The sequence below is a fragment of the Sminthopsis crassicaudata genome, chromosome 4 (assembly GCF_048593235.1).
Source record: "Sminthopsis crassicaudata isolate SCR6 chromosome 4, ASM4859323v1, whole genome shotgun sequence".
Classification (NCBI taxonomy): domain Eukaryota; kingdom Metazoa; phylum Chordata; class Mammalia; order Dasyuromorphia; family Dasyuridae; genus Sminthopsis; species Sminthopsis crassicaudata.
In genome coordinates this window covers 213,438,812-213,582,990 of record NC_133620.1, presented here as the reverse complement: position 1 = coordinate 213,582,990, position 144,179 = coordinate 213,438,812, and positions in this window count along the sequence as shown.

The window sequence follows — 144,179 nt, the reverse complement described above, 5'->3', positions numbered from 1 at the left end:
TTTGGCACAGTTCCAAATTGTTCTCCAGAATGGTTGGATCAGTTCACAGCTTCATCTTTAGTGTCCCGATTTTCTCATATCCTCTCCAATATTTATCATTATATTTTCCTATCCTCTTAATCAATGTGAGAGATGTGAGCTCATAACTCAGTGGTTTTAATTTCTCTAATTAATAGTAATTTAGAAAACAAATTATATAACTAGAAATGTGGTGCAATATTTATTAAATAACATGTCTTCTATCTATTTTGGTCCTTCATTTTAACAGAGATATTTAACATTTTTTCTATATTTTTTACTGACCTATTTTCTCTTGAGATATCATTTAGTTATTAGTTTCTATTTACAAAATTATAATTTTCAAGAAGTAATTTTCTTTGTGAATTTTTGTCCATCTTTTTAAAAATTTTGCCAATTCTGCCTTTTATGGAGTTTTCTTCTTTCACCATTAGTTTGGGAATAACTATATGTGGTATTTCTTGTGGCTATTTTACCAAGCCGAAATGTCTTTTCATAATTTTCTTGAACCAGTCTTTTTCCCAATTTTTTTTTTCTCTACCATTATTTCTTTAATGGCAATTCTTTGGGAGCTCATAACTGTTTAGGATTTGCTCTTTCAGCTGTACTTATAACTGTTTTCATGTTGTTATCTTCCGAGTTTGTGACTTGATCTTCCTTGCTACTATAGTAGCTTTTTATGCTCAAGTTATTTTTGTTGCTTCCTCATTTTTATGATGGATTCATTCATTTTGAACTTTATGTTAAAGTTGGGCTATGCTCACCTCAGAATAGGGAGACAATCTCTCAAAATTTAGTCTTTCTCATATTATTATTTTCAAAACTAGTTCTGGGGATTTATAAGTTTTAAGCATTTTCAAGATGGTGTATTCAGAGGAAAGATTTGTTCTTTTCTCCAGGATCTAGTCTTTACCTAACAAGGCTTCTATCCCCCAGTCACTACAAGCAGATGTATTCCCCTTGGTTCTAGAACTAAGAGTAGATTCCCTTCTCTATTGTAGCTTTTTTGTTATCACTCCTCTCTGCCTTGAAGATGTGATCAAGGTACACTTTTTTACACCACAAGTACTCTTCACTTGAAACTGCAACCCAAATCAGTTTATGGATAATAGAGTTGTCAACAACTGCCAGCTGTACCCAGAGCCAGCAATAGTTCTCTGTAATCTGTTTCTGATCCAATATCTGACTCCCTTGCTATCTCTGGTCTAAGAGCCCTGGAAGCTGCTAGTCCTGCTACTGCATGCCTATGCTCCACCAAGTCTCATGATATTTTCTGCTGGCCTCTTGAGTTTTCTTATATAAGAAAAAAAAAAAAGGCTCACCCAAACTTGTTTTTCTTTTCTTTTCTTTTCTTTTCTTTTCTTTTCTTTTCTTTTCTTTTCTTTTCTTTTCTTTTCTTTTCTTTTCTTTTCTTTTCTTTTCTTTTCTTTTCTTTTCTTTTCTTTTCTTTTCTTTTCTTTTCTTTTCTTTTCTTTTTTCTTTCTTTCTTTGTTTTTTTTTTTAGTTTGGTTACTCCAGAATTTAATTTGAGGTGATATATAAAAGTGTTTCAGAAGGAAATAATCAGAGAGCACAACTAGGTTGTTTTTCCTAATCTCTATGTGTTTATATATTTAGATAAAATATATAACAATATTAGATTATTTGGAGGGCAGTTTCAGCATGTGAATAAAAAAATGTTTCATTAGAAGGTAGTATTTTGAAGGAAAACATGAATTATAAGAAAAACAAATAGAGACTCAACCATTGAAAAGCCTAGAGATGGCAGAAACCAGGCATTGACCCATACTTAACATTGTACACCAAGATAAAGTCAAAATGGGTTCATGATCTAGGCATAAAGAATGAGATTATAAATAAATTATAAGAACATAGGATAGTTTACCTCTAAGACCTATGGAGGAGGAAGTTGTGATGACCACCTTAGCACTCCAGATACCTTAGATACCTTAGAATCAACCAGAGTCAGGATAAGCAGAAGTGCTTAGTCTTTATTCTTGGTCTTTAGCAGTAGAAGTGAAAGGAATGGCCTTGTAGGATCTCTGTGACCTCACCTCTTCATCTCCTGTCCAGAAGTGACTCTGGCTAGTCTCACTCCACCTCCTAGTCTCCCCCCACCCCCCCCACCGACATTTGTTTGTATACACCAAACAATTGCCAGCACAAGATAGTGTGAAGGGCCATTTTCCAATCATATTCTTATAAAGTATTGTCCAACTGGTAATTAGCCTCAAGTGATCGATTGTCCCTACTCGATGCATTAACTCAAGAATTTCAGCCCTTTACAGGAAGTAATTTGTGACCAAAGAAGAACTAGAGATCATTATTTCTAACAAAATAGATAATTTTGATTATATCAAATTAAAAAGCCTTTGTACAAACAAAACTAATGCACACAAGATTAATAAACTGGGAAAAATAAACTGGGAAAATATTTACAATCAAAGGTTCTGATAAAGGCCTCATTTCCAAAACATATAATTGACTCTAATTCATAAGAAATCAAGCCATTCTCTAATTGATAAATGGTCAAAGGATATGACAAAGGACAGACAATACTCATATGAAGAAATTGAAACTATTTCTAGCCATATGAAAAGATGCTTCAAATCATTATTAATCAGAGAAATGCAAATTAAGACTACTCTGAAATACCACTACACACCTGTCAGATTGGCTAGGATGACAGAAAAAGATAATTCTGAATATTGGAGGGAATGTGGGAAAACTGGACACTGATACATTGTTGGTGGAATTGTGAATGCATCCAACCATTCTGGAGAGCAATTTGTATCTATGCTCAAAAAGTAATCAAACTGTGCATAATCTTTGATCCAGTAGTTTTACTACTGGGCTTATATCCCAAAGAGATCTTAAAGAAGGGAAAGGGACCTGTATGTGCAAAAATGTTTGTGGCAGCCCTTTTTGTAGTGGCTAGAAACTGGAAATTGAATGGATCAATAGAAGATTGGCTGAATAAGTTGTGGTATATGAATATTATGGAATATTACTGTTCTATAAGAAATGACCAGTAGGATGATTTCAGAAATGCCTGGAGAGACTTACATGAATTGATGCTGAGTGAAATGAGCAGGACCAGGAGATCATAATATACTTCAACAACAATACTGTATGAGGATGTATTCTCATGGAAGTGGCCCTCTTCAACAATGCGATGAACCAAATGAGTTCCATTTATTCAATAATGAAGACAACCAGCTACACCCAGCAAAAGAACTATGAGAAATGAGTATGAACCACAAGATAGAATTTCCACTCCCTCTGTTTTTATCTGCTTGCATTTTTGATTTCCTCTCAGATTATTTTTACCTTATGTCTTAGTCTGATTTTTCTAGTGCAGCAAAATAACTGTATTGATATATAAGCATATATTGATTTTAACATATATTTTAATATCTTTAACATATATTGATCTACCTGCCATCTAGGGGAGGGGGGTGGGGGAAGGTTTTATAGTTGTCAATGCTGAAAAATTACCCATGCACATATCTTGCAAATAAAAAGCTATAATAAAAAAGAAAAGTCTAGAGAGACATAAAGATAGTTTTCAACATTCACCCTTGCAAAACCTTATGTTCCCTTTCTCCCCCACCCCCTCCCCTAGAGAGCAAGCAATTAAATTTAATTCTTCTATACATATTTCCACATTTATCAGATCAAAAAGGAAAAGATTGAGAATGAAAATAGAAAACAAAAAGCAAGAAAACAACAACAAATAACAAGAAAAATTATGTTGTCATCCACATTCAGTCCCCAAAGTCCTCTTTCTGCATGCAGGTAGCTTTCTCCATAACAAATCTATTCAAATTTGCCCTGGATCATCTCATTATTGAAAAGAGTTACATCCATCAGAATTGATTATCACATGCTCTTGTTGTTGCTGTGAACAATTATGTCTGGGTTCTGCTCATTTTCACTTTGCATCAGTACATTTAAGCTTCTCCAGGTTATTCTGAAATTATCCTGCTGATTGTTTGTTGTAGAATGATAATATTCCATAATATTCATATATCATAACTTCCTCAGCCATTCTTGAACTCATGGGCATCCCATCAGTTTCCAGTTCCTTGGCACAAAAAATGTCTGCTAATTTTTTTTTTTTTGCATATGTGGGTCTTTTTCCCTTTTTATGATCTTTTTGGAATACATATCCAATAGATACACTGCAGGATCAAAGAGTATGCACACTTTGCTAGCCCTTTTGGCATTGTTCCAAATTGTTCTTCAAAATGAATCAGTTTACAACTTCACCAGCAATGTATTTATGTCCCAGTTTTCCCATATCTCCTCTAACATTTATTATTATCTTTTCCTGCCATCTCAGCCAATCTGAGAGTTGTATAGTGGTACTTCAGAGTTGTCTTAATTTGCATTTCTCTGATCAATAGTGATTTAGAACATTTTTCCATATCATTATAAATGGTTTTAATTTTTTCATCTGAAAATTCTCTCTTCATGTCCTATAATCATTTATCAATTAGAGAATGGCTGATGCAAACATTTTAAATTAAATATTAGCAAAGTGATTATAGCAACTTATCACCAGGATAATACATGACAACCAAGAGAGATTTATACCAAGAATGCATGGCTGGTTCAATATCAGGAAAACTATTACTATAATTGACCATATCAATAAAGAAACCAACAGAAATCATATGATAATCTCAATAGATGCAGAAAAAAGCTTTTGACAAAATGCAGCATCTATTCCTATTAAAATATAACAGAACTCTGGGATAAAGAGAGCTTTCTTTAAAATAATAAGCTGTATCTTTGTAAAATAAACAGCAAGTATTATTTTTAATGGTGAGAAGCTAAATGCATTCCCAATAATATCAGGGGTGAAACAAAAATGCCCATTGTCACCATTATTATTCAACTTTGTATCAGAAATATTGGCTTAAGTAATAAGAAAAGAAAAGGAAATCAAAGGAATTAGAATAGGCCATGCTCTTTGCACATGATATGATGATATACTCAGTGAATCCTATAAAAATCATTCAAAACCTATTGGAAACAATTCATAACTTTAGCAGAGTTACAATATATAAAATAAACCCACACTAATCATCAGCATTTCTATACATTACTGATAAACCCATCAGGAAAAAAAATAGAAATAGAAATCCCATTTAAAATTACTGTAGAAAAAATAAAATATTTGGGTGTTTATTATGCCAAGACAAACCCAAGAACTATACAAACAAAATTACAAAACACTTCTTACACAAATAAAGTAAGTTTGAATAACTGGAAAAATAGTAATTACTCATGAGTACGCTGAACTAATATAATAAGAATGATAATTCTGCTTAAATTGGTCTATTTATTTAGTACCTTACCAATTAAACTGCCAAAAATTATTTTATAGAACTAGAAAAATTAATAACAAAATTCATCTGGAGCAACAAAAGTTAATGAATATAAAGGGAGTTAATGAAAAAAAAAATAAAAAGATGGAAGCTTAGCAATACTAGACCTAAAACTATATTATAAAGCATCAGTCATTAAAACCGTTTGATACTGGTCTAAGAAATAGAGGGGTAGATCAATAAAATAGGTTAGATATACATATGACACAATAATCAATGCCTGTAGTAATCTAGTATTTAATAAACCCCCAAATTTGAGTTTCTGGGATAAGAACTTGCTCTTTGACAAAATTTGCTGGGAAAATTGGAAAATAAAATGTCAGAAACTCAGCATAGACCTACGTTTCACACCCCATATCAAAATAAGTTCTTATAAATTTGAGTCACCTCTTCATATGTTAGAAATGAGAGATCTTTATCAGAAACATTGGCTATATTTTTAAAAATGTTTTATAAGAATACAAGTCATTTCATAATTGATAAATGATCAAAGAAAGGATATGAACAGAAAATTTTCAGATGATGAAATTAAAATCATCTATAGTCATATGAAAAATTGCTCTAAATTATTACTGATTAGAGAAATGCATATGAAAACAACTCCAAGATACCACCTCACACATCTCAGATTGGCTATGATAACAGGAAAAGATAATGATAAGTTTTGGAGGGGATGTGGGAAAACTGGGACACTAATGCATTGTTTGTGGAATTTAAAATGACCCAACCATTCTAGAGAGCAATGCGAAACTATACTTGAAGGAATATAAAACTATGCATACCTTTTGACCCAGCAGTGTCTGTATACAGACCCAGCAGGTCTGTATCCCAAGGAAATCATAAGGAGGGAAAGGGCCCCACAATGTGCAAAGATGTTTGTAGCAGCTCTGTTTATGATAGGCAAGAATTAGAAAATGAACAGATTCCCATCAATTGGGAAATGACTGAGTAAGCTGTTAAGGTAATAGTATATTATCACTCTACAAAATTGATGAATAAGCTGATTTTAGAAAGACCTGAAAAGATTTACATGAACTGATGCTATGTTCATTTCTTTTTTCTGTTTTTCTCTCTCCCATGTGTTTTCCCTTTTGTTCTGATTTTTCTCTCACAACATGATTCATGAATCAATGTGTATTAAAAATAAATAAGGTAATTAATGAAAGAATCAAATAAAATTTTGTCCTAGAGGAAATGGAGAGCCACTAGAGATTATAAATAATGGGTGACATAGCAATATGTACAATCTAGGAAATGTTTGTCAGTAGGGCCTTGGGCAACAAGAACAACAGAAATGGCTATGGGCAGTGGCAGTTTGCAAAGGTTTCAGCTCACAGGAGGTCTCATTACTAGCACTGAGGAAGGGCTCTGTTGCTTTAGAATACTAGATCTTACAACTACTGAGGGACAGGGATACTCCTAACAGTTACAGGATAGAAATCAATGCTTGTGTCTAAAAAGAACTCTGTAAACAGCTGCACAAGAAAATGATGTTTCACTTGAGTGATTAGGTTAAAAAAAAGAGGATTTATTAGAAATTGCTTCAATGTCCAACTCACTTCCAGTTGATCAATGATGGACAGAGGTAGCTACACCCAGAGAAGAAACACTGGGAAGTGAATGTAAATTGTTAGCACTAATATCTGTCTGCCCAGGTTGCATGTACCTTCGGATTCTAATGTTTATTGTGCAACAAGAAAATGATATTCACACACATGTATTGTACCTAGACTATATTGTAACACATGTAAAATGTATGGGATTGCCTGTCATCGGGGGGAGGGAATAGAGGGAGGGGGGGATAATTTGGAAAAATGAATACAAGGGATAATATTATAAAAATATATATATAATAAAAAATTAAAAAAGAAAAAGAAATTGCTTCAATGTTATGGAAATATTTTATTCCATATATTAAAAATGAAATAAATGAAAAACATTTTCAGTCCCCATCCTATGGATATATATATATATATATATATATATATATATATATGTATATATATATATATATATGTATATATACTTCATTATTTTTATCACTTAGGTTGGTAACATTATTTACAACAAGACAATAGGAAAATTCTGGGCATCTTATACAGTCTTATACATTTTACATTACAGTCTTTTCAAGAATAAGAGCAGGTAACATACATACTGAAAAAATAAGCTGTGATTGGGTCTAGGATATACTTAGATTCAAATCATGTCTTTGATATTTACTAGCTGAGGGACTCTGGACTACTTACACCATGATTCAGAATCTCAATTTCATCCTTTTATAAACTGGTATAGCCCAGGAAGTTGTAGAAGATCCTGGCATTTTTGATGTCTGACCAAACTCTTAACATTCTGCAGAATCTGCTTCAGCTGCTTTCATAGTCCTTTGGAATAAATTACTGTTATATTCCCATTCTACCAGGGAAAGTCTTCACATGCCCCTTAATCACCAATAGATTTGAAACATATTGATTATGTTCAACTTATTTTAGCCTTTCTGCCAAAATAGTTTGCTGCCCATGCTAGAGTGTCTTAGAACCACAAGTGAGAGATGAGTGATATTTGATGGACACAAAAATTGAACAAACAGTACTAAAAAGTGTTCAGATGTGTATCAAATACTCTGAAAATCTTGGAGCATTATCCACTATGAAAGTCAGATGCCATATCATTTTTATCTCATCACCAAAATACAAATATATATATATATGTATATATATATATACATATACATATATATATATATATATATACATATATATACTATAAAGGGCCTTCTTTTATCTTCTATTAATACCCTGGAAATTATCATTAAAAGATCATACTTATGATATAGTACATGTTTTTTTTTGTTTGTTTTTTTGAAATCTAGAAAATTCTTGGGATTGAAGGGATTCATTTTTTTTTTCTTCTTGAATCAAATTATGTTTTTGCTTTCCCAGGAAACTAGTAAACCAAAAGAAGTATAAAACTGATGAAGTTGTCAAAATATGGACAAGAAAGTTTTTTTTACTAAATTATTTCTACTTTGATAACTCTAAAATAGTGAATTATTTTCCCCTCAAATAAGATCCTGTATTTTAATGTAACACCTCAAACAATTAGTACATCTAATCTTCACAAAACAGGTGCTCATGCCAGCTGCTTCAGAGAAAGACTAAAAATCACATATATATCACTCTATTCACAGTATACAGCACCCTCACTGACCCGAACAGATGACACATTTATGCCTATGAGATTCCATTGACTTCTGTAATGATCATATCTTTCATAGTTACCTCCCACTAACAGTTTAAAAATTAAACAATCTATTCAAAAGATATGTAAGCATGCGATCATATGCAATCAAAATAACTTAGCATTGACCTTTTTTATTCTTTTTTTAGAAACCAAAAGCTTTTTTTAATGCTTTAAAAATATGTATCTTTTATTAATTAAAAAATGGGAATGTGACATAAAGAATGGTTAGCTTTTGTTTTGTTTTGCCCCTACAGTAGTCTACATCAAACATTTATTAAGCATCTTTGATATGCTACCTATTGCACAAAGACTTGTGAATATAACTAAAAGACAAAAATAACAATTCCTATTCTCAAAGATATCAGTATTATGGAGATGGTAATATTCAAACAACCATGTACAAACAAGGTATATCAAGATTAATTTGGAGGTTATGTCAGGGAGCCTGATAATTAAGGAAAACTAAGAAACGCTCTTTCAGAAGCTATTAATTGGGATTAGAAGTAAGCCAAGGAAGCCAAGAGTTAGAAGTTAAAATGGGATTAATTCTAGGCACAGAGGATAACCAATGAAAAAAGGCATTCATGAGATAAAAAATCTTGTAATTGAAGCAACAAGGAAGTCAAAGGTATAATTTGATGTATATTATGTAAATGGAAATAAAGTAGATGAAGAATAGAAACACTGGAAAAAGTTAAGATATGAAAAATATTTAAAAACAAAATGAGAGATTTTGTGTTTGATGCTAGAGGAAATAGAGTGCCCCTAGAGTTTATTAAAGAGAGGAAGGACATCAGTAGAGATGTGATTTTAAAAGATAACATTGATAGTTGAGAGGAGGATGGAATGGAATGTGGAGAGATTTGAGGCATGGTGATTTTGCAATATATCATACAAGAAGTGATAATGGCTGGCACCATAGTGATAGCTATGTCAGAAGAGAGAAGGAAAGTGCATATATGGGAGATATTATATATAATTATACCTTTGATTTCCTTGTTGTTTCAATTACAAGATTTTTATCTCATGAATGTTTTTTTTTCATTGGTATAAAAAGTTAAAATTAACAAAACTTGTTAACTCACTGGATATGGGTGTCAGAATAGGTGAGAGTCCAGAATGATACTTAAGTTGTAGGTTTAATTAAAGAGGAAGGTGGTTACTTCCTCCATAACAGTAATATGGATGTTGGGAAGAATGCAAGATTTGGAGAAAAAATAATGAGTTTAATTTTAGGCATGCTAATATAATGAAAGCTGAATTAATCTTATTTTTGACCACAGAATGCAGAACCTAGTAATGTATAAATTTTAGAGAGGTTGATTTCAGGAAATATTTTCTAGAAACTAAACTATCCAAAAGTGGAATGGACAGTTCTGAAAGGAAATAGATACATTCTTAATAGAGGTCTTCAACAATAGCTGAATGCATTCTTGTAAATAATATTGTAAAAGAGTCCAGTTCAAGTAGGAATTGGAATTAATGGGTTCTAAACTCTTTTCCAATGTTGAGATACTATGATTCTGTAATATATTTACTTCTAAAGATTTATGTATGCAAGAAATAGAGGTTCATTTGTTCAGGAACACTATGGCAACTGGTTTCTTCTCAGGTTGTAGGAGCTATTTTAAATTATTCTTAAACATCTATCATGTATCTATATGACTTTAAGTGGAAATGGAGATGGGAGGGAGGAAGTAATAAAAATAATGATAGCAACAGCAATGCTATTATGCTGGAATTACTGAATAAAGAGATGTTTTTCAGTCAGAAAAGAACTGAGTTTATGACCTGTCTTGGACATATTCTGTTATGTGACCCTGAACAAGTCACTGAATTTCCCAGTATTCTAGGCAATACACTAAGAATATAAATTGCAGAATAATTTCACAGTTAAAAAAATTTCCTCCCTCAAGAGCTTTCAAAACCGATAAAATCATATATCTGGACTGATCATAATAACAAGTATGATGGTGATGATTATAATATTAATGATGAAAAACTACCCAAAGCAGCTATCCACCTACAAGTATCTTTAAAAGAAGCTAGTGAATACTATATACAAACTTAGAGAGGAGAGAATATTAGAATCATCTTTGGGACCCATCTCTGCCCTTTCCAAATCTCCATTCTCTTTCAATGATATTGGACATTTATTTTGTCTAAATTCAAAGAATGTGAAAAGCTTTACATAAATTATTTATTAATCCTCACAACATGTCTGTGAGTTAAAGAGTATTATCCTTATTTTATAGATGGAGAAACTGATGGTGAAATCTGTTCAAGGTTAAACAATGAGTCGGTCATGGGTCTAGAAATAGAAAACGAGTCCCAATATTTTATCCTCTAAACCATCATACTTCCTTTAATAAATAATTCAAAATAGAATGCTAGGCATTATTTCCCTTCATGTTAGAAAACAGAAAAACCCTCATTCTCAGCTGTCCTCCACCAGAAAGTCTCAGTTAAATTCAGAGCATTTGTACATAGCACAAACTCCACCTAGATTTTCCATCACCCACTGACACCTGCTAGAGGATTACTGTTCTCTCTTCTAATAGGCAACCTAAATAAACCTAAATAAAGAAGGCCTACACAGTCTTTTCTTTCAAGGGTGCCTCACTCTGAAGCAGAGAAGACAGAGATTTTCATTTTTTTTATTATTTCTTTAATTATTTAAAAAATATTTGATTTTTCAATTAACAAGAATTTATTTTCTTCTCACTTTATCTCCCTACCAAATTTAAAAGAAAAATAACTGTGATGATTAATCATAATCTTGTAAAATATTTATCTGAAGGAATAAAAGGTTAAGAATATTAAGGGAAATTGTGATTATATTTTTAAGAAAGAATGAAGGGAGAATACCAAATCTCAAACTATAATATCAAGTAATAATCATCCAAATTATTTGGTACAGTTATTTGGTAATTAAAAATTAAAAATCAAAAGTTCTTATGTCCAAAGAGCTATAAAACTGTGCATGCCCTTTGATATAGTGGTGTTTCTATTGGACTTATATCCTAAAGAGATCATAAAGAAGGGAAAGGGAGTCAGATATGCAAAAATGTTTGTGGCAGCCCTTTTTGTAGTGGCAAGAAACTGGAAACTGAGGGTTTGCCTATCAATTGGAGAATGGCTAAATAAATTTTGGTATATGAATATTATAGAATATTATTGTTCTGTAAGAAATGACCAGCAGGATGACTTCAGAGACGACTGGAGAGAATTCCTTGAAATGATGCTGAGTGAAATGAGCAGGACCAGGAGAACATTATATACAGCAAAGAAGGATTATATGATGATCAGTTCTGTTGGACATAGTTATCATCAACAAAAAGATGATTGAGGCCAATCCCTATGGCCTTTTGATGAAGAAAGTCATCTGCACTTAGAGAGAGGACAGTAGGATCTGAATGTGGAGCACAACATAATATTTTCACTCATTTTGTTGTTGTGTGCTTGTGTTTTATTTTTTCTGATTTTTTTTCCTTTTTGACCTGATTTTTTTCTCTCTGTGTGTGCAGCATGATAATTGTGGAAATATGATTAGAAGAATTGCATATGTTTAACAGATATTTGATCAGTTGTCATCTAGGGGAGGAGGTGGGGGGAAGGGAGGGAAAAATCAGAACACAACGTTTTGTAAGAGTGAATGTTCAAAATTATCCATGTATATATTATAAAAATAAAAAAAGCTTTAATGAAAAATTAAAAGTTCTATCAGTGTAATAAATTAAGCACCAAAATTATTGAAGCAAACAAATGTAGTAATCTAGTGTTCTGTAAACCTTGATGGCTTTTTATGATATGGCTTTTGTAATCTGCATGTCCCATTATCAGCTCTGGGAATTTCTTATCTCCTTGAATTAGATAATTAGGAAAATTGGATATATTTGTATATTTTCTGTAGTGAAAAAATCAGAACAAAAAAGAAAAAAACATGGAAGAGAGAAACAAAAGCAGAAAAAAGAAGTGAATATAATCTATGTTGATTTACATTCTATCTCTATATTTCTTTTTCTGGATGCAGATAGCATTTTCTATCTAAAGTCTATTGGAATTGCACTGGATCACTGAACCACTGTGAGGATCGAGTTAGCACTCTGGATACTTTAGAATCAGCTAGAGTCAGGATAAGCAAAAGTCCTTGATCTTTATTCTTGGTCTTTTGGGGTAGCAGTCAGGGGAAATGGACACAGGAATCTCTACACTTTCTTTTTTTCTCCACACCACCAAAAAGTCACTCTCTTTCTCCTACTCCATCCTCCAAAGCCTCTTACAATTCTCTGTATACACCTACAGATCCAGCCAGCACAGGATAGTGGGCTGGCCATTCTCCAAGCATATGCTAATAGAGTATTGTCCAATTGGTAATTAGCATTAAGTGCTCTGGTATCCAAGTGCATCTGCTCAATTTCAGCCCTTTACAAACCATTGGGAAGAAACAAGTCTTTCACAGGTGATTATTGTATTTTTGTTGTTATTGTTTACATGTTTCTTTCAACATCACTTCATGTAAATCTTTCCAGACCTTTCTATTTTTTTATTGTTATAGCTTTTTATTTACAAGATATATGCATGGGTAATCTTCCAGCATTGACCCTTGCAAAATCTTCTGTTCCAACTTTTCCCCTCTTTCCCCCCATCCCCTCCCCTAGATGGCAGGTAGACCCCTACATGTTAAATATGTTAAAGTATATGTTAAATACAATATATGTTTACATATCCATACAGTTATTTTGCTGCATAAGAAAAATCAGACTAAGACATAAGGTAACAATAACCTAGAGGAAATAAAAAAATGTAAGCTGATAAAAACAGAGGGATTGGAAATGCTATGTTGTTGTTCACACTCCATTCCCCAGAGTTCTTTTGCTAGATGTAGCTGGTTGTCTTCATTATTGAATAAATGGAACTCATTTGGTTCATCTCGTTGTTGAAGAGGGCCACTTCCATGAGAATACATCCTCATACAGTATTGTTGTTGAAGTATATAATGATCTCCTGGACCTGCTCATTTCAATAAGCATCAGTTCATGTAAGTCTCTCCAGGCATTTCTGAAATCATCCTGCTGATTATTTCTTATGGAACAATAATATTTCATAACATTCATATACCATAATTTACCCAACCATTCTCCAATTGATAGGCATCCATTCAATTTCCAGTTTCTGGCCACTACAAAAAGGGCTGCCATAAATATCTTTGTACATACAGGTCCCTTTCCCTTCCTTAATATCTTTTGGGATATAAGCCCAGGAGTAACACTGCTGGATCAAAGGGTAAGTACAGTTTGATAACTTTTTAAGCATAGTTCCAAATTGCTCTCCAGAATGGTTGGGTTCATTCACAATTCTACCAACAATAATACATCAGTGTCGCAGTTTTACCACATCCCCTTCAACATTTAGCATTATCTTTTCCTATCATTCTAGCCAATCTGACAGGTATATAGTGGTATCTCAGAGCTGTCTTAACTTGCATTTCTCTGATTAATAATGATTTGGAGCATCTTTTCATATGATTAGCAAGAGTTTCAATTTCTTCATCAGAAAATTGTCCATATCCTTTGACCATTTATCAATTGGAGAATGGCTTGATTTCTTATATGTTAGAGACAATTCTATATATGTTTTGCAAATGAGGTTTTCAGGCCTTTCTAAAATTATCTTTTTCATCAACTTTATAGAACAATAATATTCTATTATGTTCACCATAACTTATTCAGCAACCCCCCAATTGATGATCATTTGCTCATCTTCCAATTTTTTTGCTACCACAAAAAGAGCTGCTACAAACATTTTTTGCAAATGTGGGTCCTTTTCTTTTCTTTATGAATTCCTTGGGATATAGGCCCAGCAGAGATACTGCTGGATAAAATGGTATATACAGTTTGATAGGCCTTTGGGCACAGTTACAAATTGTTCTTCAGAATGGTTGGGTCATTTCACAACTCCATTGACAATGCATTAGTGTTCTGCTTATCCTCTCCAGCATTTGTCATTGTCTTTTCCTGTCATCAGCCAACATTAGAGGGGTGAGATGGGACCTCATTGTTGTTTTAATTTTCATTTCACTAATCTATAGAGATTTAGTGAATTTTTATATGATTATAGATGGCTTTAATTTCATCATCTGAAATTTTTCTGTTCATATCCTTTGACCAAATATTAGCTTTATAAAAAGTATAGTAATTTTTAAAAATTGCACAAATATCCCTAGGTTCTGACTAGACAGGCAAATTTTTATAATTACCCAGTGTTAAACTTTTATTTGCCACAATGTCCTTCTATTCCTGTGAGTTGGATTTAAATCTGGAAAAGACATTAATTTCTAGTGATGATATGTAATATGAATGAAGTGTACTATATTAATTTTCATATGGTACAATTCATTCATTACGTATCAGGCCACTGAAGCCCAGAAAGATAAGGTCATTTGCACAAATCCATAAGGGTAAAATGATGAAAACTCAACATTAATTACGATTTTCTTGGATCAACAATTCTATCTCTACTCTCTGTCTCAATTCTCTCACTCCTATTTCAACCCTTTATAATTTGGCTTCAACCATCATCTCTCAACTAAAATTCTTCTCTTTAAAGTTACTAGTTTGGAGGGAAAAATAAAGTTATCTATTATCTAATAATTATAAAATATTATGTTATTTTCTCTATCCTCATCTTTTTTTGACCTATCTACTGATTTTCACACTAAGGTTACCTTTTTAGTCCTGAATATGCTTTCCTCTGTGGATTTTCATGACTACTTTTTTTCTTTATTTTTATTCTACCTTTCTAAATAACTCATTTCCTTGCTTATTATTTCTATCAGTCCATTTTAGTGTAGATATTCCCTAAGATTCTTATCCTGTGCTTGCTCTTCTTTTCCCTATTAAAAATCTTTTGAAAAATATTCATCAGTCTTAACCATAATCTTTATCCAGATTATATGTAGATGATATTTCATATATGATAGAAACAGGCATAGATATAGTTAGAATGAACTTGTCCAAATGTGAATTTATTTCATTTACCCAAACACTTCCTTCTTCCAGGCTTCCATATTTCTGTTTAAAATACCACTATTCTTCCAGTCTTCTCCATTCCTAACATCAGCATTATCCTGAATTTCTCATTTATTCTTACTTAATATATCCACTTGATATCTCTATATTCATTGCATCTTTTACATCTGACCACTTTTTGTTCTTCAGTAATACAACTTCTACCTTAGTCTTAAACTTCTCTCTCCTAGATTACCATAACAGTTTTCTGAGGCAGTTTCTCTGCCTCAAGTCCTTACTTACAGTTCACTCTGTACACTCCTACCAATTTTCCTTTCTTCAGGTCTGATCATGGGATTGCCCTTTTCAATAGACTCTAGTGGGTTCCTATTACCAGTAGGATAAAGTATAAACTCTATTATTTCACTTTGAAGTGCTTACAAGACCAGATCCCAACCTCTTTTCTGTCTCACTGAATATTACTCTTTCTCTTTTCTTCTGTAATCTCAACACAGTGACCTCTTTAATTCTGAGATAATCACTATTGATCTCTGATTTATGCACTTTTTTCCACTAGACCTCTTCAAAGACTAGAATGCACCAGACCTTCACCTGTTCTTGGGCCCTGTCTTCATTAACCTCTCTTTTGTTTGAAGATGCAGTCTAAACACCATGTACTGCATTTATTGTTCTTCTAATTGATAGTGCTCTCTTTCCAGAATGTCATATTTTAAATATTCAAAATAACTATTAATAACTAATAATAATAACTATTTAGTATATATGTGCATGTACTGTATTACATTTATGCTATATATACATTGATATTTATACCTGTGCTTTGCTGTTTATCCCATTATAATTTAAATGTCTTAGAATATATTTAAGTTCCTCTCATCCTTTGCTTTTGCATTACCTCGACCCTAGACAGGTCTTGATTTGTAATTGAGTGATTGTTTCTGTCTACATTTTTTCTGTTGTTAGATAATACAGTTTTATTCAACTTGATATACATTTATTGAGTGACTACTAAGTGCAAAGAGAACAGTTCACTTATCACTGAGGGAGATATAAAGATATGTTCTTCATAGGCTCACAAAATTATAGATAGGGATGTGGAAGGTGCTCTGGCAGTCGTCTATCTTATACTTGGCCTCATTCTGTAGATGAGGAAACTGAGAACCAGAAAGGTTAAGAGTTTTGAACACAGGCACACAGAGAGTAAGAGGCAGTTTGCGGATATGAAACCGTCATTTAATTCCATTAACTCCAAATCCAAAATATTATTCTATTACAGTACTTCTTTTTTTTTTTTTTTTTATGGATCAAAGTATATCTTCACAAGGACTACTTTAGGAGGAAGAGGTAGAAAAACATATGAAACATATAACTAATCAGGCTAAAAAGAGAATACAATAAATATATAAGAAAAGTACAAAGGGTTATGCAAATTTTGAATAAATAAGAAATGCAACATAATCTGGAATTTCAGCTAAGGTGAAGAAATCAATTGTCATTTGATTTGAAACTTAAGAGATAAGTAGGTAGATATAGTCATTCTCCCTTTGCCCAGTGTTCTTTCTTATATAACACAAGGATGCCTTCTTAAACTGTGACAGTATAGACTAAGTAATTTCTAAGTCAAATATTAATGGTTATAAAGACTATTTTCATTCCCTTGATTTACAAGGTTTCTTAGGATTTAGAGCTAGAAGGGATCTCAGAGATCATGTGGCCATACTCATTCATACTCATTCACATTATAATTAAGATAATTGAGGCCTACACTGGTGAAAAGTCTCAAATTCATTCTCAAATTCATTATTAGGAGTTCAGGTCTGATTTTGGAAATAAATGAAGCAATCACAAATCATTGATTTGTGCACCATCAGTTAATAAAAAGAAGATTGTTTATTCCTAACATGGAAATGATTGTTACAAGGATAGACAGACACTAGCTTCTATAGATACAGACTTCCCATCCATATAGAAGTGAGTCTGATCAGTAAGACAGAATGTAACAATTCACATGATTATCAGAAATCCATTATGACAGGGATGCCGATTACATATGATTGGGAGTTTCTATGTTCTTAGTTGATTTAAATTAAAAAATAAATAAGTAAATAAATAAAGATAGAAGTCAAAATCCCAGCTGTTCTAGAAATAGCTTTGTCTCCTTTTAAAGTAAAATTTTCCCCTTTTAGGGATAAGAAGAGATATTAGAATATAGTAGGTATTATTCCCATTATAGACATATAAGTAGAAAATAACTGAACCAGGATTCAAATGTTCCTTACCTTCTATACACTCATTAGTGTATATATCCCATGGTTCTATAAGTTATGTATTAAAATTAACCTCAATAATATACCTGGGTCACAACTAAAAGATGCTTTTCATAAGAGATTGCTAAGATAGAAGTGGCTATGTGGAACTAGAATGAACTATATGCGAACCTTAGGGTTTTGTTCCTTTCTCTTTGTTGTTGTTGTTTTGTCATTATTTGAGTCTGACTCTTCATGATTCTCTTTGGGATTTACTTGCCAAAGATAGTGGAATCATATGTCATTTCCTTCTCTAGAGCTTTTTACAGATGAGTAAACTGAGGCAAATGGGGTTAGGTAATTTGTTTGGAGTCACACAGTTAGTAAGTGTCTATTTTGAATTTGAATTCAGATTGTCTTGACTCTAGGGCTGATACTATTCATTGCACCACCTAGCTGCCCTTTCTGTTTACATGCATTCATTTTCTAATATGGTAGAAACCAGTTTTATTCTTTATACTGGTGCAATGGACATAATTAACTATGCATAGTTCCCTCTCTAAAAGTTACCTACCAATCTGTTTATGTATTTATTTTCTTCATTATGGTCAAAACTGTGACTGAGCATATTCCTACAGCAGTATACTAGTTTACAAAACAATGACATTCTGAAAAGATTGATGAACTTTCCTAAAGTTTCAGAGGAAGAACACTGAAGATTTAATTAAAGAACTGGGTCCTGAAATTATCCATCTGACTAACCATAAGCAAATTCAAACTGAGCTTCAGTTTTATCATTTAGAAAACTGGTGTAATAACAATGTCTATCTTACTAAGTTCATAGAATCATAGTTTCTAGGGAGGAAGAGCAAGAAGAAAAGGAAGAAAAGAGAGAAAGCAAAGAAAGAAACATTTATGCTTTAAATTTTAAATAAAATGTTTTAAAATTTGAAAAAAATATACTTGTGTTATTTCATTTGTTTCTTATAACAGTACTGTCCTATAAATGCTATGATCCCTGTTTTATAGATGAGGAAACTAAGACTAATAAAGGTTAAGTGACTTGTTCAAAAGCAAAGATTTAATAAGAATCCAAAGCAAGAGTTGAACTCTGATCTCCTTAAATTGATTACCTACTATACTACTTTGGTGTAGAAAGAAACTATGGAGGTGTTTTAATTAATATGTGGCTGACCAAACATTCTCATTTGAACATTCGAAACAAATGATCGTTAACCCTTAACTTAGACATTCCCAATGAGGAAAAACAAAACAAAACAAAAACAAAACAAAAACAACAACAAAAACAAAAACAAAACAACTTTCACTTTTGTATAACTCAAATTGCAAGGAAGTTTATTTTTTTTTCTTTGTTTTCTGACTCAAAGTCTGAAATTTTTATCTATTTCTCCCGAGTCTACTCTTTAGAGACAGCAGAGCAAATCATATTCCTCTTACTTGTGACAAATCTCAAATATATATTAATACCACCCTTAGGTGGCTGTAAATGTGTTATTTAGATGAAACATTCATAATCTCTCAAAGAATATGAGGATACCAACTTATTTAACCATTTTGATTGTGCTTGAGTGGATGCTTGCCAGTTTGTCTATGTTCATAATAGAACATTATGCCATGAACTTCGTATTTTATCTCATATACTACTTAACCAGAGAATATAATAGCACAATTCTTACCTCCTTCATTTAGGACACTATGTTTTTATGTAGCCTATAATGACTTTAGCATCTGGAGCTGTCATATCACACTATTGAGAAGCATAACAAATGGTATGGTGAATAGTGTGGAGATCTTAAAAACAGGAAACCCAAAACAAATTTTACCTAAGGCATTTTGTAGTTATGTGGCTGAGCAAGTTACTTATAAATACTAAAAAAACAAAAGGAAAAAAAAGTGACTTAGCTTAATTATATATTATATATTAATTATATTATTAATATATTCTAATTATATATTAAAAGGTATCACAGGTTTTACACAATATATTTACAGGTTAAAGTACAATTACCTCTTTTATTCTAGCATATTATGGAAATACTAGTTTTATTTCTTAAGTTCAGAATAAAATTAATTATAATTATTTTTCAATTTGAATATGTTGCAAAAAAGGAGAAAAGTTTCAGAGGAAATGGAATCAAAGATATAACTAAAGAAATGGCTTTGGCAAGAGAAATACAATTATTATTACTATTATTTTTAAATCATTAACAGAAGTAAAGGATACTAAAATGGAGAATGATATTCAGGTGATTTAAGTTTAGAATTGAGAAGAATAGGAATAATCATAAGTATGAAACAAGATCCTCTGTTGAGATCAGGAGAGGTGAAGGAAGCAAGGGAAGGAAAGATTTAAGACTTATTAAAGAATTCTAGATAGTCAATGGTCCTTTTCCTTCTGTTCTAACTTCTGGATCCAGGTGAAGCAATTCCATGTTTTTTTTTTTTTTTTTTTTTTTTTTTTTTTTTGGTTCATTTCTCTTTTGAAGTTTTCCTTTCAAGGAATAATTTCTTTTCTGATAGCCTCTCTCCCTTATCTTTAATTTAATCAAGACATACCATTCATGCTAGGGGGTATAGTCAGAGTATAGGACATAGGGGCAGGAAGACCCAAATACTAGTCCTGAAATAAGAATTTACTAAATATAGGACCCTCCAAAAAGGCACTTAGCTACTGTGAGGCTCAGGTTTTTCATCTAGAAGATGGAAATAAAATAATACCTATCTCACAGAGTTATTATGAAGATTAATTTAGGGAATAATACTTTTCAAACCTTAATGTACTTTATGCGACATTTTAAAAGTCAATGCAATTTTAAAGTGTTACAACTTAAAACTGCATTAAGATTTTTGGGACTCCTGTATACATTCTGACATTAGTAATGTTGTTGTTATTCTTATTGTTGTAGCTATAGTGAGCAAATCATTTATAAATACCTAAATCAACTACAAAAGACATATCCTCTGAAAAAGAATCCAAAGAAAGAATTGATAAATTGAAGTATATATATAATGGTTTTACATATATGTACATAGTTATGTCTCATGTTAACCAAGTAAAGGAATAGGAGAGAGAAGAAAATAGAAAAAAATATAATTTTATTACATGTTTAAATGGAATAAAAATTAATTATAGTACATTTGCTGTTTCACATACAATTTTTTTCTACTGTGTTGTGAAAATACTTTTTTATTTTATAAGTTCAGAATAAAATAAATAAAATTAGTTATAATTAGCTTAAAATACACTTCGGGGTACTGTATAAATGATACATTATGTCATCATCATCATAATTAGTAGTTGTTAATACTATTACATGTTGCCTTCCCTTACAAAACAAACATTGCTTGAGCAACGAGAGAGGGATTTTAAAATTTTTTGCCTTTGTATTTCTGCAGCCGAAGCTAGAAATTGACATATATTAGGCACTTTAAAATATTTAGAATTTCATTTTTCACCAGTTACAAATAAAAATAATTTTTATCATTAATTTCTAAATTTTGAGTTCCAAATTCTTTCCCTTTCTTCCTCCCCATCCACCAATCTCATTTAGAAATCAAGCAATTTGATATAGGTTATACATGTGTAGTCATGAAAAATATATTTCCTTATTAGTCTTGTTATAAAGGAAAATGTAGACCCCCCCAAAAAAAAACCAAGAAAAATAAAGTAAAAGAAGTATGCTTCAATCTATTTTCAGACACCATCGATTCTTTCTCTAGGGATAGATAGCATTTTTCATCATAAGTCCTTCAGAGTTGTCTTGAATCATAATACTGCCAAGAAAAGTGGTCATTCACAGTTGATAATCTTACAATACTGCTCGCTCTTTGTATACATTTCAGTTTGTGTTAGCTCATGAGGTCTTTCTAGGTTTATCTGAGAGCGTCCTGCTCATCTTTTCTTATAGTACAATAATATTCTATCATAATCAACCATTCCCCAACTGATGGGCATCCTCTTAGTTTCAAATCTTTGCCACTAGAAAAGAAAGGCTATCTCTACTTTTGTATATCAGGTTATTTTCCTTTTGGTAAAGGATAATCTGGTTTTATAACTATTGACCTATAGTTCCATATTGCTATACAAAATAGTTGAATTATTTCACATCTCCACCAACAATATATTAAAGTCTCTTTTTTCTCTCATTCTTTTCAACATTTGCTATTTTCCCTTTATATATTTTTAACAAATCTAATAGGTATGATAGTTCTAATTAGCATATCTCCAATCAAAAGTGAGTTATAATATTTTTTCATGTTGCTATATATATTTTTGGTTACTTCATCAGAAAACTTTGTTATCTTTTGATCACTTCTAAATGGAGGAATCGCTCTTAATTTTTTAAATAAATTTGACTCAAAAAATGAGGCCTTTGTCAGAGAAATTTGCTTCTGTTTTTTTTTTATACACATTCACTATTGCTAACTGTATTTGCTTCTATCCTATTTATCCCATTTATTTAAAATGTTCCTTCTTAAAAGTGTTTTGCCTTTGACTACCTTTCCTTCAATCTTCCCTCCTTCTAAAAAAAATATCAAAAACAAAAACAAAAACCTTCTCTTATCCTCTTTTTCTACTAATATCCTATAGAGTAAGATAGATTTTATATACTCGATTGAGTGTGAATGTTATTTCCTCTTTAAGCCAATTATAATGAAAGTAAACTTCATTCTCTTTAGCTGATTTCTTCTCCTCTGCCCCTCTACTGTAAAAGTTTTTTTCTTGACTTTTTTTCTAGAAGATAATTTATCCTATTCTACCTCTCCCTTCCCTTTTCTCCATTCCTCTTTCATTCATTAATTTTATTTTTTTTAGATATTATCCCTTCATATTCAACTCATACCTGTGTCTTCTACCTATATATACACCTTATAACTGAGAAAGCTCTTATGAGCTACAGATATCATCTTTCCATGTAGCAATGTTCAAATTTATTAAGGCTCTTATGATTTTGCTGTTTACCTCTTTATGTTTTTCTTCACACTTGTGCTTGAAATTTAAATTTCCTATTCAGGTCTTTTCAGTTATTTTTATAAAAAAGTTTGAAAATCCTCTATTTAGAAACTTCCGACCAAGATGGCTGCATGGAGGCAAACAGCTGCTTGAGCTCCACGTTTTCTCTCAGGACTTACTTCATGACAAGCCTCAGAATTAATGTTTGACCTGAAAAGAAGCCCGCAAATAATCAACAACAGAAGACATCCTTAAAATTTGCCAGAGAAGGTCTGTGTTTGCTCGGGAGAGGGGATGAACAGACTGGGCACAGACTGAGAGCAGGCAGTGAGAGTGAGACAGGCAGCTCACACAGTTCAGACCAGTGGGGAGAAGGGTATGATCTCTTTGGAGATCATCTTTGGTGGGCGAGTCCCAAGAGACAAGAGAGGCTAGCTTTCTGGATACAAAGAGAAATTCCATTCAAAATAATGGTAAATAGTATAAAATATTTGGGAATATATCTACCAAAGAAAAGTCAGGAATTATATGAGCAAAATTACAAAACACTTGCCACAAAAACAAAGTCAGATTTAAATAATTGGAAAGACATTTAGTGTTCGTGGATAGGCCGAGAGAATATAATCAAGATGACAATACTCCTCAAAGTAATCTATTTATTGAGTGCTATACCAATCAGACTTGCAAGAAATTATTTTAATAACCTAGAAAAAATAACAACATAATTCATATGGAAGAACAAAAGGTCGAGAATTTCAACTGAATTAATGAAAAAAAAAAATCAAATGAAGGTAGCCTAGCTGTACCCCATCTAGAATGATATTATAAAGCAGCTGTCACCAAAACCATTTGGTATTGGCTAAGAAATAGACTAATTGATCAATGGAATAGGTTAGGTTCACAGGGCAAGATAGTGAATAAAAATAGCAATCTAGTGTTTGACAAACCCAAAGATCCCAACTTTTGGGATAACAATTCATTATTTGACAAAAACTGCTGGGAAAACTAGAAATTAGTATGGCAGAAACTAGGCATGGATCCACACTTAACACCACATACTAAGATAAGATCAAAATGGGTCCATGATTTAGGCATAAATAATGAGATCATAAATAAATTAGAGTAACATAGAATAGTATACCTCTCAGACTTGTGGAGGAGGAGGGAATTTGTGATCAAAGCAGAATTAGAGATCATTATTGATCACAAAATAGAAAATTTTAATTACATCAAATTTAAAAGCTTTTGTACAAACAAAACTAATGCAAACAAGATTAGAATGGAAGGAACAAATTGGGAAAATATTTTTACAGTTAAAGGTTCTGATAAAGGCCTCATCTCCAAAAGACACAGAGAATTGACTCTAATTTATAAGAAATCAAGCCATTCTCCAACTGATAAATGGTCAAAGGATGTGAACAGACAATTTTCAGATGATGAAATTGAAACTATATCCACTCACATGAAAGAGTGCTCCAAATCACTATTGATCAGAGAAATGCAAATTAAGGTGACTCTGTTATACCACTACACACCTGTCAGATTGGTAAGATGACAGGAACAAATAATGATGAATGTTGGAGGGATGAGGTAAAACTGGTACACTGATGCATTGTTGGTGGAGTTGTGAAAGAATCCAACCATTCTGGAGAGCAATCTGGAATTATGCCCCCAAAATTATCAAACTCTGCATACCCTTTGATCCAGCAGTGCTACTACTAGGCTTATATCCCAAGGAAATACTAAAGAAGGGAAAGGGACATGTATGTGCCAAAATGTTTGTGGCAGCCCTTTTTGTAGTGGCTAGAAACTTGAAAATGAATGGATGCCCATCAATTGGAGAATGGTTGGGTAAATTATGGTATATGAATGTTATGGAATATTATTTTTCTGTAAGAAATGACCAACACGATGAATACAGAGAGTCTTGGAGAGACTTACATTAACTGATGCTGAGTGAAATGAGTAGAATTAGGAGATCTTTATACACTTCAACAATGATACTGTATGAGCATGTATTCTGATGGAAGTGGATATCTTCAACAGAGAGAAGAGCTAATCCAGTTCCAATTGATCAGTGATGGACAGAATTAGCTACATCCAGAAAAGGAACACTGGGAAATAAGTGTAAACTGTGAGCATTTTTTGTTTTTTCTCCTCACAATATTTTTTACCTTCTGAATCCAATTCTTCCTTTGTAACAACAACAAAATTCGTTTCTGCACATATATATTGTACTTAGGATATAATATAACATATTCAATATGTATGGGAATGCCTGCCATCTAGGGGAGGGAGTGGAGGGAAGGAGGGGAAATACTCAGAAAAGAAGGGAGTACAAGGGATAATGTTGTAAAATATTACCTATACATATGTAGTCAAAAATGTTATAATTATAAAATTTATAGATAGATAGATAGATAGATAGATAGATAGATAGATAAAGAAACCCTCTATTTATTGAATAGTGACTTTTTTCCTTGAAGGATTATACGCAGTTTTGCTGGGTATAGAATCATTTGATTCTTGGTTGTAATCCTAAATTCATTGCTCTCCAGAGTATCACTTCCCAAGTTTTTTTTTTTCTTTTTTTAATGTAGAAGCTGCTAAATATTGTGTTTTCCTGACTGTGATTCTACTGTAGTCAATTTTTTTTAATCATTTTGGATGCTTGCATTAGTTTCTCCTTGACTTAGGAATTCCAGAATTTGACTATGATATGCCTGGGAATTTTCATCTCTTTCAGGAGGTAATTGGTAATTTTTTTTCCCATTTCTATTGTATCCTATGGTTCTAAATTATTAGGACAGTTTATCTTGACAGTTTCTTGAAAGTTCATGCCCAGGGTCTTTTTTTTACTTATAGCTTTTAGGTAGACCAATATTTTTTTTTTTATTTATCTCTCCTGGATCTATTTTCCAGTTTACTTAGCAAACACAAGCAAGTTAGACATAAGTTCACAAGATGCAAGGACTTAAAATAAATTCTAGCTATCTAATGAAATCTGTTACTTTGTTCACATTGTTCCTAATACACATATGACTACTTCTATTGCTTAGATCCCAGGCTCTCTATCTCAACTTCAATGTGTAGTGTAAGAAGAGAGTTATTTAATATATCTTACATATCCATTTCTTAGACTAGATACAACCACAAGTCACTGTGAGAACTATATGTGATAATTTGTAGAGAACACTTTACAAATGACAAAGTATTACATAAATGTAAGGGGGGCCAGGAATTTTATGCTTTCATTCTAGCAAAGGGTAGCACTTTGAGTTTAATAAAGTGATAATATTTAGGAACTCTTGCTCTCTTAAAGTATGTCTTTTATATGATATTAGATAAAATAGCACAGAAACTAAAAATTGGTACCTATAGGAAGTTCCCATCTAATTGACAAGTAATAATCAACCAATATTTAACAAAGCACTTGTTGTTCAGTCTCAAAATCATGATTCTTCATGGTCCCATGGGCTTTGTTCATGAGGTTTTCTTGGCAAAAATGTCAATGTTTTGTCACTTCCTTCGCCTCTGTCCCCACTTTAGAGATGAAGAACTAAGACAACCAGAAGTTAAATGATTTGTCCAGGCCACACAGCTAGTAAGTTTCTAAGACCAGAATTAAACTCAGATCTTTCTGACTCCAGGCCTAAAGCTTCTATTCACTGTGGTACTTAATAATACTAGGAATACAAAAACAAAAATAAATAAAGAAAAATACACAATAACAAACTAAAGATGATACCTGTTCTCAAGAGAGCTCATAGAATAACAATAATAATAATAACCAATGCTTATATAGTACTTTCTATGTACCAGGATGTGTGTTACGTGTTTTATAACTATTATCTCATCTGAACCTTAAAACAATATAAGAATATAGGTATTATTATTATCACTATTTTATAGAGGAGAAAACTGATGGATACGTAGTTGCAATTTGCTCAGAGTCCCACAACTAGTAAGGATCTGAAGCCAAATTTGAACTCAAATATTACTGACTTCTGACCCTATACTGCATTCTCCTCACCATTAGCTGCCCCTAATGAAAAAGAGAACCTTTAAACAAATATGTGTATATAAAATAAAAACAATAACTAGCCTATATATAGCACTTAAAGTTCTGCAAAGGAATTTGCAAAGTAAACTATTTTATGCTTACAACAATCTTGAGAGGTTTATGGTATTATTTACATTTTACTGATAAAGAAACTGAGGTAGGCAAAGGTTAAGTAATTTGTACAGAGTAACACAACTAGCAAGTATTATATTTGAACTCAGATCTTCTTGACTCCTAGTTCAATGTCCTACCTACCATGGTACATCAGTACCAAGCTGATGGAAAGTAATCTTGGAAGGAAAACACTGTTAGTGAATGTATATGCATATCAATATGTATGTAAGTATCTCTGTACATTTGTGAGTAGAAAGCCAAGATAGTATTCTATAGAAGGTAGCTTTTAAACTACATTTGAATATAAGTTCTAGAAATTAAGGGAAAGTATGGACAGCAATGAAGATATGGAAGACAATAACCACTATGGAATTTTATATCTAGCTCAAGCTTGGAACATTATGGTCCATGGGACATGCTAACTTTCTCTAATCCAGTTTTGTTTTATCTATTAGGATGCTATTGATGTGGAGCTTCTGCCTTAATGACTACAGTATAATATAGTTCAAATGATGAGAAAACAAGCCTTTTAAGAACTCTCAAAACAATAAAAGTACTAGAAAATTGGAACAAAGTGTCAGTCTAATATATCACCAAGAGAAAGAATAACAGAATGAATTTCTGTCCCTCTGACTTTTACTCCTTGTCTCTTTCTGAATATCAACCTCTCTATATCCCTTACTTTCATCTCCACTTTCTCCTTTTATGTCTCAAGAATACTTGAACTCATATGCTTAGTTGTGTTATCTTGACAAAGTCATTTCTGCTCTCTGAATTTCTTTTCATCTATAAAATAGGGAGTATGATAATAATAGCATTTTCTAGGAAATATGATTTTATCTGAAGACTGGATTGATTTTAATGAGAGAGAGAGAGAGAGAGAGAGAGAGAGAGAGAGAGAGAGAGAGAGAGAGAGAGAAAGAGAGAGAGAGAGAACATAAACAAGTACTTCTCCCTGATTTCAGAAAGCTTTGTGAGGGCAGACTAAGAAAAATCTGAGTTAACTACTGGCTAATTTACAGAAAAAAGTTTAAATACAAATTGGCAAATTGACCATTTAAAATAAATCTTTAATGTAAGGTTTTTTGTTGTTTTTTTTGGGATTGTTGTTGTTTTGGGGGATTTTTTTTTCTTTTGGAAAAGCCTTTTTGTCACCATCAATTGCTATGGGCTATCTTGCTTTATGACAGCTGGTGTATAATTTCTGATTATACTACAATTAGAATGTCTTATATTGCTCAATGCCATCAAGAAAAAAAAGGTTTGCCTTTCAACTAATGTCTAAACATGGAATAGATAATGGCCACTGGGGGACAAAAATTCTTCTTAGCCTCTCTTAGATTCTCAGTATTTTTCAGAAATACTTTGCAATGTGAGAATATGAATACTGCTTTTATCTCCACTTTTAGTAAATTCAACCTAGAGGTTTCTCCTTTCCCCCTCCCCCCAGAGACTCTAGGCTTTCTCTTCTTCCTTTTCTATCCCAACAGATGCAATTGATTATCATCATTTTAGTTCATCAGCCTGCATTGTTGAAAATGGTGCTAATGAGGCCAAGGTTATAGGTTCAATCTTTACACAGGCTAATTATTTCTGCACAGAAATAATAAAAAAGATAAAGAAAAATCTCTGTGGCCATGTACTATTTCTCAAAATCCAGCAAGTCTTCACAGAAATATGATCCATTAAGTTAGAAGTGCTGCCATAGACTAGATTCATGGGGTAGGGTAAGTAAAAATGGTAGAACTTGGAAATAATATTATAACTACTCATGAATTTAGCTCTTTAAGGATTACAAATCTTTAGTCCCTGACATACCTCCTATTAGGTAAACAGATCAAACATCATTCTCTCCATTTGGAAGATCTTCTGTTCTGTTTCCTTGAAGGTCTTTCATCAAAGCTTAAGTTTCTATTTCTTATGAATATTGCACTAAAGTTTGGACTGGATAGGTCTCTTTCAAGTCAGAAATTATGTTATTTGATAATGTTGTGACCTCATATAATCATATATTTTTAATAGGAAGAAAAACTGAGAAGTTATTTAATTCAGCTTCCCCCCTTCCTCATTTTATAGATATGTCTGAAGTCAAGAAAAGATGGATCTTAGCCAATATTATGTAACTAGGAAGGAACTGATATAAGATTTAAACTCAGGTTTTCATGACTCCAAGTCCAGTTCTTGTTCCATTATACTGGTCTGCCTTTCACTTTTGTCAATAAGCACCAAAGCCAACGTTTGAATTCAGATCTTGGGACTACATTCTATTCACTTTCCAATGAACCATACGATTATAAAGATTTAAAGTTGACTAATCCAAATGATATATTAAAGAATGTGTCATAGATAGTGGAGATGAGCTTCCCACTCATATTTAGCAAGTGAAGTCAGTCAATAGACATTTATAAAGTATTTATTATGTGCCAAGTACTGGCGCATAATAGGGCCAGGGATACACATATAAAAAAAAATCAACTCCCTACCTTTAAGATCCTTACAATCTAGCAGGAGAAGGTAGCATACAAAAGGAAGCTAGGAAGGAAGTGTGAGGGCATAATGGAAAAGTCCAAAAAAATACATTTGGATAGGGAAAAAGATATATGGTTGATCTGAGTCTCTTCCTAAATGGAGTTTCTAAGAGGAATACAACATTTCTTTTGAACTACAGCAATTTTGCTTTACTCATAGAGCATAGTATCTATTTTGATGCAGGGCATGCCATACTGGATAGTCCTGTGCCAGTGTCTCTGAAAACTCACAATTGATTACAAAGTTCTTTAGAGAGTATTCTTGCTTTGTCCAAGTTCTCTGTAAAGTCTGTGGGCATTTGAATATGACTAGTTCTTTAGAGCTGTAGTCTTGTTAGTAGAGTTTGAATGCTTTGTGGGTCAGCTGATAAAGGAAGTCAGTTTCTTCCAATTCAAAAAAGAAAGGAGAACCACAAATACTGATGAGGCATGAGTTCTAGGGCTGAAGTCATAATGCAGGATGAAGAGGTTCCCAGAGGCATATCGGAAAAAAAGTTGAGAGGAGTGCAGCTAGTTGGGAAACAATGGACAATTTGACAACATTTGTGACTATTACTGCTCCTGTGAGGAAAGAATTAACAACTGCATCAAGGAAAAAAACAAAGAAAGGAAAAAATAAATAAAAAAAAGTTGCTATCCAGTAAAGAACAAAGGGATCTTGGGAAAGAATGTTAATAATCAAACAAAAAAAAAAAATAAACCATTAAATCCCTACTTTAAGCTATTCAACTTTTGTATGCTGGGGATACAAAAAGAGGCAAAGGCCACTCCTATCTTCTAGTAGCTTACAATAAATACACTATAATAAGAAAGACAACATGCAAAGAAATATAAATAAAATCATATACAAGATAAACATGAAATAATTAATAGTGGGAAGGCACTAGAATTAAAAGTAGTTAGAAAAAATTTCTAGTAAAAGATAAGATTTTAGTGGCAACTTAAAGGAAGCACTAGGAAAGTCAATAAACAAGGCAGAAAGAATATTCCAGGCATGCGAAGAGTCAGAGGATATTTCTGAAGAGATCATGTGTCTTGTTCATGGAACATCTAGGAAGCCAGTATCACCTGATTGAAGATTATATATTAGAAAATAAGGTTAAGGTACACTACTAAGGTAGGAGAGGGCTAAGTTATGAATAACTTAACAAAAAATGTATTTGATTGTGAAGGTGATAAGTCACTGGATTTTATCAAAAGGTGGCAGGGTAGAGGAGTGGAGAGGAGGGAGGAGTGACATAACTGGATCTGTGTTTTAGGAAAATCTCTTTAGTGCCTGAATGGAGAATAGATAAAATTGGAAAGATATTTGATGCAGGCAGACTTATTTGCAGGAAGATGATAAAAGCCTATGCCAGAATGCTGGCAGTATCAAAGAGAGAAGGGGGCACATTCAAAAAAAGATTTTATAAGGGCAGATTGTATGTGGGTGAGGAGATAGTAAGGAATCTAGGATGACTTTTAGTTAATACAGAAAACTGTTAGCAAATACTAAATGGAAATTAGATGGAAAGAGTCAAGGAGACAAAAAACAAAATGCATGATAGTAACTTTCAAGATAATGTATATGGTAACAAGATTTGTCTAAAGTTAAAGCAGATGTCTAGGAGCAAGGGAGGAGAAAGGAAGAGTTAGTTCTGGATGAATCTGTGCCCATATGCATCCTATAGAGAAAAAATTAAAACATAATAAAAACTTTATCTTCTGGTATCATAAAAAGCTGTTATTATAAAATGCTACAGTGAAATTCAACAATCATGGCTTGACCATGTAGTAGGGTAATAGCCATGATAGTCATGAATTTACTCCTATGATAGATTATCCTTGCCTCAAAGGCAATGAAATTTTATTTTGACTTCTGGCCTGTGACAAAGGTAATCAAGTTACTGAGTCTCTAAGACAATGTCACCTCATTTTTGGGGATGTAAGTCATAAGCATACATTTGCTTAAGGCAAAAAACAATAATGATTGTGGTGGATCAATAGCATTGCTTTGGCATACTTGTGATGTAGTAATATCTTCAAAATCTCCAGCTCAGAACATATTTAAATGAATCCTATTACCAATCTGTTACAGTCAATTTTAAACATCTTTGCAAGTTCTGGACAGTAGCCATTTATAGTCCTTATAATTACTTTTTATGGAGACTTTTATTGCAAAATGAAAATTTGCAGGTTCTCTGTAGAAAAGAAAATAAAGGAATTAGTAAAGTTTATTTTAATGTGTCTAAAGAGAACAAGAAACATCATTTATGGAATATTCAATCATTTTATTTTGCAATGTTCCTGATAATTATTTGAAAAAAAACCATCACTGGGATCATGATAGCATCCCAGGTACCAATCTCTTTTAATAAAGGATGATGAAGTAAAGAAAAAAGAAAAAAAAAAAAAAAGAAAATGAAAAAAAAATGAAAAAAATTGCTGAAATATTCAAAATAAAATCAAGATATACACTGATATTCAATGAATTCGATTAAAATAGGGGAAGATTATAAGAGGTGATGAAATATATTTCAGAAGTAAGGAAGAAAACCAATGACTTACTCATTACTCATTAGCTCAGATGTATCCTTCTCAAAAAATTCCTTGGAGAAAAAAAAGTGTTATATATACTAAGATCCAAAAAAAATATAATAAATATTTCTAATTTATTTTTAATCAAAAGCAAATCACTCGAATGGACTTTATTCCTCAATTCTGTATGTGCAATAGTAGATAAATTGGAAATTAATTAATATAAATTAATTAATTTTTAGAAAAAGTCCCAAAAGAGGAAATATTTTGAAGATAGCAGATTCTCTCCCTTTTTATTTTTATTATGGCCTTCAGCCCTCTCATTTCTTTTCCTAAGACTACATAAAAAGAACAAAGGCATCTCCAAGTCTTTATTCTGTCATATTTCTTTCTTTTATTATTGAATACATTAAGACTCTATGAGAATGCTTCTTTTTTCCTAGTGTATTACAATTTCAGTAGTTCATCATATAGCTGCTTCAACTTGGCCAATATTTACCTTTCTGTATTCCGTGACTCATGAGTTTTCATTTTCTACTCAATTTGTGCCTTTTAATCAGCAATGTTTGGAACTACTCTATTTAATCCTTCTGTTACCACCTCCCCAATTTTTTTCCTTGTAAGATTATGTGCACTTTTGCTATATAGGTTATTTTTATTTGCAAGTCTTTATCTTTGGGTTTTTGGAAAATTGAGTTGAAACTTATCTTTCTTTTCCTGAACAATGGTAATAAGCAAGTTTTAAATAATTGAAATCAAAACTACTTAGTAATTGAATTTTTCCTTTTTGATCCACTGCAATTGTTTTTCTTTAAACTAGAAACACTGCATTTTGACTATGCTGGGAGGATTCATTTGATTTTGTTTGATTGGTTATCTTAGATATGTAGATTTATTATATTTTATTCTTGTCTCTCATTTTAGTGGCTTTGGACAGGTTGTTGTTTGTTTATTTGTTTGTTATGATTTCTTGAAATAAGGTATTTAAACTTGGGAGTGGGAATATTAAATTTTGATTTCCAGGTAGTCCAAAAATTCTTAAATTCCTTCTTTTTTTACTGATTTTCCAGGTGTTATATTAGATATATAGCCTGAAGGTCTAGGCTAACTCCTCAGAAGGGCTCAGAATAAATCCTTGTCAGGATAAGTAAAAGTCCTTGCCTCACTTTGTGGAAGCCAAAATGTAATGTTCTGTTGTCTCCAGAAACTGCCGATCTCTCTGGGAGGAGATCTGCTGTCTCAACTCAATCCCAGACTAGACTTTTCTTCCTCCAGAGAGCTGTCCCAACTCTGCCCTAGAGTAGATTCATTCCTTGATCAATGTTGTCTTCTTTTATCCTCCCAGATTGGGCGTGTGAGAACTCAAGGGCTTGTGGGAAAATTACTTCAACCAATGAACTTGCTCTTTTTAAAGGTTGTGGAAACTCCTTTTCATATGTAAACTCCTCCTCAGAAGTTTAAAGGGGTAAACTCCCCTTAAAGGCCAGAACGAAAGGTGTGAACTAGAGAATTGTTAAGTACCGACTTAGCACTTAGTAAGAACCTAACAAGTATGTATCTTAAATTTTGTTCTATTTTTATTGTCTATTTTCCCCAGTCATGTTTATTGCTTTTTCTTTTTTCTTTTTTTACAAAAAATTTATCCATAGGTAATTTTCCAGCATTTACAATTGCAAAACCTTTTGTTTCAACTTTTCCCCTCCTACCCCCCACCCCTTCCTCCAGATGGCAGGTTAACCAATACATGTTAAATATGTGAAAGTATAAGTTAAATACAATATATGTATACATGTCTAAACAGTTATTTTGTTGTAATAAAAGAATCAAACTTTGAAAGAGTGTACAATTAGCCTGTGAAGGAAGTCAAAAATGTAGACAGACAAAAATATAGGGATTGGGAATTCTATGTAGTGTGTCAACTCCCAGACTTCTCCCAATGGATGTAGCTGGTTCAGTTCATTACTGCTCTATTGGAAATGATTTGATTCATCTCATTGTTGACAATGGCCACATCCATTAGAATGGATCATCATATAATATTGTTGTTGAAGTATACAATGATCTCCTAGTCCTACTCATTTCACTCAGCAGCAGTTTATGTAAGTCTCTCCAAGCCTTTATGAAATCATCCTGTTGGTCATTTCTTATAGAATAATAATATTCCATAATATTCATATACCACAATTTATTCAGCCATTCTCCAATTGATGGGCATCCACTTAGTTTCCAGTTTCTGGCCACTACAAAGAAGGCTGCCACAAACATTCTTGCATATACAGGTCCCTTTCCCTTCTTTAAGATCTCTTTTATATAAGCCCAGTAGTAACGCTGTTGGATCAAAGGGTATGCACAGTTTGATAACTCTTTAAGCGTATTCCCAAATTGCTCTCCAAAATGGATGGATGTATTCTTGATTCCACCAACAATGTGTCATTGTCCCAATTTTTCCACATCCAGATTTTTCTTTTTCTTTTTTTTTTTTTTAACTATTCAAATTTTCATGGAGTCCAGTCCTTGAATAGCCTTTATACTATCTCTTCTAAGCTGTTTTCTTTGCCATATTTTTCTTCCAGTTGTTCATTCCTTTAAATCTGCACTTTCCATGTTTAATATATTCCACATACTTTTATGATTTATATAGAAAGGACTTTTTTTTTTTTTTTTTTTTTCAAAACATAAAGACAAATTTTATTCACCAGAAAAATATAGTTTTTTAGCTGATTAGATCATAAGCCCAAGATTTATATCTCTCAACTATAATATAATAAAAAACGGAAGGTATGTCAAGCTATTTTAAAATTTTGGACCAAATGCATATAATCCAATTTAAGGTAAGTCAGGGAAGATCATAGTCCTGTTTATATGTCTAGTGTCAACTCTAATCATTAATTTTTTTTTTTCCCCCCTGAGGCTGGGGTTAAGTGACTTGCCCAGGGTCACACAACTAGGAAGTGTTAAGTGTCTGAGACCAGATTTGAACTCGGGTCCTCCTGAATTCAGGGCTGGTGCTCTTTCCACTGCGCCACCTAGCTGGCCCAATCATTAATTAATTGAACCAACTTTCTTCTTTTTATTAGTACCATTAAGATCACTTTTATATAGCAGTGTTTTATAGGCCATGAAATGTTTTCCTCACAACAAACTCTTCTGAGTTTGGTAATTTAGGAATTGTAGCTATCAGTTAAGTAAGCCCCAAGGTACACAAGGTTTCCACTAGTGTGGTAGTCAGAATATGAACATTATATTCTTTCTATGTCATCAAATCTCAATTAGTACCTCATTTCCTGATGCTTCTAATCCAGGCAGGGATTTACATTTAGTAATTAAATTAGTATTCTCTAAACAACATAAAATAGTTGATTACAAATCTGTTATTCGTTTTTGTTTGGGCTTTAGTTATATAACTGATTAGCTGCCTCTATATATGTATATTTGGTAGTTAATGATAGCACTTAATAAATTCAGAACACTTTGATTTTCCCTTTAATCCTCATAACTACTTTGTGAGGTAGGTCAATGGTATCATGATTAGGGTTCAGATAAAGACCCTAGCTGAGGTGAGACAATCTTGGGGTCCCTGGCCTCTGGACTGACTTCTTGCCTGGTGCCCAGTTTCCTCTTCCACACTGCAAGTGAAACATCACAATTTAGCCAGTTCTACTATGGGATAAGACCCTGTGTTGGCCTTAATCACCAAATCCTGTAAGGGCTAGAAAGGACTTTTTTCCCCCTAAGGATATCATTCAACTTCTTTTGAGTCCACTTCTTGGGCTACTCCATACTTTCTTTTATTTATTTATAGAATAAACCAATGTCTTGGTTTTTGTATTGTAATTTCTTATTTGGATCTGACCCTGTTTGTTCTTTGATGTTGTGGCTATGATCATGGCTTTCCTTCTAGGGGAATTCCTTGGTTGTGGCTCAGGATTCCTGTGGATCAATTTAGATTTTGGTCTTGGCCCCTTGATGTTTTCTTCTCTGTTAATAATTCCAAAACTGAAGTTGGTTCTAAGTCTTGTTGTGAGTCTACCTATTGCCAAAGAGATTTTGTTCTTTATATCACTGATAAGCTTCCTATGAGACAGCAACTATCTTGCTTCCCCAGGTCCTACTCCAAATCTTTTTTTCTCATGTAATTACTGTTATGTTATATCAGTTGCATGTTAGTATAATCCCATCTCCTGCTATGGTGCAGCTTCCTGGATTCTCTGGTGCACTCTAGGTTGTCCTTGTTTCCTGAGCTAGATCTGTGTTATTCATGTCCTTTGCCTTCTACACATGCTGGCATTTCTCTATTCAGAACTTTTTTAAATAATTTTTGCAGCATTTTTGTGAATTCTTCTGCTAGATAAAGAAGTTTAAACCTGTTTTACTTAGATTTTTTTAAAAAAAATTATCATTGTTCTTTCTTGTCCATTATTTTTCTGTGTTTTAGCCACATGTTATGAGGGATTTGAGCTCTTCTAGGTTGTAACATTTCAACTTTTTTTTCATTATTCCAATAATTAACTTTCAAAATGACAAATTTAAATAGCTGTGGATAATATGTTTATTTGATAATTTGGTCCCAAATGCAGTTTCAGGTACACAGAATCTCTGGGGTAAAAAAAAAAAAAAAAAAAAGAATCCTGTGAGTGCGCTCTCTCTCTCTCTCTCTCTCTCTCTCTCTCTCTCTCTCTCTCTCTCTCTCTCTCTCTCTCTCAATATTTATTTCTTTTATTGCATACCCTGGTCAATATCTCAGTTATTTCACACTATATTTTTTCTTGACCTCATACTAGAAAACTCATCTAGCTTCAGTCATTTACTGCTGCTGAATTTTGGAAGCTTAAATATGAATTCCTTCATAGAAACTCCACTCTTGTCTAAACCACCCTGTAATTCCATGAAAAGTACATTTCAATTAGGAATTCCCTTATTATCATCTTTACTAGTGTCTGATGCAAAATAGTTATTTAAGCTCTATAAAAATTCCTCAGCTTTTCAATTTTTCTCTTTATCATTTACATACTTTATGAAACTATGATCATATATGCAGCTTTCAGTTAATAATATATTGGCCTTGGAATGGAATCTTTTTTTTCCTTTCCTTTTACTATATTCTAAATAATGAAACTAATATGAATTGTCTATGATGAATGAATTTGAATTTTACCATTCTTGTATGATTTTGAAAAAATAAATAATAACTTCAGAAAATATCCCTTTTTGGAAATTTAATTAAAGACTTCTAGTATCACAGGAAAGATGATCTAGCTTGTACAACTAACCAAAATAAATTAATTGTGAGTTTAGACGCAGTGGTAACTCAGTCATTTTACGTGCTCTTTGTGATGCCTTCTATCATTTCCTAACAGAGTGGCTATGGAGAGTAAGGAGATAAACTCATTCTCCTTCCTTTCCCATTCAGACATTCTATCACAACCCACTGAGAGGAAAAGAAAAGGAGAGATGATTCTCATATATGGATACACATGAATCAGTATAATAACATTTTAAGTCAGGGAATATATCACTTTTTTTGTTTGTATAATCACACCCAGCAAAATATCTTAAATATATTTGATGCTTAAATTTTTGTTCATTATGTTTTAATTAGTAAAAATTGATAACATTTAAGATAGGTCTCTTTTTGACACTTACATTTTTGATCACATTAGTATGAGTTCTTCCTTCAACAGAGCTGATTTTCATGCTTGCATACCTTATTATTCTGTGTACTTCATGTCCTTGTGTGTCTTTAGATCTTGCATGGGGATACATTAAACTTCCTAGAGATGTTCCTTTAATTGGTCATCTTAGAATTTAAAACATATCTGTGCAGTTTCTTACTCTTTCTAATTCAGTCAATTAATTTTCTTCTACTCTTGCTACATGACCAGTCCTTCTCCTCTTTCAATCATTGGTGACTTTTAACCATTTTTAATCATTGGTGACTTTTAACTATTTTATAACAATTTTGTATATACTCAAGTTAACTTTATAGACTGTACTGCTAATAGGCAAAATCAAAACAATGTGTATCACTGTTCCTCATTTGGAAAGCCGTCCCTAAAGGCATTGTCCTGTCAGATCAGTTGGACAAGTTCAAAAGGTGATGCTAACTGCCCATGAGGATGTAAATTTTGTCCTTTATGCTTGATGCTCTTCACCTCTAAATATAATTCTGAAGTATCAAGGTCTTAGTGATATTTCAAAGCATAAAGTGTTTCTTACTCTTTCTAATTCAGTCAATTAAATTCTTCATGGATGAATTCTTCAAGGAAACTACACGAATACTTGTATACTAATGATGGCATGCTGCCATGAAATGAAGCTGGCAATTCTGTCTTCCTGAATAATGCAGCCCTTCATTTTATTTTATAACAAACCTAATCAGAGAAGGAAGGGTCTATAGAGGGTATGTAATCCAATACCCTTATTCACAGAGAAAGAAACTGAGGCTTACAGAGGTTAAGAAACTTATCCAAAGTGACATAAGAAGTCTTCAAGCCAGAATTGGAATTTAGGTGTTCTCATTTAAAATTCTGTGATGTCAACATACCAAGCTGCTTCCATAAAGGAGCCACGATGTTTTCTGATATTGTGATAACAATGAACTTGTAGTTCTTTTTTTAAAAAGTCAGTTCATTAAAAAAAAAAAAAAGTCAGTTCATTTAATGTTAATTTTTAAAGATTTTTGCTACAAATGCATTACCAGTTTTGTTTTATTTTGTTTACTAGCTATCAGTGATGCCCTTAAAATTCTTCCATTAGTACCATTGGTCATAATATCACATTTGGGAGTTCATTTTTTGTTTTTTAACTTAATATTGGGGAATTGTAATGTTCTGTTGTCTCTAGAAACTGCCGATCGCTCTCTGGTCTAGAGGAGAGACTTCTTCCTCCAGAGAGCCACCTCAACTCTGGCCTAGAGCAGAGAGACTCTCTATTTCTGGAGTGCCACTGTCTTTTATTCTCCCAGAGAATGGGCATGGGATAACGCAAGGGCTTCTGGGGAAAATTACTTGAACCAATGAACTTGTTCCTCCTAAGCATGCAAGCTCCTCCCCAGGAGTTCATAGATGTAAAACTCCCAGTAAATTTAGGCAGGAACTAGAGAATTGTTAAGTACCGACTTAGCACTTAGTAAGAACCTAATATCTCATTATCTGATTAGCACTTAGTAAGAACCTAACAGGGAATGACTTGAATAACAACACAAAAACATTTTATATTCTTAATTACATTAATGATAAGCAGGTCAACCATTTCTTTAACCCAAGGAAATAAGTTTAGTTTGGTTATGTCAGGGTATAATACAATAATATTGTGTTTCACACAAAATATCTCCTTGGATACCATATTATTTTTGCAAATTTTTTCCATAATATGCAGAAAGCTCCCAACTTTTGGTTTTTCAGTGATATAATTTTAATCATATGTGTGTTTTATGTACATATTTCACTTATGATGAAATTCAATAATTCAATTACAAATAAAATGATGGTAAATTATTCAAAGTTATTTGCAGAATGCGTTTAAAAAAACAAGTTATACTTAGCTGTGAAAAAGAATTCTTTAAAGAAGTTCTGTGGTTTAAAGAAAAAATTGTTGAGATTGGAGTCAAGAAGACTTGAGTTCTACTCCAGTCCTAGAAAATAATAGTTTCATATTCCTCTATGCAAGTTCATTATCAGCTCTTAATTTAGTTTACTTAGCTGTAAAATGGAGAATAGAACACAATTAATTTGCTGTGTTGTTGTGAGGAACAAATGCATTATTATGTTAAAATTATTTGTGAATATCAATGCCTTTGTTAGTATTGATAGTCACTGTTGTTGTTGCTATTGTTGCTATTGTTGTTAACATTTAATTCTTTTCTCCCACCACACATCCATTTAAAAAAAAAAAAAAATTACCTGGGCTAATTGAATGGATCTTTATAATCTCTTACACAAATAAGTTTTCCCCAATTAGAAGATCTTTAAATAAAAAAGAGAATTTATTATGAGATTTAAAAATATTTAGTATTTTATTTAAAAGAAAGAGAATGTATGAAATGTATAACATATATTTTTTTTAACCTTCATATCATATTTGATCTGAGTTTGCTAAATTTCTGTTAAAGAGTAACTTGGTAAACAATCAGCCCATAAGGCAATAATAATCATCCTGAATTGCTTCCAAGTCATCATTTTTAACCTGACTAGGACCATGTTCTACCAGAAACCATCTAACTTCATTAATATTTGATAGAAGGCCATTTAGGTTTAATAGAAAATTAGGATTTTCATCACTTGTTGAAATAAAGTGTAGTTTAATTTCAACACAGCTGGCTGGCTATTAAATAAAATACATCATTATTTTTGCTTATTATAAAATTAAAATCTCCCTAAGTTACAGAGCTATATGAGTTCAGATGTGGTGCTTTCATAATGTTCATTTCTCACTCAAATCTGGGAACTGAAAATAAATTCTTTTTGTATGTACGTGCATACATGTGTGTGAATGTTTGTAAATACATGTATGTAGTAAGCCATCACTACTGAAAAAAGTCTAAATCCTTCTTCATCTTCAACATTCTTTTTTTCTCCTAAATGCATCCCTGTATAGCACGACAAGACAGCCTGAATATTTAGCTAAAGGAAGAGGAAAAGAATTGGTAGGTAATGTTTCCTTTTTTTTTTTTTTTTTTGCCTACTTTATAAATGATTCAGGGAGACAATTTCACATGAATACAGTCCATCTCAACTTAAAACCTATTTATCTTAACTCCCATAGAAGTTGCTGGACAGAAATGTTATTTATCATATGGTAATCAGAGATAAGTATTTTAATTTACCACCTCCCTCACTTTACTACAAATAATGATGGTAGACAATCAGTGGCAGTTGACTGAACATTTTAAATGGTGCTTATCTTCCTAATTATCTGACATTCATCAATAGTATTTGAAGATAAAGGGAAAAAATTAAGATCAAGAGTTATGGAGATCAAAATTCTTAGATACTCCTTTAACAAAAGCAATGTATGAGATTCATAGTCAGATATATGGTGTGTGTTCTCATTCTACTCTTTTGGATTCTGATTTTTTGTCACAGTAAAGAAAATAAAACACATAATTTATAATTTATATGAACATTCATACAGCTTTACATATAATGGATAACATTCAATAGAGACTAATTTTCTGGGGTAATATTTGTTTTCTTATCATTGATATATACATCCAGGAGTATATTATGGTATACTAGAACTTTTTAGTTTTTACAATTTAACACAAGCAACTTATTAAATATAAGTGTGTTGAAAACAGAACTTTCTATTACTATACAGATATTAGAATGGCATACAGTGTATGTACATATATGTGTATGTGTGTATATATCCAAAAAAAAATGATATGCCTGTATTATTTATAAATGGCTAGATGGCACACTGGCTTGAGTGCTGAAGTTAATGTCAAGAAGACCTGAATTCAAATTCATTCTCACATATTTACCAACTGTGTGACTGCAGTTAATCCTGCTAATCTCAATTTCCTCATCTATAAAATTAAGTGTAGAATGAAATAGCAAATCACTAGAGTATCTTTGCAAAAAAAAAAAAAAATCAAGAAAGGTCACAAAGAGTCAGTCATGACTGAAACAACTGAACAAAAATAATAACAAAAAATATGCCTAGAAGCATGACTTAGTGAAAGCCAGTTTTACTGAAACGGTTCTAGACATCAAAATTCATGAACATCCAATAAAATGGATATCTGAGAATTATTTACTCTTTTTTTGGAATAATTGAAGTTAAAAGTTTCTTGGGTCCTGTCCTTCATGTTCCATTCCTTATTAAGCAATTCATGAGGTACCATCATTTCAGTTGTTTATGTTATCTTACTATTTCTTTGAGCTTTGATCCTAGGACAAAGGGAAACTGACCCCAGCTTCTTTTGCATGAGGACAGCAGGCTTTCACTGATTTTCTGCCCCTGTGGATCTTTCCTACTGTATTGGGTTGGCCTGGTCAAGTTTAGGTCACATTCAGGGGCTCATAATTTGCCTTTTCTGGTTACACTGAAGGTGTCACAGTAGACCAGCTAATCCATTGGCATTCTAAAATAGGACAGAGTAGCCAACACTGCTGTATTTTGAGTTAGAGCCTTCTGCTAGATTCCCTGCTCCAGTTCTCTCCTTTCTGTCCTCCCCATGCCACTTGTACCACTCTGAACTTTGTTCCCCCTTGCCCAGTTTAGACAAATTTCTCCTTAAATCATTTCAAGATATATTAAGCTGCAAACATTATGCTCCAAATGTTTTTGAGTTCTGTCACTCCAAAATCTGTTAACAGGTTTGATCTAGAATTTATTTCAAAAGAAACTGGGGAGAGGTCAATCAGTGTCCTGGCTTCTCTTTACCAATCTTGGCTACACTCCAAGTTTAGTTCTTTGAAATCAAAACCAATCTATTGTCTAAGAAACAGACTAGTTGATAAGTGGAATAGGTTAGGTTTACAGAACAAAATAGTGAATAACTATATTAATCTAGTGTTTGACAAATCAAAAGATCCCAACTTTTGGGATAAGAATTCATTATTTGACAAAAACTTCTGGGAAAATTGGAAATTAGTATGGCAGAAATTAGGAATGGACACATACCAAGATAAGATCAAAATGGGTCCATGATTTAGGCATAAAGAACAAGATCATAAATAAATTAGAGGAACATAAGATAGTTTAGTTCTCAGACTTGTGAAGGAGAAAGGAATTTGTGACCAAAGGAGAACTAAAGATCATTATTGATGACAAAAAAGAAAAGTTTGATTACATCAAATTAAAAAAAGCTTTTGTACAAACAAAACTGATGCAAATAAGACTGGAAGGGAAGTAACAAACTGGGAAAACATTTTTACAATAAGGGTTCTGATAAAGGCCTCATCTCCAAAATATATAGAGAACTTACTCTAATTTATAAGAAATCAAGCCATTCTCCAATTCATAAATGTTCAAAGGATATGAACAGTCAATTTTCAGATGATGAAATTGAAACTATTTCCACTCATATGAAAGAGTGTTCCAAATCACTATTGATCAGAGAAATTCAAATTAAAACAACTCTGAGAAACAACTACACACCTGTCAGATTGACTGACAGGAAAAAAATAATGATGAATGTTGGAGGGAATGTGGGAAAACTGAGACACTGATGCATTGTTGGTGGAGTTGTGAAAGAATTCAACCATTCTGGAGAGCAATCTGGAATTATGCCCAAAAAGTTATCAAACTGTGCATACCCTTTGGTCCAGCAGTGCTACTACTGGGTTATATCTCAAAGAAATACTAAAGGGAAAGGGACCTGTATGTGCCAAAATGTTTGTGGCAGCCCTTTTTGTAGTGGCTAGAAATTGGAAAATGAATGGATGCCCATTACTTGGAGAATGGTTGGGTAAATTGTGGTATATGAATGTTATGGAATATTATTGTTTTGTAAGAAATGACCAGCATGGTGAATACAGAGCAGTTTGGAGAGACTTACATGAACTGATGCTGAGTGAAATGAGCAGAACTAGGAGATCATTATACACTTCAACAATACTGTATGAGGATGTATTCTGATGGAAGTGGATATCTTCAACAAAGAGAAGATCTAATTCAGTTGCAATTGATCAATGATGGACAGAATTAGCTACACCCAGAGAAGGAACACTGGGAAATCAGTGTAAACTATTTGCATTTTTGTTTTTCTTCCCAGGCTATTTTTACCTTCTGAATCCAATTCTTCCTGTGCAACAAAAAAGATCCCGTTCTGCACACATATATTGTATCTAAGATATACTATAACATATATAACATGTATGGGAATTCCTGCCATCTAGGGAAGGGGGTGGAGGGAAGGATGGGAAAATTCGGAACAGAAGGGAGTACAAGGGATAATGTTATAAAAAATTACCCATGCATATGTACTGTCAAAAAATGTAATAATTAGAAAATTAATAAAAAAATAAAAGAAAGAAATCAAAGCCAATATTAAATCAATATATATATATATATATATATATATATATATATATATATATATATATAGAGAGAGAGAGAGAGAGAGAGAGAGAGAGAGAGAGAGAGAGAGAGAGAGATAAATATATATATATATTTTTTCTAGTCACAATGTTTGGGAACCATTGCACTAACTAGACTGAAATGATTGCACCCTAGTTATGGGAAGAAAGAGCAGCTACGTGGCACAGTGGATAATGTCAGGCCTGGAGTTAGGAAGACTCAATTTTCTGAGTTCTAATTTGACTCAGACCCTTATTAACTATATGAACCTGGGGAAGTCACTAAACTCTATTTGTCTCAGTTTCCTCCTCAACAGAATAAGCTGAAGGAGGACCCACTTTCCATTATCTATGGCAAGAAAATTCAAAATGGGGCCACCAAGAATTGGACATACTGAAACAACTGAACAAAAACAATACAGGGAATGAGCCTAAGTTATGAATCCAAAACCTGATGCTCTAGTCCTTATTCTGCAGTGGATCAAGTATTTTCTTTAATATCATTTTATTTTTCTAAACTTCACTTTCCTTACCTATAAAATTAAGGAATTGGTTTTGTCAACAGTATCTGTCAGCTCTAGTTTTCAATGAAAGAAAAAATAGAGCAAATGAAAACCAAGTATTAAGTGGTGAATCCTGCAAAGAAAATAAAATAAATAAATAAAGCAAAAGGATCAGATTTTAGAAACCAATGATACTCAAATCATATTATACTAATTAAAAAAGAAGTCCTAAGTTCAGTGGATTTGTGGGAATGATTTGCTTCTTCAAAATTATCAAAAATCACACAAAAATTGTGAAGAATATTCAGTCAATAAACATTTATTAAATAATTGTCATGTTTTAAGAATTGCACTAAACATTAGTGATACCATGGAAGACCAGAGGATATTAAAAATAGGAAGGACCTACAAATATTGATTAACATTACTAATAGTAAACTTTGGACTAAAAATACCAGGGAATATTTCACTTTGCTTAAATGTAACACAAACTCAAAGGGAAATTCTTGAGTGCTATAACCCATTGCATTTAGCCCATTCTCCCAATTGTCAGCTTCTGGCAAAAGCTTGTGGATCTGCTTCATTGCACATTTACCCCCACATTTTCTTGGCTATAAGAAGACAGGTAATATGTATATCTCAGTGGGGTGTGTTTCAGGGAAGGTTTCATGTGCAATTTCAGTGAGAGAGACAAATGAGATAACCAGGAGAGATCCCAGGAGTTTGTACTTCCCAGGCTGCAGTGCCATTTAAAAAGCATAAAATTATACTAAAAATTAAAAATGCACAAAGTGCATAAAAGCAATGTTTGTGTTTAGAGGGAAAAACTAACTACATTTATTTTTCTTTCTGGAATGTTTGATTATTTATTGCAGGCATGATAAAATCATTTTGTTGGTGGAATTCAGCTAGTAGGCAAATGTCATCATAGAATTGCCAATTCAAATCATCTATTTTAGCTTGAACATTCTTTATCCTGAAATAAAATTCAACTAAACATTCTATCTATTGAGAAGAAAAGAGAATATTTAATTCTGAAACATTTTGGTTTGATATATTAACAACAAGAGCACAAATGAAAACTTATGAAACCTTTGAAAGTTTTCAATTTTTCAATTTGTGTAATGGAAATTTCTCCAAACCAAAAGAAATCAGAGTTCCTATCCTGATACTGACAATTGTTTAGTGATTTCTAATTCAAATATTTTATAATTCTATCATTATATGTTTTTAAAATGCTATCTTTCTGGACATTAGTTTGATTGTTGTCCTTTGTTCTCAAATAGGACCAAAATGACAAACTATTTTGAAGTAAATATATACTATGTCCAACTGTGGCTGATTAGACCAATTCTAGCTCAGAAGGCTCTCGCTCAGATTGGACACAAAAAGTCTTTATAAATATTTGGAGTAGATATGTCTCCAAATTTGCATAGCTTAAATTTCTTTTGAGTTATTGTAAATCTGCATTGCTCATAGAACACACTGCCTTCTTTGATGTGGACATACTATGCTGGGTGAGCCTTGTTCAACTGTTTCCAGTTTCTCACACTCAATTTCAAAGTTGCTAAAGAGAATTTTAGAATATCCTTGTATAGCTTCTTTGGAACTCCAAGTGAGCACTTTCATTATGTGAGTCCTCTGCAAAACAGTTTTTTAGGCAAACATAAATTTGGCATTCAGAGAGCTCATACTATTGGAGTTGCATTCTCATCAGTAGAGTTTGAAGACTTGGCATTTTGGCTGAAGAACAGACTTTAGTATCTAATACCTTATCTTGCAAGTGACTTTCAAAATCTTCCTAGGACAATTGAAATAAGCAATCTAGTTTTCTAGCATGGTATTGGCATACTGTCCAGGTTTCACAGGTCTACAACAATAGGGTCAGCACAATGGATCTGAGAATGGTCTAATACCCCTTTTCCTGCACACTTTCTTTCAGACACTTCCAAACATTTAGCTAGTTCTGCTGATATGTGCGTTAATTTCATCATCTCTGTGTACATTCCTGGAGAGTATGTTGTCAGGACAAGTGAACTTATCACAGGATTCAACATTTCTCCAATTTCTGTGACCAAATGTAACCAATATATGGGATAGTGTTAGCTAATAGAGACCCTCTGCTAAGTCAAAATTAGTCCAAGAAACAGAGAAACAATGCACACTTGATTTTATCTCAGTTTCCAAGGTTGCATAGAGTGCACAATCATTTATGAACAAATACTTCCCATGCTAATTCTCCTTTCATTTTTGTCTTGACTTTTAGCCTTTTTGAAGTTTAATAATTTGCCATCAATGTGGTCAGTTATACCATTTAAATCCTTATTGAAGGTATACTAAAATATTACTGAAAACATGCCAAAAAGTATGTGAACAATTACCCAACCCTATTTTATTCCATTGGTGATTTGGAAAGTGCTAAAACATTGTCTGTTATCCAGAACCCATGTTAACTTGAAGTCATGAAACTGACATACTAATGAATTTCTGTGGGCAATCAAATTTTGCCATGATCTTTCACAAACCCTTGTGACTGACAATATCAAAGGCCTTAGCTAGATTGAAAAACATTGTGTATACATATCTGTTATGCTCCTGGAATTTCTCCTGAAGTTGACAGGCAGCAAACATCATATTAACTATTTCTTAGCCCTTTATGAAGTCACACTGATTCTTGGGTAGATGTCAATCTTCCAGGCTCACTAGCAAAACGCTTGCTGGCAATGAGTAAGAGAGTAACCCCACTGTGATTATCACAGGCCAAGTTATTTTGTTTTCCTTTATAGAAATGGACATTGGAGATTGCTATTTGGATGTGATACAAAAGAGTTCTCTCAGAACCAGAACTGTTTTTTTCCAGGGCTACTGACGTTGTTGTTCACAAACATTACACATTTCAAGTGCCAGTCTTGAGAAGAATTATACTCACAAAAGTGTTTGTGTATTTTTCTTTGTTTTTTGACTACATAGTAGGATCTCTGCTTGCCCTGATAAGCAGGCCAGGGTTAGATTTGGTGAAGTACTTAATCTTCAGGATACATTTTCTAGCTCCTTCCTCATTCTCAGATGAGAAGTTCATTGCTTTAAAAAAAAAAAAAAGAAAGAAAGAAAGAAAAAGCTGCTCAAATTTGGAACTATGTTCCAAAAGTTATCAAACTGTGCATACCCTTTGATCCAGGAGTTTTTCTATTGGGCTTATATCCCAAAGAGATCTTAAAGGAGGGAAAGGGACCCACATGTGCAAAAATGTTTCTGGCAGCCGTTTTTGTAGTAGCAAGAAACTGGAAAATGAGTAGATGTTGGAGAATGGCTGAATAAGTTATGGTATATGAAATGTTAGGGAATATTATTTTTGTATAAGAAATTATGAGGAGGGTGATGTTAGAAAGTTCTGGAGAGACTTAAAGTGATGCTAAGTGAAATGAGCAGGACCAGGAGATTATTGTACATAGCAACAGTAACATTATACAACAATCAATTCTGATGAATGTGACTCTTTCCAACAATGAGATGATTGAAGCCAGTTCCAATGATCTTTTGATGAAGAGAGCCATTTGCACCCAGAGAGAAAACTGTAGGAACTGAATGTGGATCACAACATAACATTCTCACTCTTTTTGTTGTTATTCGCTTCAATTTTGTTTTCTTATTCATTTTCTTTCTTTATTTGGTCTGATTTTTCTTGTGCAGCAAAAGAATTGTGTAAATATGTCTATACATATTGGATTTAGCATATATTTTAACATGATTAATAAATTCTGGATTGCTTTCCAGCTAAGGGAAGGGTAGGGGAAAGGAGGGAAAAAATTAAAATACAAAGCTATGCAAGGGTCAATGTTGTCAAATTTTCTATGTATATGTTTTGAAAATAAAAAGCTTTTTTAAAAAGCTGCCCAGACACCCATAGGTTGTCAAATCCATTGTTGTTTCAATCCAGTGAGAAGATGACTGTATGGTCTGGGCCACTTGTGTGCAGGGTTGTGACTCCAGCTCCCAGGGTCTCTACATTTGTTGCTTCATTATTTGACAATTTTCACAAGAGTTTGAAGAAGGGGAAAATGTGTTTTTGTTTTTGTTTTTGTTTTGTTTTGTGTTTTTGTTTTTTACTCAAGTATAAGTTCCATTTAACTGAGGCAGAGTTGCTCAAAGTTATTTATCTCATCCTCTTTTCCAGAGTAATAAAAGTTCAATTTCAAGAGTGGATAACCTTTGCCTTCCACATAGCTATAAGTCACCTTCCTGGCTTATTGAAACAAATCGTTCACATTTGCCTAGGCAGAATGCCTAGGGAAGTCTCCATATGTTTAGAATAGACCTTCCTCTAACTCTAACGAGTTTGAGGCTTATGTGTTACTCATAATCTCCCATTGCGAGGGATGTAGAAGACCCTTACCCAAAATGACTACTCAGAGATCACTCAGTAGAAAGCAGAAAAGTTGGGGGTGGAGCCAAGATGGCGGAGAAGATACATTCCTCCTTTCTTCCCTCAATACCAACTAGATAAAATCAGCCTCAAAAATAGCACTGGACTGATAGAATCCACAAGGACTGGAAGCACGACTTAGCAGCTGAAGAGAATCTGGATTTTCAACAGAAAAGGTCAGTTCCCAGGGGAGGAAGAAGAGAGGCCAGCATAGACGGCTGGGTGCTGGCACGCTGTGCCGATCACGCTGGGAGGGCTCTGGGATCAGAGAAGCTACTGAGATAGAAGAATCTGGCACAGGCTGTTAGCTCTTCTCTGCTTATAAAACAGCAGTTCAGAGGAGAAATCAAAGCCACTTTAAATTTAAAACCAGAGACTGGATTTTCCCCAAGCCAGGGGGTGACTCAGCAGATCTCAGCACTGTGGGTGTGGCCGACTTAGGCTGTCCAGGCTTTCACCTGGGGGTAGTTAAGAGATTGAGAAGTGGGTGGACACAGCCCAAGGAAACACACAGTGCCTTGCTTGGCTGGAAGCTGTGGAACTCAGCTCCGGGAAGTCCCAGAGAAGCGGGTCATAAATTAAATGACTGAACAATAAAAATCTAATTTGAAATGTTATTTGGATGATTTGACATTGTTGAGCTCTAGGAAAGCTTTTTTTCCTAATTTTTTTTTTTTTTTCTTTCCAATGTCTCCTCATTCTCTTAGGTAAAGTTGCTAAAATTAATTTGATTTGTGAATTTGTGTTGTTCCAATTGATAAAAAACTCATTAAGTAACATTACAGATTGCAGTGTTTTCTAAAACAAAATAAATTTAAATTATCTTGATAGTTTTTGTTGTTGTTTTTTCCCATAATACACCAGCATAAGGGTCATTTTCATGCCAAAATTATATATCTTCAAATGGAATTTTAGAAATTAAGACTAAATTGGTTCTCTTTATTGTGGGTATTCAGGTTCTGTGCTCATCTCTGATATTGGAAGAAACATATATCCTTACTTCATTATGTTTTAGAAAGTCCAGTCAAATTTTCTCTTATGTCTGGCTGTTACCTTAAGAAGATTAAAGTTGGGCAAACATATCTGCTCTTTGAGAAGTCTTATTTGTTGCTTTCTGATTCAGGTAACCTCCAAGAAGATGTGAAGCAAATAAAAATAAACAAAGCTAGAATTATATAATATTAAGAAGCCTAAGATTTGGATAAGAAGATAAGGATTTGAATCCTGAATATTTAATAAACATATTATGTGATACTAGACAAGCCATATCATCCCTCTAGATTTCGTTTTTCTCATTTATACAATAACAGTGATAGATTATATTCCTCTCTATACTATACCATGTTTTACACCCCAAAAATCTCCTTACCAGAGAAAAGTTATATCTGTCCCTAGCCTTTTCAAAATGTAAATCATACACTATCCCTGCAGCCCCATTCTCTGATTGGAAATCCCCTCCCAAACCTTCTATTTTAAGGAAAGTGTCCAGGTCAGCTATATCTTCATTCTTCCCCATGTTCCATTATAAAGGCTTAAGAATTTGTCTTCTGTACTCTATAGGTATTTTCTTCCCTTCACTCCCCTTTAAGCTTCCTTTCATGTATTTTCTTTCTCTATTAGAATATAAACTCCTTGAATATAGAGAATATCCTTCTGTTTTTATTTCTATTCCCAGCACTTTGAGGATTGTGTATTATCTTATATGGAATTAATAAATGTTTCTTGAGTTTATTTCACTGGCCTAGGTTCCTTTTACAATTGATGATTTATCATCAACAATCCAAAGCCAAAAACCAACAACATTTCCTAAAGATCACTTAGAAGTTAGATATGCCCCAGCAGGTTTGATTCCTTCTAAGATCATCCCTGGAAGTGCTAGGTGCCATGGTGAATAAAGAACCAAGCATGGAGTTAGGAAGACCTGAGCCTGAGCAAGTTACTTAGCCTTGTTTTCTTCATTTTCCTCATCTGGAAAAATAAGCTGTAGAAGGAAATGGCAAACCACTCCATTATCTCTGCCAAGAAAAGTCCAAATAGAGTCATAAGGAGTTGGACATGGTTGAAACACCTAAGCAACAAGGGTTATCTCTCAAATTTGAATCTGTCCAAAATTCCAGGGTTTCCCAATTTGGCTTCTTATTACCCCTGAAAACTAACTTTTCAAGTAATTCCCAACAAAATGAGATCTTTGGATTTCCCAAAGACTAAAATTGAATAATTTGTCCTGTCCTACATACTCCTTCAAGAAAATCATGTTATTATTAATAGAAACAATTCTGAGTAAACCGATATTCTATAAAAATAACTAACTTCCTGTAATAATAGATTTTTTTTTCTTTTCTTTCTCATGTCTAATTTACAGTAATGGAGAACTCTGAAATTATCTAGCCCAATTCTTAGAAGATATATTAAAATATATTCCAGTGGCTGTGACATAAGAATGATTGTGTTCAGTTAACATTGCTCTTAAGAAAGCAAGTTACCTCTATGTCACATCAAAGGTAATCATCAGTAGGAACTCTGTGAAGTCAATTAATCTCTCATTAAGGAAACATTCAATTAGTAATCTATTTGGACCTTTTCCCTAAAGCCAAATGTTCTCCCAGAGTGTGATGGTTTATCATTCAGATACTTGGCACTAAAGAAAACTAGCATAAACATTTCTAGTTTCTCCCTGTTTTCTCCAATCAGTCTACAAGTTTCTGGAATTTTTGATCTCTGTCTAGTTCTTCCTTATTAAAAGCTGAAGTGTTTTGTTATTATTTGTTGTTGTTTTACTCTGTTTTATTTTGTTCATATATTTTTAAAATCTGATATAAATCAGAATCTGTTTGCTCTATGGTATAAAGAATAGAGCACCAAACTTGGAATCATAAAGTTATGAATTCACACTCTGTCTCAGACATTTATTGATTGTTTCATTCTGAGCAAATTATTTCATCTCTTTCAGCCTCAGTTCCCTCATCTGAATAATAAATCTACCTCATAGAGTTATTCTGAAGATCGTGAGATATTAGAAAATTGCTTTATACCTTAAACTGTTATATAAATGTTAGCTGTTATTATGATTTAACTCTAATCCCAATATCAATTATCAGTCAAGAGATACTCCTCTGCTTTAAAATATTAGCTTTAGAAAAAGGCTTAAACAGTTTTTAAAGCTCTATTCATCCATTTTCCCCCCTTCCAAGATCAAATAGAAACAATGAAGGAAATGTCTGTAGCTCTTTCCCTCCAACTCCTTTAAGAGCCTGAGGTCAAGCACTTCCCAGTCAGATCACAATTAACTAGATGACTAAATTGGAAACTAGCTAGCTTTTATTCCTTCTCTTTAAGTTTCTTATTCTTCTAGGCTTCCCTCTTCCTCCTAATCAATAGCTAATTAACTTACAACAGTTTCTGTACTAAAGCTTAAACTCCCAACAGTTTTATAACTCTTCTCAATAGCCTTTTCCTTTCAGGACAAAATCAAACAAGCCACTACCTAATTAAAAAAAAAATTCAAAGCCCAAAACCAACAACTTTTTCATCCCATAATACCATGACAGTGGGTTTATCACCACTGACTTGCTTCTTTTGCTCTTAAAGATTCCCATATATGGAAAGACACATTTCACATAGTTCTCAGGTTTATGGATTTATTTATCAGGACTGGCCTTGGAGAAAACTGAAAAGCAAGTCTTCTCTCTTGATTGTACCTTCTCCTTTGATTGTCGTTTTTCCATTCTGTATTTGGTGTTCTGTATGATTTCAAACCCATAGAATAAGACACAAACCACCATGACCACCCAAAATGCTAACTCAAGCCTTGCTTGATACTACCCAGAGTAGCAGCCTCCCTTTGGGTTAGAGGACTATGAGCTAGAATTCCTTCTCTTAACAATGGACACTTCCAATTTCATCCATCACCTTATCCTATTCCTTTATTTATAAACAATTCTAAATGGGATTCAGCTGACTTTGAGATTCAACTCTCTTTTTTGCATCTCCTGTCTTACCTGGACTTCATGGAACAAGATATTTCTGAGTTAAATTTCTGCCCTGCACATCACATTTCCTGTTTCTTGTTGAGTCTCCCTTCCCTCATTAATTCTAAACTACTGGAGAGCAGGGATTGTGTTTTTTCTTATTAATTGAATCTCAAGTATTTAGAACAGAGATAGGCACATAGTAAGCACTTAAAATGATTATTGGATTGGATTTGTTGATCTTGATTTTTACTTTTAACTACTCTTCCTTTGGCTTTTCTGCCAAAATCCCCAAGTACTGCATGATGCTGCTAATGAAATCTTTGATGTTACACCAGTGTGTTTCCCAGGATCCAATTTCTTCTATGCATTGAATTGGATTATTCAACCTTCTTCTGCCTTGATAGAATCCTTGGTCAGAGAAATCTATTTGCTATCATGTAAACCCTCCCTACATCAAAACTTACCTATGGACAATTTTATAACATGGCACACAAAATCCCACACTTTTCCAATTTAGTGCTTTTTCTAAAAGGAGCAGTGTATAGAATAGTGAACAGAATTGTAGGACTTGGTATCAGAAAGCCCCAAGCTCAAATGGTGCCTCAAACACTTATAGTGTAACCCTAGACAAGTCATTTAATCTCTCTTACCCTTAATCCTCATCCATGAAATGGGAACAATGATAGTACCTATCTCACAGGATTGTAATAAAAATTAAATGTGATCATATAGCAATGAATTTCAAACCTTAAAGTACTATACATAAATGTGTTTATTATTACTATTACTATTACCACAAGTACTACATGGTTGATAATGAAGACTACTACTAGTATTACTATTACCCAATATTTCATTTGTATTAGAGTATTCCCAGATGACCTAATTCTCTTAACAATGGACACTTTCTCTCCAAATTATACACTGATACAATTGTCTAAAGCACTGGGAATTTAAATAAGTTGGCCAGACCTATGGGAAGAGCATTGCTAGATAATCATGCTCTGCCATGTGAACCCTCACTATATTGCAACTTATTTGTAGACTGTTTCATGTGTTATACAAAACTCTATCTTTACCACTTCACTACAGTTGTAATAGACAATAAGAACTCCTGAATGAGAAAATATTTGCTATCATTGAAGACTGGAAACTTCTCTGCCAAAAAGCTATTCCACGTATTGGAGGACAGCAAATTCAAACTTGTAGTTTTCTGTGTGAAGAACAGCAAGCATATATAGAAATACATAAAGTGAAAGAAACTTGGAAAGATAGGAAAAGGTCAAATTCTGAAGGGGTCCTACTACAAAACAAAAACCATTTTTAAAAAAAAATCCTGTGAGTAAAAGAGAGACACTTGAATTAATTGATTGGAGGTGGAGGGGAATAAATTCCTAATTAACTTTAGGTAAATCACCTTGATAATGGAGTAGAGGATGTATCAGAGTGGAGATTTAAGGCAAGAGCACCAGTTAGAATTCAACTGCATAGATATATAGACTTTTTTTTCCCATTTTTTTATTAATGATTTTTATTTTCAAAAGCATGAATGATTTTTCAACATTGATTCTTGCAAAACCTTGTGTTCCAATTTTCCCCCTTTCCCACAATCCCTTCTCTAGATGGCAAGTAATCCAATATATGATAAATATGGTAGAAATATGTGTTGAATCTAATATATGCATATATTTACACAATTATCCTGCTGAACAAGAAAAATCAAATAAAATAGGAAAAATGAGAAAGAACAAAATACAAGCAAACAATAACAAAAAGAGTGAAAATACTATGTTTTATGAACCATAGTCAGTTCCCACAGTCCTCCCTCTGGATGTAAATGGCTCTCTTGATCACAAAATAATTGGAAGTGGTCTGAATCATCTCATTTTTCAAGACAGCCACATCCATAAGAATTGATCATCATATAATGTTGTTTCCATGTACATGGATCTCCTTTTTCTGCTCATTTCACTTAGTATCAGATAATGTAAGTAAATATATATACTTAAAGCATATAAATAAATAGTTTTCGATGGAAAAATTGAAAACTATTAATATCTATGGGAATTATTTTGCCAACAATTGTGGAAATTATACAATTTAAGAACACATTGGCTTAGTGGTAAGTATGAGTGAAAAGGCAAGGATGACTTGTCAAAGTTATGAATAATGGCAATTGTAGGATGGTGGATGTCTCATCAGTAATAGGAAAGTTGGGGGGAAACAGAGTATTTAGGAAGAAAGGAAGTGTGTTTTCTTTTGGACAACTAAACTTATGAAACATAAAATTCATTTTGTTCAAAAAGATTTTAGTGATTCAGGACTGGAACTCAGCAAAGAGGTTAAATTTGGATATGAATATTTGGGATTCATATGCATAGAGATAATAGTTGAATCAATTTAATCTTATTCAAGAATTATTAAGTACCTGCTATGTGCCAGAATCCAGAGAAAATTATAAGATCACTAAGCAAGATAATTTAGAGGAAGAAAACATGACAGAAAATAAACTTGCAAGACACTCACTGTCAATGAGTATAACTCGGACGAAGACTGAGCAAAGAACACTAAAAATATAAACTATTTCATGAAATCTTATGGAGCTGGTAAGATGATGAAAATGATATTTTAGAAATAATCTATCAGCTAGTCAATAATAATTTAAAAAATAACTTATAATGTCAGATATTTTGATAAGTAGTAGGATACAAAGGAAGACAGCTCCTATTGTTAAATTAAGATCTAATGAGATTAAGTAGTTAGACCAACATTATACAAGTGGCAAGGTATTCCCATTTGGTAGATGGTAGGTAGATTCCTAAAATGGAGCTTATGCCAATGACATTAGAGGGAAGCATCTCAAAACCCAATAAGCGATACCCTTGAATTCTTAATGTGGCAGATAATGTGCCTTGAATAGTGAACCAGAGCATATTTGCTATATATTCATTTTGTAATAAGAAAAAGCTGATTAGATAGACCTGTATAATGTAACTCAGCAGAAAACAATCTGAACTTCAGCTATAATTCCAAGGTATCCAAACATTTTTGTACTCTTTCCCTGCCTCACAACAACCCTGTGCATCAGGTATTATAATATTCATGATAACTATCATTTTAAAAATGAGGAAGAAGAAACTTTTTCATTCTGACATTTGTTTATAAATTTTCAAGGCAAAATTTGAATTCAAGTCAATCCTAGTTTTCAGTCCAGCATCGATTATCTCTTCCTTAAATACTGGTTACTTTCAATTTTCTTTTCTAAGCCCTAAAAATAGGGGAGCTAGATAGCATAGTCAATATAATAATGGGCCTAAAGTGAGGAATACTCATTTTTTTGAACTCAAATAGGGCCTCAGATATTTTCTAGTTATGTCACTCTGGGCATTTAAGTCATTTCCCTCAGTTTCATCATCTACAAAAAATAATCTGGAGAAGGAAATGGCAAACCACTTTAGTATCTCTGCTAGAAAAAAAAAAAGGATCATGATATGTTATGTATATTTTTTTTGGAATTGCATTCAAATATATTTGTATATATAACATGTATAACATACACAATGAATATACCTGAAAAGCGAAAAAGCCTTAAAAACAAATTGACAAATAAGATCTATGTGCTAGATTATGACTATTGAGAGAGGTGGAGGGACTAAATATCACAAGCCCTTACCTAATAGAAGAGACCAGTGTTATGAGTAATATGAGAATAAATTCTATTAAACTTTTGATACATCTTGTGATATGTTGGCTACACTTAAATTATTTAATTTAGGTTATCCTTGATATTCATTATTAATGGCAGGGCAGTAAGTTTGATGGATTTTGTCATGAGGAGGCCATAAAGATTTTAACTTACTCTGAATAATTAAGAGATGACTATAATATATGTCCATAATAGGATTGGTGAATGACATCGTCAACTAGTCTAAGTTCACAACTCTTTAGCTGGAAATTGCCACAAGAATCTTCCCTAATATTACATATTAAAAAGAAGTTTCAGGATGTTAAATAATGCCAAAAATCATGCATGCAGCCAACATCAGGCATGAGAAATTTTATAGCTCCAGAGGCAATATATATATATATATATATATATGTATATGTATATATATATATATATGTATATATATATATATATATATATGTGTGTATATATATATGTATATATATATATTTGTTGTTGTTGTTGTTGTTGTTGTTGTTGTTGTTGTTGTTGTTGTTACTATAGCATAGTTGCTTCCCAAGTATAAGCCTTTCTATAAAAACATTCATTCTATCCTCACATAGCTTCTGTGCTTCCCATGAAATTGAACTTGACTTGTGATACGGGAGCCACCTGCCTGTGGCTGCTGGAGGTCTAATACAGACATGTAGAATTGATCCCTTCATATGGGAGGATGATGATGATACAAGGAAACTGAGAGGCAATTGCTGTTCTCTGACCTCTTCATTGAGAGGCAATTGCATTGTATAACCTTTCTCCTCTTCCCTCTGCATCCAATTTATTTCATTCCCAATCCACAAACATCTATGTTAGTAAAGGATACTTTGCAAATCCTTCAAGTGTTATGATGTAGAGCTGTGGAGGCACTTGGGGAATTAACCTACACCTTCACTTAGGCATAGTCCTTAACAATTTCCTTTTTTTTGTTTTATGGGAGTGTAAATATTTTCCCCCCATAGCATGGTCAGTAAGTTTATGCATTGGCTGTTATCTAAATCCACATGCTAAAATATCAGTCCCCATATTAGGGAATGCAAACAGCACTATGACCTCTGGATGGTTATAGGGTGAAATACTACATCAGGTGTTAAATTTTGTGAGATGTCCTTGTTCAGGTGCCATATGTTGTGATACACCTGCCTGTAGCTGCTGGAGGTCTAACTCAGCCTGTAGAATAGATCTTTTCATATGAGAGGATGATGACAATGCAAGAAGACTAAGAGGCATTTTCATTCTTTGACCTCTCTCCTCTTTTCCTTCTTGCCTCCAACTTATTTTTTCCCAATCCACAAGGAACATCTGTGTTAGTAAAGGCTGCTTTGAAACCCCTTCAAGTTTATGATCACAGCTGTGGAGACTCTTGGAGAACTGACCTGCCCCTTCACTTAAGCATGGTCCTTAACAACTCATTTATGAATTGTCTACAAGAGATCACCATGCTTACCAGTCATTTTGAAATATTATTTTTTTTCTATGTAGCAAAAACTCTCATGTCCACTATTCACTTATTTAATATTATGCATCCTTGTTGTCCAGAAAACTCTATAAGTAATGACCTGAATGTGTACAACAGTGTACATCCCATAGTGCTTTAGAAACTATATAAATATGATACACTTCACTATTGCTGAAATTGAGCTACCCTGATAGGAAGGAGCTCAACTATTTAAAAGCAATTAGACTTTATATATTGATGTGTTTATAAATGCTATTTAAGAAAGGCAAATCTAAGCTGAAATTGTCCAAGATGAACCAAGTTACAATTAACTGAAAGAGGCATTATGGCAATAGGTGAACCTGGATCTTTGTAATTTTAGAATCATACCCTAATTTCTTTAGGTTACTTAGAAAGCATTGGTCAAATGACCATCCTTTTTAAATAAACTATTGGTCCTGTTAATAAAATTATTCAATTGCCCCCCCCAAAAAAAGAGTATACTAGGTTCTTTGACACCCTAAAGACAGACCACGTGATCCAATGAAGGTGTTGCTGACAATAGAATAAGAGTACCTTGCTTAAAATTCAGGTTCTGATACCACTTATGTGAACTTTGGCAAGTTAGTTAACTCCCAAGAATTCTGTTTCCTCAACTATAAAATGAAAAGGTAGTACTAATTAGATGATCTCTGACTGACACCACTTCCAACTGTTGCTCTATGAGTCTATTTTCTTATTGATGGCAGTTATGATGTCATGGAAACAGATTAAAACACTAAATGTTACTAGAAGCTTGAGTAAATTGATAAATGTCTATGCTTCAGTTTTACTCTATATAATATTAGACTTTAGGGATATCCGTACTACTTATCTCACAATGCTTTTACCATTAGATAAGATAATATAAATCAAGTTTTATATATAGCAGCTACTACAGTATTTCACTATTGTATTGCTGTGGCCAGCAAAATATTAACCATACAAAATTTTGCGTATCCAAATGAATCAAATTTTGAATCCTTCCTTTTCCCTTTTAATTATAGTCAGCATTGTTTTTATTCAATTTAAGTATCCTCTCCAATGCTTATTCTGGAGCAGTGTGAAACATTCTCTTAAATCAAAAATGACTTCTGGACTCCCTACTTGACCTTTTCTCCATTCCCCATGAGACACACGTCTCTGTGAACATCCTCACTCCCTCACAACCAATTAGATAAATTAAGTCTCAGAATTAGCTCAGGACTGATAGATACCATAAGGACTGGAAGCACGACTTACCAGCTGAAGAGAATCTGGAGTTTCAACAGGAAAGGTCAGTTCCCAGGGGAGGAATAAGAGAGACCAGCACAGACTGTGGGGTAGGGGCACACTGCGGCCATTGCGCTGGGAAGGGCTCTGGGATCAGAGAAGCCACTGAGGTAAGTGAATCTGGCACAGGCTGTTAGCTATTCTCTGCTAATTATTTAGCAGTTCAGAAGAGAAAGCCAAAATATTTTAAAACTCAAATTAGATTTTCCCCGGATCCTGGGAGTGACTCAACAGATCTGGGCACCAGGGGGTGTGGCCTCAGCTACCTCCTGAGAATAGTTAAGAGATTGACAAGTGGGTGGATACGGCCCAAGGCAACACACACTGCCTAGCTTAGCTGGAGGGAGTGGAACTCAGCTCCAGGAAGTCCCAGAGAAGCGGAACCTTTGAACTAGGGACCGCGGTTTCTGGCAGACACTTCCAGTTTCAGCACAGGGGCTTCTCACGTCACCTGCTGCAGACATCCACTCCCCACCCGGACACATAGGCTGGGCTTCCTGCTGTCTTCACTATTCTACACCCTCGAAGCACAGTAGTGCTAATCACCTCTGAGGCACTTCCAGGGAGGGGGTGGGGAACTCTCTCCCAGAGCTCTCTCTTAGCTCAGGCGCAGGGGCCGCTGCATCCATCCGGTCTGGGAGGAAGCTGGTAAAGAAGTAAATAATTTCCTACCCCAGGGACAGACCCCAAAACATTTTTTTAAGTATGAGCAAAAAAGCTAGAAAAACCATAGATTCCTTCTACACAGAGAAAGAGCGGGTATCCAACCCCGAGGAAGTTGACAACAGAGAATCAGCAGACAACAACCTAAAGGGGAACGATTCCTGCCCCCCATCACATAACTCTCTCCTAGAAGAAGCTCTTAAAAAATTGAGGGAGATCGAAGAAAAATGGGGAAAGGAAAGGGAAGTTATGATAGAGAATAACAACGTCCTGAAATTGGAGTTGGAAAAAATAAAGAATTCACAGGAGATGCAGGGAAACAAAATTAGTGAATTAGAAAAGGTTAAAAAAACACAGGAAAGTAGGATTTCTGAATTGGAAAAGATAAAAAAGTCTCAAGAAAATAGAATTTCTGAATTGGAAAAAGAAAATAATTCTCAAAAAAAAAAAATTAGGGAAATGGAAAAAAATTCAATAGAGCAAAATAATTCATTTAAAAACGAAATTGGGCATTTACAAAAAGAACTAAAAACTGTGAAAGAAGAAAATAACTCCTTAAAAGTCAGGATGGAACAAATAGAAATGAATGATTCACAGAGAACCCAAGAATCAGTCAAACAAAACAAAAAAAATGAGAAGCTGGAGAACAACGTCAAATACTTACTGGAAAATCTATAGACCTGGAAAATAGATCTAGGAGAGATAATCTGCGGATTATTGGACTTCCAGAAAACTATGACCAAAAAAAGAGCCTAGATTCTATTTTACAGGAAATTATCAAAGAGAACTGTCCAGAGATAATAGAAACAGAAGGGAAAGTAGATGTGGAAAGAATTCATCGAACTCCTTCTGAAATAGACCCTAAAAAAAGAACACCACGGAATATTGTGGCTAAGCTGCAGAATTACCACACAAAGGAGAAAATCCTGCAAGCAGCTAGAAAAAAACAATTTAAATACCAAGGTGCCACAATAAGGGTCACCCAAGATCTGGCTGCCTCCACATTAAAAGATAGAAGGGGCTGGAACCTGATATTCCGTAAGGCAAAAGATCAAGGACTGCAACCAAGAATGAACTACCCAGCTAAGTTTAGCATCTTTTTCCATGGAAGAAGAAGGTCATTCAATGAAACAGAGGAATTCTATATGTTTCTAAGAAAAAAACCAGACTTAAACAAAAAATTTGATCTACATCCACAAGACTGAAGAGAAACAGAAAAAGGTACACAGAACCCTTGAGAACTGTAACTCTGTAGTGGGTATATAAAAAATACTCAAGGATAATTTGATTTTACTGATATAAAAGAAAAAAAGGGGGGTGTAGTAAAGGGAAGGAGGTCAGTTCAGAAAAAGGGGAAGGAGTGATAAAAAAAGGGAAACTACATCCCAGGAAGAGACATAGAAAATACACCATATCTGAGGGAACTTAGTGAGGGGGAGAATCATTGTGTGAATCTTACTCTCATCAGAAGAGGCTCAAAGAGTAAATAATTAACATATTTGTTTTTCAGAGAATTTTCTCTCACCTCATTAAAAGGGGGGAGAGGAAAAGGGAAAAGGAAAAGGAGAATAAGTGAAGGGACTTGGAGGGAGGGGGGAGGGATCCTAAAAAAAAAAGAAAAAAAAAAAAAAAAGAGGGAGGGTTGCGCGTCACAAGGGGGGGTCTGTAAATTAAATATCGGGGAGGGGGATCAGGGGGGTCAAGGGAAAAAAGCATAATCTGGGGATAATACGATGGCAGGAAATACAGAATTAGTAATTTTAACTGTAAATGTAAATAGGATGAACGATCCCATCAAACGGAGACGGATAGCAGATTGGATCAAAAAGCAGAACCCTACAATATGTTGCCTACAGGAAACACACTTAAAGCAGGGAGATTCATACAGAGTAAAGGTAAAAGGTTGGAACAGAGCCTATTATGCTTCAGGTAAAGCCAAAAAAGCAGGGGTAGCTATCCTTATCTCAGATCAAGCAAAAGCAGAAGTAGATCTCGTTAAAAAAGATAAGGAAGGAAACTATATCCTGCTGAAAGGTAGCATAAATAATGAAGCCATATCAATACTAAACATATATGCACCAAGTGGTATAGCATCTAACTTTCTAAAGGAAAAGTTAAGAGAACTGCAAGAAGAAATAGACAGTAAAACTATAATAGTGGGAGATCTCAACCTTGCACTCTCAGATTTAGACAAATCAAACCACAAAACAAACAAGAAAGAAATTAAAAAAGTAAATAGAACATTAGAAAAACTAGGTATGATAGACCTTTGGAGAAAACTGAATGGCAATAGGAAGGAATATACTTTCTTCTCAGCAGTTCATGGATCCTATACAAAAATTGACCATATATTAGGACATAAAGATCTCAAAATTAAATGTAGGAAGGCAGAAATAATAAATGCCTTCTTCTCAGATCACAATGTAATAAAAGCTACATTCAGTAAAAAGTTAGGGGTAAATAGACCAAAAAGTAATTGGAAACTGAATAATCTCATCTTAAAGAATGACTGGGTGAAAGAGCAAATTATAGAAACAATTAACAATTTCACCCAAGATAATGATAATGATGAGACATCATATCAAAATCTTTGGGATGCAGCTAAAGCAGTAATAAGGGGAAATTTTATATCTTTAGAGGCTTATTTGAAGAAAATTGAGAAAGAGAAGATAAACGAATTGGGCTTACAACTTAAAAGGCTAGAAAAAGACCAAATTATAAACCCCCAACCAAAAATTAAACTCGAAATACAAAAATTAAAAGGAGAAATCAATAAAATTGAAAGTAAAAAAACTATTGAATTAATAAATAAAACCAAGAGTTGGTTTTATGAAAAAGCCAATAAAATAGATAAACCTTTGGTAAATTTGATCAAAAAAAAGAAAGAGGAAAATCAAATTGATAGTCTTACAAATGAAAAGGGGGATCTTTCCACCAATGAAGAGGAAATTAGAGAAATAATAAGGAGTTACTTTGCCCAACTTTATGCCAATAAATTTGATAACTTAAGTGAAATGGATGACTTTCTCCAAAAATATAGGCTCCCTAGATTAACAGAGGAGGAGATAAATTGCTTAAATAGTCCCATTTCAGAAAAAGAAATAGAACAAGCTATTAATCAACTCCCCAGGAAAAAATCCCCAGGGCCAGATGGATTCACATGTGAATACTACCAAACATTTAAAGAACAATTAGCCCCAATGTTATATAAATTATTTGAAAAAATAGGGGATGAAGGAGTCCTACCAAACTCCTTTTATGACACAGACATGGTACTGATACCTAAACCTGGTAGATCGAAAACTGAGAAAGAAAATTATAGACCAATCTCCTTAATGAATATTGATGCTAAAATCTTAAATAAGATATTAGCAAAAAGACTTCAGAAAATCATCTCCAAGATAATACACTATGATCAAGTAGGATTTATTCCAGGAATGCAGGGCTGGTTTAATATTAGGAAAACTATTAATATAATTGACCATATTAATAATCAAATTAATAAGAACCATATGATCATCTCAATAGATGCAGAAAAAGCATTTGACAAAATCCAACATCCATTCCTACTAAAAACTCTTGAGAGTATAGGAATAAATGGATTATTCCTTAGAATAATCAGGAGTATATATTTAAGACCGTCAGTAAGCATAATATGCAATAGAAATAAACTGCAACCTTTCCCAGTAAGATCAGGAGTGAAACAAGGTTGCCCACTATCACCATTACTATTCAATATAGTACTAGAAACGCTAGCCTCTGCAATAAGAGCCGAGAAAGAGATTCAAGGAATTAGAGTAGGAAATGAGGAAATTAAACTATCACTTTTTGCAGATGACATGATGGTATACTTAGAGAACCCCAAAGACTCTGCTAAAAAGCTACTAGAAATAATTCAAAATTTCAGCAAAGTGGCAGGATACAAAATAAATCCACATAAATCCTCGGCATTTTTATATATCACTAACAAAATGCAACAGCAAGAGATACAAAGAGAAATTCCATTCCAAACAAATGTTGAGAGTATAAAATATTTGGGAATCCATCTACCAAAGAAAAGTCAGGAATTATATGAGAAAAATTACAAAACACTTGCCACAAAAATAAAATCAGATTTAAATAATTGGAAAGACATTCAGTGCTCTTGGATAGGCCGAGCGAATATAATAAAGATGACAATACTCCCCAAACTAATCTATTTATTTAGTGCTATACCAATCAGACTCCCAAAAAACTATTTTAATGACCTAGAAAAAATAACAACAAAATTCATATGGAAGAATAAAAGGTCAAGAATTGCAAGGGAACTAATGAAAAAAAACTCAGAGGAAGGTGGTCTAAGTGTACCTGATCTAAAGCTATATTATATAGCAGCAGTCACCAAAACCATTTGGTATTGGCTACGAAATAGACCGGTAGATCAGTGGAACAGATTAGATACAAAGGACAAAAAAGGGTACATCTATAGCAATCTAATCTTTGACAAACCCAAAGATTCCAACATTAGGGATAAATATTCATTATTCAGAAAAAACTGTTGGGAAAACTGGAAATTAGTATGGCAGAAATTAGATATGGATCCACACTTAACACCATATACCAAGATAAGATCAAAATGGGTCCATGATTTAGGCATAAAGAGGGAGATAATAAATAGATTAGAGGAACAGAGGATAATCTACCTCTCAGACTTGTGGAGGAGGAAGGAATTTATGACCAGAGGAGAACTAGAGATCATTATTGATCACAAAATAGAAGATTTTGATTACATCAAACTAAAAAGTTTCTGTACAAATAATACTAATGCAAACAAGATTAGAAGGGAAGTAACAAATTGGGAAAATATTTTTAAAAACAAAGGTTTTGACAAAGGTCTCATTTCCAAAATATATAGAGAACTGACCATAATTTATAAGAAACCGAACCATTCTCCAATTGATAAATGGTCAAAGGATATGAACAGACAATTCTCAGAGGAAGAAATTGAAACTATATCCACTCACATGAAAGAGTGTTCCAAATCACTACTGATCAGAGAAATGCAAATTAAGACCACTCTGAGATACCACTACACACCTGTCAGATTGGCTAAGATGACAGGAACAAATAATGACAAATGTTGGAGGGGATGTGGGGAAATTGGGACACTAATACATTGCTGGTGGAGTTGTGAAAGAATACAGCCATTCTGGAGAGCAATCTGGAATTATGCCCAAAAAGTTATCAAACTGTGCATACCCTTTGACCCAGTAGCGCTACTACTGGGATTATATCCCAAAGAAATACTAAAGAGCAGAAAGAGACATATATGTGCCAAAATGTTTGTGGCAGCTCTTTTTGTTGTAGCTAGAAACTGGAAGATGAATGGATGTCCATCAGTTGGAGAATGGTTGGGTAAATTGTGGTATATGAAGGTTATGGAATATTATTGCTCGGTAAGAAATGACCAGCAGGAGGAATATAGAGAGGCCTGGAGAGACTTAAATCAACTTAAATCAAATGAGCAGAACCAGAAGATCACTGTACACTTCAACAACAATACTGTATGAGGATGTATTCTGATGGAAGTGGAAATCTTCAACATAAAGAAGATCCAACTCACTTCCAGTTGATCAATGATGGACAGAGGTAACTACACCCAGAGAAGAAACACTGGGAGGGGAATGAAAATTGTTAGCACTAATATCTGTCTGCCCAGGTTGCATGTACCTTCGGATTCTAATGTTTATTGTGCAACAAGAAAATTATATTCGCATACATGTATTGTACCTAGACTATATTGTAACACATGTAAAATGTATGGTATTGCCTGTCGTCGGGGGGAGGGAATAGAGGGAGGGGGGGTAATTTGGAAAAACGAATACAAGGGATAATATTATAAAATAAAAAAAATAAATAAATAAAAAAATAAAAAGGATTTAAACTTGAGCATCATTGACAACTGGATTATCTCTCAAAGATTCCTTTCCCAACTGAGTCAAACTTTGTCTCATCTTCCTACTTTTTTGTTTCCTTTTCTACATTGTCTTTTTTCATTAGAATAATGAGTTCTTAAAGCTATAAACTATCCATAATTTTACATAGATAGATAGGTAGATACCTTCAGTGCTTAGCAAAGAGCAAATAGTTACTGCAAAATAAATGCTTTATTAATCTATCTACATATCTATTTATTCATCTGTTATTCTATCTACTCCCAAGTAAGTAAATAAGAAAAAATAGAAACAAAGTAGAAATATATGATAGCAAAGTCCTGAGAACAAAAAGGAAGACCCTCAATTCAGAAATGTACAAAAACCTTAATAAAATTCTAGAATATTATTATAGATGAAGAAATAATGAAGATGAAAACTTTGAGGAAAATTGATTATATAAATTTTAGAGAAAAATAAGAATCAAAATAATAATATACATAGTGATTATAATAGATATTAAAAAGATCACTAAGAGATATTTGAATATTAAGAAACATTTAAAATGTTGAATGACTTAAATAAGAGTTAATGAAAACTACACCTGCCCTCATGGCAGATGGAGGTGGAGAGAGGAGTTCTCATCCAGAACAGCTAGTTGATACAGGGAATAGAGAAAGCACTGGGGTTGGAGTGAGGAAGGACTGCATTTCAATCTGGCCATACTTGTGGCCCTTAGCAAGTCATTTAATCTCTGTTTTTTTTCCAATATCATCAATTCTAAAATAAAGGCACACACCTCATGAGCTGCTTGTGAGAATCAAATGAGGTAATATTTATAAAGCAGGATATAAAGGACAATACCTGACACATCAGGTGGTTCCATATAAAGCCCTTCCTTCTTTTCCCCTTCCTAGAATATTGAATACAATCTCAGATGCAGTATTCTTACTTATTACTCATTGTCACAGAGATGCAATGTGTAGGGGCCAAGGAAATGAATAAAATACAAAATAACTGAGACCATTTTAAAAAAATATTTAAATGGAAGCAGGAAGTAAAAAGAGAAGTGAACCTGGAAGTTCTACTATAAAACAAGTAGATTGTCAATGAATTGATTAAATAGGAAGAAAATATTTTTTTTCAATAATTTTGGACCATAAAGAGATCCGAGATAAATCCTGGAATCTTAGCAATAAACAATCATACAGCATACTCTTCAGTTATACAGAGCCTATTGAGCAGTAATTCGGAGTGCCTCCTCTTATGTGCCCATGTGCTCTATATCAATATCTTTGAGAGAAAAGTAGTAATATAATGCAAATAAGGATGTGCTCTTGATTTTTATTTTTCCTTTTTGTTTGTGATTTCCCTAATGTTAGAGTCACAGAATTCTAGATAATATGTAATTACAAGAAATTATACAAATCTTCTTATTCAACTCTTTACCTGATGTTTATATGTATATATATATATATTTTTTTCAGTTGACTACTATATGCACACTATTTAATCTATCTATATGGTAATCAGGAAAGGCAATGTGAATTAGCTTACTTTAAGAGAAGCGTACAGGGGAAATTATGGTGAAGTTTCTGTGTAGTCTGTCCTGGTTAGAACCCATTTCAGATACTATGTTCAATTCTGAGTGCCACCTTTTAAAAGAGATATTAATGAGGTCTAAGCAATAGTGTTGTTTCTATCATTCTTCTGATCTAGTGGTGCTCAAACTTTTTTAAATAGGGGGACAGTTCACTGTCCCTCAGACTGTTGGAGGGTGGCACTATACTAAAAACAAAAACTTACTCTCTGTCCCCGCCCCTCAGCCAATTTGCCATAACCTGGTGGGCCTCATAAAACATCCTCAAGGGGCCGCATCTGGTCTGAGTGCTGTAGTTTGAGAACCAAATCTGAGCTATGTAAAATCTTATTTTCTGAATTATATTTATTTTTTTTAAAGTTTTATTTTAATTTTTACATATATGCATAAATAGTTTTCATTATTCACTCTTGCAAAGCCTTGCCTTTCAATTTTTTTTCTCCCTCTCTTCCCCCCATCCCTTCCCCTAGATGGCAAGTAATCCAATATGTATGCTAAACTTGCACAAGTCTTCTATACATATTTCAACAATTATCATGCTGCACAAGAAAAATCAGATCAAAAAGAAAACAAAAATGGGAAGGAAAACAAAATGCAAGCAAACAACAATAAATAAGTTAAAATATTAAGTGGTGATCCACACTCAGTCTCCATAGTTACCAATCTGGGTGCAGATGGCACTCTCCATCAAAAGACCATTGGAACAGGCCTGAATCAGTAGAGTACATTTCTGAAGATGATTAGAATGTCGTGTTCCATGAATCTGAATAGAATATAGTTACAATAAAATTATATCTAAATATTTACCCTTTGCTTATAATAAACTTGTTTCAAAACAAACATTGGGGCTATCCAATCTCCTGTTAAATTCAAGAGCCAATAGAAACTAATTGTATTTGTGGAAGTTGAGGAAACAAGATGATTAGTTTACATCCTTAAACCATATTCCAACAGTAAAAAAGATTTCATTTGTTAATTGTGATATTTCTAAGGAGGTCAGAGCTGAGAATAAAGCTCTAGGTTAAATATATACCAGTTGCCTCCAAAGGGCTAAGACTAACCTGAGGGCTAAATTAGGGCCAGATAATCTGAGCATTAGCAGAGAATTAGGTTTTATGTGTGGAATAGAACTGTCTGGCCTAGTCCAGTCCATAGTCACTACTCTGGGTTCATTTTTGTTTTTAGACTTTTCTTGTTGTTGTGTTTGGTGTGTGTGTGTGTGTGTGTGTGTGTGTGTGTGTGTGTGTGTGTTTTTGTGTGAGGAAAAAAAAATTTAATCCTGTTATTGGATAGCTGCATTTTAAAGTAGGTTTCTAGTTGATCTTTCCAGAATAAAAATATTATATTAATTTTTCACACATCCTACATAATTTCTTTCAGAGTGAATTGTTTCCTATTATCACTCTAATCTTTCCATTTTTTTCTGTTTATGTTCTTACCTATTATGCTTCATGAGTAAAATGAATCTCATCTCCTCCATCACAACTTTATACACAAAGAGAGTAACAGAGAAAAAGACAGACAGATTCTGACAGAAATACAGAGAAAAATACAAACAGGAAAAAATAGACAAGAGAAATAGAGACAGAGAGAAAGAGACAGACAAAGACAGACAAAGACATAAAGACAGAGATAGGGAGAGAGATACAGAAGGAGAAACAGGAGAGACATAGAGATAGAGAGAGACAATGAGAGACAGAAACAGACAGAGAGAAAGAGGGGTAGGAAGAAGAAGAAGAAGAAGAAGAAGAAGAAGAAGAAGAAGAAGAAGAAGAAGAAGAAGAAGAAGAAGAAGAAGAGCAGGAGGAAGAGGAGGAGGGGGAAGAAGGGGAGGAGGGGCAAGAAGGGAAGGGGAAGAAATAGGGGAAGGAGATAGAGGAGGGGAGGAGGAGGAGGGGGGAAGTAGAAAAAAATAGAGAAAGGGAGAGGGAGATAGAAAGAGAAGAAAGGAAAGAGGGAAAGTGAGAGGGAGATAGAAAGAGAAGAAAGGAAAGAGGGAAAGTGAGAGGGAGAGAGAAAGAAGAAGGAAAGAGAAGGGGAAAGAACAAGAAGGAAAGAGAGAGGGAGGGGGAAATATAGAGAGAAAGAGAGAGAGAAGGAGGGAGAAAAGAGACAAGGCAAAAGAAAAAAGGGAGAGAGAGACATAGAGGAGAGACAGAGACAGAGAGAGAAAGAGAGGGGGGGGAAGGGAAAGAGACTACTTCTTTTTATTAAAAAACAAACAAACAAACAAAAAAAAAACCTAACCTTTGTTCCACATCCTCTATGAATTGTCTACGATTTCTTGTGCCTTTTCTCCCATACACATATATTTTTAAATACTCGGTATTTGGATATAGTATCACTTGGTTATAAACTTCTTGAGGGCAAAGTTTATGTAATGTTTTCTGGTTTGGTTTTCTTGGGGTCTCTGGGAACAGCTTTCATTCCAATTCAGTAATCACTACAAGAGTAGCTAGGGGTTAAAGTACAAATCCTTTATTATCTCTTTCAAAGTCTTGTCTCCTTTCCTGGGACCCAGTTAGCTTTCTTAAAGGCCTTCCCGAATGTTGGTTTCAGTGGAAAAGCAAAGAAGGAGAGCCTCCCACCAAGATGGTGTAAAATGGGATGAATGAAACATAAATCTAAGGGCTTATGTTTCAGCCTCCAGTCTGCTTGTCTTCTTTAGCTCTCAATCTGAACCTCGCTGAGGCTCCTAGATTATGTGTTTTATACTGAGTATAAACCAATCATATCACTAGGTGTAAGGGTTAAAAAGCCTCTAGAAGCAAGAAATGCAGTTCAAGGGATGTGGGAGGACCTGAGGGATGAGAGGTTCTGAGGTGCAGGCGAGTCCCTATGTGGAGGTGGGGCATAGCCCCAAGAGGGGTGTCTGACTCCAGGTACCACGCCTCCCTCCTTAATATTCTCAAAGCCTAGCATGCCTCCCTCCTTCTTCTCGGGCCATTCCTATTATGCCAGGTTCCTAGAGGACTTTCCCCTTCCTCTATATCATCAGTGGGGTATAAATATGTGCTATCTCAGAACAAAGTTCTCTTTTTCACTTTACCCCTATTTAATGGTGGTCTGTCTCTATGGGATCCGGGTTGGTGCCCGAAGACTGGTAAGTGTGGTCTAGCCCTGCAGTCAACATACGGGCATTAAGAGTAGCTCTAAGGGGAGCTACCAAGTTAGAGTAGTCCATAGAGGTGTTACAACTAGGAAATCATTATTTGTTGTAAGATTAAATAAATCATACTGAATTTAGAGGATTATTAAGCACCATGCTAAACAAGATAACCATTGTATCATCAGTTTCTATTTAGTTAGTACTTTGTAAGAATACTTGTTTCAAGTTCAGAGTTTGGGCCCATAACAGTACCTCCCTTCCAATCTCCAGGAATGATCAATGGTAATTATAATGTATTTTATCTATTAGGCATCTTGATTGAAATCTAATAGTCCTTAGTACTTGCTTTACACTAAACCACCAATTTTAAGCTGATTCAAGGATAATCAGCTTTGAAGGAAGCCATGCCAGAGGTGTTTTTCTATAGGCTAATATTTATTCTTTAGAAATATCAAGGATCTTTTCAAATACAGCTGCATTAAATGTATTTCTTTCCCTCCCTTTTGGTTGCTAATGACAATATATGGTAATAAAACTTACAAGGTCCTTGATTCTTAATAATATGAAGTAGTTTACATTTATGTGTTTTTTTAAAAACAATTTACAAAGAGTTATCCTACAAAAGACATGCTGATTGCCTCAGTATATCATTAACTAGGATTGAACATGGCTCAGTATGACACTCAGAAATTCTGTGACATGATGTTCAAGTTACTTAAACTCATTGAACTCCTATCTGTTCATTTGTACAAGTGATAATGTCCACACTATTCACCTCATAAGGTTATTGAGAGATAAGGGTTTTGTCAATTTTAATGTGCTGTATAAAAGTGACTCATTATTAACAATGGCATCCACTACACAGTTAGTATTAGTCCAGACTCATTATATCCATGTACAGATCTCAAAAATGTAATGTTTAGTCCTAGAGAGTAGGCCAGAGGAACTGAGAATATAAACTATGGTGCTTTCATGTTGCCCCTAAGATAAAATACAAATCTCTCTGGTAAGCATTTGAAGTCATTCAAAATAATACTTTTACCTGTCTTTTCAGGCTGATTACAGAGCTAATCCCTTTCACACATTTTCTTCAACTAAAGTGATCTACTTCCTCTTCTTCATAGTTGGTATCCCACATCTCATCCACTTATAGAGCATAAGTCATTCTATTTTCCAAAGCATAGGCTGTCCCCTCTCTTATTTCTAGTATTAAATCTTTTATTCCATTCAATAGAATCCCTAGCTTAGTCCAAAGCCACTACTTTGATGCCACTTTCTACAGGAGGTTGTTCCTGATCCTCCAAGCAGCCAATGTATATCCCAACACAAAAATTAGTTTAAATTAGTTGAATATTTATTTTTCAGATACCCATCAAATACCAATGTATAAATGGCCACAATATTGGCTAAAAAACTGGTCTAGGATTCCTTAAGACCTGGGTCAGCTTCATGCCTCTTTCAAAACTGTGTGACTCTAAAGTTAATCTTTCTCCAAAACTAATGAAATTAGTACATTAGTACATTCCCTGTGTTAATGAGATCACAAGACTAGTTCCTATCGCTACCTGTGAACCTATTACTTCCTCTCACCAGATCCCTACCAATAGAATGTCAGCTTCTTAAAAGCAGAGAATGTATTTTTTTTCTTGTTTTTATCTTCCCTGGGTCCTAGAACAGTGACTGGCAAATACTGGGTCTCAATTATGCTTGAATTGAATTGTTGAATTCAATATAAGCAGCTTACCCATGGACATCCTGTATTTGTCAAAGGCAAGACTTGAAACCAGCTCTGACTGACAGCAAGACCAGTCCCTCTATCCCATCTGTCTTCAGTACAATTGTCACTATCCCAGCTTTACAGATGATGCTGTCACTTGCCTGTAGTTACATGTCAAGATTCAAACCCAAATCATTTGAATATAAGTATGGTGCTGAATAACTGTGCTAATATAAGGCAAGTTTGTAAGCTTGTAAGAAAAAATAGAATGTCATTCATATGAAGTTATGTCTATGCAATAACAACTTAAGTAATTCAATTCAATTTAATTCAATTCAGTCAACATTTACTGGGAACCTGATATGTGCCCAGTACTTTAATAGTCAATGGAAATACACATAAAACAATGAAAAGTGTACCTATCCTAAAAAAAACAAACAAAAAAAAAACTTGTATTTATATATAAAATATGAATGCAGAAAAATAAAAAGGTATATGCATATTAAAGATACCATAGGTTTCTAATAGGAAGTGAAACCAAAGCTAAAGTTTGAAAACTTAGAGATTTTTGAAAGTGGAAATGAAAAAGGCAAAAAACACTTCAAGCTTGGGAGAAAATCTAGACTGAGATATGGATACAGATTCAGCAGTATTCCTACCATACTACTAAGAATGGAAGATATGGGATATGAAGCTGAAAAACTCACCCATGGTTAGTCATGTTAAGAATTTGCACAATACTAGTCTCATCCAATATTACCAAGGCATCAGTATATTGTAACACCTGTCTACTAGGCAAATTTAAACGATGAAACATATTAAAGTTTTTTTTTTTTTTGTAATACTGCATAGAAAATATTAGGCCTTTGAAATGTTAATGTAGACATAGCCTAAGGCTGTTTGATTTACATCAGAATAATTATATATAAGCAGTATTAAAAATCCTTCTGTTGAGGAAGATCTATCCCTTTGGAGATCCCATATTTATAGCTAGAAGACATAGTAGAGGTTGTATAATTCAATCATTTAATTTTATAAATGAGGAAACTGAAGTCCAGACAACTTATATGAGTTGCCCAAGATGACCTGGCTGATAATTGGCAGAGAGCAGATTAAAACTCAGGTCCTCTCTTTCTAGCTAAACTATTATAATAAGGCCTCTTATTCTCAAATATACAAGACTTATAGATTTTGGGCTAAAACCTGAAGGACTTCTAGTCTAGTTCCATTCTTATTGATTGCGTCAAATAGATGTCAATTTATTATCCCATTAATTCAATAGTCAACTTGGGCCATCTTCCCTTGGAACAATGGTTTAATTATTCTGAGATTGTGCCTAACCAAAATACTGATTTAATGTAATCATTAAGATAATAGACCAACTATATTGGTCACCTTATTAAATATATAAAATTAACAGTTCACTAATTTCTTCATAGCAAGAAAATCAATTTTACCATTATAATGGGATATCCATTTTATGGTAGACACAATGTCTCAGTCAGTTTAGACCTCTACTATATTGCTTTCTTTAGGTCAAGTCTGTACAAGCTAATTGAACAGTTATAATTGAAGATTAGACTGTGGAAATAGTTCACATAAATCCAGAATCCAGAAAGGAAATTCTTGGGATCCTAAACAAATACAAAAGTTAATAAATCAAATCAGATGTAATAATACATTTTCAAACATTGTGGTCTCCTAATTTTCAAATATGATAATGTTGAAAATCAGAATGAGTAACATGTTTTATCTGAGTAAGTAAAGAAATTTCCCCTTTCATCAATTGGGTATGCCATTTAGCGAGGTAGAAAATGTTGACAAAAACACTTTACACTTGTTTGTACAGAAATATTAGGGGGAAAGCATGCTGATATATTAAATATTCTCATTGTTATAAAATACAAATTAAAACAAAAATTTAAGTAGGATAATATCAATTAAGAAGTATTTTTTGTTTCCAAACACTATAAGACTTAAGTAACTGATGTTGAAATGGGAGAGAAAACATACAAATAACTGGGTACATTACATATTTGTGTGTGAGTATATGTGTATATACATACATATATATGTATGTGTATATGTATAAGAGATAAATACACAAACATATCTTCACATTTAAATCAAATGGATGGAAAGAAAACAGGAAACAAAGAAAACTTCTTGCAGAAGGTGAGGTTTGAATTGAATCTCAAAAGAATTCAGATGAACAAGGAGTCAGAGATGAAGAAGACCATTCCAGTCACAGGCAACAAGTAGTGGAAAGACAGCAAAATCATGAGATAAAAGAAAATAGGCCAGTGCTTCTTGATTACAAAGTATGGAATAGATTAAAGTGTAAAATGGCTGAAAAGGTAGAAATGAGCCAAATTACAAGTCATTAAATGAACTGTGAGCTTTCTGTTAGATTGTAAAAAAAATTGAGAACACAAACTGTCTTTTTTCTCTGTTTTATATCCTCAGCACTTAGCACAGTACCTGGCACATAGCATGAATTTAAGACATATTAATTAATAAGAAGCCAATGTGTAGGAAAATTACCTTGGAGGAAAGGACTTATTCTTTTGAAAAATAATTTTGGGAGCAGGGTGGGGATGGACTGAATTGTGGAGGAATGAATCAAATTGATATTAAGTTTTTAAAAAAAAATGCAATAATCCAAACATTAGTTAATGAAAATATTCTATAGGATGGTAAATGTTTGACTAGAAGGGATACATATATTGTTAATGTAGATATAGGAAGTAACAAGAGATGGGATTTGTTATATGGTCAGGAATAAACTTAAATTGCAGTCCTAATTATGTGAGGGTATAGAGTTATTTTTAGTCATAGGAAAAGTAGGAAGAAGAGAAGGTTAAGGAAAAGAATATGCTAGATAATGGATTCTATTTTGTATAGGCTGAATTCGGAAAGCCTACCAGGTATTGCTAAAAGGCAGATAGAAACTGGAAAACTCTAACTCAGCAGAGAAATGAATTCTTGATATATAAAAGTGGACAGATAGATAGACAAACAGACAAAGAGTAGATAGATTTTTATCTCTATCTAGTTATCATTTGCATATAATAATTAAGCCAAAGAGAGCTAACAAGATTACCAAATAAGAAAGAAATGAAGGAGAAAAAGAAGTCAAATTATAGATTATAGATTCTCAATAATACTACTTTATACAAACCCTGCTTATAGAAATCTGTCTTCTAAAAAAAAATCAGTTAATCATAATTAATCAAGGGATATACCTGAAATTTTATGCAACATTCCCCACCAGAAGTTTACTCTGGGAACAAGAAAGAAACATATTCTATTAACTATCTCCTAGAATCACTGTTAGTATTTTCTTTTGTATTATTGTTTCTGCTGAACATATTCCCATACACACATTTATATTTCTGGTCTTACTTTCATTACTCTTAATTGGTTTATATAAATATTTCTATTTTCTATAAATTATTCATATTTGTTTTCCATCAGCATCTAGAAGCTTCTTCTTTAAGATTATCTTCCATCTATCTTGTATGTCTTTTTTTGGATGTACCCATTTTTTAAACCTATGTTCTCCTCTGGAATGCTAGTTCCATTGTTTTTTGGCAAGTCTTTTATTCCTAGTACTTATTATCATGTCTGATACATTTTAATTTAGAGCTTGACAAATACTTGTTGATAGAGTTTATAGAAAATAATATTATATTCTGATTGAAGGCTAACCTTTTAAAAAAGAAATCATTGTGTTTTTGGAACCACAAAATTTGCTAATATGGATATTTTGTTAGAGGAGGATCTTTGTTTCCCCTTTTATTGCCTCCTTCTTGTCTAATCCATTCTTGTTTACCTGGGCAAAATTATATTTCAAAAACATATCCCCAGCCATGTTGCTTCCGGATCACAAATTTTACTTCTTCCTTGACTTCTGCATTAAAATTTAATCACCTCCATTTAGCATTTTTACTCTTCACATCTTGTTCCACACCAAGGGTGTGCTGGAGCCATGTTATGAAGAATTTTTCAATGTGATATTTTATACCATGGATATTGGTAGATTTCAAGTATTGCTTTATGAATTTCTAGATTTAAGAATGTGATAAAGTATCAAAAATATAATGTAAATTTAAAATATGTCTCACAACCATTTTTAAGCACATAGCTAAATGTTATACATTTATTATCAATTCCCTGCTAGGCAGGCATTTTATTATTCCTCTCAATATACTCTATTGTCTAGCAAAATTAATCCCCCCCACACACCATGGCTTTCACATAAAATTCTATCTTGTGCTTCCATGTCTTTGCAAATGACGTGTATTCTCTAAGCCGAGAAATGTCTCTCACTGCCCTTCTATTAGTATTATTCCCAAGTTTCCTATAAAGCTCATTTCCAGGTCTACCTTCTTAAAAAGTTGTTTTTTCCTGGTATCTGAAGTCCAGATATTAATGCCCTGCGCACATGAATTTTGCTATGTATTACTTTTATGCATATTTTATATGTGTATGTATGAATATCTCCTTTTTCCTCTGATAAAATAAAAACTCCTTGAGAGTAGAGATAATTTCATTTTTTGTTATTGTATCAACAGGATGAAACCAGTACCTGGCCTATAATAGCTTCTTAATAAATGCTTATTAATTGATAGATCTACTTCCTGAAAATGCCCAATAGTGGTAGCACTAAATCAATCAGTACAAAGAGACAATTTGATAATCTTTCTCCCATATTTCTAAAATATCTTCTGATATAAACATTATTTTAATAAATATTTATTTGTAGTTTTATAAACTATATTTTCTTGTCTATTTTTAATAAGATTTGTGGAGCAGTTTTATCCTTTATTATATTTGTTAATTTGACAATTTTGGCTAAAATCTCAAGATTATTTTATCAAATTTTATTATTAATGACTTGGCAAGTTTGGGATATTGGTAATTTATATTGGTTATTTTAAAAAGTGTTGATATTTATTCTTTTTTTTTTTAAATAGTTTTTATTTACCAGATATTTGCATGGGTAATTTTACAACATTGACAATTGTCAAACCATTTGTTCCAATTTTTCCCCTCCTTCCCCACTCCCCGCAGATGGCAGGTCGACCAATACATGTTAAATATGTTAGAGTATAAATTAAATATATTATATGTATACATAACCAAACAGTTGTTTTGTTGAACATAAAGAATTGGATTTTGAAATAGTGGACATTTAGCCTGTGAAGGAAATCCAAAATGCAGGCAGACAAAATTAGAGGGATTGGAAATTTTATGTAGTGGTTCATAGTCATCTCCGAGAGTTCTATCGCTGGGTGTAGCTAGTTCAGTTCATTACTGCTTTATTGGAACTGATTTGGTTCATCTCATTGTTGGAGAGGGCCATGTCCATCAGAATTGATCATCATATAGTATAGTTGAAGTATATAATGATCTCTTGGTCCTGCTCATTTCACTCAGCATCAGTTCATGTAAGTCTCTTCAGGCCTTTCTGAAATCATCCTGTTGGTCATTTCTTACAGAACAATAATATTCCATAATATTCATATACCACAATTTATTCAGCCAATCTCCAAATGATGGGCATCCATGTGCATCCACGTAGTTTCCAGTTTCTGGCTACCACAAAGAGGGCTGCCACAAACATTCTTGCACATACAGGTCCCTTTCCCTTCTTTAAGATCTCTTTGGGATACAAACCCAGTAGCAACGCTGCTGGATCAAAGGGTATGCACAGTTTGATAACTTTTTTGAGCATAGGATATTTGTTCTTTTAAAAAAGAGTTTGAGTATTATGTTAACTGGTTGGGGAATGGTTCTTAGTCATATATTTCCTATGTATTGTTGATGTCAGATTTGGAGAGAGATGTTGAATAAATGGTTTGAATCAAATAGTTTATTCTGGTTGTATTACTTTGTTCATTAAGAGCAAAAAAAACTTTATTTTTTTTCATAACCAAAATTGTCTAACATTGTTATCCACTTATTTATTAATGAAATCTTCACCTAACAGTAGTGTGAAATATGCATCCTTCTAATCTTTGAGTTTAATTATCCTTTCAAATTATAATATTATTTTATAAACAAAGGCAGCTAAATAATTTGTAATTTATATATAATATAAAATGTTAGTCAAATCTTGTTTTCTGCCAAAATATTTAACGTTTTCCCAGATATGTTCAAATAAACATGGGATCTCCCTGATTCAGGAGTTTCTCCAATGATTCAGATCACAATCATTCCATGCTTCTCCATTCTTTTTGACATGTCCTTGTTCTCCCAAATACTCATCCCAAAGATCCACTCAATATTCTAGAGATCTTCTTAGCCTTCTTCTAACATCAAAAGGATATCCATGTAGCATGTGGACTATCTACCTGTCATCTCTTGTTCTTGCCACATAATCAGCTTATATTCTTCTGTAATATAATTATTTGATATCATCCAATATCTCTAATATTTAGCATGCTTAGTATTTAGTGTTGTCTTTAGAATATTTAGTGTTGGTGGTACCTTGTAACCAGCTCAGAAATACAATTTATCTTTTCATTGTCTTATATGTGGTTTTGTTCTTCTTGTAGATTCATTTCAGTCATGTCTGATTCTTCATGACCCATTTGGGATTCTTGGCAAAGATACTAGAATGGATTCCCATTTCCTTCTCCAGTTCATTTTGTAGATGAGGAAACTGAGGCAAACAAGATTCCGTGATTTGTTCAGGATTAGTGAGTAGTGTCTGAGGCCTGATTTAAACTCATGAAAATCAGTCTTTCTGATTCCAAGCCAGTGCTCTATCCACTGTAAGTTGTTCACACTTGCATGTGATAATCATCATTAACTATTTATAGGAATTAGGTGTACCAAATCATGTTACCATTTAGTATCTCTGCTAAAGACTAGACATATTAAATGTGCATTGAATAAAGGAATGAATTAGTGAAAACCCTGGTCTTGACCCAATCCTGCCACCAGTATATGTGATTTTGTGTTTGTTGTTCATGTCTTCATGTTACATAATAACTAAAATCTGTAAGATACTTTAAGTTTTAAAATAGAACATTGATTATAGTATCTTATTTTATCCTCTCAACAACAATGTAAGGTAAATATTATTCTTTTCCCTTTTTTACAGATAAGGATATTCAGACTGAATAAGACTAGGGGACTTGTTTTGGGCCATACAACTAGCTAGTGTCTGAGGCAAGAACCATTTGATTTTTTTATGTGTATATACTTGTCTATGCTAAATGCAGAAGCCCAAAGTTTAGTTAGGTAGAAATATTTTAAGAAGCATGCATGCATAAAGGAATTACTGTAAGTATCTTTTATGTACAAGCATATTTGCTACTTTGGATAAGAGGAGATATATAGAATTGCAAAGAAGTAGAAAAGTTATTCTTGGCCCTCCCATTGCCTACAGTCTAGATGGAGAAACAAAAATAACATACAAGAACAACTGGAAAACATGAAAATTGCTTCTATGCATGAGAGTTGGATCATAGGTTGTAGAGCTGGAAGGAAATGCAGAATGTAGAAGCCATCCTAATGAAGTTTCTCTGTTTGCTGCTGAAACCCTACTACTGCCAATGCAAAACAGAAAACTGGCAATAAAAGCATCATTTACATGAGAAATTACCCAAGTGCCCCCACACATTCAGCTTCCCTTGCACAATACAATGCCGTTCCATTTTTGGTGGAGCATATGCTAAATGTTTAAGCTCAAAGATGATTTAGATGAAATAGAAAAGATTTTTTAAACATTTATTTTACACTTTACAGGATTCATTTCGATTGGCAGATGTTCCAAAGCCCAAGAAAAGTGACTGAAAAGGCTTGCAGAATAGACAATTTTGTAAAAGAAAGCAAAGGAGAAAACTTGGAACTCTGGGGTTTTTCAATCGAGGAAAATAAATAGATATAGGTAGATGAATGAATTAATCAATTAACATATAAACAAATAAATGAAGTGATAAATGAATTGATAAGTGAATTAATTAATATATAAGTATATAAATTGATAGGAAGATAAGTAATGACTAAATAAATAAATAAATGAAGTGAATTATCTTCCAAAGGAAACCTAACAGTTAAAAATACCAACAGGCTTCCAAATTCTTTCAGGTACCTGCAGCAAATGATGTATTGATTTTGCTGTTAAATTGCACAGCTGTAACCAACACATTAGACATGGAAGATAAAAGCAATGACTAAAAGCACCTTATTTCATCTGTCACACCTGAGGCTCTGCCTTCTCCAGACCTTCAGTGTATTAGCACAGAAAATCAATTAGGTAAAGAGCTAAGCAAATGAAGAGAGAATAAAAAGGGCCTCATTCACAAAGTGTCAGGGATGTCAACAAGCCCTGGAGACTCAGGCTGAGTATAAGATAGTTCTAAATAAACCATGACAACTTTTTCTCAACTTTTAAAAAATCTGCAATTATGTACCATCTCATCCATTGAGCCTCTCTCAAGGGGACCTGAGCAATACATACCATATTTTCAAATACTGAATGGTTTCTGCATTGGAAGGGAGGGGGAAAAGAATGAAGAAAATGGGGCCATTTAAATCTCAGACTCCTTGCTATTTTGAACAATTACAACTCTTGCTCCAGCAAACCTCTGAAATGATGAACTACTTTTTGAGCGAAGTAACCCTAGTTCATATCATCAGCTTGTCCAAGAGATGCTCAAAATACTGCACATTATTCAGGCATGTGCATGCCTTAGGCAAGGTTTTCAAATTGTGTCCCACACGTAAATACCCACCCCATGAAATTATAAATATAGTACCATCTCTTAAAATAGTAGTTGATTTTCAACTCACCTTGCCTAATAGTTAAGCAAGCAGTCACTGTGGTGTTTGTTTTGTTTTTTCCCCTTTGTAACAGAGCTGTGAAAATGTGTTCACAAGAGGCTTTGAGTCTTCACTATAACATAGGAGACTTGACAGCACAAAATATGTACCCATATGTCATGAAGAGTAGCATTTTGTTTTCTAGAATAAAAATATGTGCTTTGTGAGAATTAATATTAAAATGGGTCTTTTTTGCATCCCCATCTGTGAGTGATGCCCCAGGCAGCTGCTATTATGTCTACCTCTTGAATCTGTCTGTACTATCATTACAATTTAATTCACTGAGTGGATGATCCTGACCATTTAAGCAATTGAAATTTGTCACTACTAACCAATATCACCTTTTAGCTACATTTCAAACTCAGGTTATGGCTATACCTATGCAACTAAAAGAGGAGATCATTGTGTCTATACCTAATTTCCACACAGAAGTTTGCTTTATGGTATAGATCCACTGCAAAATGAAGAATGCTATACCTGAACAGATCTCAAAGAAGAGGTTTATTTAATTCCTCACCTTTTCCCATCTGTAACACACAATATCTCTTCCTCAAAAACACACTTTCATCATTGTCTCCAATTTCTTCTTTACCCCCAACTCCTTCTCTTGATAATTTATATTCATTTACAGTCTCATTCTCTTGAATTTTAAATTTCTGTTTATATGTTTATAAGACCTATAAAGGGCTGAAATTCTGAATAGGTACACTGGAATCAGACAACAGAGCACTTAAGGCTAATTACCTATTGGACAATACTCTATTAGCATATACTTGGAAAAATGGCCCTTCTCACTCTTCTGTGCTAGCTTGATCTTTTGGTGTATACAGGAAATCCTAGGAGGAATTAGAGGGTGGAGTAAGACAAGCCAGGGTCACTTTGGAGGAAAACAATGAGAAGGGAGGTCAGTGGAGAGTGTGTGGCAGTGTTGTCTATCCCCTTTACTTCTCACCCAAAGGACTTTTGCTTATCCTGACTCCAGCTGATTCTGAGGCCTCCAGGGAGCTAACCCAGACTTCACAAAGACCTAAAATCAATTCTAAATACAATGAGTTTCATAATTTTTCCTTTCCATTAGCCCCTTCAGTTATACACAGGTAATTCCTATACTCAAACAAGCTTTGCCCACCTCCCAGGACGCCCATTCCTTGAAAGAGTTTCTAGCACTGCATACACAAAGGTGGATCATAGATCCTTGGATCAACCTGACTCCAAAGAGAGAGAATTAACTTTTCCTTCATTATCAGACTGATTATACTCCTAAAATTCTTGGGAAGGGAGGCTCTTTCCAGTAGCTTAAGTATGCTTTATGTATAAGATCTCTATTAAAAATGATTAACAAGATTACTTGTATAAAAGATAAACTCTACAAAGTAGATAGATCAAAAGTACAGGACAGCAATTTATATCTTTTACTATGAACGAAATGCTTATAAATATATATTAATAAATACTTAAAACATAAAACAATAACTCATCATACTGAATATATGTTCTCCTGAAAACTAAAGACATTCTGATGAAAATGCATTTTATACTAAGCCATGCCCATCTGCACAAATATAGATATCAAAGCTAATCTTGACTTATCTTTATTGGTCTCCTCAGATGCAGTAGCATTGAGAATGGTGTTTCTCATCTAAGAAAAAGCATTATTATAAGCTATATCTCTGTCTAGGTTCCAGGATTGATTCAACAAAAGATATAAGTGATCAATCAGAAAAAAATATTTTAATATATTTTTTTATTAATCATATCTATTTTTTGGTGATATAGATTCAGGAAAAGAAACACAAAACAAAGTTCAGATGTCTAAGGAAGACCCGATACAAAAATTGTCCCAAGATTTGATAGAATAGAGATGGACATAGAATCTTTCTATCCTGAGAATGGTGCTTCTTCCACCAGTTTATTCCTCATATCACTCTTTGACAAAACCCTGATAATCTTGAGACACATAAAACCCAATAAGAATTTACTGGCTGCATTATCTCAATAAAATGAACTACGGATCTTCATCATGATGGCAGTACCTTCATACAAAGTCAAAACATGGAATTACTCCTGATATGCAAACATAAAACAATAAGTTAAAAGCAAACAAAGAAACAAAGAAACCTACTTGATATTTTCTTTCCTTAAACTTATAACACTCTTTTATCTTACTGCCAAATATTTCAAACAAGTTCTCTACTGTCATCAACCACATTTTGTTATTTTACAAATCCTTACTTACATAAATACTTTTAGCCTTAACACTTTCCTATAACTATATTCTTGAAGGTCATAATGATCAAATTAAAAATGTCTCCTAACCTTTTCATCCAAACATTCAAATAATATCAAATGATCAGGGTGAGACATTTTTACATCCTAAAAACACTTACAAGATTTCAAAGAGAAGTCTATAGCAGTGTGGCAGAGTATGACCTGAAAGTACAGGCAGAAGTAATACCAATAGTGGGATATAGAGGTCAGTGTGACAGGGTAGTTAGGATCTCTTAGGATCAAAGACTTTAGGGGATTTGGAAACCTACTCAGAGAGAAATTATAGTAAAAACTTTGTTGGCATTGGGTATGGAACCTGAAACTATTTGACAAATGCAATGCCCATCTAGTTAACAGATTGCAAGGTGGAGATGAGCCCATGTGCCTGAAACAAAAGAACATGGGTCTTACTTGAAATTCCAAGGAATAAAGGAGAAGCACTTATGATTGCAGATAAGTAGGGAACATAGTTATAATTCCAGGACTAAGAGAGGACTACTAATATTTTGGCTGTAGAAGAGAAGAGGCATTTTTCAGCTAAAGACCAGAATCCAGGCCTGGAATAGAATGACCATACATCTCCCCGTATCACATTACTCTGGAAGCACTGAAAACTTGAAGATTCTCAGAATTAGCCTTGAAAGTAGCTGAACCGACTTCCGGCCAAGATGGTGGCATGGAGGCAGACAGCTGCTTGAGCTCCTCGTTTTCTCTCAGAACTTACTTCATGACAAGCCTCTGACTTAATGCTTGACCCAGAAAGAAATCCACAAATAATCACTAAGAGAAGACATCCTTGAAAGTTGCCAGAAAAGGTCTGTGTTTGCTCGGGGGAGGGTCGAACAGACTGGGCACAGACTGAGAGCAGACAGCCAGAGCAAGACAGGCAGCCCACACAGCTCAGACCAGAGGGGGAGGGGTGTGATCTCTGCTGTTTCTGCGAAAGGGCTTTTGCCCCAGTGTGGATGCTCCGTCATGGTAGCAAGCCAGGAGCAGTGGAGAGGGTGTAAACACCGGAGGTGAAGATTAAAACCCCAGAAAGCCAGCATCTCTCAGAGCCCGGCCACCCCCAACCCCCACCTGGACTGACTCGGTGCGTTCTCGAAGCCTCAGAGGCCAGACTCAGTACAGTCATTGCTGTTCTGTTAGTGGCTCTCTGCTGCCCTACCCCCAGTCTGTAGAGGAAGCCCATTAATACCATCCAGCCCCATCCCCCCCAAAACAGACCAATTGTTTCTCTTCTCAGTTTTTTTTCTTTGATTCCTACTCTGACAAAATGAACAAAAAATTCAAAAGGGCTCTAACCATTGACAGCTTCTGTGTGGAGAGGGAGCAGACTTAAAATGCTGAGGAGACTAGGAACAGACTGTCCCCAGATGTATCCCCTGGGAGGGATATAAGCTGCTCCTCAATACAAAAGAACCTCATAGAGGAAATCAAAAAGGCTCTCACAAGCGAGCTGGAAGAGAAATGGGAAAAGGAAAGGGAAGCTTGGCAAGAGAGCCTGGAGAAGTCATCCCATGCATTCAAAGACAGAGTGGATAAAGAAATCAAATCATTGAGAAACAAGATTAGTGAGCTGGAAAAGGTAAACAACTCCAAGGAAAACAGGATTAGTGAGCTGGAAAAGGTAAACAACTCCAATGAAAACAGGATTATTGAGCTGGAAAAAGAAATCAGCTCTCTAAAAAATAAAATGGATAAAATGGAAAAAAATTCCATAGAAGATAAAAACTCAATTGGACAATTACAAAGAGATATAAAAAAAGTGAGTGAAGAAAATACATCATTGAAAATTAGACTGGAACAAGTAGAAATGAATGACTCAAGGAGAAACCAAGAGGTAGTCAAGCAAAACCAGAGAAATGAAACAATTGAAAAGAATGTCAAGTACCTTACCAGAAAGACAACAGACCTGGAAAACAGATCCAGGAGAGACAATTTGAGAATAATTGGACTCCCTGAAAAATGGGAAGAAAAAAAGAGCTTGGACACCATTTTCGATGAAATTATCAAAGAGAACTGCCCAGACATTCTGGAAACAGAGGGTAAAATAGACATTGAAAAAATTCATCGATCACCTACTGAAAGGGACCCTAAAATCAAAACGCCAAGAAATATAGTGGCCAAGTTCAAGAACCATCAGACAAAGGAAAAGATATTGGAAGCTGCTAGAAAAAAACAATTCAGATATGGAGGATCCACAATAAGGATAACCCAGGATCTAGCAGCATCCACATTAAAAGAACGCAGGGCCTGGAACATGATATTCCAAAAGGCTAAGGAACTTGGTATGCAGCCAAGAATAACTTACCCAGCAAGAATGAGCATCGTTTTCCAGGGAAGAAGATGGACATTTAACGAAATAAATGAATTCCATCTATTTTTGATGAAAAAACCAGACCTACATAAAAGGTTTGATCTTCAAATACAGAACTCAAGAGATTTCTAAAAAGGTAAAAAGAAATCTTGAGAACTATACTTCTGTCAAAAAAATATGTAAAGAACATAGGTACAATTTGTCTTAGAAACTAGAGGTGGAAAGGAGATTATATCATAAAAAAGTGTAAAGTGGTGGTACTACATCTCATGAAGAGGCAAAGGTAACCTATTATATCTGAGAGAAAGAAAGGAGGGAGATGAACATAGTGTGTATCAATAGACATATTCGATTTATGGTGAAACTTCTTCCACTTCATTGAAAAGTGAAAGGGAAGGAGTAAGCTAAGGGGAAGGGAAGACATTAATTTCGAGGAAAAGGGGTAAAATAAGGGGAGGATCTTTAAGGTGGGGGAGGGATCCTAAAAAGGGAGGGCTGTGAAAAGCAAGTGGTGTTCACCAGTTTAATACTGGATAGGAGGGTAAAAGAGAAGGAAAGGGGAAAAGCATAAGCAGGGGTTAACAGGATGGCAAGCAATATAAAATTAGTCCTTCTAACCATAAATGTGAATGGGGCAAACTGCCTCATAAAGAGGAAGCAGTTAGCAGACTGGATTAAAAGTCAGAATCCTACTATATGTTGTTTACAGGAAACACACCTGAAACAGGGTGAGACATTCAAACTAAAAGTAAAAGGGTGGAGCAGAATCTATTATGCTTCAGGCAAAACTAAAAAAGCAGGAGTAGCCATCCTCATCTCAGATCAAGCAAAAACAAAAATTGATCTAATTAAAAGACATAAGGAAGGGCATTATATCCTGCTAAAGGGAAGCATCAATAGTGAAGCAGTATCAATATTAAACATGTATGCACCAAGTGGTGCAGCATCTAAATTCTTAAAAGAGAAATTAAGAGAGCTGCAAGAGGAAATAAATAGCAAAACTATAATAGCGGGAGATCTCAACCTTGCACTCTCAAAATTAGATAAATCAAACCACAAAATAAATAAGAAAGAAGTCAAAGAGGTAAATAGCATACTAGAAAAGTTTGATATGATAGATCTTTGGCGAAAGCTAAATGGAGACAGAAAGGAATATACTTTCTTCTCAGCAGTTCATGGAACCTATACAAAAATTGATCATATATTAGGGCATAAAAACCTCAAAATCAAATGCAGTAAGGCAGAAATAGTAAATGCATCCTTTTCAGACCATAATGCAATCAAAATAACATTTAATAAAAAGCCAGGGGAAAATAGACCAAAAAAATAATTGGAAACTAAATAATCTTATACTAAAGAATGATTGGGTAAAACAGCAAATCATAGACATAATTAATAACTTCACCCAAGAAAATGACAATAATGAGACATCATACCAAAATGTGTGAGACACAGCCAAAGCAGTAATAAGGGGAAGTTTTATATCTCTACAGGCCTACTTGGATAAAATAGAGAAAGAGAGGGCCAACGAATTGGGCTTACAACTAAAATTGCTAGAAAAGGAACAAATTAAAAAACCCCAGACAAACACAAAACTTGAAATTCAAAAAATAAAAGGTGAGATTAATAAAATTGAAAGTAAAAAAAACTATTGAATTAATTAATAAAACTAAGAGTTGGTTTTATGAAAAAACCAACAAAATAGACAAACCCTTAGTAAACCTGATTAAAAAAAGGAAAGAGAAAAAGCAAATTGATAGTCTTGAAAATGAAAAGGGTGAACTCACCACTAATGAAGAGGAAATTAGAACAATAGTTAGGAGCTACTTTGCTCAACTTTATGCCGATAAATTCGATAACTTAAATGAAATGGAAGAATACCTTCAAAAATATAGCTTGCCCAGATTAACAGGAAGAAGTAAGTAGTCTAAATAGTCCCATCTCAGAAAAAGAAATAGACCAAGCTATTAACCAACTTCCTAAGAAAAAGTCCCCAGGACCAGATGGATTTACAGGTGAATTCTACCAAACATTTAAAGAACAACTAACTCCAATGCTATGTAAACTATTTGAAAAAATAGGGATTGAAGGAGTCCTACCAAATTCCTTCTATGACACAGACATGGTACTGATACCTAAACCAGGTAGATCGAAAACTGAGAAAGAAAACTATAGACCAATTTCCTTAATGAATATTGATGCTAAAATCTTAAATAGATATTAGCAAATAGACTTCAGAAAATCATCCCCAGGATAATACACTATGACCAAGTGGGATTTATACCAGGAATGCAGGGCTGTTTTAATATTAGGAAAACTATTAGTATAATTGACCATATTAATAATCAAATTAATAAAAACCATATGATCATCTCAATAGATGCAGAAAAGGCATTTGACAAAATCCAACATCCATTCCTACTAAAAACGCTTGAGAGTATAGGAATAAATGGAATATTCCTTAAAATAATAAGGAGCATATATTTAAAACCTTCAGTAAACATCATATGTAATGGTGATAAACTAGAACCTTTCCCTGTAAGATCAGGAGTGAAACAAGGTTGCCCACTATCACCATTACTATTCAATATAGTACTAGAAACTCTAGCCTTGGCAATAAGAGCCGAGAAAGAGATCCAAGGAATTAGAGTAGGAAATGAAGAAATCAAATTGTCACTTTTCGCAGATGACATGATGGTATACTTAGAGAACCCCAAAGACTCTGCTAAAAAGCTATTAGAAATAATTCAGAATTTTAGCAAAGTCACAGGATACAAAATAAATCCACATAAATCCTCAGGATTTTTATACATTACCAACACAATCCAACAGCAAGAGATACAAAGAGAAATTCCATTCAAAATAACAGTCGATAGTATAAAATATTTGGGAATATATCTTGACTCGACCTGCTGGTCTAGAACTAGGGGGGTCTGAAGCCCCGTGCCAACCTGTAAGCAAAGCTGGTAAGGCTACAACCTGGGAATGGGTGAAGAAAAGAAAGAGGCGGAGACGATTCTGTACAGGGCAGAATAGCTCCTTTATTGGGGGGAAAGTATAGGACTTATATATGTTTCCAGAGTATGGGGTACGCAAGCAAAAATTTTTTTTTTAAAAAAATAACAGTTAGTGACTTCGTGACCAGAGGAGTTTTTGCTAGTTAGGAAACATCTGTGGCGGATCTTGTGATATCCTATGACAGGATGTTTAAAAAAGAATGGTTTATTGTTAGTATCTGGGTCTTATGACCGTTGAGGTAGGATGTCTCCATGCTCTGTTGAGTAAGCAGGATGTTTGTTAATTTAGGGTATAGGGCTTCAGCATGGGGCCCCAGCAATATCTACCAAAGGAGAGTCAGGAATTATATGAGCAAAATTACAAAACACTTGCCACAAAAATAAAGTCAGATTTAAATAATTGGAAAGACATTCAGTGTTCTTGGATAGGCCGAGCGAATATAATAAAGATGACAATACTCCCCAAACTAATCTATTTATTTAGTCCTATACCAATGAGACTCCCAAGAAACTATTTTAATGACCTAGAAAAAATAACAACAAAATTCATATGGAAGAATAAAAGGTCGAGAATTGCAAGGGAACTAATGAAAAACAAGTCAGAGGAAGGTGGTCTAAGTGTACCTGATTTAAAGCTATATTATAAAGCAACAGTCACCAAAACCATTTGGTATTGGCTAAGAAATAGACTAGTTGATCAGTGGCATAGGTTAGGTTCACAGGGCAAGATGGTGAATAAAAATAGCAATCTAATCTTTGACAAATCCAAAGATCCTAAATTTTGGGATAAGAATTCATTATTTGACAAAAACTGCTGGGAAAACTGGAAATTAGTATGGCAGAAACTAGGCATGGACCCACATTTAACACAACATACTAAGATTAGATCAAAATGGGTCCAAGATTTAGGCATAAAGAACGAAATCATAAATAAATTGGAGGAACATGGGATGGTTTACCTCTCAGACTTGTGGAGGAGGAAGGAGTTTGTGTCCAAGGGAGAACTAGAGACCATTATTGATCACAAAATAGAACATTTTGATTACACCAAATTAAAAAGTTTCTGCACAAACAAAACTAATGCAAACAAGATTAGAAGGGAAGGAACAAATTGGGAAAAAATTTTACAGTTAAAGGTTCTGATAAAGGCCTCATCTCCAAAATATACAGAGAATTGACTTTAATTTATAAGAAATCAAGCCATTCTCCAATTGATAAATGGTCAAAGGATATGAACAATTTTCAGATGATGAAATTAAAACTATTTCCACTCATATGAAAGAGTGTTCCAAATCACTATTGATCAGAGAAATGCAAATTAAGACAACTCTGAAATATCATTACACACCTGTCAGATTGGCTAAGATGACAGGAACAAATAACGATGAATGTTGGAGGGGCTGTGGGAAAACTGGGACACTGATGCATTGTTGGTTGAGTTGTGAAAGAATCCAACCATTCTGGAGAGCAATCTGGAACTATGCCCAAAAAGTTATCAAAATGTGCATACCCTTTGACCCAGCCATACTACTACTGGGCTTATACCTCAAGAAACTACTAAAAAAGGGAAAGGGACCTGTATGTGCCAAAATGTTTGTGGCAGCCCTTTTCATAGTGGCTAGAAGCTGGAAGATGAATGGATGTCCATCAATTGGAGAATGGTTGGGTAAACTATGGTATATGAATGTTATGGAATATTATTGTTCTATACGAATTGACCAACAGGAGAAATACAGAGAGGCTTGGAGAGACTTACATCAACTGATGCTGAGTGAAACGAGCAGAACCAGAAGATCATTATACACTTCAACAATGATACTGTAAGAGGATGTATGCTGATGGAAGTGGATTTCTTCAACATAGAGAAGAGCTAATCCAATTCCAATTGATTAATGATGGACAGAACCAGCTACATCCAGAAAAGGAACACTGGGAAATGAATGTAAACTGTTATTTTTATCTTCCTGTGCAACAAAAAATTCGGTTCTACACACATATATTGTATCTAGAATATACTGTAATATATTTAACATATATAAGACTGCTTGCCATCTGGTGGAGGGGGTTGGGGGAGGAAGGGAAAAAATCTGAATAGAAGTAAGTGCAAGGGATAATGTTGTAAAAAATTACCCATGCATATGTACTGTCAAAAAAATGTTATAATTATAAAATAAAATTAAAAAAAAAAAAAGAAATTAGCTGAACCAAAAAGCCTAAATTTTGGGATGGCTCCTTCCTGATACCAGGTAAGTAGAGTCCAACTTTAATATGAAGTTTAAAAGAAGAGCCAAAATGGCAGAGTGAAACCAGGAAGCTGCTCAAGCTTTGCCAGTTTCCTTTGAAAATCATGTGACACTAAGCCTTTGTACAGAGTTTGATAGAATGAAACCATTCTCCAGATCAAGATAGGTTGGAAGGAGTTCAAGAAAGGTCAGCCTCACTAAGGTATTCATCTCATCTTAGATAGAATATGGGAAAGCCAGTAAGAGGGTCTTAAACATAGCTGATGAGTAACTAAGGCTCTCAGTCATAGCTTAGAGACAAAACAGACCAGAGGGCCACTCCTAGTATCAGCTCAGAAGGCAAATACTGGGAAATCAGGCTGATTCCTGGAATGAGCTGAAAAAACTATCCCCAGTGGTGAGCAAAACATTAACCCCAAAAGGCTCTTGTTTCAAAACCAAGGCTCAAAGTTGCATAGGAAATTTGGGACAGTGTCATCTTTACCCCAGGAGCAGAATAAAACTATGAAAGTAAAAAATATAGGGAATACAAAAAAACAAACAAACAAACAAACAAACAAACCAGAAAAGGACCTTGACCATGGAAAGCTTCTATGATGATAGGACAGACCAAAACATGAACTAAGAAGAGGACAGAAAGTTCATAGAAGAAACCTCAAAGAGTGATATGAATTGGGCTCAAAACAAAAGGACAGACCAAACATGAACTAAGAAGAGGACAGAAAGTTCATAGAAAAAACCTCAAAGAGCGATATGAATTGGGCTCAAAACAAAAGAGAATTCTTTGAAGAACTCATAAAATATTTTAAAAGGCATATAACAGAAGTAGAGGGAAAAAGAGAAAGGAAATGAGATATATGCAAGAGAGTGAACAGCTTGGAAAAAGAAGATAATTCATTAAAAAATACAATTGGCCAAATACAAAAACAAAAATTCACTGAATTAAACACTTTGAAAAGTAGAAAATCAACTGGAAAAAATAGAAACAAAAGCTAACTGAAGAAAACCACATATTAAAACTAGAAAAAGGCCCTTTTGAGGTGGGCAGAGCCAAGATGGCAGAGGATAGACAGGTCTTTATCTGAGCTCCTCCAGATATCCCTGAGATCAATACCAGATCAAGCCCCTGAATTGGTTTTGGAGTAGTAAAACACACAAATATTTGGAGTGTAACAAATTTCCAGCGGAAGATATTTTGAAAACTTCAGAAAAGATTTGTTTCAATTTGGCAGGGGGGAAGGGTGGCAGCCAAGTGCAGACACAGCACAGGGACTCTGGGAGTTGTGGCACTGGAGATTCTACTGGGGGCTTTTAGCCAAAATATAGCAGTGTTGTCTACCCTGTCCTAGTTATAAGCCAGTAAATCATCAGATTAGCTGTGAGACACTAGAGAGTATAGGAATAAATGGATTTTTGCTTAAAAAAAAAACAGTAGCATCTATTTAAAACCATCAGCAAGCATCATATATAACAGGGAAAAACTATAACCATTCCCAACAAAATTAGGGCTGAAACAACATTGCCAACTATCAACATTATTATTTAATATTGTATTATAAATATTAGCATTGACAATTGGAAAAGAAAAAAAAAGATTAAAGGAATTAGAGTAGATAATAAGGAAACCAAATTATCACTCTTTGCTGAGGATATGATGGTACACTTGGAGAATATGAAAAATCAACTAAAAAACTACTAGAAATAATTCACAACTTTAAGAAAGTTTCAGAATACAAAATTAATGTACATCAATCATCATATTTTTTATATATTACCAACAAAGTTCAGCAGCAAGGTATAAAAAGAGGAATTCCCTTTAAAATAACTGTAGATAATATAAATATTTAGGAATCTACTTGATAAAGCAAAGTCAAGGACCATAGGAGCACAATTACAAAAAGCTTCCCACAAAAAAAAAAATGTCAGATGTAATCAACTGGACAAATATCAAGTGAACATGGATAGGCAAAGCACATATAATAAAAATGACAATACTACCTAAATTCATCTACTTATTCAGTGCCATACCAATCAAACTCCCAAGAAATTATTTTACAGAGCTAGAAAAATAATAAAAAAGTTAATCTAGAAGAAAAAAATGTCAAAAATTTCAAGGAAATTAATGAAAAAATATAAATGAAGGGTACCTAGTTGTACCAGACATAAACTATATTATAAAGCAGTGCTCATAAAAACCATTTGGTACTGGTTAAGAAATAGAGTCGTCAATCAGTGCAATAAGTTAGGTTCACAGGCTAAAATAGTCAATGACAATAGTAATCTATAGTAATATTATAGTAACCCAAAGACCCTAGCTTTTAGAATAAGAACTAACTATTTGACAAAAAGTGATGGGAAAATTGGAAATTAGTATTGTAAAAACTTAGCATTGACCCAGAACTAATATACTAATACATTGTTGTTAGAGTTGTGAATGAATTCAACTATTCTGGAGAGCAATTTGTAACCATGAACAAAGGATTATCAAACTGGGCATACCCTTTGTTCCAGCAATGTTTCTACTGGGCTTGTATTCCAAAGAGATTATAAAGATGGGAAAGGGACCCACGTGTGCAAAAATGTTTGTGGCAGCTGTTTTTGTAATGCAAAGAAACTGGAAACTGAGTGGATACCCATCAGTTGGAGAATGGCATAATAGTTATAATATATGAATGATACTGAATAGTATTGTCATATAAGAAATGATAAGCAGAATTTCAGGGAAGCCTGGAGAGACTTATACTTGCTGACTAAAGTGAGCAGAACCAGATCATTGTACACAGCAACAGCAAGATTATAAGATCAATTCTGATGAATGTAATTCTTTTCAATTTTGAGATGATTCATACCATTTCCAATGGTCCTGTGATGAAGAGAGCCATCTGCACCCAAAGAGAGGTCTGTGGGAACTGAATGTGGATTAGAACATAGTATTTTTACTCTTTTTGTGGTTGTTTGCTTGCATTTTTGTCATTTTTTTTCTTTTTCATCTAATTTTTCTTGTGTAACATGAGAAATATGTATAGAAAAAGTGCAAATGTTTATCATATATTGGATAATCTGTCATCTAAAGGAAGTGGTGGGAGGAAGGGAGGAAAGAAATGTGGGATAAAGGTTTTGTGAGGGTGAAAGTTTCAAATTATTCATGCATATCTTTTGAAAAGAGAAAGCTTTGATATTAAAACTAGAAAAGGACAAATGGAAGCTAATGACTCAAAGAGATGCCAAGAATCATTCAAACTTTTAAAAAATTGAAAAGTGGGACCCCCACTTAACACCATACACAAAGATAAGATCAAAATAGGCCCATGGTTTAGTCATAAAGAATGAAATTATGAATAAATTAGAGGAATATAGGATAGTTGGCCTCTCAGACTTGTGTAGGAGAAAGGAATTTGACCAAAGAAGAATTAGAGATCATTATTGATCACAAAATAGAAAAATTTAATTATATTAAATTAAAAAGCCTTTGTACAAATAATGCAAACAAGATTAGAAGTGAAGCAATAAACTGGGAAAACATTTTTAAATTATGATAAAGGCCTCATTTCCAAAATATATAGAGAATTGACTCTAATTTATAAGAAATCAAGTCATTCTCCTACTGATAAATGGTCAAAGGATATGAACAGACAATTTTCAGATGATGAAATTGAAACTATTTCTACTCATATGAAAGGGTGTTCCACATCACTACTGATCAGAAAAATATAAATTAAGACAACTCTGAGATACCACTACATACCTCTCACATTGGCTAAGATGACAGGAAAAAAAATAATGATGAATGCTGGAGGGGATGCAGGAAAACTGGGACACTGATGCATTGTTATTGGTATTGTGAATGAATCCAACCATTCTGGAGACCAATCTGGAATTATGTCCCAAAATTTATCAAACTGTGCATATTCTTTGATCCAGCAGTGTGAACTATTGGGTTTATACCCTAAAAGAGGTACTAAAGGAGGAAAAGGTTACCTGTATGTGCTAAAATGTTTGTGGCAGCCCTTTTTGTAGTGGCTAGAAACTTGAAAAGGAATGGATGCCTATCACTTGGAGGATGGTTGGATAAAGTGTGGTATATGAATGTTATGGAATATTATGGTTCTTAAGAAATGACCAGCAGACTACTGGGCTTATATCCCAAAGAAATACTAAAGAACGGAAAGAGACATATATGTGCCAAAATGTTTGTGGCAGCTCTTTTTGTTGTAGCTAGAAACTGGAAGATGAATGGATGTCCATCAGTTGGAGAATGGTTGGGTAAATTATGGTGTATGACGGTTATGGAATATTATTGCTCTGTAAGAAATGACCAGCAGGAGGAATACAGAGAGGCCTGGAGAGACTTACATCAACTGATGCTGAGTGAAATGAGCAGAACCAGAAGATCACTGTACACTTCAACAACAATACTCTATGAGCATATATTCTGATGGTAGTGGAAATCTTCAACATAAAGAAGATCCAACTCACTTCCAGTTGATCAATGATGGACAGAGGTAGCTACACCCAGAGAAGAAACACTGGGAAGTGAATGTAAATTGTTAGCACTAATATCTGTCTGCCCAGGTTACATGTACCTTCGGAATCTAATGCTTATTGTGCAACAAGAAAATGGTATTTACACACATGTATTGTATCTAGGTTATATTGTAACACAAGTAAAATGTATGGGATTGCCTGTCATCGGGGGGAGGGAGTAGAGGGAAGGTGGGGATAATTTGGAAAAATGAATACAAGGGATAAAATTATAAAAAAATATATAATAAAAAATAATTAAAAAAAAAAAGAAATCAAGCCATTCTCCAATTTATAAATGGTCAAAGGATATGAACAGACAATATTCAAACAAAGAAATTGAAATTATTTCTAGCCATATGAAAAGATGCTCCAAGTCATTATTAATCCAAGAAATGAAAATTAAGACAACTCTGAGATAGCACTACACTCCTGTCAGATTGGCTAGAATGCCAGGGAAATATAATGCAAAATGTTGGAGGAGATGTGGGAAAACTGGGACACTGATACATTTCTGGTGTAATTGTGAATACATCCAGCCATTCTTGAGAGCGATTTGGAACTATGCCCAAAAAGTTATTACACTGTGCATACCCTTTGACCCAGCAGTGTTACTACTGAACTTATATCCCAAAGAGATTTCAAAGAAGAGATGTGGACCTATATATGCAAGAATGTTTGTGGCAGCCCTCTTTGTAGTGTCCAGAAACTGGATCCTGAGTGAATGTCCATCAATTGGAGAATGGCTGAATAAATTGTGGTATATGAATATTATGGAATATTATTGTTCTGTAAGAAATGACTAGCGGGATGACTTCAGAAAGGCCTGGAAAAACTTGCATGAACTGATGCTGAGTGAAATGAGCAGGACCAAGAGACTATTATATACTTCAACAACAATATTAAATGATGATCAATTCTTATGGACATGGCCCTCTTTAACAATGTGATGAAACAAATCAGTTCCAATAGAGCAAGAACATTTGAACCAGCTACACCCATCGAAAGAACTCTGGGAGATGACTATGAACCACTGAATAGTATTGCCAATCCCTCTATTTTTGTCCACCTGCACTTTTTATTTCCTTCACAAGTTAATTGTACACTATTTCAAAGTCCGATTCATTTTATACAGCAAAATAACTGTATATACATGTATACATATATTGTATTTAACTTATCATTTAACATATTGTGCATGTATTGGTTAATCTGGGGAAGAGGGTAGGGGGAGGGTGGGGTAAAATGGAACAAAAGGTTTTGCAATTATCAATGCTGAAAAATTACCCTTGCATATGTCTTGTAAATGAAAAACTATAATAAAAGAACATCAAAAAAAAAAAAAAAGAATCGCATATGTTTAACATATATCAAATTGATTGATTTCTAGGGGAAGTGGCAAGGGGGAGGGCAAATGTAAAATTTGGATCACAAAAATTTACAAAGGTGAATTTTGAAACATCTTTACATATATTCTGAAAAATAAAATACTATTAAAAATAAAATTAATATTTCATATACTTTTACCTTTTCCCTTTTGTAGCATTTAAAAATTTGATGATCTTGTCATCTATTTATTTATATGACACAGAGTCAACTAGAAATCTTTGCTCAATTCAGTACAGACTGCCTCCTACACTACCATTTTCATTACTATTTATTTATCTTAGAATTTGCTTATGAACATAATCACATCATTCTAAGTTTTCTGTAAAATAATATGATCTATTTTGTTTGTCTTTTTAAAAAATAAATTTCAGATACTAGAACAATACTAGAATACTGTGTCCAGTTCTAGATACCATGTGTTTGTAAGATTATCAACCTATTGAGTAGGGAAGCCAGAACGATAGAGAGTCCAAAAGAGCATATCATAGGAAAATAATTTGACTGAATTGTAAGGTCTGTTATGTGGGAGAAATACTAACCTTATTAAACTTTTTCCTAGTAGTCAGAACAAGGTACATAGATAAGAAATAAAGAAGTGGACTCAGAACCAGTGTCAAAATAAGCATTTTTTTAGCCATTACAGCTATCCCACAATAAAAGAGATCATATTTGAATGAATATTATTCCTCCTTATTAGAGAGCATTAGGGAGAAGTTAGATAACCATTTTTCAGCAATGTCATGGGGAAGGATTCTTGGTCAGTTCGGGCTTTAACTAGGAGGTATTGGAGTTCTTAAAATTTTGAGAATTTTAATTTATAAGTTTTGATGGTTGAGAAAAAAAAAGGTTCTGCTTAATATAGTACCCAGAGCTTAGCATTTACTACAGTAAATGCTTAATAAATGTTAGTTGACTTTCTGAAATTTTATTTAAGTCAATTGAATAAAAAATTAATAAACTACTGCATTCAGAAGCAAAAATAGGATCTGTTGTGAATTTATAAAGATATAAAGTTAAAATAAAATACAATAAAGGAAAAGCATTTCCTTGTGGAATTGAGAAAGATAAAATATGTATAAAACTTATGATTATACACTGAAAAATAGAAGATGGAAATAGAATATGGATAATATATACACAAGAAAATGCTATTTGAGGCATCCCTAATAACTCCCATTCAAAGAATTCTCAGTTGTGTGATATAAACAATTATAAATAGTGAGGTATTGGGGAAGGGGGGGAAGTCAAATTGTTTTACCAAGTACCTTTTCCCTGTTCTTCCATCAAATGACAACATTTTTCTTGTGGTCTCCTGAGATATTGTAAACAATTTTCCAAAGGTGGAAAATTATTTTGAATCCAATATAAAGTTGGTCTCACTTCTCATTCTTCATAAAAGAACAAAATATTAGATGATATTTTAAATGGGCATACTTCATGGTCCTTGTAGATGATAGATAAAGTGTTCAGTCATCTTTTTGTGCCAGAAAATTTAAGTTCTTAACTATTGATAATAAAATGAAAACATACTCAAGCCACTGCAGGGCTGATAATCAAATGCAGCGTTCCATTAGTTCCATGGAGGCTACAATTGTCTTCCAGGGGAATCATATCTGCATGTGGATTTCAGGACAAAAGCTTTTCTAAGTAACTTGTTTTTTTTATAAAGGGATTGTAAAGGCAAATTTTCGATTATTTCTACTTCCTAAGGTCATGCTGTAGTGGTAAATGTGAAAATGTATACAACATTCTCCAAACATTAAAAATAGAATATATTCTTTCATTCATTTTTTCATACTGAATACTTTTGTACAGTGGCCCTTTTCCCAATTCCAACATTTTAAAACTTTAAAAACAAATAGCGCTAGGTATTAATTTTTAGGCCATGCACAACATATGTTTGCAATATGCAATTGCAATAAATATGCAATTTATCTTTTGAAATAGCTATGTGACACATAGTAAGGTTAAAGGAATTGCCCAGTTGTCTCAGACAGTATGTAACAGGCAAATCTTGAACCCAGATATTTCTGATACCTAGGACTACTCTACCAATTATGTTATATTTCCTCAAAAATATAGGATTAATAGAAATATCACTGGGCTTGTATCCTGGAAACTATGGTTAAATCTTCAATTCAGCACTTATGAAATTATTTTCATAGGCTATGTTTGACTGTTTATAAATTAGGTTAATAATATTTGTACTAGTTAGACAATATAGTATAATAATATACATTGACTGAACTTTGTATCCTTGCATTTGATATAGTGCATAACATAATGAAACTTTAGGAAATTTATTTTTATTTGAATTGGAGAACTGGGTTAACATCCTGCCTTTAACATATGCCAGTAATGTTACCTTAGACAAGTCACAATATCTATAAATGTATATATGTATGTATGGAGAGAGAGAGAGAGAGAGAGAGAGAGAGAGAGAGAGAGAGAGAGAGAGAGAGAGAGAGAGAGAAGAGAGAGAGTTTTGCAAATATTTAAGCACTGCATGGTCAATTATTATCTGCCCCATGGGGTAATTGTGAGTAAAAACACTTTGTAACCCTAAGTCTTTATGTGAATATGAGTTCATAACAATAGTGTACTTTTCCATACATTTCATAGAACTGAAAAGCTGTAAGAAAAAAATGTTTACATTTTGTTTGCCTATGACACAGATTTGATTTTGTAAAACTTAGAACTTGGTAATTCTTGTAATGTAATACTTATATGATAAGATCATTATGGTTGAGTTTTCCCTTCCTTTTCACCTCTTTCCTCAACTTTATTTGGAGTAATTCTTGCCCTAAAGTTCAAGGAAGCCATTACCAAGATTTGGCTGATGCTTTGGACTCATGCCTCTTTCTAACCTAATTCTCATCCCTGCTGTTCCCTTGGCTAACTCTCAAACAACTGACTTGTGTCCTATCCCATTTTGCTTTGTACTTTGGAGCCATCAAACTATCTTCAACAAACTTCTCTTACATCATCAAGCTTTGGAATCAACATTCTCTTTCTCTCTTCTTTCACTGACACTTGCTCTCCTATGAGATCATTGTATCTTTTTTTTTTTTAACCTCCATTCTCTGAATTGCCATTCTCTTTTTCAAACCCTGCAATGTGTTTTTTCCCCATCATTCTTCTAAAATTGCTCTCTTTAGTCATTGATTATTAACTCAGTTTTCAAAACCAGTGATCTTTTATTTGTCCATCTCCCTTATTAATCCCATTATAACATTTTCCCACTTTCTTTATTTTTTAATAGGCATTGATTTGTAAATCAAGTTGGAAGACAAAAATCAGAACAAAAAGAAAAAAAATATGGTAAGGGGGGAAAAAGTAAACATATCATGTGTAGATTTGCTCCATATTTCTTTTTCTGAATGCAGTTGGTGTTTTCTATTCAAAGTCTATTGGGATTGCCTTGATCACTGAGAATAACTAAGTCTTTCATAGTTGATCATTGCACATTCTTGCTATTACTATGTATAATATATTTCTGATTCTGCTTGTTTCATTCATTACCACTTCAAATAACTGTTTTCAGGCCTTTCTAAGATCACTTTGTTCATCAGTTTATATAGAAAAACAGCATTTCATTACCTCCATATACCACAATTTATTCAGCCTTCTCCAAATGATGGAAATTTACTCATTTTTCAATTCTTTGCTATCATAAAAAGAGGTACTCCAAACATTTTTGCAAATGTAGGTCCTTTTTCCCTCCTTTATGATTTCCATGGAATGCATATCCAGTAGTGACATTGCTGAGTCAATGGGTATGAACAGTTTTATAGCCCTTTGGGAGTAATTCCAAATTGCATTCCAGAATGGTTGGATTATGTGACAAGTCCACAAACAATGCATTACTGTTTCAGTTTTCCCAAGTCACCTCCAACATTTGTCATTATCTTTAACTGTCATCTTAGCCAATCTTGACAAATTCCCAGCACTTTTGTGAAATAGTGAATTCTTATCCCAGAATCTGGAGTTTAGGAATTTATGGATTACCATATTAGATTAATATAGTTTTTTTTTCCTTTTTATGTTCTCTTTGGGTTATAAGTAGACCAATTTAGGTAGAATTATGATTTTTATTATGTTAGCTCAGCCTACCCATAAGCAATTGATATTTTTCCTATTGTTTAGATCTGACTAGATGTATGTGAAAAATGTTTTATAATTGGGTTCATATAGCTTTTGAATTTGTCTTAGCCTTGTAATAGGTCTTTTGTGCTTCTTTATGTGGTCTCATTTGTCCCATTATACTTCCTCTTGGCTGGTCCCTACATTAAAAATAATGCTTGCTGGTAGTTTTAGATAGATACTGCTTATAAGTTTAAACAGGAAAGCTTACTTAATCCCTATGCTCCTTAGTGGTTTTAATAGGAATGGGTGCTACATTTTGGCAAATGCTTTTCCTGCAACTATTGAGATTATCATATGATCTCTGTTGATTTAGTTACTGATATAGTCAATTATGGCAATAGTTTTCCTGATATTAAAACAGCCCTGATATAAATCTTACTTGGTCATAGTGTATTATCCTGCTAGTAAATTGCTGTAATCTCTTTGCTAATATTTTATTTAAAAGTTTTGCATGAATATTAATTAGGAAGATTGGTTTGTAATTTTCTTTCTTTGTTTTGGTTTTTCCTTGTTTAGATATCAGTATAATAGTTATGTCATAGAATGAACTTGGCAAGACTCGTTTTTAACTTATTTTTCCAAATAGTTTATGTAGCATTGGAATTAATTGTTCTTTAAATGTTTGGTAGAATTTCCTTCTACATCCATCTGATCTTGGAGAATTTTTCTTAGGGTGTACAAATCAATTAATAGATCAATTTATATTTCTAAAATTGGACTATTTAAATAATTTTTCCTCTCCTGTTAATCTGAAAAATTTGTATTTTTGCAAACATTCATCCATTTTAATAGATTGTTGCATTTGCTGCCATATAATTGGACAAAGTAGCTCCTAATTAGTGGTTTAATTTCTTTTTCATTAGTGATAAATTCATTCTTTTCATTTTTGATGCTGGTAATTTTTTTTTTCTTTCTTTTTCTAATGAAATTAAACAAAAGTTTATCTATTTTGTTTTTTTTCCATAAAACCAATTTTTACTTTTATTAGTTCAATAGGTTTCTTAGTTTCACTTTTATTTATCTCTCCTTTGAGTTTCAGAATTTCTAATTTGGTATTTAATTGGGATTTTTAAATTTGTTGGTTTTTTTTAGCTTTTTTAGTTGCATACCCAATTCATTTATCTCATCTTTCTCTATTTTGTCTAGGTTTTCTGGGATTCTGTGGGCCTCCATAGCTTCTTTCTTGTTTCTTTTATGGATAGATTTTTCTGATTCTGAGAGAGGAGGATTGTAATTGCCTAATGTTTCTAATTGTAGAAGCTGACAGATTCTGGGTAATCCTGATTCTTGATCCTTGATATATGAACTGTTTTTATCTGACAGCTTTCATTAATCTTTCCTTGATACTGTAGCTCTGGAGTTTTGCAACAATGTATCTTGGGGTTTTCTTTGTGGGATCTATCTCTGAAGGTGATTGCTGGATTCTTTCAATGACTATTCTCCCTTTGTTTTTAAAATATCAGGACTTTTTTTTTTCCTTGATGATCTCTTGAAGAATGTTATCCAGGTCTTTTATTTGGCCTTCAGGTAGATCAAAAATATTTTTAGTTGTCTCTTCTGGATCTATTTTCCAGGTCAGCTGTATTTCCAATGATGTATTGTACCTTTTCATCCATTTTTTCCATTCCTTTTAGTTTGTTTGACTAATTCTTGATGTATCATAGAGTCTTTAGCTTCCATTTATCTTGTTCTACTTTGTGATTTTCTTAAGTTAGCTTTTGTATCTCTTTTTTCCATATGATTAAATCTACTTTTCAAAGTACTATTTTGTTCAATGCATCTTTTATATTTGGACAATTATATATTTTTAAGGAATTGCCTTCCTTTCCCAAGCTGGTGACTCTCTCTTTCATCTCTTTCATCTCTCTCATTCTCTCTCATTCTCTCTCTCTCTCTCTCTCTCTCTCTCTCTCTCTCTCTCTCTCTCTCTCTCTCTCTCTGCTTCTACCTCTCTTATTTGCATTTTAAAAGGCTTTATTAGAACTTCCAGGTAGCCTTTTGGGGCTTGAAACCAATTCATGTCATTCTTTGAGATTTTCTCTGTGGATACTTTGTCCTCATTTGAATTAGTGTTTTGTTCTTCTCTGTCAAATTAGTGGCTTTCTATGGTCAGTGCTCTTTTCTTTTCATATTCATATTCTTTCCTGTAGTGAGCTGTTGTCTCCAGAAGCTACCGATCGCTCTCTGGGAAGAGATCTGCTGTGTCAATTCAAATCTCTTGGACAGATTCTTCTTCCTGTAGTGAACCGTTGTCTCCAGGCAGTTGCTGTTAACTCTTGTCCAGAGAAGTGACTTCCCTTCCTGCAGAGAGCCCCATCAGGCCTGATGTAATGCAGAGACTTCTCCTCTTTAACTCTTGTCCTTCTCCAATCCAATCTCCTCTCCAGGCCCAATGTTGCCTCTTTTATCCTCCCAGAGAATGGGCGTGGGATAATGCAAGGGCTTCTGGGAAGAACCACTTCAGCCAATGAGCTTGCTCCTTCTAGGATTCCTAAGGTGTAAACTCCCTTTACAGGTCTCAGCCAGAGAACTGTCAAGTCAACCTGAGTTCTCACCTTGTAATTGTCCAGACAACCTGAGTTCTCACCTAGTAATCCTAACACTTTCCTTTTTTGTATTTCCTTTTTTTTTTTTTTTTTTTACAGTCAAATTCTACTTCTGGAGTAAAGGTAACACTGAGCCTTGCCTTTGAGCACCAGGGCCCCTTGTATTTGAAAGGGATAACTTTATCTGCTCTTTCCAAGAAACAGCTGGCTTCCCACAATTTGTTTTCTGAGCTGGGACTAGAAGTTGGCCCACTTGTCTGCTCCTCTACTAAACCAGGATGAATGGTCTTTGTTGCTTATATGTAGCTTTCTCCCTGTCTATCGCAAACTCCAAACTCCATCTGAGCCCAGCTGAACACCCTTTTCACCCAATGACATGGCTTTTCTTTTTCTTTTCTTTTTTTTTTCTTCTTCTTTTTTTTTTTAATGGTTTTTATTTACCAGATATTTACATGGGTAATTTTACAACAATGACAATTGCCAAACAATTTGTTCCAATTTTTCCCCTCCTTCCCCTCCCTCCCGCCCCATGGCAGGTTGACCAATACATGTTAAATATGTTAGAGTATAAATTAAATACAATATATGTATACATGACCAAATAGTTGGTATGATGAACAAAAAGAATCAGACTTTGAAATAGTGTACAATTAGTCTGTGAAGGAAATCCAAAATGCAGGCAGACAAAAATTAGAGGGATTGGAAATTCTATGTAGTGGTTCATAGTCATTTCCCAGAGTTCTTTCGCTGAGTGTAGCTGGTTCAGTTCATTACTGCTCTATTGGAACTGATTTAGTTCATCTCATTGTCGGAGAGGGCCACATTCATCAGAATAGATCATCATACAGTATTGTTGTTGAAGTATGTAATGATCTCCTGGTCCTGCTTATTTCACTCACCATTAGTTCGACATGGACTTTTCTTAAAGGTTTTCCAATTACCTTGAGGTGGAGAGTACTTTCATGTTGTCATTTGTGAAGTGGCTTGGTTTCATGTGTTTTTTGAGGGAAACTGGGAAAGCTTAAGTAGCTTTTTGGCTATGCTGCACCATCTTAGCTCCATCCTCAGAAGTCCCCATTATAACTTTTGGAATAACCAGCACACCTTATTAGATAGTATCAAACTCTTAGTTCTTGTCCTGTTTTTGTATACTCAAAAATCCACTGTCTCCTATTCTTTTGCTGAACTCTCTCACTGAGAGTAGTATTCACTTTCATAATTTGTGAGAAGTTCCATGCACTTGGCCTAAAATTATTTCTCCAGTTTGGCTCTTTCTTTTAAACTGCATGTCACATCTTTCCATCTCCATATTCAACTACCTACAGTTCATCTCCCTGTGAATATCACTTTAGTATTTTAGCATCATCATCTCACAATACTAGCTCATTTATTTTTTGCTTTTGAGCACATTCTTTGTTTAATTTTAATATTTCCATCATCACTTCCATTTTCTAGCTTCTGTTTTTCTTTATCTTTGATTTGTCCTTTGATCTCACCTATTATGCCCATTATTTACCAATCATATAGATAGGTAGTGCTTGGGGTGATGGAGGGGAGATTCAAACTGAAGTTTTCCTTGTTATGAAGACCAACATTCTATTCACTCTCATATTATCTCTTATGTTTTTAACTCCCAATAGTCCTATCTATTAATCCATAAGAAAATTATCTAATTTGGGGGGTGGATAAAAGCTATAAATTAAAAGTTAGTCTTTGCAATAGTGATTGTAGCAGAGTAATAGAATCATTGGGAACAGCATCTGATGGAGACTTTCAGAGAAGAAAAGAGAAAAATAAAGACAAATAGAAAGAAACAGAAATAATATCAGAAAGAATCCATTTAGTCAGTAATAGAAGGAAGCCAAAAGAGTATGAAATAATAAAAGTAAATTAAATATGAAAATAAAGGTTCTATAAAGTAAAGAGCACATAAGATCACAGGTCAAAAACCTGTATTCTAGTTACACTTTTACTACTAAAATTTACCATATGACCTTTCAGCATGAGCTCTATTTGTACTTCAATTTTCTCATCTGTAAAATCATTCACATTTTAAAGATCCTATAATATGTGCAAAACACTATCTATATTATTTCATCTGAGTCTCATAACAACCCTCTAGAATAGGTACATCAGTGATCATTGTCCTTTTATAGATGCTGCAGATAAAAGCTTAGAGATACTAGATGCCTTGTTAAGGATCCTACAATTAGTGTCAAAGATAGATTTTAAATAAAGGCTATTCTCACCTGAGGTCCAATATTCACTCCTAAGGGCTTGACTTAAGGTGATGTTTAGAATTCAAGTAAACAATTATATTCTGAAAACAAACATACATACATGCAATATGCCCATGTTTATTAAATAATGTATGACTGAATCCCTTGAAATAGTCATAATATTCATATGTATTAGAATTTGCAGTATTCAAAGTTATGATTATACAAATAATAGTAATTGATTCCAATACAATGAAACAATGCAGTGTAAATTTGAATAATGCAGCTATTTAAGAGGGATTCACTGCTTTACAATAATCAGGAGCTAGTCACGCTATGGTATGGATCATTAGTCACACTGAAAATTTTTAAAAATTTCCAAATTTGCATTATTTTCAAATATTATGAAAATATCTCTGAGATAGTTAAGAGCATCATAATCTAATTGAAATATTGGTATATTTGAAGTCAAGAGGTCTAGTTTTGAATTCTATTGCAAACTACAATATTACACTGGGCACTTAAATTTTTTTCTTAGATCCTTATTTTTTACTTCTATAAAATGCAGCTTACTGGTACTTCTCAAGTCATCAAATGTTTACAGTGAAAAAATTTTGTAAACATTTTTTAAAGTTCCATGTGAATTTAATTTACTATCCTCCCCCAATAAAGCTAAAGAGAAGTGATTATTTATTTTATTTCCTTCCTTCCTTCTTCCTTCCTTCCTTTCTATTTTTCTTTTTCTTTCTTTTCTTCATTATATTTTACAAAGCTATCACAGAACTTTGCACAGATTTAACATGATAAATGCATGTTGATTGCATGATAAAATTTGAAACATACAACCCAATGTCCTCAGTCATTCGAGTCCTCTTTGGTTTCTCTATATATCATTATAGAATATTTTTGGTTTTGTGACTATAATAAAACAATCTACAAGAAAAATCTTCAAATAATGTAAATGCTTATGTTGCAAAGAAGGATGAAATAACTTAAGTACAAAATACTCAAGATTCTAGCAATCTCCTCAGATAAATCAATGCCTTTCTTGCTCAAAATCTTATTAGCAATTATTCTCTTCAGAAACATGACATGTTTTGATTCTTAATTTTATGTAAACTTCCCAAGTGGCTATAACATCCCAAACTGAATGATACAATCAAGCATTCCATTTGCTTCCTGATTCAAGTGCACCCCATAAAATATACACATGTTTTCTAAAAATGAAGGGTCATACTAGAGGTTAAAACAATACTCTTTGAACAGTTCCCAGATAAATCAAGTAGCTTTTTGCTTTGTTTCAGCAAAAGAAAGTTTGTTTAGTTTATGTAAAGAAATAGTTTATGCTTGAAATAGTTTACATTGAGGAAAAGTAGAATGTACAAAAAGATTAATGATTAATGGAGTCTACTTAAGCAGCATAACTAATTAGGAATTTTGTTTTAAACTGCTGTGCTATAATTTGCATACTGCATAATGTATGTTTGCTGCCTTTCAGGGGAAACATGTATTATGTTGTCAAGAGATAATTTCCAAATTCCTAAATATGTCATCATCTATCCCCCCCCAACCTGCATTATGCCTATTTTTTCACACTTTTATTAAGTACCTAATATGTGCAAAATCTTATCCTAATCCCCAGGCAAGATAGAAAGATAATTAAGGTCTAGTTGGCCTTATTTATACTATTGAATAGCTGTTATATCATTGTTATAGCCAAACACTTTTATTTTACTTAAAATCAGTGTTATTCCTGTAATAATTGCATGAAAATTACTGAGCAAACATTTTTAGAAGGGCAATGGTTATTGTGATGCTGGAGGTGATGGCTACAGTCTATTTTTGCCTAGGAGACATTGAAATCATTTAATTGGCCTTACCTAATCATGAGTATCCTCTATTCTTTGTTGAATAAATGATAGTCATTGTATTTTGCTTAAGTTAAACAGTAGTTCTATGGAGCAATGCTTTATTTTAGGTTGAGCAAATATGCCATCCCCATACCGCACACACATAAACACATTTTCCTTAAAAAAATTCAATACATTAAGTTCAGGGACAAAATTGTAATGTGGCTAAGGTGACTGAGAATCTGCATCAAGGGCACTGAAAATGTGTAGAAGCCATGAAAGAAAATCATTTTAAAAGACTGCATAATTTTAAATTTGCTTATATTTTGAAAGTATTTCTTCAGTTACAAAGAATCAGTTGATATTAGTATAGGAACAATGGGAGGAAACAGTTACAATATTTTTCCCCCACTCACTCAGAAAGAGTTTAAACTTAGATTATATTTGTGCCACTATCAAATATGATTGGAGAGCCGATAGCTATGTATGTTTTCCTACATTATTCCCTTTTTGTTATGTCTCTATTAATTATCCAGTGATAGTTATCCAGCTCACTTAAGTAAATGACCTGCTACCATTTGGGAATTACAGAAATATAATTATTAGAATCAATGAAAAGTAATAACCCAATGAAAATCCATCAAAAATGTCTTTGAAAATATAAAGAATGATGAGGACTACTGAAATTATATATATATATATATGCCTTGCTTATACAATTCTATACAGGCTTATGCAGAAGTAGGCCATTTAATTGTTTTTATTTATATCACTAAGCCCAATCATTTGGTTGAACTTCTCTTTTCCCTCCCAATCATGTTTCTGAAATCAAACAGAATTTCAATGAATTAATCCTTCATATTATTTGATGGAGAATTTCTTACTTTCCTCAGAGCTTCAAATATAGAGTTATGGGTGCAGTGAACATTCAATAAATATTAATTGACTATGATAATGATTCATTTTTGACTCTCTACTTAGAATAGCTAAAATGTAGTGTCCTGACTGATAGGGACCAATTTTAGATTTCTTAATGAAGTCCTGACTCCCCAAAGTCTCAGAAATTAGTGCAGAAAGATTATAAAGACTCCATTTTTTTTTGCTCACTGAAAACATGAAAGAATAATTTAACCAATATGAAAACTAAGCACAAAGGGGAATGTATAACAAATTTGTATTAATGACCAGTTATTCAGCTATAAAAAAAACTGTTAATCATAAATTGTTAGAGTAGAAAAGAACTTTAAACAACCTAGACAAATTTATTTTTATTCCTTTTATAATAATAGCTTATATTCAAAATACATGTAAATATAGTTTTCAACATTCACCCTTGCAAAATCTTATCTTTCAAATTTTTCTCCCTCCCTAGCCCTAGATAATAAATTATACAAGGCAAATGTGCTATTCTTCTATACATATTTCCACATTTATCATACTGCACAAGAATCAAATAAGAATCAAAAGGGGAAAATGAAAAAAAAAAAAAAAAACAATCAAAAAACAACAAAAAAGGTGAAAATAATATGTTGTGATCCACCTTCAGCCCCTACAATCCACTTTCTGTATGTAAATAGCTCTTTCCATCACAAATCTATTGGAATTGGCCTGAATTGCCTCATTTTTGAAAAGAATCATGTCCATCAGAATTGACCATCACATAATCTTCTCATTGCTGTGAACAATGTTCTCTTGGCTCTACTCACATCACTTAGCATACGTTCATGTAAGTCTCTTATAGAACAATAATATTCAATAACATCCATATACCATAAATCATTCACCCATTCCTCAAATAATGGGCATCCACTGAGTTTACAATTCTTTGCCACTGCAAAAAGAGCTACTACAAACATGTTTGCATATGTGTGTCCTTTTCCTCTTTTATGATTTGTTTGTGATACAGTCCCAGTAGAGACTCTGCTGTCTCTATGAGATAGCCCTTTGGGAATAAGTCCAAATTGCTCTTCAGAATGGTTAGATCAGTTCACAACTACAACAACAAGGTATTTTGTTCCAGTTTTCCCACAATCCCCTAACATTTATCATTATCTTTTCCTTTCATGTTAGTCAACCTGGGAGATAGATAGAAATATACCTCCCAGTTGTTTTAATTTGCATTTCTCCATTTAATAGTGATTTAAAGCATTTTATCATATAACTAAAATGGTTTTAATTTCTTTGTCTATAAATTGACTATCAGTTGGAGAATGGCTATTCTTATAAATTTGAGTCAATTCTCCATATATTTTAAAAATGAAGTCTTTATCAGAACCTTTGGATAACATATATATATATATATATATATATATATATATATATATATATATATATATATATATATATATATATATATATATATATATATTTCCTAGTTTTCTGCTTCACTTTTAATCTTGTCTGCATTTGTTTTCTTTCAACAAAACCTTTTTTAATTTAATATAATCAAAATTATCCATTTTGCATTTTATAATATCCTCTAGTTCTTCTTTGGACATAAATTCCTTTCTTCTCCACAGAATTGACAGATAGACTATCCCATGTTCTCCTTAAAGTTTCACCCTTAATATCTAAATGATGTACTCGTTTTGACATTATCTTGATATAGGTTGTTAGGTGTTGGCCAATGCCTAGTCTCTGACATACCATTTTCTGATTTTTCTTTTTATTACTTCTTTTTATTTTTATGAAATAGTGAGTTTATATTCCAGGAGCTGGAGTCTGTAGGTTAATCAAACATTTGATTATTATAGTCATTGGTTATTATTTTTTTGTGAACCTAACCTATTTCACTGACCAACTACTCCATTTCTTACACAGTACCAAATGCTTGTGATGACCACTGCTTTAAAATACAATTTTAGGTTTCGTATAGGTAGGCCACTTTCATTTGTACTTTTTCAATTAATTCCTTTGAAATTCTTAACCTTTTGTACTTCCAGATGAAATTTGTTAATTTTTTTTTTCTAGCTCTGTAAAGTGATTTCTTGGGAGTTTAATTGGTATAGCATTAAGTAGATTAATTTAGGTAGAATTGTCATTTTTATTTTATTTACTCAATGTAACCATGAACAATTGGCATTCTCAAAGTTTTTTAGATCTAACTTTATTTGTATGGAAAGTGTTTTGAAATTGTGTTCATAAAGTTCCTGGCTTTGTCTTATCAGGTAGACACCCAAATATTTTATATTGACAATTATTTTAAATGGAATTTCTCTTTCTATCTCTTGTTGCTGGACTATTGTTAACATAGAGAAATGCTAATGATCTACGTGGATTTATTTGTATCCTTCAACTTTTCTAAAGTTGTAAATTGTTTATAATAGTTTTAAGTTGATTTTCTAGTATACTATAAGTATACCATCACTCATCTGGAAAGAGTGATAATTTTGTTTCCACATTATCAACTCTCTTTAATTTCTTTTTTCTTCTTTTATTGTTAAAGCTCACATTTCTAATACAATATTAAATAGTAATTGGGATAGCAGGAAACCTTGCTTCACTCCTAATCTTATTAGGAATTGTGTTAGTTTATCCACATTACATATGATGCATGTCATCAGCTTTAAATAAATGCTACTGATCATTTTAAGAAAAATGGCATTGGGCCCTTATTGAATATCATTTTTATTTCATTGTGGTCTGAAGAGGAAGCATTTACTATTTGTGCCCTTTTTCATTTGATTGTGAGGGTTTTATGCCCTGATACATAGTCATTGTTTATATAGGTGCCATGTACTTCCGATAAAAAGGTGCATTCCTTTCAGTCCCTTATTTGATTTTCTCCAGAGGTCTATCTTATCTAGTTATTCTAGGATCCTATTAACCTCCCTAATTTCTTTCTTGTTTATTTTGTGGTTTGATTTGTCTGATAATGAGAGGGGAATGTTGTGGTCCTTCATAAGAATAGTTTTTGTGTCTATTTCTTCCTATAAGTTGCTTAAAATCTTGTCCAAGAATGTGCCTGTTCTACCACTTGGTGCATACACATTTAGTATAGTTGCTACTTCATTATTTATGTCATCTTTTTCCTCCTCATTGCTTTTAGTAAGATATATATTTACTTTTGCTTAATCTGAGATGAGAACTTCTACCTCAGTTTTATTTATTTCAGCTGAAACATAATAAATTCTCTTCCAGTCTTTTACCTTTACTCTGTAGGTGTCTGTCTCAAATTTGTTTCTTTTAAACACCATCTGTTAGGATTCTGTTTTTTTAATCCACTCTGCTATTCACTTCCATTTTATTGGAGAGTTCCTCTCATTCACACTTACAGTTATAATTACCAGCTCTGTATTTCCTTCCATCTTATTTCTCCCTGTACATACATTTATTCACTTTTTCTACCCTATCCTTAGTCTTGTGGTTGTTTTTTTTTTTTTTTACCCATCCTGTAAGGATCCAAGGTCAGGCAAGCTCAATTGAGATGTAAGTGGACTAATGGTCTTTATCTCCAGATGTGCTTAAGAGTTGAGTACTTAGGGAATTCCTTCCTGGGTGGGACCTCCACCCATGGTGGGAACTTAGATCTTGCTCTGAAGTCTTGGTCAAGTTCAGGATGTAGACTTCATAGTTGATTGGCTTGTGTTTGTGACCTCATTGACTCTATTTAAGCTCCAGACAAGGAGCACCTCTCTCTCTTTTCACTTTTCTCCTTCCTCTTTCCACCTGGAGCTTGGACTGGGAAGTCAATACTAAAGTATGTGCAGGAGGTCATAGAGTAGATGTGATTTACGGGAATAAAGTTTAAGATTGCTGCTCATTTAAACTCCCGGGTGCTCTGTTATGCTTCAACTACTTTCTATGAGATAATAGCCAGAGGATTCTGAAGACCTCAAAATAGAGGTGAGATTGATATATTTACCAGATTTTCTCTGATGGGCCTAGGAATAAGGACAGATTAGCATTAGTTAGGGAGAGGAAAGTATAACCCAACACCATCCCACCCACTACCTTATCTCTGATCACTCATCCAGCTTCTTTTACTTTTTTTTGTTCTATTCTACCCACTACCCTATCTTCTATCAGCCCTTCTTTCCTTCTCTTACCTACTCCTCTAGTGTTTCTGCCTTCCCATCTACCCTATCCAACCCTTTTCTTTTATTTTTCTCCTCCTATTTCTTCACAAGATTAATTTATATATCCAACTGAATGATTGAATTATTCTTTCTTAAATCCAAAACTGATGAGATCAAGCTTCAGACAATGCTTATCCTCCTCCCTTTTTTCCCTCAATTTTAATAGGTCTTTTGAAACTCTTCATGTGAACAAATTGTCCCATTATACCTCCTTTTTCCTTTTTTTTTCCAATACAGACTTTTCCCTAAACATTGTCTTTTTCTTTGACATCATCACATCAGGAACCATTCACAATCACACCCTCCATCCATGTGATGCCCCCTTCTGTCTGCCCCATTGACAGATGTATTTCTCAAGAGTGACATAAATTGTTTTCTTATCTAGTGATAATTTTAACATTTAATTATATATTTTCCCTTGTCTAGCTTTTTATGGTTCTCTTGCATTCTGTGTTTGTACATTAAATTTTCTATTTAGTTTTGTTTTACTTCTTTGAAGCTACATCTCCTCTCCTGGAAGATTCTGGTGAGTCTTTCTAGGTAGTTAATCCTTGATTATAACCCCAGATCCTTTGCCTTCCAAGATATGACATTACAGTTCCTTTTATCCTTTATTGTTGAAGCACCAGATCTGAGTAATCCTGACTGTTTCTCCTTGATATTTGAATTGGTTTTGTCTGACAGCTTGCTGTATTTTTAACTTGAGATTATAGTTCTGCAATTTCACAACAATGTTCCTTGGGATTTTTCTTGTGGGATCTCTTTCCAGAGGTGATGGACTCTTTCAATGAATATTTCCCCATTCTGTTTCTAGAATATAGGGACTGTTTTCCTTAATGTAGAATGCTATCCAAATTCTTTATTTGGTCTGGCCTTTAGTTAGGCCAATAATTTTTTAAATTGTCTCTTCTGGATTTATTTTCCAGGTCAACTGTTTTTCCAATGAGGTATTTCACCTTTTCTCCCATTTTTTAATTCATTTTACTTTGTTTGACTGATTCCTGCTATCTCACTTGATTCCATTTGCCCTGTTGTAGCTTTTAATGTGTGATTTTTATTCAGTTATCTTTTGCATCTCTTTTTCTATTTGGTTTATTCTACAGTTTAAGGAGTTATTTTCCTCAAATATTTTTTCCCTCTCTTTTCTAAACTATTGACTCTCTTATGCTTACCTCTCATTTTCTTTCTCATTTTTTTCTTCTACCTCTCTAATTTGCCTTTTGAAGTCTTTTATGAGCATTTCCAAGTAGCCTCTTTGGGTTTGATATCAATTTATATCACTCATTGTGATTTCTTCTCTGAACATTCTGTTCTCATCTGAATTTGTGTTTTGGGCTGGTCTGTCACCAGAGTAGCTTTCTATTGTTAAGCTTCTATGCTGTTTCTTTTTCATTTTCTTCCCTTCTCTTTTAATCTTTTTTTTTTTTTTTTTTTTTTTTTTTTTTTTTTTTAACTTTTAAACTGGAGCTCTGCTCCTGGGTTAAAGGTAGTGTTGAACTAAGTATTCCTGTGCAGCTCTGAGCTTTAACTTTGAGCACAGGAATCTTTTGTGTTTGTAATGGGTAGCTTTGCCTGCTCTTTTCAACAAACAGTCTGCATTCCCAGAGTTTACCTTCTGATCTGAGACTAAAAGCTGTCCCCCCTGATTTGCACTTCTATTGAACCAGGACTGAGGGATTAGTTGCTGATTTACTGTAATTCAGATCTTCTCACTGGTTTCCTAGAGCCTCTATGACTTGGGCCACATACTCTTTTCATCCCAGTGAGAATCTTCTCACTGGTTTCCCAGAAACTATATGACTTGGGCTGCACATTCTTTTCATCCCAGTGAGACTGATTTTTCTTCAAGTTTTTTCAGTCTATATTTCACTGGAGAGTGATTTCATTCCTTCAGACTGTTCAAAGACTTGGTTTCATGAAGTTTTGGAGAGAACCTGGGAGAACTGGAGCAGCTGCCTGACTTTACTGTACCATCTTGGCAACATTCCCAGAACTTCCAATATTCGTTAGGGAAATTAGTCTGTAATTTTCTTTTTTGGTTTAGACCCTACCAGATTTAGGTTTCAGCACCATATCTGTCATAAAAGTGATGGAGGTTCAGGTCCTTTAAGATTCCTTTCTAATTGCTCAACCCATGGCTGACCTTGATTCACAAATCCTGGTCAAAGGCACCCTTTGAATATCCAGGCCCAGTCCCACCATCAGCTCAGCTTTCCCCAGCCCTCACCTGATCTGAGCTAACTGAAAAGCCCTACCCCCAAGAACTTGGGGGGTACAGCCCATCATCTAGGTATAAAAGAAATGAGCTAGAGGGCTCTTGTTGCAGGACCCCTCCCAGCCAACACATGGTATCCTTCCAGCCATGTAAGGGTTCCTGCCTGCCCAGCAGCCACCTCTGGCCCTGGAGTCTTTCTAACTGAACTTTACTTCCAAATTTCTACAATAAACCTTTTATTTATAAATCTAGGTTTTCGGGCCTGTAAATTCATTTTATAAGGGACACTGCTCCTCATGAGATTATCTATGTGCGCCGAGAAAAGGGGTTCCCCTTTTCCTTTCCCTCATTAAAAGAAATTGATGAAACTCCTTCTTTTCCTATTTTTCCAAATTATTTGCATAGTATTGGAATTAATCTTCTTAGTTCATCTGAGCAATCTATGCTTTGATAAGTAATCATACATTTCACTTAGATGATCAGATTTATAGGCATACAATTTGACTAAATAGTTCCTAATTATTGCTTAAATTTCCTCTTCATTTGTAGTAAATTCACCATTTCATTTTCAATACTGCCAGTTTGATTTTATTCCTTTCTTTTTCTAATCAAATTAATAAAGGTTTATTTCTGCTTTTGCTTTATCTGAGATCAGGTTTGCTACCCCTCTTTGTTTTCTCTTCAGCTGAAGCATAAAGGATTCTATTCCAGCCTTTTACTTTGCTCCATATGAATGACTCTGCTTTAAAAGTGTTTTGTAAATAAATCTGGCTTTTAATGCAGTCTGCTATCTGCTTTTGTTTTATGGGAGAGTTCATCCCATTCACATTCACAGATAAAATTGTAAATTCTATCTTTCCTGCCATCTTATTTTCTCCATTGTATTTTTCTCTTTTTCCCTTCCCCCCCTCACCAATGGTTTACTTCTGACCATCACCTCCCTCAATCTGCCGTCTCTTTTTACCTTTCTTATACCTTTCCCCTTATACTTCTGTTCTCCCTTTTGTTACCTTTTCCTTTCCTTTCACCATTATTCACCTATTTCCCTAGGAAGAGAGAAGTTTATAGACTGGTCTGAATCATCTCATTATTTAAAAGAGCCATGTCCATCAGAATGGATCATCATATAATCTTGTTGATATGTGCAATGATCTTCTGGTTCTGCTTATTTCACTTAGCATCAGTTCATGTAAGTCTCCCGAGGCCTCTCTGAAATCATCCTGCTGATTGTTTCTTACAGAACAATAATATTCCCTAACATTCATATATCATAACTTGTTCAGCTCTTCTGCAACTGATGGGCATCCACTCAGTTTCCAGCTTCTTGCCACTACAAAAATGGCTGCCACAAACATTTTTGTACCTGTGGGTCCCTTTCTTTCCTTTAAGATCTCTTTGGGATATAAGTCTGCTGGATCAAAGGGTATATACATTTTGATAGCCCTTTGTACATATTTCCAAATTGCTCTATAGAATGGTTGGATCAGTTCACAACTCCAGCAATAATGTATTATTGTCCCAGTTTCCCATATTTCCTTCAACACTCATCATTATCTTTTTCTGTCATTTTAGCCAATCTGAAAGGTATGTAGTGGTACCTCAGATTTGTTCTAATTTGTATTTCTCTGATCAATAGTAATTTAGAGTGCCTTTTTATATGACTAGAAATGCTTTCAATTTCTTCATCTCAAAACTCTCTGGTCATATACTTTGACAATTTATCAACTGGAGAATAGCTTGAATTCTTATAAATTTGAATCAATTCTCTATATATTTTAGAAATGAGACCTTATCAAAACCCTTGAATGTAAAAGTGTTTCCCAATTTATTGCTTCCCTTCTAATGTTGTCTGTATCAGTTTTTTTAAATACAATTTTTTTAACTTAATATAATCATATACAATTATTTGTGTGGAAAGTGTTTTGCAGTTATGTTCATATAGTCCCAGATTTTGTCTTGTTAGGAAGAGTGCCAAATATTTTATATTATCAACAATTATTTTAAATGGAATTTCTCTAGCTGCTGGATTTTGTTGGTAATATATATATAAAATGCTAATGATTTATGTGGATTTATAGTGTATCCTTTGCTAAAGTTGTTAATTGTTTCTAGTAGTTTTTTTAGTTAATTCTCTAAGATTCTCTAAGTATACTGTGATATCATGTGCAAAGAGTGATAATTTGGTTCCTCATGTCTTACTCTTAATTCTTTTAATCTTTTTTCTTCTCTTATTGCCAAAGCTAACATTTCTAGTATAATTTTGAATGGTTTTGATAGTGGGCAACCTTGTTTCACCCCTGATTTTATTAGGAATGGATCTAGTTTGTCCCCATTATACATGATGCTTGATGGATGATGGTTTTAAATAGATGCTACTGATCATTTTAAGGAACAGTCTATTTTTCCTATATTTTTTTAAAAGGAATGCGTATTGTTTTTTTTTTCAAATGCCTTTTCTGCATCTATTGAGATAATCATAGGTGTTTTTTTGTTGTTGTTAATTTGGTTATTGATATACTCAATTATGCTAATAGTTTTCCTAATATTGAACCCACTTTGTATTCCTGTTATAAATCCTACTTGGTCATAGGGTATTCTCCTGGGGGTGACTTTCTGTAATATGTTTGTTAATATTTTATTTAAGATTTTTGCATCAATATTCATTAGGAAAATTGGTATATGATTTTCTTTCTTTTTTTTCACTCTACCTGGTTTAGCTATCAGCATCATAAAAGAAATTTGTTAGAATTCCTTCTTTCCTTATTTTTTTCAAATGGTTTGCATACTATTGAAATTAATTGTTTTTTAAGTGTTTGGTAGAATTGACATGTAAATCCATATGGCCCTAGAGATTTTTTTTTAGGGAGGTGATTAAGAGCTTCTATTTCTTTTTCTAACATGCAACTATTTAAGTAATTTATATCTTCTTATGTTAATCTGGGCAATCTATATTTTTATAGGTATTCCTCCATTTCACTTGGATTATCAAACTTATTGACATATAGTTAGGCAAAATAATTCCTAATTATTATTCTAATTTCCTCTTCAATGGTAGAAAATTCTCTCTTTTCATTTTCGTGATTAATAATTTGATTTTCTTCTTTCCTTTGTTCATAAAACCAACTCAGTTTTAATTATTAATTCAATAATTTTCTTACTTTCAAATTTATTAATTTCCTCTTTTATTTTCAGAATTTCAAATTTGATATTGAATTGGAGGTTTTTAATTTGTTCTTTTTCTAGCTTTTTTTAGTTGCAAGCCCAATTCATTGATCTTATTTTTTTCTATTTTATGCAAATAAGTATTATAGAGAGATAAAATTTCCCCTAATAATTGCTTTGGTTCCATTCCAAAATTGAATTTTTTTTTTCATTTCACAAATTCTGTTTTTTTTAATGAATTCAATTTTTGCTGAGGCAATTGGGGTTAAATAACTTGCCCACGGTCACACAGCTAGGAAGTGTTAAGTCTTTGAGAGCAGATTTGAACTTAGGCTCTTCTGACTTCAGGACTGTTGTTTATCAACTGTCCCACCTAGATGCTCCATTGTCAAATATATTATTTAAAGAAGTTTTCTTAAGGTAATTTTTTGTTTGTTTGTTTGTTTTTGTTTTTCTATACCATATCCCCTCACAAAGATCTCATTTTCTTTTCCCATTGTTCTTCTAACTCTTTTCTAAGATCCTTTTTGAGTTCTTTCAAGGGAACCTTGTGAAAGAAGCAGTAACTCATATCACCCATTGGGCTTTATCTGGGGCTGATTTTCCTTTAGGATTCTTAGGGTGTGAGATCTGTTCTTCTCGTTCTCTAATAAAATCTATCTATGGTCAGAGTTTCTTTCTTTCTTTCTTTTTTTTTTTTTTTTTTTTTTTTTTGCTTTTTTGCATTTTTCTTAGTGGTTTATATCTCCTTTAAGTCAAAAGATGTTTTAGTTTGCTCTGGGGCCCATGCTGCTGACTGAGTTCTGGTGCTAAGTAGATGTGGTCAGGTTCTTGGACTCAGGGGCTCACAATTTGTTTTTATAATTTGCTTTGCATGTCTTACAACTAATTTGCTGATCCACTGGCTTGTCTGGCTTGTAACCAGAACAGAATAGCCTAAGAGCCTCCAGTAGATTCCCTGGTGCAAGAATGTGACAACAATCTGGCACCCTGCTCCAGCTCCTAGCCTCATACTCCCTATGCTGATGTCTGTGTTCAGCAACTTCTCCCCATGCTTAATTGAAAAAGACATTTTCTGAAGTTCTTCCGAAATACCTTCTTCTGGAAATATGTTGTACTCCAAATATTTGTGGTTCTGTCAATCCAAATCTAGTGCAGAGGATTAATCTGTTGTCGAGGGAAGCTAGTAGAGGTCAAATAGATACATGTTATTATTTTTGACAGTACATATGCATGGGTAATTTATTTTACAACATTATCCCTTGCACTCACTTCTGTTCCAATTTTTCCCTTCCTTCCCTCCACCCCTTCCCCTAGATGGCAGCAGTCTTAGACATGTTAAATATGTTACAGTATATCTTAGATACAATATATATATGCAGAAACGAATTTCTTGTTGCATAGGAAGATTTGGGTTCAGAAGGTAAAAATAACCTGGGAAGAAAAACAAAAATGCAAACAGTTCACACTCATTTCCCAGTGTTCCTTTTCTGGATGTAGCTGATTCTATTCATCATTGATGAATTGGAATTGATTTCAATCTTCTCTTTGTTGAAGATATCCACTTACATCAGAATACATCCTCATACAGTATTATTGTTGAAATGTATAATGATCTCCTGGTTCTGCTCATTTCACTCAGCATCAAGCCTCTCTGTATTCATCCTGTGGGTCATTTCTTACAGAACAATAATATTCCATAACATTCATATACCACAATTTACCCAACCATTCTCAAAGTGATGGGCAACCATTCATTTTCCAGTTTCTAGCCACGACAAAAAGGACTGCCACAAAGTTTTTGGCACATCCCTTTCCCTCCTTTAGTATTTCTTTGGGATATAAGCCCAGTAGTAGCACTGCTGGGTCAAAGGGTATGCACTATTTGATAATTTTTTGGGTATAATTCCAGATTGTTCTCCAGAAAGATTGGATTCATACACAACTCCACCAATAATGCATCAGTGTCCCAGTTTTTCCACATCCCCTCCAACATTCATCATTATTTGTTTCTATCATCTTAGCCAATCTGACAGGTGTGTAGTGGTATCTCAGAGTTGTCTTAATCTTCATTTCTCTGATCAATAGTGATTTGGAACACTCCTTCATATGGGTGGAAATAGTTTCAATTTCATCATCTGAAAATTTTCTGTTCATATCCTTTGACCATTTATCAAATGGAGAATGGCTTGATTTCTTATAAATTAGAGTGCGTTCTCTATATATTTTGGAAATGAGGCCTTCATCAGAACCTTTAACTGTAAAAATGTTTTTCCAGTTTGTTGCTTCACTTCTAATCTTGTTTGCATTAGTTTTATTTGTATAAAGGCTTTTAAATTTGATTTAATCAAAATTTTCTATTTTGTGATCAATAATGATCTCTACTTCTTCTTTGGTCACAGATTTCTTCCTCCTCTACAAGTCTGAGAGGTAAATCATTCTATATTCAACTAATTTATGTATGATCTCATTCTTTATGGCTAAATCATGGACCCATTTTTATCTTATCTTGGTATATGGTGTTAAGTGTGGGCCCATGCCTAATTTCTGCCATACTAATTTCCAGTTTTCTCAGAAATTTTTGTCAAATAATGAATTCTTATCTCAAAAGTTGGGATCTTTGAGTTTGTCAAACACTAGATTGCAATAGTTTTTGACAGTTTTTTCTTGTGAACCTAACCTATTCCACTGATCAACTAATCTATTTCTTAGCCAATACCAAATGGTTTTGGTGACTGCTGCTTTATAATATAGTTTTAGATCAGGTACAGCTAGGCCACCTTAATTTGATTTTTTTCTTCCATATGAATTGTGTTGTTATTTTTTCTCGGTCATTAAAATGGTTTCTTGGGAGTCTGATTGGTATAGCACTAAATAAATAGATTAGTTTAAGGAGTATTGTCATCTTTATTATATTTGCTCAGCCTATCCAAGAGCACTTAATATTAATACCTTTTTAGTAGAATCTCTGGGGTATTCTAAGTATACCATCATATTATGTGCAAAGAATGATAATTTGGTTTTCTCCTCGTTACCTACTCTAATTCCTTTAATCTCTTTCTCAACTCTTATTGCCAAGGCTAGCATTTGTAATACAATATTGAATAACAATGGTGATAATGTGAAACCTTGTTTCACTCCTGATCTTACTGAAAAAGGTTCCAGTTTATCCCCATTACATACTATGCTTACTGATGGTTTTAAATATATGCTCCTGACTATTTTAAAGAAAAGTCCATTTATTCCTCAAGTGTTTTTATTAGGAATGGATATTGGATTTTGTCAAATTCTTTTTCTGCATATATTGAGATGATCTTATGTTTTTTGTTAATTTGGTTATTGATATAGTCAATTATGCTAATAGTTTTCCTAACATTGAACCAGCCCTCTATTCCTGGTATAAATTATCCTTGGTCATAGTGTATTGTCCTGGGGATGATTTTTCTTTAATCTTTTTGCTACTATATTAATTAAGTGTTTAGCATCACTATTCATTAGGGAGATTGGTCTATAATTTTCTTTCTGTTTTCAACCTACCTGGTTTAGGTATCAGTACCATGTCTGTTTCATAAAAAGCACTTTGATAGGACTCCTTCAATCCCAATTTTTTCAAATAGTTTATACAAGATTAGAGTTAATTGTTCTTTAAATGTTTGGTAGAATTCGAATGTAAATCCATCTGGCCCTGGGGATTTTTTCTTAGGGAGTTGGTTAATATTTTGTTCTATTTATTTTTCTAAGATGCAACTTTTAAACTAATTTACTTCTTCCTCTGTTAATCTGGGCAAACTATATTTTTGAAGATATTCTTCTATTTCATTTAAGTTCGAATTTATTGACATAAAGTTTGGCAAAGTAATTCCTAATTATTGCTCTAATTTCCTCTTTATTAGTGGTGAATTCTCCCTTTTTAAGACTAACAATTTGATTTTCCTCTTTCCTTTTTTTAAATCAGATTTACTGAGGGTTTGTCTATTTTGTTGATTTTTTCATAGAACCAACTCTTAGTTTTATTAATTAATTCAATAGTTGTTTTTTTTTTCTTTCAATTGTATTGATCTCTCCTTTTATTTTTAGAATTTCAAGTTTAATATTTGTCTGGGGGGTTTTAATTTGTTCCCTTTCTAGCATGTTTAGTTGCAAGCCCAATTCATTGACCTTTTCTTTCTATCAGAGATTTTTTTTTCTTCTTTTTTGCTCTTTTTTAAAGGTTATAGTCTGCCCTTAGGGCAGAGGGATGATTGTTCCAAGCTTCCTCTATAGGAAACAATGGTTTCACATTAACCGATGGTTGGTGCTCTTGGCTTTCTTCGATGCTGGGTAGCCATAGTCAAGTCCTGCTTATTCTGGAGTTCAGGGGTTCACTATTTGCCTTTTCTGGTTGTTTTGGATGTCTCACAGCTAGCCTGCTAATGTATTGGCTTCTGACCTAGGGAAGAGTATTTAATTCTGCTGTATTTTAGCTACTTGTCTCCCATTAGATTTCCTCACCATGTATATGCCACTCTAGCCCTGGGTTACCACCCTGTGGCTGTGCTGGCTACATCCCAACATGCCTAATAGAACAAGAATTTTTCTGAAGTTCTTTCAAACTAAATTCTGCTAGAAATTTGTTGTAATCCAAATATTTTGGGGTTTTGTCACTTTAAAATCCATTTAGAGGTTTATCAGGTAATGATTCTGAGGGAAGTCAGGAAGAGCTCAGGCAAAGTTCAGTCTACTCTCTGCCATCTTGGCTCTGCTTCTGCTTTCTGTTTAATTTAAGGAGGAACCTAGAGGAGCCAAGAAGGTGAAGTAAAGGCAGCAACATGCCCAATATCTCCCTTAGACTTTTCCAAACACATTTATATGATGAGTTTAAACAAATCTTAGAGCATCAATACCCACCAAAAATGAAGTGTGAAAGAATTGTTCAGATCAGATTAGTTAGAGAGCTTGGCAGGAAATATCTGTCCTATCAGAATGAGAGTTGGACTTCATATATTCCAGTGAAGGTCGACAAACTAGATGCAGGCTTTGAGAGCCTCTGAATCAGCAGTAATAGCTATAGCTTCTGGAGAGCTCAGACATAGAAGTTAAAATGCCTCCTAAACAGTTGGGCACTTTAACTTCTCTTAGGCCTTTCTTTCCTAGTACTGAGGTAGAACTCTATTTCTTTGTCATATCTGAATCTGGGTTACAGTCCTATGTGGCAATACCAGGGTGAAGAGAATTAGCACAGAAGAGCTTGCAGCCACATTGGAGTAAGGAATCTTGTCACTTTTGCAGGGCAGAAAAGAGCACTTTGTGTCATTCACAAATCATTGCTTAGGTTGGAAGACTGGTAAATATATCACCTTGAAAGAACCAAAATTTCACAGCTCCCTAGATGTATGCCTAGATGTAGCAAATGCTCAAAAACTCTGAATCTGGGGACAATTCACCCTTCACTATGAAAATAGGGCCCTACTTTAACAAAATGTTAAAAGTTAAATAACCACCTGGGAAAATAAGCAAACAACAGTAAAGGATTCTTGTAAAGGGCTACAACTGAACAGATGCAAGGTAACCTAGCACTTGAGGCTAATTACCGATTGAACAATTCTCTATTAACATGTTTGAAGGATGACCCTACTTAACTATTCTGTGCTGGCTGGATTGGTGGCTGTGGACAAAGAAGGGGAAGTGAGATCAGTGGGTGGAGTAGGAAGAGGAGTTTCATTCTTTTGGCAGTGGAGAGAGAGAGGAAGGAGGTGTGGACATTGCTAGATTTAATCCCATGACAGCAACCCCAAAAAACCAAGAATAAAGACTTTTGCTTATCCTGACTCTGGCTGATTCTAAGATATCCAGAATCATAACAGATTCTGATGATAGAAAATTAATATGGTGACAAGGCAGATCAAAACAGAGATAAAAAATATAACAAAAGCAAAGCTCCTACATTGAATTCTTCCAAGAAAAATATGAATTTGTCTCAAGCCATGGAAGAGCTTAAAAAGGATTTTGAAAATCAAATAAGATAGAGGGGTATAATGGGGAAAAATGAGAGTAGTATAAGAAAATCATTAAAAACAACTCAAGAGGTTGGTAAAAGAGACACAAAAGACTACTGCCAAAAACAATGCCTTAAAAATAGACTAGGCCAAATGGCAATGTAAGTATAAAATATCAAGAATTTAATTTAAAAATAGCTTAGAATGAGACAAATGGGAAGGAAGGTACAAAATTTCACCAAAGAAAACAATTCCTTCAAGATTACAGTTAAGCAAATGGAAACTAATGACTTAATGAGAACTCAAGAAACAATCAAACAAAATCAAAAGAATAAAAAAGAAAAGACAAAGTGAGATATCTCATTGGAAAAAAACAATATCCTAGAAAATAGATCCAGGACAGATAATTTAAAAATTAAAGATGAAATGAAATGAAAGAGAAAAAAACAACAAAGTTAGACACCATCATTCAAGAAACTGTCAAGGAAAACTACCTTGATAGTCTAGAACCAGAAAATAAAATAGAAATTGAAGGAATCTTCCATCACTTCTTGAACAGGAAACCAAAATGAAAATTGCCAGGAATATTATAGCCAAATTCCAGATAAACCAGTTCAAGGTGATAATATTGCAAGCAATCAGAAAGAAAAAATTTAAGTAACATGAATCACAGTCAGGATAACACAAGATTTAGCAACTTCTATACTAAAGAATTGCAAAAGAGCAAAAGAACAGAAAAGCTATGATTACAAACAAAAGTAGCCTACCCAAGAAAACTTCAGTATAATCCTTCAGTAAAATAAATAAATAAATATATATATATTGAAATTCAATGAAATAAAGGTTTCCAGATCTGAATAGAAAATTGGACTTTAAAATACAAGATAGTAAGGAAGCATAAAAAGGTACACAAGAAATGGAAATCATAAGAAACTTACTAAGTTTGAACCATTTATATTCCTAAAAGAAAAGATGATAGGTGTATTTCATAAGAACTTCTCATTATTAAGTCATTTAGAAGAGCAATAAAAAGATGCTGATTTTATTTCCAAAGCAAAATCTGGCAATTGAGAAGCGAATACAAGGGGGGGGGGGGGGGGAAGAGAGGTAAATGATATCAGCAAGGATGGTTTTTTTTTTTTTTTTTTTTAGTTTTTTATTCATTTTTCCAAATTATCCCCTCCCTCCCTCCACTCCCTCCCCCCGATGGCAGGTAATGCCATACATTTTACATGTGTTACAATATAACCTAGATACAATATATGTGTGTAAATACCATTTTCTTGTTGCACATTAATTATTAGCTTCCGAAGGTATAAGTAACCTGGGTAGATAGACAGTAGTGCTAACAATTTACATTCGCTTCCCAGTGTTCCTTCTCTGGGTATAGTTATTTCTGTCCATCATTGATCAACTGGAAGTGAGTTGGATCTTCTTTATGTTGAACATTTCCACTTCCATCAGAATACATCCTCATACAGTATTGTTGTTGAAGTGTATAATGATCTTCTGGTTCTGCTCATTTCACTCAGCAACAGTTGATTTAAGTCTCTCCAAGCCTCTCTGTATTCGTCCTGCTGGTCATTTCTTACAGAGCAATAATATTCCATAACCTTCATATACCACAATTTACCCAACCATTCTCCAATTGATGGACATCCATTCAACTTCCAGTTTATAGATACAACAAAAAGAGCTGCCACAAACATTTTGGCACATACAGGTCTCTTTCCACTCTTTAGCATTTCTTTGGGATATAATCCCAATAACAGCAATGCTGGGTCAAAGGGTATGCACAGTTTGACAACTTTTTGGGCATAGTTCCAAATTGCTCTCCAGAATGGCTGGATTCTTTCACAACTCCACCAACAATGTATCAGTGTCCCAGTTTTCCCACATCCCCTCCAACATTCATCATTATTTGTTCCTGTCATCTTAGCCAATCTGACAGGTGTGTAGTGGTATCTCAGAGTTGTCTTAATTTGCAGTTCTCTGATCAGTAGTGATTTGGAACACACTTTCATATGAGTGGAAATACTTTCAATTTCATCATCTGAGAACTGTCTGTTCATATCTTTTGACCATTTATCAGTTGGAGAATGGTTTGGTTTCCTATAAATCAGGGTCAGTTCTCTATAAATTTTGGAAATGAGACCTTTGTCAGAACCTTTCCTTTTAAAAATATTTTCCCAATTTGTTACTTCCCTTCTAATCTTGTTTACATTAGTATTGTTTGTACAGAAACTTTTTAGTTTGATGTAATCAAAATCTTCTATTTTGTGATCAATAATGATCTCTAATTCTCCTCTGGTCATAAATTCCTTCCTCCTCCACAGGTCTGAGAGGTAGACTATTCCCTGTTCCTCTAATCTATTTATGATTTCATTCTTTATGCCTAAATCATGGACCCATTTTGATCTTATCTTGGTATATGGTATTAAGTGTGGGTCCATATCTAATTTCTGCCATACTAATTTCCAGTTTTCCCAACAGTTTGTTCCGAATAATGAATTTTTGTCCCTAATGTTGGTATCTTTGGGTTTGTCAAAGATTAGATTGCTATAGATGTACCCTTTTTTGTCCTTTGTATCTAATCTGTTCCACTGATCTACTGTTCTATTTCTTAGCCAGTACCAAATGGTTTTGGTGACTGCTGCTATATAATATAGCTTTAGATCAGGTACACTTTAGACCCCCTTCCTCTGACTTTTTCTTCATTAGTTCCCTTGCAATTCTCGACCTTTTATTCTTCCATATGAATTTTGTTGTTATTTTTTCTAGGTCATTAAAATAGTTTCTTGGGAGTCTGATTGGTATAGCACTAAATAAATAGATTAGTTTGGGGAGTATTGTCATCTTTATTATATTCGCTCGGCCTATCCAAGAGCACTGAATGTCTTTCCAATTATTTAAATCTGACTTTATTTTTGTGGCAAGTGTTTTGTAATTTTTCTCATATAATTCCTGACTATTCTTTGGTAGATGGATTCCCAAGTACTTTATACTCTCAACATTTGTTTGGAATGGAATTTCTCTTTGTATCTCTTGCTGTTGCATTTTGTTGGTGATATATAAGAATGCTGAGGATTTATGTGGATTTATTTTGTATCCTGCCACTTTGCTAAAATTCTGAATTATTTCTGATAGCTTTTTAGCAGAGTCTTTGGGGCTTTCTAAGTATACCATCATGTCATCTGCAGGATAAAGTTTTGATTACAATCTCTGGTGGTCAAAGAATTCTGCCTTCTATTGAGATGTAAATTTGAAGGTAGGAATACTTAGGTGATGGAGTAGGGAGAAAGAAGAGGAATAACTGAGATACAGTTGTAACATATTGCACTTTACAAAGGAAGAAATTGAGACCTTGAAAGACTAAATACATAATTTGCCTAATATAATTTAGTCATTTAATGGCAGACTAATGACTAACTCACAACTCATAGAATTTTGAACTAAAAATAGGATCATAAAAGTCATGTAGACCAATATCACACAAAAAAGGACTCTATGGCTTTCTTGGCATCTGATACTGCCCCCTTCAAGTTTCCCCCTTCTGCTGCTTTATACTGAGAGCAGCTGTTGCTACTCACCAGGTTAGAGGAAAAAATTACATTTATCACCTTCACTCCAAACAGGAATCTCAGACCTCCTGAACTGAGATAAAAGGAAAGGGATCTTGGAATAAAAGTAATTCATCTAAGGCTCATCCTTTCTTCCTCTGAACATCAAAATGTATATATTTACTGACTTTGAATCACTACTGTGGCCCTTTTTTCCTGTATCCAAGGAAATTTGGGCCTATAATTCTGTTGTAGCCATGCTATGGCAATTCAGCATAAATCTTCTATCTATTAATTCTGTTTTTTCTTTATTTTACTAATGCAGAAAAATTCATTTAGGTGGAGATAAATTAAATTATTTTTTAAAAATGAAAATTAAAACTATTTAAATTTTATTTTAACAAATTGTTAAAAGGATAGAAAATCTCATCTATAAAGAAAGAGAACAGAGTTGTATATCCTGGGGAAAGAAAGACTAAGAAACAAAATGAAGTATTTTTTTCCATAGAATCATGAAAGTTTAGAGTTTGAAATTTCAGTGGTTATTTACTCTCGCTTCTCTTTGAGCAAGAATTCCCTCTACAATAAATCTATGAAAACTTTCATGAGAAGGAAGCGAAAAATTGTTTTCACTACTCATAGGAGAATGAACAATAAGAAAGGGAAACATGGCAAATTCTGTGATTTCATGAGCACTATATATATATTTTTTATTTTACTTTTAGATTGTGTAATTTTATAAAATGGATTAGAGGTATGGGGTACTCAATATATTGATGATATATTCCTAATCAAGTTTCCCTAAGTCCCACCTGCCATTATATTGGGACAAAAATTACAGGGCCTCAGAAAGCATAAATTAATTGTATATTGAATAGTGTTTTTATTTTTGTTGTTGTTGTTGATGATGGTTTTAATTTTAAAGGAGAGATTTCATAATATGTAAGAAAAACATTTCACTAATCAGTACACTGGACAGAACTATAAATAATTTTGAGAACCTTCTTTTTTTTTTCCTGATATGTTTAAAAGAGAGAGCAGACAACTATTTAACAGGAGGCTTTCCAGTTAAGAAGAGCTTTATGTGCATTAAACATGATTCTAATACCATCTCTGTGAAGTAACAAGTGGACATAGTATGTCTGCTTGAAAGGTGAGGATGTGAGTTTCAAAGAGATCATGACTCTGATCCAACAAAATTTATACAAGTACTTCATGGGAGAACTGGAATTAGACTCAGTTCTCCTGCCTTTGCTTTAACAATATGTCTCTGCTTCAAGATTAGCAAGCCACAATCTTTTTCATTTTGAATTTTAAGAATTATCTTTTTTTAATTTTAAAGAGGATTAAACTTGATTATCTTGATTATGTTGGCACTTCACTTTTTAAAGTAATACTGAGAATTTTTTTTTTTTTCTATATCAATCCCACAGAGAAAATGTCGGGGTGGGGTGGAGGAATAAGCTGGGAATTCCAATAAAAATATGCTGAATTCATCTTAATGGACATTTTTTTATTTTATAATTATAAATTTTTTTGACAGTATATATGCATGAGTAATTTTTTTTAAAACATTATCCCTTGTATTCATTTTTCCAAATAATCCCCTCCCTCCCTCTACTCGCTCCCCTAGATGACAGGCAATCCCATACATTTTACATGTGTTACAGTATAACTTAGATACAATATATGTGTGTAAATCCAATTTTCTTGTTGCACGTTAAGTCTTAGATTCCGAAAGTATAAGTAACCTGGGTAGATAGACAGTAGTGCTAACAATTTACATTCACTTCCCAGTGTTCCTTCTCTGGGTGTAGTTGTTTCTATCCATCATTGATCAACTGGAAGTGAGTTGGATCTTCTTCATGTTGAAGATATCCACTTCCATCAGAATACATCTTCATACAGCATTGAAGTGTACAGTGATTTTCTGGTTCTATTAATTTCACTCAGCATCACTTGATGTAAGTCTTTCCAAACCTCTCTGTATTCGTCCTGCTGGTCATTTCTTACAGAGCAATAATATTCCATAACCTTCATATACCATAATTTGCCCAACCATTCTCCAATTGATGGACATCCATTCATCTTCCAGTTTCTAGCCACTAAGAAAAGAGCTGTCACAAACATTTTCGCACATACAGGTCACTTTCCCCCCTTTAGTATTACTTTGGGATATAAGCCCAGTAGTAGCACTGCTGGATGAAAGGGTATGCACAGTTTGAAAACTTTTGGGGCATAGTTCCAAATTGCTCTCCAGAATGGTTGGATTCTTTCACAACTCCACCAACAATGTATTAGTGTCCCAGTTTTCCCACATCCCCTCCAACATTCATCATTATTTGTTCCTGTCATCTTAGCCAATCTGACAGGTGTGTAGTGGTATCTCAGAGTTGTCTTAATTTGCATTTCCCTGATCAGTAGTGACTTGGAACACTCTTCCATATGAGTGGATATAATTTCACTTTCATCATCTGAAAATTGTCTATTCATAAGTTTTGACCATTTATCAATTGGAGAATCGTTTAATTTCTTATAAATTAGGGTCAGTTCTCTATATATTTTGGAAATGAGACCTTTATCAGAACCTTTACCTTTAAAAATATTTTCCCAATTTGTTACTTCCCTTCTAATCTTGTTTGCATTAGTATTGTTTTACAGAAACTTCTTAATTTGATATAATCAAAATCTTTTTATTTTGTGATAAATAATGATTTCTAGTTCTCATCTGGTCATAAATTCCTTCCTCCTCCACAGGTCTGAGAGGTAGACTATTCTCTGTTCCTCTACTCTATTTATGATCTCATTCTTTATGCCTAAATCATGGACCCATTTTGATCTTATCTTGGTATATGGTGTTAAGTGTGGATCCATATCTAATTTCTACCATACTAATTTCCAGTTTTCCCAACAGTTTTTTTTCCAAATAATGAATTTTTATCCCTAATGTTGGTATCTTTGGGTTTGTGGAAGACTAGATTGCATAAGATGTACCCTTTTTTGTCCTTTGTATCTAATCTGTTCCACTGATCTACTGTTCTATTTCTTAGCCAGTACCAAATGGTTTTGGTGACTGCTGCTATATAATATAGCTTTAGATCAGGTACACCTAGACCATCTTCATCTTTTTTCATTAGTTCCCTTGCAATTCTCGACATTTTATTCTTCCATATGAATTTTGTTGTTATTTCATCTATGTCATTGAAATAGTTTCTTGGAAGTCTGATTGGTATAGCACTAAATAAATAGATTAGTTTGGGGAGTATTGTCATCTTTATTATATTCGCTCGGCCTATGCAAGAGCACTGAATGTCTTTCCAATTATTAAATCTGACTTTATTTTTGTGGCAAGTGTTTCATAATTTGGTCATATAATTCCTGACTTTACTTTGGTAGATGGATTCCCAAATATTTGATACTCTCAACATTTGTTTGGAATGGAATTTCCCTTTGTATCTCTTGCTGTTGCATTTTGTTGGTGATATATAAAAATGCTGAGTATTTATGAGGATTTATTTTGTATCCTGCAACTTTGCTAAAATTTTGAATTATTTCTAATAACTTTTTAGCAGAGTCTTTGGGGTTCTCTAAGTATACCATCATGTCATCTGCAAAGAGGGATAGTTTGCTTTCCTCATTTCCTACTCTAATTTCTTGAATCTCTTTCTTGGCTCTTATTGCTGAGGCTAGAATTTCTAGTACTATATTGAATAGTAATGTTGATAGTGGGCAAACTTGTTTCAGTCCTGATATTACTAGGAAAGGTTCTAATTTATCTCCATTGCATATTATGCTTACTGACGTTCATTAATATATGCTCCTGATTATTCTAAGGAATAGTCCATTTATTCCTATACTCTCAAGCGTTTTTATTAGGAATGGATTTTGGATTTTATCAAATGCTTTTTCTGCATGTATTGAGATGATCATATGGTTTTTATTAATTTGATTATTAATGTGGTCAATTATACTAATAGTTTTCCTAATATTAAACCAACCCTGTATTCCTGGTATAAATCCCACTTGGTTGCAATCCTTGATCTTTTGCCTTTGTTCTAGGCCCTTCTATCTTTTAATGTGGAGGCAGCCAGATCTTGAGTGACCCTTATTGTGGCACCTTGATATATGAATTGCTTTTTTCTAGCTGCTGGCAATATTTTTTTCCTTTCTTTGGTAGTTCTGCAGCTTAGCTACAATGTTCTGTGGAGTTCTTCTTTTAGGGTCTTTTTCAGAAGGTGTTTGATGAATTCTTTCTACGCCTATTTTCCCTTCTGTTTCTATTATCTCTGGACAATTCTCTTTGATGTTTTTCTGTAAAATAGAATCTAGGCTCTTTTTTTGGTCATAGTTTTTGGGAAGTCCATTGATCCTCATATTATCTCTCCTAGATCTAATTTCCAGGTCTATAGATTTTCCCTGTAAGTATTTGACATTATTCTCCAGCTTTTCATTTTTTTTTTTTTGCTTTTGTTTGACTGATTCTTGGGTTCTCAATGAATCATTCATTTCTATTTGTCCCGTCCTGATTTTTAAGGAGTCATTTTCTTCATTCACATTTTTAGTTCTTTTTGTATATGCTCAATTGAGTTTTTAAATGAATTATTTGGCTCTATTGAATTTTTTTCTAATTCCCTAATTTTTTTAGAGAGTTATTTTCTTTTTCCATTTCAGAAATCATACTTTCTTGAGACTTTTTAACCTTTTCTAATTCACAAATTTTGTTTCCTGCATCTCCTGTGAATTCTTTATTTTTTCCAACTCAAATTTCAGAACGTTGTTATTTTCTATCATAGCTTCTCTTTCCTTTCCCCATTTTTCTTCATACTCTCTTAACTTTTTAATAGTTTCTTCTAGGCGAGAGTTATGTGATGGGGGGTATCATTCCCCTTTAGGCTGTTATCTGCTGACTCTCTGCTATTAACTTCCTCGGGGTTGAATACCCGCTCTTTCTCTGTGTAGAAGGAATCAATGGTTCTCTTCAGCTTTTTGCTCATGCTTAAATATCTTTTGGGGTCTGCCCTTCGGGTAAGAAGTTTATTTATTTATTTCTTTACCAGCTTCCTCGCAGACTGGATGGATGCAGCAGCTCCTGTGTCTGAGCTAAGGGATAGCTCTGGGAGAGAGTTCCCTTTCCCCTCCCTGGATGTGCCTCAGAGGTGATTAGTATGACTGGGATGTGAGGGTTGCCCAGTGAAGGACCCAGCTGTGTGTCCTAGTGACTTCCCTGAGGTTTAAGACTGAACACTAAATGCAACACAAAGCCCAGCCAATGGGTCCATGGGGCGTGGATATCAGCAATTGATGTGAAAGCCCCTGTGCTCAAACTGGAAGTCTCTGCCCGGAAACCATGGTCCCTATTTCAAAGGTTCTGCTTCTCTGGGACTTCTGTGGCTGAGTTCCACAGCCTCCATCCAAGCCCGGCATTATGTGGATTAGATGTTGCCTCAGGCTGTGTCCCCGCTGTTCAGGCTCTTAACTACCTCAAGGTGAAGCCTGGGGACAGCAGAAAGGGGCTGCACAGCTCTGCAGAAATCTGTCAGATCACATCTGGATTGGGATAGTTCTAGGATCTGGCTTTATATTTTAAAGTGGCTTGAGTTCTCTTCTGAACTGTTGTTTTATAAGCAGAGAAGAGATAACAGCCTGTGCCAGATTCCTCTATCTCAGTGACTTCTCTGATCCCAGAGTTCTCCCTAGCCTGATCAGCCCAGTGTGCTACCACCTAACTGTCTGTGCTGGCCTTTTTTCTTCCTCCCCTTGGAACTGACCTTTTCTGTTGAAACTCCAGATTCTCTTCAGCTGGTACGTTGTGCTTCCAATCCTTGTGGTTTCTATCAGTCCAGCTTTATGTTTGAGGCTGGTTTAACTAATTGGTAATGAGGGAAGAAGGGAGCTTACAAATTCGCTTTTATCTTCTCCACCATCTTGGCTCCGCCCCTCTTAATGGACATTTTTTTTTTACTAGAATGCACTAAAAGTCAGGTTTTTACTATGTTAACTAATATGTAGTCTTCATTTCTCCCCTTTCCCTACTTTTCTCAGTACCCAATGACTTAAACTTCTGATGGCTCCTTTTTTCCCTTCTCTTACTACTTTTTCTTTGTCTCTTTTGCTAGTTCTCATGTGTTTTCCCTCTATTTCAAAGTAAGATCAACCTTCTTTTTTCCCATGTTATTTCTTTAGAATGTTCGTTGCATCATATTTTTACTGAATACTGAGTACAAAAACTCATTTTCTAGGTATGTATTTTTATTCCCAATAAAACTAGGTCTTTGCAGGGCATTTTTAATTAAATATTCTGCTGCTTCCAGAAATTGAATATTCACGCTCACTTGCTAACCCCCACTTTTTCCACCTCCACATACTCAAAAACACAAAGTAAAAATACATGTCAAGATCATCATTAACTTTTCTGGTTCCACAACTTTAACCTTGGAAGTAATAATACTACATTACATTAATAGAATCCTTCATATTGTTTTTGGTACTTCATTTTATTGGTGCAGTAACCTTAAATTAATAAATAAGTATCATTATCTAATTTTCCATAAATTGATTTGAATCTGAAGTAAAGAATTGCTCTAAAACAGTTAGCAAAAGCCATAACTAAAACTGTAGACTTCAGCTTTGAACTCAGTTCATATTCATGTATAGAATTGCTGCTAGGGTGATTTCAGCTTGACCTGGAGAGACTAACATGAACTGATACTTTTTTGGTCTTTTGAAATTCCCAAGGTTATAGACCTCTCCTTCAGTTAAAACAATAAAATAAATGACAATACAAAGATCCAAAGCACAGGAATTAGCCTCATATATTGAGCACCTAAGACTTTTCCTTTTATAGCCATATCTCTCATGTTTCTTCCATCAGGCAAGAAAAAAATTCAGACCATATTAAAGAAAATGAAGTAAACTAGATCCATTTAAAATCTACATAATTACAGCTCTTAAGTTGTAAAGAGAGAGAGACAGAGAGATAGAGAATCTTTTTTTTTTTTTTTTTTTTTTTTTTTGCTATGTGGTTAGCCATCTTGAAAGCTGGCACTTTCTGCCTTTCCTATAATTCCCATGTTTAGCTAAGTACATATATATATATATATATATATATATATATATATATATATATATAAAACTTTTAAGAAATGCTTATTGTTTGATTGGCATGTCTTCTGAATTCAATAATCCACATGTGATCTTATTAGGGCAAAGATCAGTGAAGCTCTTACTTTCCTTATAACATTATCTAAATTCTTCAACACATTAGTATCCATGAGGTAGCAATCCACTACAATAGCTATCCAATTGTATTACACATTCCTTCTAGTTACTCACTTGAAAAACAGCCCAGGCTCTTTAACATATTGGACATGTACTTTGTTTCAGTCTCTGTTTGTGCTGCTCTTCTGATTTAATTTCCTCAACAATCCACATCATAAAACATACTTGCTTTTTTCTCCCATGAAAATGTAAGCTCATTGCAAGTAGGTGTGTTACACTCTTTGTGCTTATATCCCAACTGTCTAGCATAATGTCTGGCATATATTAAACATCTAAAAAATAATTTTCAATGCATAGATTGGATGAATCCCTAATTGTCATTCCCTCAAGAATCAGCTTAAGTTTCAATTTGTCAAAAAAAGTAAATATTTTTAATCAATCTTACATCCTTCTGCTCAATTAAAACCTACCTTTGTATTTACTTGTCATCTATGCATATTTTGTAATAAAACATTATGCCCTTTCTATCTACATGGTCAAGGCTAAATACTTTGACAGGTTTAGGAATTTATTTGGGCAGAGGCCAAGAGAAAGAACAAGAATGGTTTTTAGTAAAATTTCATAACTCTAATCCTCTTTCCTCACTAGTCTATTAAAGGGTAGTTGTTAAAATCAAATCCAACAATATATTTACGAAGAAACAGGTATACATCTAGTAAAGAAAAGCGTGACCATACTAGAAAACCCCACAAATACAGGCATATTCCCCTTAACAAGTATATCAAAAGATGTATGATTCAGAGTACAATATTGGCACAAATTATCAGTTGGTTATTGAGCTTTGGCTGGTTAACTCATTCACCACCTGAGCACTGGCCTATAGCAACTAATTCAATAATAACTAAATACTGTCAGAATATACGATTTCTAACTTTCTTTCTCAAAATTTCTGTCTGAGTACTGTTATATGCTTCACAATTATCACTTAAAAATTGACTATAGCCCTCATTCCCAATGGAACTCCATGTCTTTCTCATGTTCAGCAGGATCCTGAAAGTAGTCATTATTCACCTACAAACTAAAGTATATTTATTATATGAAAATCTTAAGTAAAAGCGGGTTGCATAAATTTCTCTGGGATTGAGTAAACTAAAGTCTGTTATGTTGAAATCTGAAAATTACAACTTAACATATTCTCTTCAATGTTATTTCTCTCACTGTTACCAGAAAAATAAGTATAGACTATTGAGAACTTATTGATAAGATAATTATTCTATCTCAAGCCTCCAAATCTAAATCTTCTTGAATTAAACAAAAAAAAAAAAAAAAAAAAAAAAAAAAAAAAAAAAAGGAAAGAAAGAAATTACGGTAATTTCATGTTCAGAGGAATTGCTTTTCCAAAAGGACTTCCTTTCTTCCTTCCAATGAATCAGTAGAAATCAAATAATAGTATTTAATTGAAATATTCCAATAAAATATAACATATTAAAATCAGTATCATAAAATCTTTCATAAATGAAAATGTCACCTACAAATTTAATCATGATAATTATGTCCGCACACCCACAGACAGACAGACAGACACACACACACACATACTTGTTTTTTTCATAGCAATAGGGAAAATAACTATTCTGATTTCATAGATAAAGAGAATGAGTGACAAAAAATGGTATTGGGTATACTTAACATCCAAAGGCAATGTGGGACAAAACCAAGTTTTGTAACATGATCCTCTGACTTTCAATATAGTGCTATAATTGCATTATATGAACCATTGTATCATCTGAGGACCTAGAATAGAAATTTACTTTTATCTTATGATAAAAATACATGAGTGCTTGTGGTCTAACAATTTAAGAAATCAAAATTTCTCATTTTACAGATAATATATATCCTTAAAGACATAAAATTATTTAATTATGGTTACACAACTAATTTTGGGTGGCTATATCTAGAACTCAGATTTGTGAATCCAAATTTAGATTGCTTCCACTTAGCTAAGATATATTCTAAAATAAAAGACAAACAAGGGGCATTTCTATTTTGAAAATTCTTATGCAATTACAGATCCTCCATCAAATTGAAATTGTAAATAAATAAATAAATAAATAAATGTGTGATTCAAGCTTTCCCCAGGATTGTTTGTTTTGTTTGTAAACATTGTTTTAATTGAAAGTATAAACCTAAATCATCTTTAAAAGAAAACAATCAGAAACTTTTTACTTCTGGTTTTTACTTGGCTGTGTGCACGGGGTGGGGGAATCCCATTAAACAAGAGAGTAAGACTATGTAAATTAACAATCAATTCATCTTAATAGGTATAGACAAGGTCAACACACACACATCACTTTGTGGTCCTATAAATTTAGCTATTTTTTTTTTTTTATTTGATACTTTTCATCAGTCTAGTATTTTCAGTCATCTTAATGATCAGGCTAAGTTGACTGCATGGGCAAGCCAATCAATTGTGCAGAACTCAAGCCTTGAGATAGTAGAAAAGAACATTTTAACTGTAAAATAGTCAATTCAGGAGCTGCAAACAGATATGGCCTGGGGGTATTAGCTCTCATCAATAGAAACCCTTTTTTATGTACTGAGGAGACAATAGCATTTCATGATTCATTCAGCTCTCAGTTACCCTTGGAAATGGGGGTGCAGAAGACTTTAAATAAATGAGAGCTGCAAAAAATAAAATCCCCAAATCTCCTTTTAGTTACTATTTTCTATGTCCTCAACTAACCTTTTATCAAAGGTGCTAGTAAATGGGAAAGTGTCCGATTAAAGTAGGTACTAATGAGAAGAGAAATAGGAGAAAGTTAAGCAGCCCGAGCAGAAAGAGAGAAAAACAAAAGGTAATGAAGAGGTAGCTATATACCAAAATGGTACTGCATATAGAAAAACTGCATACTGGAATAAGAAATTCTGGGTTCTATTTCTAGCTGTAATGCTTTCTAGCAGCAAGAACATTGGCAAGTTCTGAATCTCAATTTTCTTATTTATAAAATGGAGTTCATAATACTTACAGTATTCCTCTCATATGATTGTCAGGACTCTCTCTCTCTCTCTTCTTCTTCTTCTTCTTCTTCTTCTTCTTCTTCTTCTTCTTCTTTCTTCTTCTTCTTCTTCTTCTTCTTCTTCTTCTTCTTCTTCTTCTTCTTCTTCTTCTTCTTCCTTCTTCTTCTTCTTCTTCTTCTTCTTCTTCTTCTTCTTCTTCTTCTTCTTCTTCTTCTTCTTCTTCTTCTTCTTCTTCTTCTTCTTCTTCCTCTCTCTCTCTCTCTCTCTCTCTCTTTCTGGTTTGTGTGTCTCTGTCTATCTGTCTCTTTCTCTCTCTTTCTTTCTCCATCTATCTACCTATATTCTTCCCATTAAAATACAATCTCCTTCTCAGGAAGATTGTTTCATTCCCTGTATTTTGTACCCCCAGCATATAGCACAAACTAGGCATTTAATAAATGTCTGTTGCTTAATTTTTTGTATTTCCATCAATTCAAGATAGTAATAATTTATAACCATTACATTATTCTTATCATCACAATATAATTCTTAGAATATTGAATGAGCATGTAAGAGAAATATGGCATATACTATGAATTTCAAACAGACAAAGATTCAGAAAGTCCATTTATCATTTATGAATGAAGAGAGAAGTAAATTTCAAATTTCAAACTTTGCATCATGCATTTTCACACTCCCAATTTGTTTTTGCTTCAACTTTGACTTGGCTGTGATAAGATTCAGATATTTCATGTCTATAGGCTTACTTACCTACATACACTTAACACAAAATGAAGACTGCCAATTAAAAAAAAAAAACTGCTTCTTGAGTGCAATAGTATTGGAACTTAGAGGGAAGAATATTTTTATGTAAAGGATAAAGAAATAGAGAATCTTATTTTTTCCATTTACATACAGTACACAAACCTGAAAGAATCTATTATTCTCAGTAGGAAGACAAAATGTAATTTGTTCTTTCTTTGCTAAAACAGTAGCACTAAAATTGTCCTCCATCACTGGCAAAGTCAGTCATTTAGCAGTATGTAGCTACTGAAGGAGTTGCAATGGTTCTAGAAAGTTGATAGAAGTCTGCATTTTGATATGAACGCACCATTTCTAAGCTTACTACATGGAAATAGTAATATTATTTGCAAATTCTGTTTAATCAAATGCTTCCTGAAACTGGATTAAAAATGAAAAAAAAATTACTATTCCTATAAGGTCATTTGTACAGAAGTCAGTGTCGCTTTATGATCTGAGCTACTTCATAGGCTAAAAAAATGTGCTTCAAACCTTCATTCTTGGCAATGCTGTGAGTAAAAATGATCAATCAAATTTTGGCATTATCACAATAATCCCAATAATAATAGAAAAAAGAAGGGAAAGATTTTTTTTTAATTTTTCTTTTTATCACCAGTAATTGTCATAGTATCTTGCATATCTCCTTACATATATATATATATATATATATATATATATATATATATGTATATATATATATATATATATATATATATATATATATATATATTCTTCATAATGCTTGTTGATTAATTGATCAAAATAAACTTTTAACATTTTGGTATAATGAGTCAAAGACTGAACATGGAATCAGAAAGTCTCAGGTTCAATCCCTGATACTAATATATTATATTATATTATATTATATTATATTATATTATATTATATTATATTATATTATATTATATTATATTATATTATATCATATCATATCATATCATATCATATCATATCATATCATATCATATTATATTATATTATATTATATTATATTATATTATATTATATTATATTATATTATATTATATTATATATCTACATCTACATACACATACATGTGTGTATGTATCAAAGTGGGTGCACTGAAAATTTATGTTACACAATCTCAACTTGGTTCTCAAAGCAACTAGGCAATTTTGTTATACTATCCTTATCAATTCACTATCCCTCTTTCCATAGTTGCTCATCCCTACTTTCCATGGCTCCTCTTGCACCACTCTCTAAGCTGAGAACTTTATTCAATGTTTTAAAGTGAAAAAATGAGACTATTCACCATGAATTCCTTCTTCTCTCTTCTTCTTTCTTATCACTTATCACTTCTTCTAAGAAGGCACTTATTGAGGTGCCTTCTACCATGTTCTTCTCTTATATCCCTGTTCAATATGTTGAAGTGACCTTATTTGTTCCCAAGGCTAATTCCTTTATTATTCAAAAGACACAATTCTACTTTGTCTTCTCCAACAGATTATTGCCTTTTACATTCCTACTCTTTCACTGTCTTTCAATATTTTCTGTTTTACTGATTTCTTAATCTCTACAAGCATGTCCAAATTACTCTATCCTGAAAGAAACAGTCACTTGATCTTTCTATAATATTTATCTTCTAATATCTTTTTTTCTCCATTGTAAGGTAACTCCTCAAAACACCTGTCCTAAATTAAGTATCTTCACTCTCTCCTCTCACTCTCTTAATCTCTTACCCATTTAGCTTCTCTCAAGTCACTAATGATCTCTTAGTTACCAATTCTCATTCTCAATTTCCATTCTCTTTGATCTCTCTGAAACTTTTAAGACTATTAATTTATCTATCATCTTTGATACTTTTTTCTCTCTAGATTTTTGTGACATCATCCTCTCCTGTTTCTATTTCTACCTATCTGATCACTCTTCTATCTCCTTTGTTGAATGTTCCTCCACATCATGCCTTCTAAAGATAGGTGTCCCTTAGGATTCTGACCTGGGGATTAAAAACCTGATGATTTCCTCAGTTTTCTTTTTTCTTTTTTTAATTTTTATTAATATTTTTTTTAATTTACCAGACATATTCATGGGTAATTGTACAACATTGACAATTGCCAAACCTTTTGTTCTATTTTTTCCCCTCTTTTCCCTCCCCTTCCCCCGGGGTTAAATATGTTAGAGTATAAAGTAAATACAATATATGTATATATGTCCAAACAGTTGTTTTGCTGTACAAAAAGAATCAGAATTTGAAATAGTATACAATTATCCTGTGAAGGAAATCCAAAATGCAGGTGGACAAAATAGAAACAGAGCGGAAAGTGGTTGTTGAAAGAATTCATCAAACTCCTTCTGAAATAGACCCTAAAAAAAGAACACCACGGAATAATTGTGGCTAAGCTGCAGAATTACCACACAAAGGAGAAAATCCTGCAAGCAGCTAGAAAAAAAACACTTTAAATACCAAGGTGCCACAATAAGGGTCACACAAGATCTGGCTGCCTTCACATTAAAAGATAGAAGGGCCTGGAACCTGATATTCCAAAAGGCAAAAGATCAAGGATTGCAACCAAGAATAAACTACCCAGCAAATTTAGCATCATTTTCCATGTTAAATATGTTAGAGTATAAAGTAAATACAATATATGTATATATGTCCAAACAGTTGTTTTGCTGTACAAAAAGAATCAGAATTTGAAATAGTATACAATTATCCTGTGAAGGAAATCCAAAATGCAGGTGGACAAAATAGAAACAGAGGGGAAAGTGGTTGTTGAAAGAATTCATCAAACTCCTTCTGAAATAGACCCTAAAAAAAGAACACCACGGAATATCGTGGCTAAGCTGCAGAATTACCACACAAAGGAGAACATCCTGCAAGCAGCTAGAAAAAAACACTTTAAATACCAAGGTGCCACAATAAGGGTCACACAAGATCTGGCTGCCTTCACATTAAAAGATAGAAGGGCCTGGAACCTGATATTCCAAAAGGCAAAAGATCAAGGATTGCAACCAAGAATAAACTACCCAGCAAATTTAGCATCATTTTCCATGGAAGAAGATGGTCATTCAATGAAATAGAGGAATTCCATATGTTTCTAAGAAAAAAACCAGACTTAAACAAAAAATTTGATCTACATCCACAAGACTGAAGAGAAACAGAAAAAGGTACACAGAACCCTTGAAAATTATATCTCTGATGTGGGTATATAGAAAGTACACATGGATAATTTGATTTTACTGATATAAAAGAAAAAAAAAGGAGGGGGTGTAGTAAAGGGAAGGGGGTAGTATCAGAAAAAGGGGAGGGAGTGATAAAAAGAGGGAAACTATATCCCAGGAACAGGCATAAAAAATACAACATATCTGAGGGAATTTAGAGAGGGGGAGAATCATTGTGTAAATCTTACTCTCATCAGAAGAGGCTCAAAGAGTAAATAATTGTCATATTTGTTTTTCAGAGAATTCTCTCTCACCTCATTAAAAGGGGGGAGAGGAAAAGGGAAAAGGAAAAGGAGAATAAGTGAAGGGACTTGGAGGGAGGGGGGAGGGATACTAAAAAAAAGGGAGGGCTGCACATCACAAGGGGGGTCTATAAATTAAATATTGGGGAAGGGGTTCAGGGGGGTCATGGGGAAAAAGCATGATCTGGGGATAATATGATGGCAGGAAATACAGAATTAGTAATTTTAACTGTAAATGTGAATGGGATGAATGCTCCCATCAAACAGAGACGGATAGCAGACTGGATCAAAAATCAGAACTCTACAATATGTTGTTTACAGGAAACACACTTAAAGCAGGGAGATACATATAGAGTAAAGGTAAAAGGTTGGAGCAGAATCTATTATGCTTCAGGTAAAGCCAAAAAAGCAGGGGTAGCTATCTTTATCTCAGATCAAGCAAAAGCAGAAGTTGATCTAATTAAAAGAGATAAGGAAGGAAACTATATCCTGCTGAAAGGTAGCATACATAATGAAGCCATATCGATACTAAACATATATGCACCAAGTGGTATAGCATCTAACTTTCTAAAGGAAAAGTTAAGAGAACTGCAAGAAGAAATAGACAGTAAAACTGTAATAGTGGGAGATCTCAACCTTGCACTCTCAGATTTAGATAAATCAAACCACAAAACAAACAAGAAAGAAATTAAAAAAGTAAATAGAACATTAGAAAAACTAGGTATGATAGACCTTTGGAGAAAACTGAATGGCAATAGAAAGGAATATACTTTCTTCTCAGCAGTTCATGGATCCTATAAAAAAATTGACCATATATTAGGACATAAAGATCTCAAAATTAAATGTAGGAAGGCAGAAATAATAAATGCCTTCTTCTCAGACCACAATGCAATAAAAGCTACATTCAGTAAAAAGTTAGGGATAAATAGACCAAAAAGTAATTGGAAACTGAATAATATCATCTTAAAGAATGACTGGGTGAAAGAGCAAATTATAGAAACAATTAAAAATTTCACCCAAGATAATGACAATGATGAGACATCATACCAAAATCTGTGGGATGCAGCTAAAGCAGTAATAAGGGGAAATTTTATATCTTTAGAGGCTTATTTGAAGAAAATAGAGAAAGAGAAGATTAACGAATTGGGCTTGCAACTTAAAAGGCTAGAAAAAGACCAAATTAAAAACCCCCAACCAAAAATTGAACTTGAAATACAAAAATTAAAAGGAGAAATCAATCATATTGAAAGTAAAAAACTATTGAATTAATAAATAAAACCAAGAGATGGTTTTATGAAAAAGCCAATAAAATAGATAAACCTTTGGTAAATCTGATTAGAAAAAAAGAAAGAGGAAAATCAAATTGTTAGTCTTACAAATGAAAAGGAAGATCTTTCCACCAATGAAGAGGTAATTAGAGAAATTATAAGGAATTACTTTGCCCAACTTTATGCCAATAAATTTGATAACTTAAGTGAAATGGATGACTTCCTCCAAAAATATAGGCTTCCTAGAGTAACAGAGGAGGAAATAAATTGCTTAAATAGTCCCATTTCAGAAAAAAGTAACAGAACAAGCTATTAATCAACTCCCCAGGAAAAAATCCCTAGGACCAGATGGATTTACATGTGAATTCTACCAAACATTTAAAGAACAATTAGCCCCAATGCTATATAAACTATTTGAAAAAATAGTGAATGAAGGAGTCCTACCAAACTCCTTTTGTGACACAGACATGGTACTGATACCTAAATCAGGTCGATCGAAAACTGAGAAAGAAAATTATAGACCAATTTCCTTAATGAATATTGATGCTAAAATCTTAAATAAGATATTAGCAAAAAGACTTCAGAAAATCATCTC